The following is a 113,212-nucleotide window of genomic DNA, read 5'->3' as shown; positions in this document are numbered from 1 at the left end:
TATTTTCTGTGAAGATATATGTGTGCATAGATATTACTGGAAGCTACCGTTTAGCTGGGATGTCTTCAATTGTCACTCAGTCGTGATTGTTACAGATATCACCCCTGTTTTCAGTATGGAACTGGTACTGTGTAGTAGGGCTATGTTGTTGACAATCCCAGAGGCTGAAATGTCTTGGGAATAATTTCTTAAGATATATCTTAAGAAGGATTGTTCTTCTTTTATACAACTGAATATGATGAAAAATGACAAGGAATAACAGTAAAATGTCAGTCATAAAATTAGTAACCACGAAGTTTAGGGGAGGGGGTTGGGGCATATATAGTTTCAGTTTCATACCCTCTTGGAGTTTCACGTAAGATGTAGTCAGGCAATCCACAATCTCGTTAAAATCAGATCTTAGTTCTCGCTTCCGCTTAACCAAGATCTGAGTACATCCCATTACGGGTCATCTCAGACCGACCTTGCGCGAACTTTGACCAAACAATGGAATGACCAATCAGAAGGCAGCTTTCTTGCGCTTTATGGCACAAATTTCAAATTGGCGACTACGCTTCGAAACATATTTTGACAAATTCTCGATAACAAATAACGATCTTGATTATCGAACATATCGTTTTGAACTTGGTGCCACCATTTTGTTTGAAGCAAATGCAATATGAGAGGTGGAATCTGATTAGTCAATGTGAGGGACATAGAAGGGACATAACTCATAACAGCCACTGGTGGCGCTACCATCGAGCCAAGAAATTCCAGTCTTTTTTGGCAAGGGTGGAAACTGGATTTTTATAGTCAGTTAACTCCCTTGCCTCAAGAAGATGTCAAGTCACCTATTTGTTGAAAAGGGGTGGGTATTGTTAGCTTGAGGGCAATGATGGTTTGTTTTCTACTGGTTGTAACATCTTGCTGTCAGAAAGTGAACTGATGACAATTTCTTTAGTTAGGTATGAGAGTGAGAATGTTTGTAGACTCAGTTTATTTCTAGGGGTGACTTTTGGTCTGGAAATCACTAATATGATAACTATTGATATTGGAAGAAACTATTGCGATAACTATTGATATTGCAAGCAACTATTGCTATAAATATCGATAGTTTTCAGTGTATCATTGTAGATGGATTTTAGAGTTGAATTAAACCTTGGAACTGAAGTTTCCTTTGAATGTGATAACCATAACAACAAATAAAAAGTAAAGTTTGAGATATTACTGATTTGTTTTTTCTTTACTCTAATAATTTAAGAAAAAGAAATTTCCACATTACCATATGTAAATTACTACCATTTATGATCAAAAGAAAAACAAATTTGAACAGCATTGCATATATTTTAAATACAATCAAAACTATCGATATTCCTAACTGAAATCGATACTACATGTATTGATCAGAAACTGATATAACAATTGATTTATTGACTTCAAGTGCTTACCAATCGCAATTTATCGATATTTCAATTTATCCTGACACCCCTATTTATTTCAGTGTGTGTGTGTGAGCTGATGGGTTGCTGTTTGTTTGTTAGCATGGTTAACAGTTTGTTTGCAGTATGAAGTCTCACACAGATGTGTCATACTTGTGTGTGGCATCTCTCTTCATGAAAGAATTCCTGTTGAAATCATACATGTGTACATACGTTTTATGTATATACTGTAACTGAAGTTAATGTAATGACGCAAATAAATAAACTTTACCGTTTCAAACAGTGTGGTTATGTTGTCTGAAAATAACAGTGAAGAAGGTGAATCTGTCACTCCTTGACCTTCTGTGCTCCCAGAACCTCGACCCTGATGTGATACTGGTGCAGAATAGGTCCCCAGAACTCCATACTTGTCTTCCTGTGGGGTGTCTGGGACAGAATAGGTCCCCAGTACTCCATGCTTGTCTTCCTGTGGGGATTCTGTGACAGAATAGGTCCCCAGTACTCCATGCTTTTCTTCCTGTGGGGTTTCTGGGACAGAATAGGTCCCCAGTACTCCATATTTGTCTTCCTGTGGGGTTTCTGGGACAGAATAGGTCCTCAGTACTCCATACTTGTCTTCCTGTGGGGTTCTGGGACAGAATAGGTCCCCAGTACTCGATGCTTGTCTTCCTGTGGGGTTTCTGGGACAGAATAGGTCCCCAGTACTCCATGCTTTTCCTCCTGTGGGGTTTCTGGGACAGAATAGGTCCCCAGTACTCCAGCTTGTCTTCCTGTGGGGATTCTGGGGCAGAATAGGTCCCCAGGACTCCATACTTGAGGGGATTCCAGGTCAGAAAAGGGCCACAGTACCTCATGCTTGTTGACTAAAGTGAGTATTGGTTAGTCGGGCTCTGTGACTTGGTTGATTTCATTGTTTCATGGCTATCAATCACTGATTTGCCTGGTTTGGAACCACAGCAAAACCTTCTTTCAATCGTCATGTCAATTTAGGATGGTGTGATAATTGAAGCCCTCATAAAATATAGTTTACAGGTTGCAAATAAGAGAAGATAACTCTAGAAGGAATATGGACGATCAGTCGTGTTTGAGTACGACGGTCTGTACGTTCTTGAGGTCCAATGTTCACAATTTGAAAAGGTTAAGAAATCAGTAAATTTCAGAAAGATCACAATACCAGCATTAGAACAATTAATGAAAATTCTCAAATAGTTTTTTTTTATAGAAGTTCCAAAAGACAGAAATATCAATTGCGTTATTTGTTGGTGAAAAATAAATGACCTGAAAAGTTGAAAGTTTCAAGCACATTCTAAAATTTTTTAACATTCCGTGGTACGGTAATCCGCAAAATAAATCTCTTCAGCATTGCTGTTGAAGATGAAAGGTCATATGATTTCAGATACAAAGTGAAATCTGTATAACAGAGAACTTGTCAATATGGCTGAAATATTGCCCACTCGAGGTTAAACGCTGTCTCGCTCATTCATTCGTAAAACACAAATTCATCAAATGTCACCCAAATACATAGGCTCACAAAAGACGGATTCAGATTTGTAACGATAATATTGCCATCCCAATAAATAGTCGAGGAACAGATGCTGTTTTCGTCAATTTTCATGCTCTAGTTTTTTCAGCATCAAGACCTTTTGTCTGATGGTAGCGTCCCCTGTCAACGATCAATGGGCAATACACAACGTGGACAGTCCATGCTGCCGGCGTTCAGCCTCGCCCACATCTTTTTCTATGGTTTTCCACACTAAGGGACATAAGTGAGAGATTTATTTATTTAGACATTTAGATTTATTTACATAACTCAGATTTAGTTTTATTCCCATTGTAATTGTACATGTAGGATGTAAAAGATATTTCAGAGATGCGTATTTATTATTGTTACGGTCGTTAGGAATTTTGTTGGTAGTTAAAGGTAATGGCCTAGCGAGACTCAACTAGAACCAATTATTGTAATTAACTGAATCTACAACAATGTACCACAAAACATGGACAGGTACCATTGTTGACGAACTATGGGCGCCGTCGCCAAGGTGGTGGTGGAATGGGGTTTAAAGTCGCGTCCAAGATTATTGCACACATATAGCGACGTGCATGTACGTGTGTGTTTGTGTGGCTGCTTGTACTAGTCCGGACTGATGCCGATTTATAGTGCTAGCCCACTGAGATACCATGCCGCAGTTTAACATGAATACCCCACTCAGACACAGTCCTTGTTTTAGCCCCTTAATGCCGAGCGCCAGACAGGGTAACAACAAGTACCATCTTTTAACGTCTTTTGGTATGACGCGGCCGGGGATCGAACCCCGGACCTTCCGCTCTCTGGGCGGACGCTCTACCTCTAGACCACGGAGGCGGTCGCCGTCGCCAAGGAACATGCTAACAGGGCAACCTTAGTAGACTAGTCCTTTCTTCTGCTAGACAAACTGGAATCATTTCAATGCGTGAAACAGCAAACACCAGGGACGTTTTCTTGAGAGAAATACGGTAGAACTGTGACACATCATGCATTTGCAATACGTCCAAGTCCCAATGTGATACCAAGCCGTTCAACTACAGAATACTGACTCCGAGCTGATTGGTCCTTGTTTTATTTCCCTTAACGCCGAGCGCCAGGCAGGGTTACAACAAGTACAATCTTTTAAAAGTCTTTTGGTATGACGCGACCAGGTGTCGAACCAGCGACATTCCTCTCTCCGGGCGGACGCTCTATCCACTAGACCACTGAGACGGTATTTGGAATTCGGGAAACCGAACTCAGTCATACAAGTACGAATAACCAGCAACTGGCTGATCATAATCACACCCTTAAACATTTACGTCACAATTTCGTAATGTGTCACCAAGCATTTCAAACTGTGGTGTTAAATAACATTCACTCTACCAACCAGGGTGATCTCCCTGTAAACATGAAATATATCATGAGCGAATGTGAATTTGTCGACAATGAGATCACACCTCAAACTGCTAAACATAGATTTCGTGTACTCATTAATTGTTATGAGTCGTGTTTTTAATTTTCTATTAAATATGTCTTCATTTGACAAGAAACCACTTAAATGATTATGCCTGAAAGGACAAACTGACTCATGTACTTTCTGCTTAAATTGTCACATATTATATCATATACGGCTATAAAACAGACCGTCTGTCAAATGAATACAGGTGCAGCAGACATCGGATCACAAAACTGAGTCAGCTTTAACGTGATACCAATAATAAACTCATTATACGAATATTGTATGTTAAACGCACAACATTAACTCACATTGTCATCTTAATCACAACCTAACCTAACAGCAATAATACTACATACTATAAATATTGTATACACTTTGGAAATCTAGATGATTAAATCGTGCTCCAATAGCCCTCGGTTAAAAGCTGTCAGTTTGTTAAGAATACATGCACTAGCTAACCTGCTACAACAAATGTTATCGGAATAGCGTCAAGGAATAAAAATCGATCCTGCCACGCATATTCTGATTGATTGAGTTCCGAATCGATAGCGGGAGGGGGTGGGGTGTTAAGGGCACCTGTCAACGGTGTCTAATTGTTAGCTTTGTAACAAAATGGAGGCCATAGTGTCACATATCACGGAGACTGACAGCATCATTTTTCATATTTGACATAGTGTCAGTTCAGGGAATATACTTAAAAAAATTAATTCATTACTACTTGCCAACGACGGAAGGGCGCTTCATGAATTTTATGACAAAGGAACTTTCGTATTTCGTGTCACGTGTTGTTTTTCGTAACTCTCCATCAACATATTTAACCATTTTATGTTAAAGTCGTTAGCTCTTTAGCGTTGATTATGTAGAAAACGGCCCCATGACCGGTAGCCCCTTTGACCCTCAACAGTATGTCGAGTTATCCGTCTAGTTCGAGACAAGCGAGTGCGATATGAAACATGAGCTAACAATGATTACACCAGGACCATGTTGTAACAAAGTCCAGTTAATGGAGATCCATATTTTGAAGTTTCACTGTAATGGGACATGGGCAAAACATATTGCCTAAGATATTTAAGACATTTATTGAAGATGAATTTACTATCATTAGGAATGAATGATCAATACATTAGTGACATATGTTGTTTATTATTAATGGGAAAGGATTCACGTTGTCACATAAAGAACAAAAGCCGGTTATTTGGGGGGAAAATGGGGTTCAGTTATAACTTCTGCAAACATATTTTCCTTATTAATTTTTCTGCATTTTTTTTCAGGGTCAGTATGTTAGGCTGGAATTGGTTTCTGTTGATAGCATGGCATTCCAATGAAGGTATCGATGTCCGAAACATTATCACAAGCCTCCGTTCAAGGCTTCTGTTAATAATCACGCCCAAGAAAAATCTTTAGAATTTTGACAACAAGGACCATTCGGTGGTTCTGTCATAAAACAATGCAAGTGGCACGTGTCAATGAAATCAATGACGTCGCGGCGTTTTATTAAGACAAGACCCGCCATTATGGTGAACGAGGTCGTCAACAGCGACATGGTGTACTGCCAATCTGGGGTTGTTTAGCTCCGAGGGACGTGTAGTAAAACAGGAACATATGGCGTGCCACGAATAACTAAACAGTGTCATGGCTGAGACTTTAGACTACAGAGACTTTAGACCAGGATGCATCGCAAGTGCCCCGTGTGTCGCCGAAACACGCAAGATGGATGGCCAAGAGTGAAACAAGACATCAACTGTGTCGTCTGTTTGATTGATAGGGGATGCTGGGATTGCGTACATCCGGGAACCTGTATTACTTTAGCACCAAGTCACACTATCCGGAACACATCACGATGCTCATGTTGAAAGAAATCTTAAATTACGATTTTCTTCCTTATTACTTTTTTATGTAAAAAATGTCAAACAAGGTGATTTTCGTACTTTTGAATAACGTTACCGCTACAGGCGTGGACGTCAGTGTATGACATGGGATGAAAGTCGAATATACTATTGTGAAATATTTGGTGACACATTACGAAATTGTGACGTTTTTAAAGTTTAAGGGGGTGATTATGTTCAACGAGTTGCCCGTTAAATATATGGCCTCCGTCGTCTACTGGATAGAACATCTTCCCGGAGGGCGGAAGGTCGATGGTACGTTCTCCGGCTACGTCATACCAAAAGACGTACTTGTACTTGTAGTTGTTACAATGTTACACTTCCTCGTGCTCGACATTAAGAGAAACTAACAAGGAACCGTCGCCTCGGAGTCAGTATACTGTGTCTGAGAGGTTAAACTGTTAAACTGCTGGAGGGTATCTCAGTGGGCTAGCACTAAAAATCCGGCATTAATCCGGACTAGTACGAGAAGCCATATACACACAATGCATGCATAATCTTTAACGCGACGTTGAAAACCATTTATCTCAGTTGAAATAAAATATATATAAGTGTCCCTTTCCAAGGAGGACGGTGGGCGGGTAGATTTAGGGAGTATCCCTATTACTTTGGAAAGACGTGGGTTGGGTCAGAACCAACGTGATAACTGTGAAGGATGGGATAAATGCATATGTTTTACTGTGTAATGTCGGATATATATGCATCACTGTCGTTAGAGACTTTTGTGGGTAGTCGGTGTCATTATATCTGGAAAATATAACAAACATTTGCCATTTTCATCACAAGATAATTGGATAAATAGGAGTTAGGATTTACTCCGCTTTAACCAATATTCCAGTAATATCACAGCTGGGGACACCAGAAATAGCTTCTTCAACTGGAATCGAACCCAATCTTTGGCGCGACGAGTCAACGCAACAAATCTAACTGTTTGAATGGCATTCTAGATGTTGGTGAGTGAAGAAGAGCACGTGCACCTTACTGGATATCATCTTCTGGTTTATTGCACATAGGGACGTTTCAATGTAGATTCCAGCTTTACGATGGTGTTAGAATCTACATGAACGTTGCTGATACAATAAACCAGAAGTGTTGTCCAGAAGTCGTACGTTTTCTTAGGTATAATTATATACTTTATTCTAGCAAATATATTTTAACTGCGATGTACATTTTTAAAAAGTGTCTCTTAATCAATATTGTCTGGGTACGTATTCTTCTTAAATTGTCAAATGACTATTGATTTACGTGTATGTGATACTATAATATACCATTCTTCCTCTTCCCTCTTGTCGTCTTTTTCTTCTTCTTCACCTTTCCTCCTTCTTCTCCTTCTTTTGCTCTTCCTTCTTCTTCTCTCCTCTTCCTTCTATATCTTCTTCTTCTCTCCTTCTTCTTCTTTTCCTCTGCCTTCTTCTCTCCTCTTCCTTCTTCCTCTTCTTCACTCCTCATCCTTCTCATTCTTTTCCTCGTCCTTCTTCTTCTCTCCTCTTCATTCTTCCTCTCCTCTTCCATCTTCCTTTCTTCTTCTTCTCTCCTCTTCCTTCTTCCTTTTCTTCTCCCTCTTCCTTCTTCTCCTTCTTCTCTCCTCTTCCTTCGTCCTCTTCTTCTTTCCTCTTCCTTCTTCTCTCCTATTTCTTATTCCTGTTTTCGTTCTCCCCCCCCCCCCTTCCTTCTTTATCTGTCTCTTCCTCTTCTTTTCCTTCTTCTCTCCCCTTCCTTCTTTCTCCCTCCTCCATCTTCTTTCTCTTCTTCCTCTTCTCATCCTCCTTCTTCTCTTCCTACTTCTTTTTCTACCAGAATCTACCAGAATCCTACCGCCTTTTATATTAATGAGGGTATTGTCTATGGATAAGTACACTTATGGATAATGGAGACCATCACCGCTTCCATTTAATGTGTAACCAGCTCTGTTTACTAAATGTGTTCAGAGTAACAAACGAAACCAAAACCATATCCAGCTTTAGACATACTGCTTTTTAAAAAAAATGCGTTCCTGACAGAAGTTAAACATATGTCAGGTGAACAGACTGGGCGATGTTCCCATTCTCACCCCCGGGAAACACACAACTGACATTGTCATTCATAACCAGCCCTTAAACATGGTTCGCTTCATGGGAATGGGGCGCAGTAATGTGCCAACCCCAGTCTAACAAAATACAGACATGACCCCCTAGTTGTCACAGTACAATAAAACCGCTGATGCGTGACATCACCTGCTGCGTATATAGGTATCATTATACTGGTGTCCCACCTATACTTACCCACATTCATGAATAAGCCCACATATTATGTTTTGTAAATCTAATGTCTGCCTCATAACGTCTATCTGTAGCGTTGTAGTGTAACTACACTAAGATCGTATGGGAGATGTGTCATTCCATGGGTACATGTGACCACCCTTTATAAATATTTTAATTTAATGATCTGCATCAAATTTGTTTTTGTTTGTTTGCTTAACGCCACACTCAATATTCCAGCTATATGACGGCGGTCTGTAACTATTCCTGCAAGAACCAGACAATCCTGTGATTGACATTGTGAGTATCGATCAACGCAATTGGGATACGATGACATGCGTCAACCAAGTCAGCGAGCCTGACCGCCCGATCCCCTTGGTCGCCTCTTTCGACTAGCATGGACCGGGTTGCTGAAGATAATTTCTGACCTGAATCTTCACGGGCCTCTGTACTACGTTCCCATGTATACAGACAACATATTTTTGAAGAATTATTTTTTTAGCCGTAGTTGTAGTTATCCGTAGCACATTAACATGTATGGCGATTGAAGTGTGGATAACACTGTTACTGCTCATTCCTGTGACCGCCAAAGTTAAACCACGCGTGACCAGAAATATGAACATAATGACATAACACATCAGCCCTAAACATGTATAGCGGAAAAGCTGTTCCTTTTCTTTTAAATGCCTATTTTCAATTGGAAAACTACGTACGTTTTTATTGTCGAACTTTGATGTGTCGAACTTGACCTTGCCTCGAAGTAAAAGCTTAGACCCTGCGTATTCCTTCTTTATTCACCACTTTCGGTTGTGTCGAACTTCGCATAAATCGAAGTATTTTTATGGGTCCCTTCAAATTCGACCCAACGGTGACTGTATTGAATTCTGGATGCAAATGTAGACAAGAACCATTTGATATTTACGAATGTTGCTATGAGACCATAAAATACGTGTGTGGTCTGCTATCCCTTATATTGTACGTGTCCAAATATTATAAACACTGCATTGAGCCTGTCTTTCTTAATACAATATTAATTATATCACAATAACGAGTTGTTAACGCACAGATCGAAGAACTACCGTCGCAGCGTCCTAGTGACATCAGAACCATCAAAGTGACGTTACCACACCGCTTATATAACCTTGACCCCTATAGCACTTCTTCTCTACTCCATGTTGTGACTCAAACGTTATAACGAACTGATAGTAAAAAATACAGAATCGATTCGAAGCCAAAAATGTCCTTGACATGAAAATCTGTATGTGACCTGAAGCTGACAGACTTTGTTTGGCAAATCAGTCTACACAGCATTTTTTTCACTTGGTGGCTATTTTTGTTGATTTCATTGATATACAACCGTTAGCATTGTGACGTAATTCAAATCATTAATTTTGTCGTAAAAATGATACAGTATTTGCTATGTCTGGAAAATAAAACAATGAATATCTTAACGATTTATGTTTCTGAGAAAAGGGTATTTGAACGTCACTTTAACTATATCTTTGGTTGGGTCTTGGATCGTTTTGAAAATTATGTATTTTACAAAGTAAGTGATATTTTATGTTGATACACTGTAAAATGTATTCAGATCCAAAACACAAACCGGATCGCGTTCCTTGTATCAAAATGTTGCCGCGTTTTGGGTCTAAAGATGTTTAGGGAGTGTTTAATAGCTAAACGTATTTAGGATCTAAATGTGATAAAGATGTCCTGTCACTATTGAGAACGAGGTCGTCAACAGCGAAATGGTGTACTGCAAATTTGGGGTTGTTTAGCTCTGAAGGATCGACGTGTTGTAGAACAGAAATATGTAGTGTGCCATGAATATACAATGTTATATATGTTGTCATAAACATGTTTAGATTCTAAGCAGAGTGTGGGGGTGTTGTGTTTAGGTGGTGTCAACTATAAGCCTTTTCACGATAACCCATTCCTTGTGTTTAGACCCAAACATGTTTAGATAGAACACACCAAATGTGTATTCCGTTTTAGATATACAGTAAACTACGGTTATAACGAACACGCTTATAACGAACTGACGGATATAACGAACTTACTTTTTGGTCCCGACTCCTTGCTGTAGTCATGCTGTATAGGTACTTATAACGAACTACGGCTATAACAAACTAAAATTAGTAATCCCTTTGAGTTCGTTATAACCGTAGTTTACTGTAAATGCGCCCAAACATGTTTAGGTCACTTACTCACTCAAGGCCTGTTTTGAAATAATCACATATTATTATTAGGACCGCCTCCGTGGTCTAGTGGTAGAGCGTCCGCCCGGAGAGCGGAAGGTTCGGGGTTCGATCCCCGGACGCGTCATATCAAAAGACGTTAAAAGATTGTACTTGTTGTTACCCTGTCTGGCGCTCGGCATTAAGGGGCTAAAACAAGGACTGGTCGGCTCGGAGTCAGTATACTGTGTCTGAGTGGGGTATTCATGTTTAACTGCGGCATGGTATCTCAGTGGGCTAGCACTATAAAACGGCATCAGTCCAGACTAGTACAAGCAGCCACACACACACACACACACGTGCACGCACGTCGCTATATAAGTGCAATAATCTTGGACGCGACGTTAAACCCCATTTCACCTCACCTATTATTATTAGATCGTTATTATTTCAATGTCAAAGCTTAGTTTACTCGATGTGGAATATGCATTACATACTCTACAAACGTCAAAGCTTTCATCAAGGTCCAGGCAGAACACATTGATAGGATCCACGACGACAACAGGATGTTGAAGGAAATACGATCGTCAATTAAAGCTGTTGATTGTAAACCCATCTCTGACGGACAACCTTCTTGACCCAAAGGATGACCTTGAGTAAACAATGTAAGATGATGTCTCGCTTGTGTCTTTGATTCACACCGGTTCCCACCTGTCACCCGATCATTAACACAGTTCTCCAGAAACACACCGTCGCTGATCAAATACACTCATGGTTCAACGTCCTATAGAATAAACGCTGTATATGGGGGCGTTTTAGCAGTGAATAAAGATCCTTATCCGTCATAGTAAAACAGACTTTGAACTAAAGGTGGATCTGATAAAGCAAACAGTAAGGATATCGGTACAACATATCAGAATTGTGTTGATGTGTTCTGTTGTTTTATACTGACGAATTGTTTGTTAGAATCTAATTGTTCTTAGAAGTTGGCGGATGACAAAATAGAGTAAACTACGGTTATAAAGAACTCAAAGGGAATACTAATTTTAGTTCGTTATAACCGTAGTTCTTAATAAGTACATATACAGCATGACTACAGCCGGGACCAAAAAGTAAGTTCGATATATCCGTCAGTTCGTTATAAGCGTGTTCGTTATAACCGTAGTATACTGTAATTTGCACTGATATGACGCTGTAAAAGCGTAGCTTCTCGAACACCTGGTGTCAGCAATGATTTTCATTGATCCATTCTTTGGATATTCAGCGTAATGTTGTCCTATACGCCCAATGGAATCTATTTCGGCAGGTGATCGAGGCAGCCTGAAGTCAGTAACAACAGACTTCACTTCCCTGTTGCTTGTTTAAATGGAAGACAGGGACTACATGCAAAGCGCACACTAAATACCAGGAATTGGCTTCACACATTGTATATCAATATGGGGAATCGAACCCGGGCCTTCAGCGTGACGAGCGAACGCTTTAACCACTAGGTTACCACACCGCCCTCAATGACGGTGACGCCGACGGGTATTCATGACATACTTGTGTGCTGACTTTAACTTCATCTCGCACGTAAAGAGAAATGACGTCACAAACCATGTGTTTTGTTACCAGTACTATGTGGAAAGACCAGCCATGTGTTTTATTGATGAAGCTAAGAAGAAAAACCAATCAAGTGTTTTTCTGATGAAATTATGGATGAATGTTAATCATGTAATTGGTTGATGGAACTACGCGGAAAGGCCGATCATGTGTTTTGTAACTTAAATTACCTGGAAAGACAAAAAATATGTTTTGTTGATGAACGTATATGTAAAGCCCAGTCTTGTGTTTTCCTTTCGAAATAATGCTGAAATGTCAAGCAAGTGTTTTTTTTATATTTCGTCGATGGAATGTTGTAGAATGTCCAATGATAGAGTGAGTGAGTTGGGTTTTAACGCCGCGTTTAACAGTATTCCAGTTATATCGCGGCGTGTCAGCTTAATGTGGGAGGAAAGCCCGAAGTGATGCAGGTCTCAGACATTTACCACTTCGGTGAAACCCACGAGCACGGGTATGGTGCTGACAAACCTAGAAACATAATTGCGGCGAACCGGGATTCGAACCCACAATCATAGGTTTCTGGCGTGCCCAAGGGACGCAACTCTGCACAGCGAATCGCGGCGAAATGGGGTTTAACGTCGCGTCCAAGATTATTACACTTATATAGCGTTGCACGTGTGTGTGTGTGTGTGTGTGTGTGTGTGTGTGGTTGCTTGTACTAGTCCGGACTGATGCCGATTTATAGTGCTAGCTCACTGAGATACCATGCCGCAGTTTAACATGAATACCCCACTCAGACACAGTATACTGACTCCGAGCCGACCAGTCCTTGTTTTAGTCCCTTAATGCCGAGCGCCAGACAGGGTAACAACAAATACCATCTTTTAACGTCTTTTGATATGACGCGTCCGGGGATCGAACCCCGAACCTTCCGCTCTCCGGGCGGACGCTCTACCACTAGACCACGGAGGCGGTCCGGGACGCTAAGCTGAGATCTACTTTTAGTGTCACACGCAGATTATATTCCCAGTGAAATAGCAATTCTCAATTCTCCCTGTATCAAAATCCTTAAAGATGTTACGGTACATACTGAACATATTTTACGCCATGAAGGAAGTATGTTTGAGACTTATCAGGTGATCTACAACTTACGTCTCTTCATACAACACTATCACCCAGAGCCAAGTATCCGGCAGGACAACAGAATGCCAACACCCCGTGGTAAACATTATAGCTATGTATTTAAATGTTTTCAAAGCTTTATAGGAACATTTTTTACATTCGCACATTCGTTTCACATTATGTAGGTGAGTGTGGGATATTGTTATGTACAGAGCCCATTCAGGTGTCACGCCCGAAAGGCTTGCTAGGATTGAATATGCCTTATAATAGGTTAAACGTGTCTGTCTAAAGCTGCATATCAGTCACATAGCGTAGGTGTCTGGATCACTCTAAATAATCGTGCCAATTGGTATTACACAAGATGAGTGCTTCTGTGTAACAGGTGAAGAAATTAGGACGCATGGTTGGTTATTTCTGCTGTGAGAAATCATGAGTAGGTGGCTTTGAACAGTGTTTCAGTTGTGTCTGCATTCGGGGGTGGGGGGTGGGGGGTGGGGGGTGGGGGAAGCAACTATAGTCATCAACTATGGTAAAGTCCACGACAACAGGTGCAGTGCTGGAACCGAGGAACATAATCGGGAGGAATTAGACACCACGATCAGCAGATCCTGGTGTGACTAAGAGACGATACTCTGAACAACGAGACATGACGCTTAATACAACTCAGAAAGTCCTGCCTCCATAAACTATACCAACGTTATCTCCATAAATATATGTTAGATGTAGATATATTGCAGTCATGATATAACATATATGGTGGTAAAAAAACAGCTCGGGGCGGTCGGTAGCCTAGTGGTTAAGCGTTCGCTCGTCGCGCCGAAGACCCAGGTTCGATTTCCGACATGGGTACAATGTGTGGAGCCCATTTCTGGTGTTCCCCGCCGTGATATTGCTGGAATATTGCTAAAGCGGCATAAAACCATATTCACTTACAAAAAAAAGGCTCATGTTTTTCTCCTCATTTTTTGACGATCAATTCAAACCGCGGCAGAAAATGTCTCGAAACTAAATTATCAAAAGAATTACCAGTCCACCCGACAATCCTAAGTCATTGCATCTGTTTGTCACCAGAGGGCGTTGTGTCCTTCATGACGTCACAATCCCTAAATAAACACGAATCCAAACATATGATTCAGTGTTAGCGTCTGCAGTACAATGGTCAGGACGTGACCACGGCTCACGAGCTGTAGGTGTGGTGGGTCGCTAGATCAGAGCTGAATCATAAACCCAGCTAGAAGTATTCAATGATTCAGCAGTGCTGTGGGTAGGGGTGAGAGGCAGAGGGGTGAGGGTGAAGAGCGTGGGCGAGCTTTATGGGCGATAAATACTTCCTGTGTACTATCCTCATAAGATCCCATTCATTGAACACTGTTTTGTCCTTGTCATTAAAAGGAATGTGTCAGAACTCCAGTCGTCATGCAGTCGTCACGCAGTCGTCGTTATGTTGTAGGCCTGTCTGCTGTTGACTTGAAGTTTGCATTCTTTCGGAAATTAACGCTGTGAATATTATTTTTGCACTGTCCCGATCACACAAAAACTGCAAAAATAATATTGTAAGATTAATTAATATCAAACCTCGTTATTGCAAACGGTTATGTGAAGCACGTATTTATTACTGTTATAACCTGTATGGGGGAAGAGTATACCCCTTCGTCTTGAGGCTACTAACGGGATCGGGTGATCAGGCTCGCTGACTTGGGTGAAGCATGTCATCGTATCCAAAATGAGTAGATCGATGCTCATGATATCAACCACTGGATCGTCTCGTCCAGACTCGATTATTCACAGACCGTTGTCATATAGCTGGATTATTGCCGTGTTAATCAAACAAACCATGATCGTACTCAGTTCGGGTTTTTCACAGATTTATCTGACATGCCGTCATAAATCTGAATTACTTCAGTGCGTCCCTAATGTTATCACAGGAAGAGTTGCTACTATAGTGAAACATTTTTCCCGGCCGTTACGCACAGCAATGCCCCTAAAACAATATTTGAGATAAACATACTTGAAACCCCGACTGCGGGATTTTATAATAAATGCATCTATTGAATTCCAGAATCTTACAAACCCGTCCTTTACTAAGTCACATACCAGATACCAGAGATTGTGAACACATCTCCACTCAGTTACAGTGTTATGGGGCAAAAGACAGTATACATCTATATTGACAGACACAATTGTCCACGGAGATTAATCGGCCTTCCTTGAAAGTGTCAAAATCAGGAATGAAACCCTGCGCCCGAGTGTATCGCTACTGCGTGGGCAAGTGCGAACTATAGGATATGTTTTGGCGGTCCACACACACCAGAGATTTATTTCCCCTTGTCACTGCTATGTGTATTCTACGGCATAACTCCTAAGCTTACACTCAGAACAATATGTACTTTGAGGGACGCAATGTCCAGTTTGACCTGTTGGCTGACCCACTTCGACCAATGTCCCAATGTAAATGACACGGAGCAAACTGTCACGACATTTTTAATTGTAACCTGCATAAATCAACATTGTAACTACCTGTACAAACATTGTAAATAAAAGTACAAACACAGTTCTTCCAAAACACGCTGACCTCCTGATGAACCGATGCGACCGGTGCTTAATTTCATGTAACACCTCACTTCCGAGGTGTATCAAATACAATATACAATCCCCATTCTATGCGGGTACTGCTGCAAACGTCAAAATTGAATAAAAATGGACATTACTCATTTCCATGCCATTCGATAATCGGGTCTACTCTACTAAACATGATACGCTTTCAATGCTACAACTGTATGTATCATTGCTACAACTGTAGATGTCAATGCGACAACTGTAGGTATCAATGCTACAGCTGTAGATTTCAATGCTACAACTGAAGATATCAATGCTACAACTGTAGATATCAATGCTACAACTGTAGGTATCAATGCTACATCTGTAGGTATCAATGCTACAACTGAAAATATCAATGCTACAGCTGTAGGTATCATTGATACAGCTGTAGTTGTCAATGCTTATTACTGGCAGTATCAATGCTTACAATAAAACTAGCACTTTCAATGCTTCAACTGAAGATGTCAATGCTACTACTGTAGGTATCATTGCTTATAACTAGCAGTATAATGCTTGTGATATAACTAGCACTTTCAACGCTACAACTAAAGATATCAATGCTACAGCTGTAGCTGACAATGCTTATTACTAGCAGTATCATTGCTTACAATATAACTAGCACTTTCAATGCTACAACTGTAGGTATAAATGCTTATTACTAGCAGTATCAATGCTTATGATTTAACTAGCACTTCCAATGCTACAACTGAAGATATCAATGCTACAGCTGTAGGTATCATTGCTTATAACTAGCAGTATCATTGCTCACAATATAACTAGCACTTTCAATGCTACAACTGAAGATATCAATGCCACATCTGTAAGTGACAATGCTTATTACTAGCAGTAGCAATGCTTATGATATAACTGGCACTTTCAATGCTACAACTGTAGGTGTCAATGCTTATTACTAACAGTATCAACACGTACATCTTACAAGCTTCATTAATACTTATATAGCAGCATCCATGTTATACCTTACATCATTCGATACGTAGAACTACCGTTAAGAACAGTGGCTAGTGGTGTTAATGCTGACGCTTGATTATGTTGTTATCTGTATGTTTAATGCATGAAAATAGCAGCCAGGTGTTTTGATATACATTTGCATTTATAAAACCAGTCAGGACGGAACACACTGTGTGGCGTGTAGAGCCGAGAAGAGGTAAGCGTGTTTGTAACAAACAGACACAACACTGATACAGACATCTGCACTTGAACCTATCCACTCCCCAAACATGTAAACATTTGAACTTCTATTCAGATATAAATTTGTAGAAGCTGATATCAATAATAAGAGTGACAAAACCCTTTCAATATTCAAAAGAAATCTACATTGTACGATTCCGACTATATCATGAGCACGTGTGTGTGTGTGTGAATCACTATAAAACAGTGATGATACCAGGTGTTCGTATACACATACAGGTGACACGATCGATTGTATGAGTGCTACTGTGAGTGACGATGTGAAAGGTACTTTCTTGTGTTGGAACGTGAATGGATTGAGTCAAAAAGTGGATCACAGTGACTTCATCACAAACCAATGCAAATTCCACATAGTGTGTGTTTTAGTACATATTTCTTATGAATATGGAAAGTGTTTTATCACTTTTATGTGTAGAAGCATTTGTATAAGGTAAGTCCTACACTAACTGGTTGGATGGTTACAGCCCCGGCCCGCAATTGATTATCTGACTTTGGTTGACCCAGGTGGCGTTTGTATACGTATCCATCATTCAATTAGTAGTGAGTGAGTGAGTGAGTGAGTATGGTTTTACGCCGCTTTTAGCAATATTCCAGCAATATCACGGCGGGGGACACCAGAAATGGGCTTCACACATTGTACCCATGTCGGGAATCGAACCCGGGTTTTCGGCGTAACGAGCGAACGCTTTAACCACTAGGCTACCCGACCGCCCCCATTCAATTAGTAGGTTTGCAGGTTAATAACATCAGATTTTGATCATTTCTCTGCTCTAAAGTAGCAAAACTGTTGTTTCATAATGACAGAAATATAAATTTGATATGTATTTCTCACCGTATGATTCGCCATACTATAACAATAGCAACTCGAAATGTAACATTGAACTGCTGGACCAGTTACTGATTCTTACACAGTTCTTTGTGGTGATATGAACTGACGTACAGGTGAACAAAACAACCAGTTTGCTAACATCGATGATACTCTTTGTAAATACAACATTCCATTTAGAGAAAAGGAAGATATACCCATTGATAATCGTAAATCCCATGACTATGTGATACACAGATTTGTTCAGATTATGTTAGACATGAGTTATTCATTTCAGTTATATGTTCTTAACGACGGGGTATATAACTCAAAAAGGGAGAATACCTATTCTGGTCACCAGGGCTGTAGTGTGAATGATTACTTTATCTGTTCTCCAGTTCTCTTTTCAATACATTGACATGTTAAACATCGGAGATCGTATAGATTCTGATCAGTCACTGTTATTACTGACTTGTAAATTGCCAAACATGAACAGCCCAAATGATAAGCCGACATTTGATTTTTTGGAATGAATCCCTTTGTGAAACCTTTTTGAACAGCCTGCAGGAAAGGGTGATGTCTTGTAATCAACTACTTCTGAGTAAACTGGAGTTTAACATAGATGGGGCTATTGATGACTTCGTTCATGTTATCTTAGATTGTGCAGATTATATGAAGAAATGAACTACATTTATCAACATAGTAAGTCACCATTAAGTGACGAATGTAAGATTGCTAGACGAGAAGCTTTAGACGTATACACACTGACTCTAATAGAATATTTATTGCAGAAAGAGAAATTGATACAAATTTAAGCTCGCTGTAGGAACTTTAATTCTGACTTGTGCACATTTAGGCTATACACCCCAGAGATACTCCATTCTCCAAGTTTTTGGAAACAAACACGTTCATTTAAAAAGCAGTCAAATACACACAAAAAAAACTCTTTTAAAAGCCGAGTGGCTTATACCAGGTTTGTTCTAAAAAACTCAAAGAATTTGCTTGACTGTTTTACAATCTCAGAAAAGAACCCGGTTTAATTCTGTCAAAACATTTGATTTTTCAACTTTGTACACCACTACCCCACAGAGCAAACTTAAGTCAAACCTTCATTCCTTGATCCATGGGGCTGTGGCGGTTCCTTGAAACATGATTTGCCTTTGTATGTGTTTGTGACGGGTGCCACAGGTGAAGTAGGATACTCTCACCTTTTAGCGAACAACTGATATCATCACTTTTTGTTTTACAGTGATTCGTAAACACATGCTTATGATATAGCCGGACTCGTACAATCGAGAGATTTCTTATGAACATAGAAAGGTTTTGTCGCTTTTAATTATATAGAGCTTGAGAAACGTATTCAACCAGATAAACACTAGCATAAACATATATTCAATTTCGGTTTGGACATCTCATGATAAATGAAGGAAGAAAATACCCACTGAAACATCGAAGTGGTTATGCCTGTTATGTCATTCATCTATAATAACAGTTTAACTTTATTTGTATGTCCTTATTATTGTGATCTAAGAAACAAGTTTATACTAGAACGCTATAAGTATCCTGTTCCTGCTTTTGTCTCTTCTCTCTTCAAAAGTTATTTTATTATAACTAGCTCCATATTTTCAAAATACAATTTATTTCAGAAACGAACTCTTAAACATTGAGATTTATCCTAATATGTAAAACTACTTTTGTGTAACGCCTATGTATATGTTGGAGACCTCAAACACAATAGATATCTTTGACATATCCCTCCTTTGTATATACGAATTGCCTTTCATCAAAACTGCTACCACCGGAGGCGATACAGAAGATACCTGATATCAGTTCCACCCAAGAACATGACTGATAGATTAATTGAAGAGATTTAACATCTATAGGTTAAATCTGTCTTAATCCCTTCACCTTTTGCCCCCAAATACCCCCATCCCCCCCCCCCCCCCCCCCCCACCCCCCACCCCTATATGGAAAACCTAGATTTAAATGTTGAGTAATGTTGAAATTACGAGAGCAGCATGTTCAACGACAGTCCGCCAGTCTTAAGAATTAGATTAATATTTTTATAATGTGAATAAGAATAATAACGCACTTTTTGAATTCACTATGACTGTTAAACAATAATACCATTAAATTTCTTTTGACAGAATCGATTGTACGTTCTGTTATACTCCAATAAGGTGTAGGTGTGTGTGTGTGGGGGGGGGGGGGGGGGGGATGAGAATGCGTATTTGTACGTTTAACTTATTCATTTACATGTTTTGAAATGAAGAAAAAGATAGGCGAAAATAATTCTTAAAGATGTGCCCCCCCCCCCCCCCCTCCCACACACACACCCCACCCAACCCCAACCCCACCCCTTTCTGTTGATGTGGGGCTTTGGGTGTAGTAGAGCGCCAATATTCAATGTTTTCTAAGACTAAATGATTCTGATAATTTACTTGGCAGATGTTCATATCTGAAAGCGGACGACTTACCGATAATTAATTCCAGATTTTAGTTTTCCCTCTGTTGAGCCCCTCTGTTGAGCCCTATTCCCACAAAGAGATTTGAAGTAAGACAGAGATTTCAAAGCGCAAATACTTAGTTCTCTTTCATGGGAGACAACAGGCACCGACATTTTAAAGAAATCAATTTAAAAACGCCTGAAGCAAGTGCCAGCGTATCTCAGTTTGATCTGTCCATTATCGCCTAAGTGTCCCATAAACTGACCATTCAGCCCTGGGGCCGGAGGCTGGACACCAGGCATTGTTTGACGAGGGTTCAATCATATTAAAACATGGACACGTGCTGGTGTCACGCCCTAAAGTCTAGACGGTCACGTGGTTTAAAACAGCATCTTACACTGGTTAGATGTCTCGTTGATAAGACATGAATGACGTGTTGTTTTACCCCTTCACTTTGATTGATGGGGTAAATCGTCGCTCACGAACATCAAGGAGTGGATAACGAAAGAGATGTATTAATTGATAGATAGTTTATTTTGTCAGAAAGGCCACATGCCCATATGCCATTCTAACATATGCATGTCATATATATGCAAACAAAATGACAATTGGTCCTGGATATTGAGCATTCTTTGAGCGTTCATAACTAAACTGGGCGGCAAAAGAAAGTATAGGTCGAGTTCCATGATCGATAAAAAAAATAACAAGAAGAGGTTTTGTGAATTATAATATAATCTAGGGAGGGGTAACACATGATTGATCAACCACAGTTTGAATGAAATTGTGCAATCACAGGTAATGTAAGCTCAAGGTAAACAATGGTAAAAGTTGTCTGAAATGTCACCAAAAAATTGTCAGACACACTACAAGTTCATTGTCGACACAGTTGCCTTCAATAGCGTGTATGACCTCCAGCTGCCTCAATGCATGCTGTGATAAGCCGCCTCATCGATGACGTCAGTCTTCTGATGACGTCGACTGGAATCCCTTTGCATATCGTCTCTCAGGGTCTGTTGCAATTCTTGTCTGTTGACGGAAGGCTGATGGCGTGCTCTAATCTGTCTGTGAAGATGGTCTCACAGATGTTCAATAGGATTCATATCGGGTGAGTGGACAGGCCAGGGCAAAACGTCAACGTTCTGCTGGCTTAAAAAAAGTTCCGAGTCAGTCTTGCAGAAACAATGAAACAATGGCCCCTGCTGTTGGTTTTGTAAGAACGGAAGCACAACTGGCTGCAACACTTGGTCTCTGTACTGTACAGCGTGTATAATCACCAAATCAGTATTCTGATCTCCAAAAATACCGCCCCACACCATGACACCTCCCCCGCCGAATGGATGGACCTCTCGAATACACGCCAGGGCCAAACGTTCCCCTCTGCGTCGATAAACTCGTTCTCTGCCGTCATTTTGATGAATTTGTTGAATTTGTTGAATTCTTAAACGGAATTCTTAAACGGAATACACATTTAGTTTGTTCAATCTAAACACGTTACAGGGTCCAACCACATGAAATGATATCGTCTCACAGCATAAACACCACCTGAAGACAACATCCTCATAATATAAACTCGTTTAGGTTTTATCATTGCGTATATTATTCCGTATTATCCTAATAATCTGAACATGTTTAAATAAAGTTCAAATCATTGGGAATTATGTCCAATATGTATAAAATGTATACTCTATATTGAAATAAGATGTGAAAATCAGATTCATAGGCATCATGTTCATAAATGTGATGCTATTGTGACTCAAAGTATTTGTGGCATACCGTAAACGGAAACCGACACTGAATTCGCACCGTTGTCAGAAAATAGAAAATATCGTTTGTGAAACGGTAACGGCTCTTTTCAACATCCAACACCAGTTACACATCAGTAATACACTGGTAAAGAGCCGTTACAGTTTCACAAACGATAGTTTCTATTTTTTGACTACAGCGCATTTTTTTCTGACGTAAAAGAACTAAAGGCTTAAACATGTTTTCCAATTCACGCGAAGCCAAACAGTCCGTTTGAAATTGTATAGACTAGATTTTGAAACAGATGAAGAGATTACTCAGTGAATCCGATGGGCCAAAAAATGCCCCAAATACTTCTTTTTCCTGTACCAGATTAAAGAACAGTTGGGCAATGCAATACATTGAGATGCTAATTGTATGCAACGAATTAATTGTGATAACATTTTTCAAATCTTTAACCACACGTGCACGGTTTTAGCAAACATCGGTGATCCACGGATGAGATTAAATGTCTTATTGTATCAGCCTAGACAAACACCATAATCAGTGGAGGATTACGCAACACACTCTGTTTATGTCGTAATGCTGAGAAAGACATACACTATAAATGATATGTCTGGAATTTGAGTTCTTCTTCTTCTTCTTCTTCTTCATCATCATCATCATCATCATCATCATCATCATCATCATCGTCATCATCGTCGTCGTCGTCGTCATTGTCATCAATATTGTCAGCATGTAACTATTTTCCAAATGGACTGTGCTTTTAGCAGAGATCATTTATGATTATGGAAAGGGTTTGGTCAGTTTTATTTATATTATTGTTCGTGTACTGCCACGTGTCATAAACAGAAACAATGCTTGTATTATGTTTGTTGACATTTCACATAATATTGTCACGAAGCAACGCCACTGAAATCTATTCCATGTCTGGAGACTATTTCATGCCCCAAACAACCCGTGACACGTCACATCCAGTACAACTAAACAGCCTCTCACGTGACAATAAGTCATTGTGACCTGGGTTGTTATGGCTGTCACGTCCATCAATCAAATGTCACTTTCAGTTTGAACTGTTAAAGTTTAAACGTTCAACCTTTTCACCCCCTACCCTGCCTTAATGTGCAACGTCTTTGGTTTAAAACGATTTGAGAAATATGTGTCGAAAGGCAAAATGCGACCCTTGACTTCGTTGACGGCGCTGGCTGCTGATAAGACCTGAACAAAATGCACGAAGGATCAGCTGGCGTATCGGGTGGTGGGTGAGTGAGTTGGTTTTAACGCAGTATTTCAGTTATAAGAGTGAGTGAGTTGGGTTTAACGCCGCTTTTAACAGTGTTCCAGTTATATCACGGCGTGTCAGCTTAATGTGGGAGGAAAGCCCGAAGTGATGCAGGTTTTAGATGTTTACCACTTCGGTGAAACCCACGAGCACGGTTATGGTGCTGACAAACCTAGAAACATAATCGGGGCGAACCGGGATTCGAACCCCAAATCATAGCAAGATGTGGGGGGAAAGACCAGACGTTTACCACGGATATAGTGCTGAGAGATAACCTAGAAACATAATCAGGGCGAATGGAGGAATCGAACTCACGATCGTACGTGTGTGACACGCCTTACGGACGCAACCCTGCACAGCGAGGTGATGTGAAATGGGGTCCAAGATTATTGCACTTATATAGCGACGTGCATGCACGTGTGTGTGTGGCTGCTTGGACTAGTCCGGACTGATGCCGATTTATAGTGGTAGCCCATTGAGATACCATGCCGCAATTTAACATGAATACCCCACTCAGTAGACTCCGATCGGACCAGTCCTTGTTTTAGCCCCTTAATGCCGATCGCCAGACAGGGTAACAACAAGTAAAATCTGTTATCATCTCTTGGTATGACGAAGCCGGGAATCCGCTCTCCGGGCGGACGCTCTACCACTAGGCCACGGAGGCGGTCCTAGAAATACCAACCACACAATCATGACAAGAATGCCAATTGGTTTTGAAAAGAATTTGCAATGGATGAATAAATCACACAAGTAAACTGGGCACAAAAAGTTTACACTTGAAAATTGGATTTACCAAAACATTACAAACGTTATCAAAACTTTACTAGGCTGAAAGCAGTCGCCGAAACAAGGCAAACTTACGGTCAGACACACTATAATACCTGTATAAAATACATCACCATCGAATAACAATGTCTTGTGTGTTTCATCTTTAGCCACCATCAAACATGGGTATACTTTCCTTTGCCTGTCAGCTTAAGTGAGTGAGTGAGTGAGTATGGTTTTACGCCGCTTTTAGCATTATTCCAGCAATATCACGGCGGGGGACACCAGAAATGGGCTTCACACATTGTACCCATGTCGGGAATCGAACCCGGGTCTTCGGCGTGACGAGCGAACGCTTTAACCACTAGGCTACCCTACTGCCCCTGTCAGCTTAAGTAAATCAAGTTAAAAACAGTTAGACTTTGTTAGTTTCCTGGACTAATTCACATAAATATTGTTAATCTTGTTAATCCGGATGATTCGTCCAGATTTACGAAACTTGGAGTACGTACGTAAGTTATGCTGTATCAATATGGCGACTGGAACGCCAAGACAAGTAGAGGAATAGTAGACCCAACTATCCATGCAGGGAACTAAACAGCCGGGGTGAGCTGACGCAAACCACTAGGCCACTCGGAAAACATACAGATAATAACTGTTCTTGATATTTTTGTCCGGATTGTTGGTGTCCGTAATGGTTAGAAGCGGTCACTTTCGTTGGAACCAGGCCACAGTTACATGCATAATATATATATATATATTATATGTTCTATTCTGTCCGTTAATAATCATAATTTTCTTTTATTTCTCCGCTTGAGAATGGTGTCATACAGATGTTGAAACATTTCATTTGATATGTTAAGCAGGGAAAACGCCACGTGATTTGACTTTGTACATGAAAACAGGTTATTGTGAAAAAACTTCTCATGCATATATGAGTAATAAATATGTCTACAATTGCAAATAAAAAGATGTTTCTGACAATAGGGGTGTACAGGACAACGACCTGCGTGAGAAATTACTCTCACAGTGTGTCAAACACACGCATCTACACCGACGTTGAGGGCTTCTGTGCGATGTCACTTCATCGCGTAAAACAACACTGCTTACAAGCGGCCCCTTGATGCATCATCCGGATAGAACAGCGACGCTAGGTATATTAGAAAGATAAGCATGTATATATGAAACCACATTTAATTGTTTCATTGTTTATTTTTATATACATGGATATATCGAAATGCAATAAACGTAAGTTCATTCGCAAAAAAAACTATCATTACTCTATTAATATGTATAAGTCTTATCAATAGCATTTTATTTGAAATAACTTTTTTTCTGTTAATTGATATTCATGCGGAACGTAGTTCAATTTTCTTAAGTTGTCTTACATTTGGTGGAATAACAGCATTGTATGAATAAAAAAACCGATATATGTCATTCCCTTGTACATAAGACAGGCTAAGTTATTGAGCGAACGTTGCTGTAAGACGTGGTTGCACCGGAAGAGGACCAACTAATGGTTAATAGTGTGAGCAATGACAGGGTTCAATGAGACAAGATAGCATTCCCATAATAGAATTCATGATTGGAAGATAGACCACCAAGCCCTCATATGTATGCCCTATGGATAAAATTGATGCCATATATATATATATATATATATATATATATATATATATATATATATATATATATATATATATATATATGATTTTAAGTTATTACTTTACATTGATATATCGTGCATACGTATCGTGTATACGTGTGGTTTATATATTAAATCAGATTCAATTAATTAAGAGCGTCAAAACCCTTTCCATATTCATACGAAATTTCTGCCCATAACAGAGTCGATTCCGACTATATCATGAGAATATGTTTATGAATCACGATCACATCACTTTCAAACAATCCCAGTACAGCATACTTTAAAGAATAGGATTAAGATATATTCATCAGTTCACCCGTCACCATGAGGCAAGGGTAGGTAGCATTGTGTTGATATAGGTAGTTATGATAACCCTTGTTAACACCGTGCCCCACTGGTGGCCACGAACACTAAGCTGCTCTGATAACGAACATGCTCATATTTATGTCACGAAAGAATGTCCATGTACAACATTATCAGGTTCCAAATCTCATAACGTGCTTATCTTACAAAAAGAAATAATAAAATCGCTTGACAATGTTTAAGCTTAAGTTCGGAAGGTTGCATGTATACTCCTTTCTGTTGTTTATCAAAGGAGTAATCTCAACGAACGTTCCTGTTCAGTTGACACAAATCTGAATTTATGTAGAATTTAGATGATTATTACAATGTCCGTTTGATTAACTGTTACTGTTGGTAACTCAGCGTAACATATGAGATTAATCAGTAGTCAAGGTCATATAATTATATACAATGGTCACTAACAAGCATAGCCTTGTTGAGGTAAGCTTAATCTCTGTCCATTGCCAGGGGCATTCATACTCTAGGCAAGGCGCCTCGGGTTAATGTTGAAGTGGCGATCTGGGCTATTCTAATTAATATGCGAGGTTTCACAGCCCAACTTAAAACACAGGATCTCCCATGGACACTTCTCTACAATACCTATAAAATACCACTCCTAAAACAAATACCTTCCTGTTAGAAGTCGTGATATTAAAGAGCAGCGATTGGGAGTTTAACAGTCTCCCTGTGCTAGCTACGTCACATTGATTTTGTCGTCTGCACACTCTCTCACAAGGCAGCCGACAGCCGCTGGGAGCAGACGATATTTGTCAACGCTGAGTCTGCCTTATTTGGAAACCAGTCCGACCGGTCGGCTCATGGTAGGACCTAAATAGCATAGTAAGTCGCTAGCGCTTCGATGATACGCATTGCTTCACACCGATCTCGGGGACACTCGCGGCTCGGACATGTAGACAACATGGCTGCCACCAGTGACACACCTTCAACCGTGTCCCCAGAATGGGAGACGGATTCAGTGACTTTGAAGGAGTTTTCGTCCAAGAAATCCTTCCCTACATACGCCAAGGTGGTGAAGGGTTCGTATATGAATATAGGATCGTCGAAATTTTCGCTACAGCGTCAACACCAGGATGTTTTCATTCACTCAATCAAAATGGGGGTGAAGGTGCTAGCTCATTGTGTACGTCGGATAGACACTACCCAAACTAGAAGAGGCTTCCCGTGTACCCGACTACAGACACTAGACCAGAGACTGGCTATCCCTGTGTCGTACCAAGGATGGTTTGAACTACTTTCCGAGGATGGGAAATCTGCTAAGCCTTATACCAGTGTACCAGAACTGGCCAAGATATTTCCGGAGAGGTGTTTGGTACGAGAGAATGTAAAAGCCTATTTGGCAAGCTCGGAGGGGAAACATACGTTTGATAAAACCCGTATTGTGCCAGCAGGGGAGCAGCTGACGTTGTGTGGGGAGGTGTCGCTCCCGTCCCCGGCTCATAACAAACGCGTGAAGCTGCTCAAATGTACGGACTCAAAAGGTGAGAGCTTATATCTCAGTTTCGATCAAAAGGGAATATTCACCCCGATCGCTGGGCCGGATGAGTTTACCGGCGTGTTTACAATTCGGGATATCATACGGAGATTTCGTCTACCATTGACTGTCAAACTTATTCAGGGGGTGAAACCAAAAGTTGATTCCTCACGTTTCACAGGATTAATACGTCTGGATTGGGTGTATACCGACGAAACAGCTTTCGTCTGTCCTTTGGAAAAGACACATGTACGTATGTTACCAGTGCCTACAGACATAAACCTCATGATATCCAAGGCCAAAAATCAATCGGATATCAAGGATACAGAAGCATTTAGGACTTTGTTGACAAAATGTAACCGCATGGTGTCTAACTATAACAATACTATCCATCTAATCGTGTCGCTTCCGGATTCGGTAGTGAAGAACAAAAACCGTTCCAGTTCAAATGTTTTCTCCGTTCCTCAACGATTTGACAACAGTGAAACTAGGTCAAGTTTGAAGAGATCCAAGAGCAAAGAGGATATGTTAATGGACGAAATTGACGATCTTTATCAGTTTGTCAGGGATGGTGGACCAGCACCCAAAGCCAAATTTACTTATGATTCAGACGAGGAAAGTTATTGGGAGGAGCCAGCTTATGAACCTATTGATCAGTTCCGCGCAAGGCTTATGGCTCTAGAAGCTGGCAAACCTTTCACCCACCATGAGAAATACAAACCAACAGATCCAAGCAAACTTCATCTTGACAACGACCCCGATGTTGCTGCAAGTGGGGGACCTATATATGGCCAGCTTACAAATGGGGGTTCGGACAGTTCTTCCACCCCGTCAGCCCCCCCTCCTTTACCCCCAAGGCCTTTGTCCGCCGCTGTTGAGGGGTTCGAAGTGGATCAGATGAAAGGATCACCCCCTCCCTTACCCCCAAGACAATATGTGAGATCTAACTCTGTATCCGCCATACCTTCAGCTTCTTCTGCTGGTGGTGGATCTCAAGCAAGAAGTGGTAGCAGTGCAGAGAAGAGCAAAAAGCAATCCAAAATGAAGAAATCACCTTCTAAAGACTCGAAGGACTCCAACAGCAGTAGCAGTGGTGGTCACAGGAAAAGTCTTGGGAGGGACTTCCGTGATTCAGACATCAGTTCACGAACAAGAGGCTCTTCTGGAGAGCAAGGACACACTAAGAATATGAGAAAACGCATGCAAACGTTGTATCTGTAATCGCAAACCAGATAGTGGGACAGTTCTGAAATTATAATTATTGAGGGGGGGGGGGGGGGGGGGGGGTATCGCAGGCTACGGGTTGTCTTGTCGATTTTATTATAGAATAAATATGAATATGACCATAAAAATGGTACAAAACAATTTTATGTTATAAATGCTCATAATTAATGACACAATTAGCCCTGGCAAATCATTATGTTGTAAATCAATTTGACCTTCTCGCTTGTGAGGATTAGGACATGAAAAATCAGTGGCATTCATAACTTATGGGTATGTTTATTAATGCATGACAAATGAGCAATAACATGACAAGACTATTAAATATCCACTGTTATAACCACCGTCTAATATCGTCGTGTTTATTGCTTTACAAAATATGTGAAAACCACAATACTGGATATACACAAACATCTGTGATGGCTCAATAGACAGCTATGAATACCTAAGAGCATCCATGCAATTATGTGCACGAAAGTTTTAAGGGGAACTGTATGGAAAGACACGGACAGAGAAGAAATCCCGTGATGCCACCAGCAATGGATAGAAAATTGCAATAGGTGGGCGTGAGCCTTCTTTCTGTGATATGTATAGAATGACGAATGTTTGTGTGTGATTTCGTCTTCCATGGGTCATATCATGGCCAGTGTTGTCTGCGTCTGATACGAAGAGCTGTAGCTCACCTGGTTATTTATATATTCACATAAAGGTTCATGCACAGTCACTCGATTGTCGGGTAGGACTGTCGAACCGAACTGAAAGTGTTTTAAGCTGACGAGCGATGTTGAACATTGTTGCCTGGATATAAATAAGTTTTTATTGTATGTGTTATCCCTACCCAGCACTGGATTGAACGTTCATGGGCTTGTGTTTTGAGAAGGTCATGGCATTGTTTTTTGTTTTTCGTTAGAGTCATATTTATGCAACGAAAAATTGAGATAAAAGAAATATTATCAAACATGTGAGTATGTTTTGTATTTAAACATTTATGTACTGTAAACGTATATTGTGTTAATAAAACACAGCTGATTTAAAAACAGCAAAATGTAACTTACTGCTTACTTGGTATATTTGAAGTTTGAAATTACTATTATAAACTACAGGGTACCTTAGGCCTCTCTGATAATGTGTCTACGTCTGTCAGCAACATCCACAAACTAGGGGCTTAACAAAAGTGGAAAACGTGTAAATATTAACATCAAATCCAAAACATAACCAGTCTCGATTATGTGCCAAAAAAGACATTCCATTGGGCGTAAAAGGCAAGATAGTGGTGAAGATTATATGAATGGATAATTAAAAATCAGAAGTTACACCAGGTGTTCGCGAAAAGCATGTCAACGGATATCAAAGTAAAACACAACCTTAAGATTTCTATTCTTGAATGGTCTGCTGTCTTATATATATCATTGCGTAGTGAGTGTACACACATCAAACAACATAAACACATGTTATCTTGAAGTCTTCCTATCTCAACTTTCTTTCTCACGCGTAGTACAGATGAGTCACACAAATGTGATTGTCATGTATAGCACTAGAGGGCAAGTGCTTCCACATAATTGCAATATATTCCCAATGACCCACCCTCGTCACGGGGGCGTTAAGAACTTAGGTATGGATATTCAAGTCTACTTTATACCATTGCCGTCCACAGAAGGTCTAACCGAATTACATGGAGCACTTTTTAAGGATGTGGTCTCTGAAATATTTGAACAAAGCGTCAGAGAAGGTTTGCCACAAACGTGCCTAGAATTCATTCTGAGAGGTGTGAGCAGTTCTAACAACGATAAATGTCAAGCGGACAATACAGAAGTTGTGAAGGGTCACCCCGTCCTCTCTATATCAATAAAATACACACAGTATGCTTCAGAAATAACCAGATATGCTTCGTTGAGCAAGAAAAACAACAAACGGAACCTCGTACAAGCGTGTTTTTATCGTCCAAGGAATGAATAATGCAAGATGACTTTACAATAGTAAATGTTGCCTTTTGACAACGTAAGCCTGATTTCATATTCTAAGTTTCATAAGTCAAAGTTTGCCATCATAAATCGCTTACGAATTGACATCAGTGTGTCTTGTGTAGTGTGGTGGACATTTGGCAATTTGAGGATACGGCTACTGATTTCTGAAAATGAACATTATATTGTAGATCTGAATGTCATGTTTTGTCGCTGGTTGGTTTTAGAACTGACACAACGACCCGTATTGTCGTTACTGTGATATCAGACAAACAACACTGACAGCAACCCTAACCCTTTTTTCTGGAAGTGTCTGTGAACATGACGAATCATTTTGATATCCAGCAAAATGAAACAAAACAATCAGCCTTGTTTGGGGGAGAATGATACTTGATACATAACACTCGTGTTCTTTTCACACGTACAAAATGAATGTAGGAAGGACGACGACAGTTGTATTGAAGCAATTCTTGCAGCGAAGGTTAATAGGGAGGTTTACATTGTGGTCGACAGTTGTCGGTTGATTAATCAATACAACGTTAATACAATATACGATCGCTAATCCTTTAGGTTTATGTTATGTAAATGCAACATTGCCACCATTAACCTCACGTTATATTTAGTGTATACGCCATGGCTCACTAACACCAATGATATGGTTGAGTAAATCTGTTAAGGAGATTTAATTACTAATGTCTGTGATTAGTTTGACAAGTGCTTGCTGAAACATGTCCAAACAAGTGTTATCCTTTGCATTCTGTCCTTGCTCGAGTATGATTGGATAAGTCTGAGGCAGGTTACTTACATGAAAACCTTTGTTTCCCTGGCTAGTCGGACTGTTCATGAACATTTAAACGCACAATGTTCTCAGGTTTCAACGCGTACATTCTTGGTCGCCATGGTAACTCATGATATTTTTATTGATGGTTTAGCGCCATGTACTTCAGAAATAAGGAGTGGTTGACGGGATACGGCTGTGAATGTTTAGGAATGAAGGAAGGCCCATCATGGAAATAGATTTTGTTTAAGAAATGGTTAATTGCTTTGCTATAAATGTAACGTCTGATATGGATTCAAATGACTGCAATTAATTCCCGTATGGGGGACAATGGTGTATGTTGCGTTAATGATGAGAGTAAGCAATAAAATTACAAGTCGAACAAAACATGTCCTGGCTATTCCCTGGCCTCAAAAAGAGAATATACAGTTGTCCCATTTTAGTTCAAGGAATAAGCAGGACAGTTTGTCTTCGACTGTACTTTACATAATGTATAATTCCGAAATGACTACAAGGCAAAGAGACCCGTGAAGATTCCGGGGTAGAATAGGTCTTCAGCAACCCATGCTTGCCGTAAAAAGTGACTATGCTTGTCGTAAAAGGCGACTAACAGAATCGGGTGGTCAGGCTCGCTGACTTGGTTAATGCATGTCATCGATCCCAATTGCGTGGATCGATGCTCATGATGTCAATCACTGGATTGTCTGACCCAGACTCGATTATTTACAGACCGCCGTCATATAGCTGGAATATTGCTGAGTGCGGCGTTAAACAACAAACAAACAAACAAACAAACAAACAAGGCAAAGATATTTGAACTCTGGATATACTATTTGTAATGTAATTTACAATAAAATTTAATGAAATTTAGCTGAAATAATTTAAATATTAATAAAACATTTCGTGAGAAACTACTTGATCTGATGTAAGTATAACTTATACAGAGGGGAAGAGAATAATAATATCCTAAGTTCGTACCGTTCTGCACTAAATACACCCGAATTAGCAGTCAAACACGACTTTAGGTCTAAGAAATAAAAAAAATGTTCGGGACCACTATTAACGAACATTTTGTTACCTCAAGGTTTTTAATTCATGAATAATCGGACAGTGCTCGGCATGAGCTATAACAAGAGGACAGCTCCCCACGGGGTGACAATGAAGAAGTCCAGTTTTATTAAGTACAAACCGAGTGTAGAAAGGATAGCATAATATTTGTCGTCGTGGATGTTGCGTCAGACTTATTGAATTAATTAATCGTCGACATTTAACATCAAGCGTGTCTAGTAACCATTCTAACATTACATAACGTCGACGCGTCAGTGTTAACCTCCGCATACCATAGACACGTAGCCCTTCCTATATAATCTAACTCGGAGGTCTATAAACATAAACTGCCGGAAAGAAAGTAGAAACTTGACAATAGGATTTGACCAAAAAAAACAAACGTTATCAAAACATTACTAGGCTGACCGGTTATATCCATTGATATTATACATGTAATGTCGCCTATAATACCTGTAACAAATACATCGCCATCGAATAACCATTTCTTGTTTATTTTTTCAGTTTTAGCACCATCAAAATGGTGTATACTTTCTTTTGTCCAACAAACACGACATCGCATTGTTCAGTGACGTGGAACAATTCACACTCTTACTAATATAATCAATAGCTCTTAAGCTGTTTCCTATTAAGTGAGTGAGTTGGGTTTCACGCCGCTTTTAACAGTATTCGAGCTATATCACGGCGTGTCAGCTGAGTGTGGGAGGAAAGTCCGAAGTGATGCAGATCTCAGACGTTTACCACTTCGGTGAACCCACGAGCACGGGTATGGTGCTGACAAACCTAGAAACGTAAAAGGGGCGACAATCATAGGTTTCTGGCGTGCCCAAGGAACGCAACTCTGCACAGCGAATCGCGGCGCCTTAGACGGCTGGGCCACCCGTGCCCCCTCCTATTAGGTTCACGTGAAAACAGTGGCAACGAAGGACGCGAATACAGGCCCCACAAGACAACGTACGCATGAAGTACTTCACATTTAGCTACACGTGAACACGTAAACATGTACTGTGGTTATGCTTTCACTACATAATACCGTACTGATAAAGAGTTAAATATTTAACTACACTTGAACCCACTACTGGAGTCATGTACCAACTTCACCTAAGCACTGTTTCATCCAATCCACACGGGGGCACGGGTGGCCCAGTCGTCTAAGGCGCCGCCATTCGCTGTGCAGAGTTGCGTCCCTTGGCCACGCCAGAAACCTATGATTGTGGGTTCGAATCCCGGTTCGCCCCGATTATGTTTCTAGGTTTGTCAGCACCATACCCGTGCTCGTTGGTTTCACCGAAGTGGTAAACGTCTGAGACCTGCATCACTTCGGGCTTTCCTCCCACATTAAGCTGACACGCCGTGATATAACTGGAATACTGTTAAACGCGGCGTTAAACCCAACTCACTCACTCACTCACTCCAATCCACACGCAAACACTAAAACACCATATCTGTAAACATGTTGGATTAGGTGTGGTTCCATGTCGTCTAGAGATACCAGACATGTTTAGTAATAATGTTTTTGTTATAATTCATAAACACATACTCATTATATACTCAGAATAGTACAATATATTCTGCTTTCAGCAGAGATTTCTTCTGAATATGGAAAGGGTTTTGTCAAGTTTATTTTAATAGACCATCGTTGCGTCTGGCCCTTATGTAAAGGCTTATGTGGCCACTGAAACGTTACATAACGTACTGTTCCTCAGAGGGTCACTGCGTTTGTCACATTAACATAAATATATAATAATATAAGTTTACTGTGTACTTCATTTGTACCTATCTGAAATGAATAATATTCTTTCACTAGTTCGAGCAAAACAACAATGAAATACTCAAAACATAGTAAACTATAGTTGCATGATTTGACAATATTCATCAAATAGTTTCGAAATTTATTTGAGTTAGTTATTGTTGGAATGAAGTTCAAACATTTCAATTTTATACATGAAACAGGAAACGTATCATGAGTGAATGAGTGAGTGAGTGAGTATGGTTTTACGCCGCTTTTAGCAATATTTCAGCAATATCACGGCGGGGGTCACCATAAATGGGCTTCACACATTGTACCCATGTCGGGAATCGAACCCGGGTTTTCGGCGTGACGAGCGAACGCTTTAACCACTAGGCTACCCAACCGCCCCGAAACGTATCATGACAAATTGATATCGAGGTTATTTTAAGTCTTCAAAAACAAGAATTCTATTCAGGTTCATGCAAGATGTTGATAGGAACGAGCTATATAGTATACATAAAGCAAAACATTATACGTGTAACATTTAATGTTTCTTTATCTTTGAGGTAGTATCGAGTGCAAATATGTAAAACTTTGCAGGTTTACGACTTAAATAAGCCAGCAAATATTTACATTTATCTTACAACCATATCATCCTATATTGCTTTACCGTTTCACTTACCTATATTAACTTATATTGGAGGAGGACCTCATCTCGGCATGTATAATGGAACGTGGAAAGCAATTTACAGTTTAAGAGGCAATTTTCAATAGCGCCAGATCACCCATGTTTCGAACCTGCCCAATAACAAACAACAGGTGAATGTTCACTTAGGTTTATTTTGGCAAGCTTAAATAAAAGTTAGCCGTAGCTGCGCACCTGCCAGGTTGTCATGGAAACGAGGGGGTCTAAGGTAAACAAATGTTGCTGAGTGTTGTTTCTTTAAAAAATTGTTTGAAATGTAAATACTTGCGAGTCGACAGAATATCTAGCAAGGGGCGGTTCTGTATGGGTAAATTCGTCTGTAAACATCACCTGTTTGTGTGTTGCGTGGCGGCAACAAGGGGAAATTACAGGTAAAATACCGTAGACTATCCAAAATATATTGGAAATAAAAAAAACATGTTGTAATTGAATACGATTTTTGTCCGGGCCTTATTGACGGTTGTACAAGTAGTTCACATTGTCTTTGTTTGTTTCAAATTGTTTGTTTGTTGTTCAACGCTGCATTCAGTACTAGTCCAACAATATGCATGCGAAAATTGTTTGATATGCATTACTTAGAAGTTAACAAGGTAGACACAATTTTATGGATAACAACTTTTTTAATATTGTAAAAAGCGATGTTTCGGTATAGATCCTTATCCCGTTGTCAGGCAAGGACATGCGGTCTGTAAATAACGAATCCGGACCAGATAATCCAGTGATTTACATCATGAGCATCAATCTACGCAATTGGTACGATGACATGCATGAATTAGGCAGCGAGCCTGATTACCCGATTCCGTTAGATTACATGTGTCACGTGACAAGGAACATATGTGTTGGCATGTCCGTGTAATTGGCTTGTTACGTCTTTAAGGAACGTCTCTTTGTTAAAACAGGATAGGCATCTTGAATATGCGCTCATCACACGGAACACGATTGAATGAATGAACAGTTGAAACATGGATCTTTATGTTTGTAATTTCATTCAGAGAATGACTCCATCCTGATCATCGTCATCATCATCAACACACGTGCTATGATATCACGGAGACTTTCGATGTGTCACATCTCAAACAACTAAAACACATTTGCTGAAAGATGAATGCATTAAATCTAAGGGTTATTAATATGATTGTCATTGATCAATTGGAAACAAACATTGCACTTATATTTTTCTAAACCATCAATTGTTCTTTTTTTTCGCTTTGTCATATATCGTTCGAAATCACTTTGGTCATTCGGAGAATTCACGTGAACTATCTAAATAAGCCACAGGCATTCCAGAGCCAAACTGGTATCCAATTCATCACGATTCTAATGCAGGGAAACTATGTCCCACTGTCTAATACTCACGTTCTGCCTTGGTCTAGACAGTGTAATTAATACCACGTGTGAAGTTTACACATTCTCTAATTAGTATGAACGTCACAAATGGTACATCGTTTTAAAAAATAGCCAATAGGCCAAAGAGTTATTTGATGGATGTGAAAACAAAGAGCAAGTTATACGAGCCTAGACCTCCTTTTTGAGTCAGTGGGAATGGTCACACTGTCAGGTGAATAGAAATAATGCTTGGTTAGTTGACTAGAAATAGCACATTTCCAACTGTGACCTCTCTGATAGTGGTTCATGGTACCCCGATCGTTGTTCACCAGTTTGTGTGTTATTGCCTTGGTTATCTACAGGTCACCGTGAAATTGCTGTAACGGCCATTCATTCCGTATCAAGATGTGAAGCGCGCATTTTGTGTTGACTACGACCTGGGCGTTCCTGTTGAGGTGTTGATCCAGCACGGGGCTATTGTAATATGCTTTTATTTGTCTGTCCCAACAATCCACGTTACAGAAGGGAGACGTTGTGCGATTATAGAATTATTCTAGATTTGTATCTGAGAGACAGGAATTCGTCACCTCACTAGAACATTGACATGACGTAGTCGTTGAAATTTCCGGATATGCCCGGTGTAAACTGGAAAAGAAGTCCTAGTGCCTTTACAATTTCCGAACACGATACAGAAATACTGCTTTTGTATAAAAATATAATACTTTCAAACAACGTTTACATAGAGCGCGGCAATTATGGCAAAAACTTCCTTTATGCACTGTCCCTTCAAATTAGTTTCCTCGACATGCAAACACGGAAATTTGATTTTGACGGTTGGGCGTGAAATCCCAATACTGAGCGTGACACATAACGGGAGTGAAGTCCGCTGTATGATGTGGTTAGACAGGGGAATGGCTACATGCATCCAACACGCTCAGCTGCTTCCATCTGGGCTTACGTCATGCATGTGTATATGGGTACCCGGTAGGGTGAGATGGTAATGTGACTGTCGACCTTTTAGCGCCTTACATGCAGCTTGGGTTGCATACTACCCACGGAGCTGAGAATGAAAACATGACGTCGCACCTTTATCATGTTGTAAAAGATGGGTAAGAAGTCTTTCTTTTGTTAAATGGGTTGATGATTAATAATTTTTATAATGTAATGGGAAGGTGTTTCGACAGGATAGAACCAACGGATAACGATATCTGAAGTGTGTCATTTACGGATAAATAAGCAACTGACAGGATCAGGTAGATACTACTGAAAATGTTTACACACAAACATGGCGTCGTTCTGGTCAGTGATCAAGTCAGAATTAACCATCGAGATCTGGACAAATCCCTGAGATAATTGTTATTATTATCTTAATGATAAACTAAGATACCGAACATCAGTGTCTGCCAAGCGTAGCTGAGACCTTCTACAAGTGTAGAAAACGTGGGAGATATAAATTGCGAATCAATTTAGCGAGTTGACTTTGAGCGAGTTGACTTTCCATATCAATTTTAAAGACCTCAGGGGCTTGGCGTCTTGTTCCCAAGTTTCAAACTGTTGGTCGGAATATGGCCGATGTTTATTTTGTTTCGATTTGACGTTGTGCAAGAAGTCATGTTAATACAATGGGTTGACAGATGCTGAATAAACAGGACTTCTCATAGCCTAGAGTAGCTTCCCTTTGATAAAGGGCAATTACTCTAGCGATTATTGTAAAATATTCCGTTGGGACCAGTATTGCATGTAGTCACGGTCAGACTGACGTATTGTCATTGTTCATTGTGCCCACGCACCTATATAACCCCGCGTTGTAACGTAATAGATTAATGTCTACATTCCTGGAAAACTAGCAAGCTTTAGGTAGAGTTTGTAAGAGAGAATAATACCTTTTTTCGACGACAGAATTTAATGATGGCATTAAATGATTATATGAGGTAACAAAACCGTTGTGTGTTTTGGGATAGTAAACATCCTCTTAAGAATAAACACTGTGCATTAGATAAAAGCTACAAAAGCTACAGCTAAATATTATGGTTGTTCCTAATTCAGGATATTTACCATCCCAAAATACACTCGCGTGATAACCGCTATTTATAAACTATTAGGTTGTTCGTCTTGCTCAAATGCCATGTATAGTCGTTTCTGTATTAATATATTATAATATTATAAACATACTATATATTGTCTATAAAACAGTTCCTTGTGGGGGACCTGATTCTACCAATGCTAAGTTATAACTTGACCTGTAATGATAGAGTGAGTCAGTGAGTCAGTTTCAGTTTAAAGCTGCTTTCAACAGTATTCAGCTTGACGTGGGAAGACGTCGGAAATGGTGCAGGTCTTGGACGTTTTCCATTTAGGTGAACCCACGTGCTCGGGTGTGGTGCGACGAACCTAGAAACAAAATCAAGCCGAATCTGGGATTCGAACCCACGTCCCTGGGTTTCTGGAACGCCTTGTAGACGCAACTTACAGCGACTTGTGGTGCCTTAGACGACTACGCCATAAGCACTCAGTATGGATACTTTCCAGTGTATAGTGAACTTAGGCCATGTTATTATGTCTTCCGGAATATAATGAACGAATGTTTCTTCCTTTTATGGTAGGTATTGACAAGTAGCTTCACAAAGATACACTTAAATCAGTAATACACTTGTCCGGAGGGCGAGTGTTTTCAGTTTCAACTAAATCAGTAAATGCTCTATGGTGTCGCTGGATTGTCTTGTCCTCTATCACCCGATTGTCTGGTCAGTTGTTGATTTTTTATTGTTTGTTTAAGTGAATGAGTATGGATTTACGCCGCTTTTACAATATTCCAGCAACAGCACGGCGGGGGACACCAGAAATGGGCTTCACATATTGTACCCATGTCGGGAATCGGACTCGGGTCTTCGGCATGACGAGCGAACGCTTACACCACTAGGCTACCCGACCGCCCCTTGTTTGTTTAAATGCCACCGTCGTATTGCAGGGGAGCTGATGAGGCAACAAACACTTACATTCTAATGCAAATTGAATCGCGGGTACTCCCGGTAGAACAGGACGTGCTTGCCCTTTTCTCGAACACCTGGTGTCATCACTGATTTTCAGTGATCCAATCATATATTTTTTTATCACTATTTTGCATTTTGGCCCAGTGGAATCTGAATAATTTCTGTCGATTACATTTTATTTCAAATCAGTAAATCGCCTCTAGACAACGTGCGTGCTCTCCATAAATGGCACTTTGTCCCCCAGGACCTTCTGCTAATGATTAGGGATTAACGTAATCCTCTGTAAATCCTAAGCACTTCAGGGTGTATACACTGACACCTGTCTGTGGTCAGTCGGTCAAGTAACAATCAACAATGTCCACCTGATGGACGTAAAGGAGGAGGTCACTCACCGGACTGCCGTCTTAACAGAGCTTGGACGCACAGCCGTGTTTTGGTTACCTGGCGTTAGCCTCTGTTGACTATTACGCGTGAAATGAAAAGTCGTTTACACACCAGACAGGTTAAATGGGAAATCAGTGCTTCAACATATATTTACACTTCATTAGATCGATGAACACAGTTTATGCAATACATGGAATCAAGTTACATAAACGAGAAGTGATTAAACCTTGTTATGCAAAAATGGTGTTGAGTGTATGCGTCAGTTTGTACTTTGGTGTCAAGTAGCTTTATTTGGATTTCCAGTTTGATCAACGTAATGGTAATTACAGTGTCGTATACAAGTAGCACTGTAATGAACTCAGTTGTAGCTTTTGTCCATTTAGTCAACGTAACAAAAGAGGTTTATATTTATAGTAGCAAGACAACACCAGCACTGCTTAACATTACATAAGTTTGAGCTACATAAGTAATAGGGGAATGTTGTTTAAACAGAGAGTAATGTTTTGAAAGAGGTTTGATAAGGAACCTATTTGGCCCACTGAACTATAAAATTAACAAATGCGAAAGTGATGTAATAAGAAAACCAGATATTTTCGAATTTGTTCAAATACCACCATGTAACTATGTGATAATTCAGGTATAGTGTTATTGCTGAAATCCTTTAAAGGATTGATTTCACGAACTTCTAGAGGAAAACTAATTATCACTATGGTGGGACCAATTATTTTCTATTAAAATCTAAGAAAACGACTTTGATCAAGTATTTGCTCATGTGTAACTACTTTTATATGTAGTTTTGTCACACATTTATTTAATTTCAACCGTGAAGGTGATGTTATAGTTTGAAACTTGTCAGTGTTGACACGCATGTCGGCTGTCAGAGAAAATACAACCTTTCCAACAATTAAACATTCTTTTTCAAGATTTCACCAAACTGGAAATTCGTTTGTTCTTGTGAACGAGAAACGAACATTTAATACCCAATCATAAATCATACCAAAAAGTACATTATTTAGCGGATGAAACAATAGCAGTTTAGATTACAAATTCTTTTCCCCTGACTGCATCGGTGTTTATTGCGACCATTGCAATGGCAATATCACAGTGTTCTATAAATGTTATTTTTAAACGGATATCAATTAAAGTAACGATGTTCGTGAGAATAAATTTATTAAAAAAACTAATTAACTTTTCAAACTGTTGTCAAAATTGACTTTGTACAATATCACATTTGCAACCCATTGTTGTAGCTTTCAAACCTATTATAAATCTTGCGAAAAGCACCCGAGGACAATATTGACAATTTGGCAATAGACTAAAAACGTGACAATTCCAAAAGAAGAAAAAGAAGAAGAACGTATCGTATATTTAATTTGAAAAAAAGGTGGGCAATTGTGGACAACTCCCGGTCGTATAGAGCTTCGAGACACTATATATAGAGAGATACGTGACAGTTAAAATGTTAAAATATGTACATGCCACTGGCTCGGCCACTGTGGCACTCTACAACAAACTTACATAGTGATCAAACGGAACTTGCATTTCCGCAGTGAACATATTTGGGCAAAAGAACATATGAGGAGAGACAGGCATGTAGAAACAGGACGATCCCTCTACACAAGCATCCATGACGTACCCTCGTGACATAGGTAACACACAACAGCAGTGTGTATGGGAATATTATTGGGTTGATTCGAAATCTAACCCAGCCACTGCAGCAAACATGCATGTCTTCCCAAGCGGGGTCAGCGTGACCTTGGACATGACCTCCCGGGTCACACCTGTGTACTGGCCTCAACCGTCTACAAATTCCTCAAACTCACTCAAAAATGCCCGACCTGTTTTGAGCAATTCCCATTGAAAGATATACGCTTGGTGTGAATGTCAACACACAGAACCCAGTGTTAGAGCGGCTGAGCCGGGACTATTTGCTCTACAATATTCACACCCCCTGTGAAATACCATGCTGGCTTGTCGCTGCTATCTCGGTGTACATGCACGGCATTGTCAACGTGCTCTCTCTCTCCCCATACCCCCCCCCCCCCCCCCCCTCTCCCCATACCCCCCTCCCCCTTACACAGTTTTTCATTTTGAAGATAATTCAGATTTAGGAGAAACACGAGCAGGAACTAGAACATAGAATCTACATTTAGCCATCTGCACCACGAAGTCTACACTTTTAGTATAATTACGAACTTGTAATAGTTAGATACAGTTGTTTCTATAAACAATGAGGAAGACACTGCTAAGCCACTAATAAATCAACGTCCCGCGTCATAAGGGCACTCCACAACGCAACATAACGATTTCAAACACAATAATTGTCATGTATACGGCTGAACAGCACGGTAGTGGCTGTGCAACGCCGGATGTAAACTGTCGTCTTGATAAATGTACATGCACGGAAAGTAGACACAGTGGGTTTTTTGTGTTTTTTCATTAAATCGGATCTTTCAGTCGAGATATGAAACATTCCCTGAGGCATGGTACTGACATGGCGACTACCGTCAGTCATGGATGTGGCATGCGTATACTCGACTAGTCACATCGTGTGATTGGTTTCTTTGTTATTATTCCAGCTAATGACGACGACCTGTAAATAATCAAGACCAGTGATTGATATTGTAAGCAACGATAAACACCGTCGGGGTTTCATGTCAGCCAAACAGCCATTTCACTGAGACTGATCATTCGATCCATTAAGTTGCCACTACATATCACCGTAGGTTACTGAGGACCAATTATACCCGGAATGTGTTTTCCTGCTGGTTACATAGTGGGCAAGAGAGAAGCTATTAGCTGCTGCAGCCGTGGCTGTAGCACTGGTTGTATCGATGGTTGTAGCCATGGCAGAAGTGGTGGTTGTAGCAGTGATTGTAACGTTGGTTGCATCGATGGTTGTAGCGCTGCTTCTAGCGTTGGTTGTTGCGGTGATTGTAGTGATGGTGGTAGCGGTAGTTGTAGCTGTGGTTGTTGCAGCGGTTGTAGAGGTGATTAGTGAACTCGAAGATGTCTTAGATTCCCTGCAGATGCAGAGACAGTAACCATGGCAGTAGCAGTGGTTGTAGCGGTGATTGTAGTGGTGGTGGTAGCGGTAGTTGTAGCTGTGGTTGTAACCATGGCAGTAGCAGTGGTTGTAGCGGTGATTGTAGTGGTGGTGGTAGCGGTAGTTGTAGCTGTGGTTGTTGCAGCGGTTGTAGAGGTGATTAGTGAACTCGAAGATGTCTTATATTCCCCGCAGATACAGAGACAGTAACCATGGCAGTAGCAGTGGTTGTAGCGGTGATTGTAGTGGTGGTGGTAGAGGTAGTTGTAGCTGTGGTTGTTGCGGCGGTTGTAGCGGTGATTAGTGAACTCGAAGATGTCTTAGATTCCCCGCAAATGCAGAGACAGTGGGCGCCGACGTGCGTTTAGTTTCAACAAGTATACATAACTTGTGTGTCCTTTCAAAACATCGTTATTTAGATCGGCTGGTTTGAGATACAGCCACGTATGTCTTATGTTAATGTGTCAGTATGTTTCTGATAAAATCACAATGAAACATGAAGTCATGTAAAAGTTATAAACTAAAACATAATGAGTTAATAGTATTGTGTGAAGTTCCTTTTTTTGCGTCAGTGGTGTTTATAAAAACCCTAATATTTTTTTTTTTTATAAACGACTACTTTTGTATTAACAGAAACATTCAGAACACAAATATATGCTTATTCACAGTACACTAAAATTCGGATATTCATCTCATGATTATAATAAAAATAAAATAAAAGCTACAAAACCCTTTCGATATTCATAAGAAATCTTAACTCATAACTCATGATATGTTTTTTTAAATATATATTCATCGTTTTGAAAAATACGCTTTCGTGTTTAAACGACGCACAGAATGCTAAACGTTAATGTTAACCATTAAATTGTTGCAGCAAAACTGATCGACAGTGTAGGGGAGACAACTCTAGCCGAGATTAGCTGCTCTGCACCACGCGTCGGTCGGACGTCCCGGCGAGATCTGTGAAGAACGAAGTCTTGGACACAACAAGAGGCTAAAGGGAAAGTGTGTTATGAAACAGAGAATTCCCTTCGTTGTCTTCTACCCTTCATGGCGGAGTTACGGTGACATAGCGGCTTGGGAGTCTGCAGTTTTGAGACACATCTCTAGTGTGTCACTCAGTGTTACATATTATAGCTTGCTAGGCTTCACTTTACTGAACATGACTTTCAGGAAGTCTACAAAAGACTTATACACAGGAGCCCCGATTTACGGTAGCTAAGTATCGAATGTTAGCAAGAGCTAATTTGTGTTCAAACTTACAGAAATTGAAAAATCCACCATGCATGGCGACTTTGGTGATATTGAAATTATGTGCAAACTGTGTATAAGATCATACAGTAAATGATGACGGATTTAGTACACATATTGCTAGCCAGGAAACCATTTATAAAGTTAAACTCAACTCAACGAAATAGTTGATTTGAATGACAGCTCCATCTACTGGCGACCTAATTCCGAACCAAAGACAAACACTCAGCCTATGAAGGCATTTCTTTAAAATAATTGTATTTTATTTTGCTAAAGAAAAGATTTCCACCTCTGCTGTTCATAACTCGTGTGGAATCAAGGAAACTAGACTTGGTTTAGGTTAATCTAGACGAGCCAAGATTTTTGGTAAATTTAAAAATGAAATAAAAATTGGGGAATATATGTAAATATATTCCACAGTCATGGCAGAGCTATCAAAACCATTGCATCGGTATTGTACGCAAGAACCTTGTGGCAATGTCTAAATAACAAAACAGTCACTGAAACTTTCAAATTCACATGAGCGTTATGACAGTTTTATAACATGTTTTTCCTAATAAAATATATTTGGTAAATGACAGAAAGGCAATTGATTAAATATAAAGAACACAATTGTTCGAAATTCATCGATCTCTTGACAAATAGTAAGCATTTGTCAAATTAAATAAGTAAATTCACAATAAGTATTCTGATAAGTGGTACACTACCTGTATGGAGTGAGTGTTCTGCACACTTCACAATGTCAAGGTGTAAACAAGCGGATATCGTGTCACGTGACTAGAGGTGAATGTCACGTGGAAGGCATAAAATCCAAAGTATTGACAGTTCTCTGTTTGTAAGGGTGACAATCAGAACGGCAGTAGGCAGCTCCCTTGTCGATCGTCGCGTTTACTTTCAACCACCATACATAACTTGTGTGTCCTTTTAAAAGATCGTTATTTAGATCGGCTGGTTTGAGATACAGCCACGTATGTCTTATGTCAATGTGTCAGTACGTTTCTGATAAAATCACAATGGAACATGAAGTCATGAAAAAGTTATCAACTAAAAAAAATGACTTAATTGTATTGTGTGAAGTTCATTTTTATTGCGTCAGTGGTGTTTATAAAAACCCTAATATTTTTGTTATAAACGACTACTTTTTATTGACAAAAACATTCAGAATATATATATATGCTTATTCACAGTACACTTAAATTCGGATATTAATCTCATGATTATAATAAAAATTTGATAATAGCAACAAAACCCTTTCCATATTCAAAGAAATCTCTGCCAAAACTCATAACTCATGATATGTTTTTTTTTATGAATATTCTTCTTTTTGAAAAAATACGCTTTCGTGTTTAAACGACGCACAGAGTGCTACTCGTTAATGTTGACTATTTAATTGTTGCAGCAAAACGGTTGTGTGGCGTCTTCACATGGTGATCCATAGTGTAGGGGAGACAACTCTAGCCGAGATTAGCTGCTCTGCACCACGTGTCAGTTGAACGTCCCGGCGAGAAAATTGGGGAATACATGTATATATATTCCACAGTCATGGCAGAGCTATCAAAACCATTGCATCGGTATTGTACGCAGGAACCTTGTGGCAATGTTGGCAATGCTCTAAATAACAAAACAGTCACTGAAACTTTCAAAATTCACATGAGCGTTATGACAGTTTTATACTATGTTTTCCTAATAAAATATAATTGCGAAATGACGGAAAGGCAATTAATTAAATACAAGGAATAAAATTGTTCGAAATTAATCGATCTCTTGATAAATAGTAAGCATTTGTCAAATTAGATAAGTAAATTCACAATAAGTATTCTGATAAGTGGTTCACTACCTGTATAGAATGAGTGTTCTGCACACTTCACGATGTCAAGGTGTAAACAAGCAGGTATCGTGTCACGTGACTAGAGGTGAATGTCCAAAGTATTGACAGTTCTCTGTGAGGGTGAAAATCAGAACGGCAATAAGGCAGCTCCTGTGTCGGACGTCGCGGCTCTATAGCTCAGTTGGTTAGAGCGTCTGCCTAGTAAGCAGAAGGTCGTGGGTTCGACTCCCCCTGGAGCCTTTTTGCATTTTCCTTTAAAACAAAACCACATTTTGCAGACACATTTATTGTTTAGCACATGCATGATGATATGACACTGAGCGGTAACAATTGAAATTAACTACAGAATGTAGTTTAATATCGTAAATTATATGAAGGTAGAGTGTTGAATGGGGAGAAGTGAAAATATATCACTGGCACAAGTCTTTATACCAGGCGCGGTGGGATAGCCTAGTGGTTAAAGCGTTCGTTTGTCAGGCCGAAGACCTGGGTTCCTTTCCCACATTGGTACAATGTGTGAAGTTTGTTTCTGTTATTCCCCGTGGTGATGATGATGGAAAATTGTTAAAAGCGGCGCAAAACAATACTCAGAAGCGATTAATAATTGTAATCATGACAAGGAGGTTCTTAAAACCCTTCATACTGTTGCATGTTCATATCGCGCATAATTCATGAAGGTTGGTGTAGATTACAATGGAGTACCGTATTAAACAAACGCCCGGGCGTATATTCATTAAAGACACTCTTTATCCCCGACGTTTAATCACAAACTAAAAATGGAGAGAATTCTGCGCACAAAAACTACCCAGCGTTTGCTACCGGCGTTTAATCGAGACCCTGACCTTCATTCGATATGAACTTGGCATGATATAGGAGAGTGGGTACAAGGTGGTGTCTTTATATAAGAGATTAAATGAGTTGATGTTATATTGAACATGGTGTATATATGTCACGTTCTCCCACTCTGTCATTCCTGTATGTATACTAGAGGAGGGTAGGCATTGAGTCTTGCTTGACAACGGTATAAGGATCTATACCGAAACGTCGCTTTTTACAGTATTAAAGAGGTTGTTATCCATAAAATTGTGCCTACCCTGTCATCTGTCAACTTCTAAGTAATGCCTATTCAACAATTTATACCAAAGGAGTTCTTATCCATACTACACCTTGTCAAGCTGCTTCTAAAGGCCTATCAAGATTGATACTGTAATTATAGTGAAGGGTCTGCAAAACCGGGAATACATAACAAGTTTAAAAACTAATTGGCTTCAAAACCAAAAGAATATTAAAAACACAATTTGTACGGGATCAAGTTATATATGATGATATTGACACAGAGAGAACAAAATACACACAATTCTATATCAGTTCAAGTATGCACTGCAAACAGTTTGTTTTTATCTGCGTCATTTCGGTTTATTTGTGCCGATCTTGGCGGCAGAGCAACTAGGACCTCTTGTGTTTCAAAAATGCTTCTTCAGTGCTACGTTTTGGATAAGCCAGGTTCAGGAAAATCCAAAATTGTGTATGCATATATCCCAAAAAATGATAATCAACAATAGGAATGAAATTTAGAATGACAGGTACGATGATAAGATATCAAGCAAGTCATCAAGCCTGACCACCCGAAGCAATTTATTCGCCTCTTATGACCAGCTGTATGATTCAATGACCTACTCGAACTCGGGCCACCGCCGGGGCATTCGTCAATAAACTCTTCCAACAAATAAATCTATCACAGACAGCACAAGTTTCGATTGTTGAAGAATGCTTTGCCTACCTTTATATATTTATCTCTAGTTCTATAAAATTTACATGTTTAGAATTAAAAAAACAAACTCAAAAATACATCTTCTAGAAGACTGTATACTGTTTTGTCATTTACTGTTCAAAAGCATTATGTATTTTCAACCAAAGAAAACAAATCACAGCGAATGTCAACAAACGGAAATGTTAAACTGCCTTAGCCTTTAACTCTCATCAGTTTCTTAAATCAAAGTCAACTGACAGAAAGATTTAGACAAATTATGATGTACTGTTTCAGTAAAATAAGTTATGAAAAATACCCGTTTTTGGGGAACCAATAAATAATTAAATTGTGTTGTCCATAAACGATGACGTATTACACCATCTTCAACAACACATTCTACAAATTATTCATTCGCATTACTTTCTTTGTTAGCTGGTATCATAAAAGGGAGGCAACTCTACCCTTTCTCCTGACTTCAAATATAAAAAAGCCGGTCATTCTACTCCTTGACGTAAAAATACGCATGACGAATTTCAAAAATCCAATACACTAACAACACTGCGTAATTACCTAGAGTAGCCGTTTCAGGCTGCGGACACTTATGTCTGAAGAGGCGACTAATGCGATCGGGTGGTCAGGCTCGCTGACTTGGTTGATGCATGTCATCGTATCCCAATATAGCTGAAATTGCTGAGTGCGGCGTTAAACAACAAACAAAGCAAGAAACAAACATGTAGCTCTTTGAAGATATTTGGTTACTTTCGAGAGCTATCATCATGATCTCAACGGAGTGAATAATGCACAAAACCTCTTTGTCCTGCTTATCCACCTGACACTTATCCATGCACACTGCGCAGTAGTGTAGACCCAATTCAACCAATAAGAACTACTATCTAAAGAATATCTCTATAGGTATATATGCCGAAATCCAGAAAAGTGAGAAAATACGATATTTTTTTACAGTCCGCACATAATAAGTTGACGTCTTTCCTTACGACGTCACAGCACAATTGTATCCCTGCACCCATAAGGTCCCTTTTCTCCTGGTGGGTCACATGTTTTATGGTTTTTGAAACCGTTGAGGATCACTTGCTCTCTTGTAAATGAAAGAACTTCACCTAGTGGTAGTTTTCCACAGTTTTTCAAAAGTCTTTGAGTAGTTTTTAAATCATTGAAATAATTTTTACTTCCATTTTCAGAAGCAGGTTATTATTGAATATTCGAATTTTAGCAAACAGTTATTAATAACCTGTCACGGCGCAAGTTCGCCCTAATGACTTCCAAATATTGTTTTCAGTGCAGAATTGAAGGGATATAAACTTTTGCTTTTGTACTCGCGTATTTGTCTGTTTAATCCTATGTCAATAAACACGGATTCACGAAACTTCATTACTCAAAATAACGTTGACTTTCACATTGAGGAGCCGATCAGACTCATCACGCTCCTCAACTGAATCCGTCTTCGATTGCATTCTTGTCGCTTTCATCCTGCAAAATAGAATTATGGTTGTACATTAAAGTATTTTCATCATCATCAAGCTACACCCATTGTATCCTTAGCTTCCACATCATCTTGGAATGTCACTAAACACAATCTAAAACACAAAGACAACATGAATATGTATATTGTAAAATCAGTCAATTTGTAAAATGGCTGAAATTGTCAGTCATTTTGTAAATTGACTGAAATATCAGACAGAATATTTGACACATTGGCGTAAACGTATTATGCAGCATAATGGACTTCGAGTAACCAGATACAAGTGGTACATCTAGTTGGTCAACTGGCTCAAGCAGAATGCATGGTAAAGCACAGTCGAGTAGAACTTGTTGCTGGCAACCCTGGCGATAAAGACATTATATCCATTCCTTTAACAGAACCTCGAAACATCCTGGCTGTCACCCTGGACAGGATTGATGATGACTCATACCGTTTAACACTCAGTGCCAGTGAGATTTTACAAATTGTCTGATTTTACACATTGACTTTAACATTTATATTATTTAATTTCATTTGACTCGGCATGTTTTTGTATTTCTTTTTCAAACAGAGTTGTTGTCATCATGTATGTGGTATGGTGAACGCAATTAATGAAGTTATTTCTGGAGTTCGCTGTATCGCCAGTACTGTGTGATGAAGACATACCTGGTGATGGCGATGCTGACGATAATGAAAGTTATTACTGCAGATAATACAGCAACGCCAGTGAGGAAATATGGGGATATTGACCATCTGTCACCAAGGGGTGTTGACGTCATTGCAGAGTGTTGATGTAACTCTAAAACAGAAAAACCCCATTGTACTCACACATTGCTTTTGTTGAAATTTAGTATGTTGATACACGTTGATGTGGACCTTCTGTTATGTGAAGATCCTGGTAAAGAGGTCTTCAACAACCCATGCTTGCCTTAAAAGGCGACTATGCTTGTCGTAAGAGGCAACTAACGGGGTCGGGGGGTCAGGCTTGCTGACTTTGTTGATGCATGCCACCGTGTACCAATTGCGTGGATCGATGCGCATGATGTCAATCACTGGATTGTCTGGTCAAGATTCGATTTTTTACAGACCGCCGTCATATAGCTGGCATATTACTGAGTGCGGCGTTGAACAACAACAACAACCAACAACAACAACAACAACAACCAACCAGTTATGTATTAAAAAAGTAAACAATGAGGAACAAGGAACTGTGGATTAAAAAATATTTATTATATATGTATGTGTAAAACAATATTATTTTATATAAATAAACATTTAATCGGTTTGGATGGTTCTTGACAGCCCCTTACCTGCTTTGTGAATGCCGTGTGTCTTGTTAACGTGACTGCTGTGAGTCTTGTTAATGTCACTACCATGTGTCAGGCTTAATGTGATTTTGTGTTTTATCGGCGATAGGTCGGCATCAGCAGAAGTGTTAGGCAAACATACTCCACTACTTTTGTCACATCGGGAACAGGTATATGGACATCGCTGTAAGCACCCAGGTCCGTAGAAACCATCCCTGCATTGCCCCACACAATCTCCAGTGTATCTCCCACACTTCCGACAAGGATACTTACATCTAGTACTACACGTTAACCCCCTCCACCCCTCCACACAGCCCGCCGTACAGTTGACGGCTCTACCATTGGCCAGGAGGGCACACCTTCCATTCAAACAGTGTCCTCGGCAGCTCCTCGTACAGTCAGACCCATAGAAGCCGCTGTCACAGTAGGAACATTCCTCGGGACATTGTTCCTCGGGACAGTAGTTCACACAGCCATCCTTCAAGAGTCGGCGAGTTTTATACACGCATTTGGTGTCACCTGCAAATACGACAGCATAGACACATCAAAATACGACATGGTGGAAGCTATTCTTATCAACTTGACTTTTGATCAATAATGAACTTAGTGCTGGTAACACCCGTGAAGATCCGGGGTAGAATAGGTCTGTAGCAACCCATGCTTGCCGTAAGAGGCGTCTAACGGGATCGGGTGTCCAGGCTGGCTGTCTTGGTTCATGCATATCAGTGTATCCACATTGCGTGGATCGATGATCGTGATATCAATCTCTGGATTGTCTGGTCTAGACTCGATTATTTACAGACCGCCGTCATACAGCTGGCATATTGCTGAGTGCGGCGTTATACAACAAACAACGAGTACTGGTAAATGTAAAATGTTGTGAAGGACAAAGATATTACAGACAGAAATGCAGTCCACCTAATCAATACATTGAAATATCCTTACATAGTGTGAGCTGTAGTTTCAAATACCTTCCAATAATTATCCAAGCGTTGATCATCGTTTTTCACATGGAAAATAAGTGAGGCAAATAAATGTCTGCACACTTATAGCAATTTGTGAAGATTGTTTCATTGGCAAATGTTTAAGAAAAGGAAAAGCGAAGAAACAAAGGGCATAATGCATAAAGAAAACAAGCTACATGTATTATGCTACTGTTGTGCTTATTAATATTAATAAATACTTTGCCAGTGATTTAATTTATTCACGTTTCAACTTCATAGGTGTGATTAATCTTACCGTGATACACCAGGAGAAAAACGTAAACAACAAACAGAAATGTTGGTTGCAATCCTCTGTGTCCATCCCGAGGCATTTTGTCTAGAGAAAAGAAATAACTGTATGCACAAATATTAAACCATCGAGCCACGTCCTGTTTTTCAACGCTCTGAAGCATAACTATTTTCTTCAAGAATGTTCGGGACAATTTTTTTTTTTCGATAAAATCCCATTTGGCTCCACATTTCCTGTACAATCCAATAAGTTTATGGATAAAGCTGGACAGCAGGTACTTCTAGTTATAGTTAAACATCGAATTACAAGAATACCTGTGTTTATATAAATATATATTATTAATGCAGGAGAATACCCAGCCTAGATTCTCTGTCTAAATAAATTCAATTTGGCGTAAAGGGCAAAATAACTGTGGACATTTTATGAATAGACCACTAAAAACCACCAGGTGTTCGCGAAACGTGTTAGCACGTCCTGTCCTACAGGTTGCACCCACCATTCACACAATATGCATAAATAAGTAAGTATTTATTAGCATTACTCCTGCCATGCGATATCAGCCTGTAAACAAAACAGACAATCAAATGATAGATGTACCAGAAATCCAGTTACACGATACTGTTATGACTGATTTTGTTGAAACTAATAAAAACGATGTGTTACTTCTTTATTACGTCTGCTGTGTACACGTGTACAATGTTGCTGCTTGTAAGTAAAGAAAAAATACGTTTAAGAAATATGTTCGCTTTGCAACACAAGAGGTCGCAGTTTTAAAGTCTCCACCCAAACATTTCTTTTGTAGTTGACTCAACATAGATAAAATCTACTGAGCTGACGTCGATATAAATAATCTAGTTGTGATCTTTGATTGCTGAACATATTGTAGGTTATACACCTGCACAATCAGTATGTAGCAGTGTTTCGTCTGTCTTCAAAGAGTTAGTAATTTCTGATTTCTTATGATATAAAATTGATTCAAAGCAAGACAAATGTTAAATTTTGATAGAAAGGAGATACCATTTCGGTTACACAATGTTTTACCATAACAAACCGCCTGACCATAATCATTATATATAGCTGCACAAAATGGCGGCAAGTTTGCTATGCGGATGAGTACGTAGGCAGTACAGTTTGCGCTTGCATATAACTTCGATGACCTACTTATTTTAGATTCCCGGGGAGAGATAGAGTTCTCCGAAACAAGATACCTACCTACTTTGTTAGAATAGGTGTCAGACACGGCGTCGTCTCATACCACCACGTTTATTTCTCTTCAATGTCATAGCAATTACATAATGACGGAGTACATGAAGAATTGTTTGTGGTGACACGAAGCAGATCCACGGAGATTAAAATAATTCAAATTCATTTTTTGGCACAGCATATTCATGAATAATGTGTTTACCAACGGGTGCCGCCAGTGGGGCAGGATTGAATTTTTATTTATTTTTTTATATTTCGCTCACCGTTCAGCGAACACCTGGTGAAAGATATGATAAGATAACACTTCATTATCCCGAAAGAAATTTGGGTTATATCAGCACAAGGTCTCAGCTAATTGATAAACACATATAAATAATAACATAACGAATAACTAGTGGGAAAGAAACTGCCAGACGATTAGGAGAACAATGTGATGAGCTCGAGTGCAACTGAAAATCCTGATTACCTGATTGGGTGTATTGAATTTGAGTTCAAGTGAACACGTTTGGTGCTTGATAAATCATGTTTTATCAAAACATGATAAGTGAACTGTTAACGTGTCATATCTATCGGTTATGAAACGGTGACTCTGTTCTATCATAAGTTCATTTCGACTTGGTCCCCACACTAATAACCACTTTGGGGGGTAGCATAGATGCCTTGACAAAATCGTTGTCAAGTCAGAACATCACAACATCCTTGCCAAGAAACAAATCGTCTGGAATACACAGAGTCCAATATGCAGGACAGAATCGCAGACTCATTAAAGATGCAGATGCAGACAGGAGACATCAGCATAATCCACTATGTTTATGAACACACAATGCCATTTAGAAAGTGGTCAAATGTAACAAAAGTTATATTTGGGATAACACTTTCTTAGTAAAGTACAGATTCTCTTTGGTTGAGTCCCGAGAATCTGTACTTTACTAAGAAAGTGTTATCCCAAATATAACATTTGTTACACTATATCTATGCTGCATCTCATGTGTTATACGTAAAAATTAATGCAAATTCCCAAATGGATCTCGTGATGGAGAAATCATAACCATCTATGATTCGAATGATTTGTCGTACTTAAACCATGTAATGGTTGATGAGAAATCATTTTATAAAATCAATTGCATAATGACCTGTAGTTAAGTCAGTTTTACTTCTTTAAAGTGTATGTTCAGAATGGCCATTGAATTCCTCGCCCAGAATCAACTGCAACAACAACAGTGTCCATTACAGTTTGAGTGAGTGAGTGAGTGAGTGAGTGAGTCGTTTTTAGCAGTATTCCAGCAATATCACGGCGGGGGACACAAGAAATGGGCTTCACACATTGTACCCATGTCGGGAATCGAACCCGGGTCTTCGGCGTGACGAGCGAACGCTTTAACCACTAGGCTACCCGACCGCCCCTTGAGGGCAAAGACACATGTTGTTACTGGGATCTGACATACAAAGTAAGAACACCCTACCGTGCCTTGCCGGACTCTACTTGATAATGTTTTCTATTTGAAACAGAAGGAAGTGGAGTTCATGTTACTTCCCTATCGGTCTGCCGCGTTATGGTGAATATGGTTTTACGCCGCTTTTAGCAATATTCAGGCAATATCACGGCGGGGAACACCAGAAATAGGCTTCACACATTGTACCCATGTCGGGAATAGATCCCGAACAAATGCTTTCATCACTAGGCTAACCGACCACTCCTTGCCTCTTGATGCCCCGCATTCTGACTTATGGATATGAATAAGTTATGATCAACAGCCGTTATACACTGAAAACACCATACATTTGTACATCGAAAAGGGTGATATTTTCATAGATATGTAAGGAAAATACAATTTCATCAATTCCTATATGTTAATATAGAGAGGATGTGTACTTACGTATTTTCTTACAGATATTCGTGACCTCATTATTGTACAGACATTACATGTATACGTAGTTGGTGCTTCGCAGTAAATAACTTCCTTGTTACCGTGTACCACACTGATAAGCGTCACTGTGTTTGCGCAATACAGGCGATTGTAGACGGCGCTGTATTGTGTCTGTATTTATTGCCAACTCACTTACTAGCGGAGATTCTTAGAAACGGCAGTGTTTTTAGGTAAGTTCAGACTAGATGCGTTTTAAATATGTTTCATTATGATGATATGTGATGATATGCATAATCCAAAATAAAACTGGATCAATGAATTATCAGTTTTATTGCATTGCGGTTAGGGTTCAATATCAAAAAGGATAATCACAGCTCAGTGGTGCGATTGAGCATATCCTGTGTAGGAATATCGGCCCCATGCCTGTATTGTGAGATGGTTTTGTCTGTCTTCTTTTTTTATGCAGTAAATATCTCAGGTTCTCAGTTAGGATTTTATGATATTATTCTTATGAATAGCAAAACAGTAAGTTGTCGATTACACAGTAACATAGTAAGTTGGGAAAACCCGGTCTAAATTTAGCTTTCGTCCAACCTGAGCTGTTTTCAGCCAACACCTGTTTACACAATACCCGTGTAGCGATCATAAAGTGGAAATACCAACTGGCGTTAATGGTATGTAGTAATGAACTAGTACGTGCCCTCATGGCCAATCAGTCTGAAATGTTGTTCTTACGATATACGCAGCATGACCGCGTCCGTCGCATGGCAGGTGTATTGCTGTGCGGCGTCAGACATAACACTTACTTTCTTATGCAAATTATGTTTTCGCGCAACAACTGGTGTTATCACTGATTTTCAGTTATCCATTCATGTGATTTATTGACTTTTACGTCCAATGGAATCTGTTTAGGTGAGTAATCGAGTTATTCTCGTTAACGTTTCATAAATATGTGCAACATACTCGGTAACAGAGCATGACAGGTACTATGTTGAATCGAATATTTCGTGGTAACCAACAATCTTGCTGGTTATATTAATTATATTATTATAATAAAAGGGCAACGGGGACAAAAGTATGACAGATACAGACGTATCTCCACCTAGTCTGACAACAGAAACACTCATTATTTTTTTACCCTTTGGTTTTAGGTATGTTGTTAATTATTGTTAATGAATCGCCGATAACTGCCTATAGGGAATCATATTCTGTTTGCACTCAGCTACTTTGAAGACACAGGACCCGAGGCCATCTCGAATGAAGATAAAACAAACCTCTATTTGTTTAGTTCTCAAGCACACATCATTATGACAAAGGAATGAAGGTCTCATAAAACTTCAATTTTGCACGTGTCTTTGGAATCTGTAATACCATATTTAAGTCGATTTCCACACAAGCTTTGAATATTTTACAATCTAATCTTTAACCTACTTTAGTATTTGCTACTGGCTATCGGTATGGAATGAGAAATGTTTTTCTTTTGTGGTCATCTGATTGTTTGAAAAAAACATGTAATTGTAAAACGTCTCATGGAATCTCTCGTGCTTCCATTTTGGAATGGTGTGTGGGAGCTTTCTTTGTTATTTCATGTCATTGTATATTTTGACTGCCCGATCGAATTCTTGTATTCTACCAAATCACGGGAGAATGTTCAATGATGCTTTGTACATTGCTGCGGAACACCAACCTAACCATACACAGCGACAGCCACATAAAGTCTGATTTATGGATATGAAGATGAAAATACTCAGTTAATTGAAATGTTTTATTAAATGTTATTTTGAAGTTTCACATTTATGTACATTTATTTAAGTACAAACCTTTATGTTGTTAAAGTGTTATTTTTCAAAGATGATATTTAAAAGTTTAGTTTGATTGTTGTTTGGTCGCATCTGGGGATATAATCTAACCCGAAATCAGAATGGGGTTTTCAAAATTTTAAATCTCTGATTTACAATGTAAGCAATATCCATGAAGCAAACTATTATATTTTACCTTTCATGTTAAGTTTTGCTTTTGGTGGAATTATACACCTTTTTGGTACATTTATGATTTGGAACGGTACAGTTATCAATTACAAATTGATCTATATGTGTTTCGACATGTAAGTGCACTGATGGGACATTGAAAACTTCAGAAATTGAATATTGTCAGAAATAGAATTGAAAATGTTAATTACCCATTGCTATATTTTGCACCAATAACAGTAAAATATCTATTCAATGTGCAGGTATTCTTGTAAAGAGGTTCTTGGTATATTTCCCTGTGCAACTTTGACCCACACATACAAGATTATTCAATTGTTATCCAGGAGGCAGAGGGCAGTGCACGTATTTTATAGTGTTTTTTTATCGATTACGTCGTCGCTATATGGCCGAAACAACTTTGATGAAACGTTAAAGTTTACCTCTCTCACTATTTACTACGGTTGTTATTTATTAAAAAATAAATGCTTTGTTAGATAATCAAGCGTATAGTTGACAAAGTCATCTATATCCCCCGCCCATTTTAACACGTTATGGTCCCAAACCAGGTAACTGACCCAACATTTCTCTTAGCCCATGTCAAAATAGCTGCAATGGAAATTCTAAAATAAACATTTCTAAAACTCCTTAATATCAAATGGCACTAGTTCAGTATGCGCTTTATATATAGACATGCAATGTTTGGCAAGGAAATATTTAACAGTTTATTTGTTATACTACTTAAGTAAACCAATCCTATATTAAAACTTAAATCCAACTTGTTGTCATGGAAACATAAACAATAAAAAATTCTAAAAGTGCTATATATCAAAAGGCACCAGTTCAGTATGTGCCTGGTAGACATGGGAAGTTTTGTAAGAAAGTATTTAACGGTTTTTGAGTTACACTCTGGAAACGAACACCACCCCTGTAGAACCTAAGTCCAACTTATTGCCATGGAAACGTGAACAATAAAAATTTCTAAAATTCCTAAATAGCAAGAGGCACCAGTCCAGTATGTGTTTTTGTTGGAAAGTATTGAATGGGTTTTGAGTTATGCTCCGGAAACGAACAGCACCCTTATAAAACCTAAGTCCAACTTGTTGCAATGGAAACGTAAAAAATAAAAAATTATAAAATTCCTAAATAGCAAAAGGCACCAGTTCAGTATGTGCCTAGTAGACATGCAAAGTTTTATAAGGAAGTATTTAATGTTTTTTGAGTTACGCTCCGGAAACGAACACCACCCTTATAGAACGTAAGTCCAACTTGTTGCCATGGAAATGTAAAACATAAAAATGTATAAAACTCCTAAATAGCAAAAAGCACCAGTTCAGCATGAGTTTGATAGACATGCAAAGTTTCGTAGAGAAACACATAACGGTTTCTGAGTTATGCTCCGGAAACGATTTCGGGACGCACACACGCACACACACACACACACACACACACACACACACACACACGCACGCACGCACGCACGCACGCACGCACGCACGCACGCACACACACGGACGGAACCCATTTCTATATCCCCGGCCAACTTTGTTGGGGCGGGGGATAACAAAACAAAGACTCACGTTGACCTTCAAAGGACGCTTTTGTTAAGACAAAAACATGCAGTGTCTTACCTTCATTGGGTCCAATAATACTGTGGTAGACATCTATATGGATTAATATAACTATTACTATTACACAAGCGATAGTAATGAACAAGTTTCGTCACCCGTTTTGAAGTTACAGCCGTTATTTAGGGCGCTTTCAGCCTTACATTGTTTGTTGCTATCAACCAATGCAATCACACTGAACGCATGGCCTCCTTTGCTGACACGCTACCGGATTAGTATTACACAACGTAGCAACACCTGCCCCCCATGTCCTATCATTTACAACGTTCCCCTAAGACATGTTAGTTTTTCGATACACAAAGAAATCGTTTACTTGGGCGCTTGAATAATAGTACAAGTCTCTTACGTCTGGCATTGAGTACACTTTTCATTTAAAGTGATATAGCTTGAACTTGTCAGCCAATACGACACAAATTCAGATGGTACCAATACCAATAGCTATATTGCACATAATTATGCAATCTCTTACGTAAGTACATTTGCTGTATTAGAAGTGTCTTAGTTGTATCTAATAATAATATTACCAGTCAATGTTTGTTATGTCTGCTGACGCACTTTTTAGAAACTCGAAATATATCACTCAGTTTACACATAAAGATGTCATGTCCGTTAAAACAGTTTTGACATTAAATCCATATAGTCCTATGCTATACATACATGTATACATAAACAAACCAAAAGGTTTGTATTGCTAATATCAACAAACTGGCATATATACAGTACAAACACTATTTTGTTGATCATAATATTCAATGTTCCTATTCCAATTATGGATTGAGAGGTTAATTGTCCTTTTTTGGCATATAACATGTTTATCACATCGAGTGACCTGACCATGTTGATATCTTCATCAGTAGCACAGAAAGATTATGTCTACTTGATCATGTCACGAGTCGGAGATACAATGCTATTTTCTTCATAGAAGCGATAAAACCCTTTTCATAATCATAAGGAATCTCTGCTTATTGAAAAATATGATTCCGAACATATTATCAGCATGCGTTTATGAATCATAATGAAATAGTGATGATACCAGGTGTTCGCTAAAAGGTGCGCGTATCAGGACCCTTCGGTGGCACCCTTAACAAACACATTAACATAAAAAAACAGATGTTCTGTCGACTCCACCCCTGTAGACCCTCACAATGTTTCTGAGACCGTTTAATACAAGACTTAAACATAACTATCAACAGACATACAGACAGACATATTTATTCGGTATAAGGCCTTACGTATCTACAAACGTTAATGATTTTATAGACATAGCACAGAAATAAACCAATGTTAAAGATGGCTTCATGGTTTCATTTTGAAAAGGACTAATTATTGTATGCATGGTATAAGGTTCATGAATAAAATTTCCAATATAGTTTTTTCCTAATTTCTAATTTCTAATTCATTTTTACTATTGGAATGACTCCTTGATTTGCAATATGGACATGATCTTTCATTATGTTCATTACATTCATTTCCAGTATATCTACAAGTTTCAACTGCAATATTATAATTACTCCACCTGAACCTAGAGATAACAATTCTTAAGTGTTTTGGAATATATCTACAAAAGTATCTGTCAACATTTAACATAGTCATATATTCTTTATATAATACACGCTTTGAAGATGCATTAACTGATGAATACCATGACTGTTTTAAATTATCACCTAATCTCTGCAAAAATCAAGTAAAAACTACTTTGCATTCACAATTTCTTGGACTTGTCAAATAAGCCAAAACCATACTGAAAGAGTATTTGCCTGACTTTTGATGTCAAAGTAATATGTCCTACATCATCCAAAGAACTTAACGACAACTATCAACAACTGCAACATACTTTCCCCTGGCACCCTCAAAATGTTCCACTGTCTTATCCAAGATCAGTACAAAGAGAGATATATTGCTGGGTCACCACATCCAAATATTTGTATGAAATAAAGCGACAAAACCTTTATCCGTAATCATAAGAGTCCATTATACGACCCCGACTATATCAAAAGCAATGTGTTTATGAATCGTTATCACTGGAAATGAAAATGGGACTGTTACGGCAAGCTTCAATACGGTTATAACTACTTAAAATAACTCCTCAATTGGTATGGCGTCAGCTATCACGGTATTCATTCGTACATTTCAGGTGGAGTGATATAACAGTTATTACGGCCGAAAGATAGGAGCGTCGGATATTCGTCACCTGCCCTGAAGGTGATTGTCCTTTAAGCAAAAACTTACATGAACAAAAACGTAGATATTTGTTTCTCTATAATCATCCCCGATAATCATAAGACATGTCTGCGAAAAGCAGAGTCCATTGTTCGGTTCCAAATACATATGACCCGTGAAGACGCCGGGGTAGAATAGATTTCAGCAAGCATGCTTGCCGTAAAATGCCACTAACGGGATCGGGTGGTCAGGCTCGATGACTTGGTTGATGCATGTCATCAATCCCAATTGCGTGGATCGGTGCTCATGATATCAATCACTGGATTGTCTGGTCCAGATTCGATTATTTACAGACCGCCGTCATATAGCTGGAATATTGCTGAGTGCGGCGTTAAACAACAAACCACCCAACCAACTACATATGTATGCGTGTGCTTATGAATGACTGTCAAATATATGATACAAGGTGTTCGTGAATAATTGAGCGAAAAGTGCTCCATCGTTGGTACCTTTCATAACACAAACACATGTAAAAGCAAGGCAATTGTTCACCTAAAAAAGGGAATTGCGTCGGACGGTCACTAATGCATTATATTTAGAAATGTTTCACATGTCTACCATAACACATTTGAAAGAAGTGTTGGGGCCTTCAAATCTCGCACGGTGCTCTTTGACATCCTTTGTGGACGATGCATAACAACGGGCATTGATACACCGGCAAAAAACCGAAGTATTAGAATTAGGTTTGTTTGGCTCAACAGATTAATTCCTACCTCATAGATCAATTAACACTTCGAATTGTCCGTTGAATGAAACTAAGTATAGAGGGTCTACAAAGTGAATCTAAGTTGATAATAACCACACTACGTCGAACTCTTATTGACAATATACCCAGATCATTACCATTGTGATGAACACATTCAAGGCAAACTGCAATTGGTCTACAACGTCTTTGCTGCGTTGTGTATTTCCGAGAAAAGATTTGGTTATGCGTAACACATGGCCAACCTAAGGCTATTCACAAAGTTAATACAATATCGCGGTAGCTGATGAATGTACTTACTACGCGTTGTACCTGTTTTACTCAAGAGACATAGATGTATCGCGGGTGAAGTCTTAAATAATTAAAACATATTCTGTAGTTTTGATGCTTTGAGTGACAACAGCGACATTAACATAGTCAATTTAGGCTAAATGGGGGTTTAATACAAAGATACGCCAAAGGGACTGAGGACTCTACCAACATGACGACTCACCTCGTGACATGAAAATAGGTTCACAGCTTCTTGTACAGGTACCCACTATTTCATGGACAGAACTGCTATTTTAAACCTCTGTGCGTTATACACGTAGCTGGAACTATGTCTGTCCTATTTCTGTCTAATGATGTAAGCAACTTTGTTAGTTCCACGTATTTTTACTCTCGTCAGCAAAGGAAGGTGAGTAATGGTTGATAAGTCACTGTTTTTCTATACATAGCTCATTAAAGTTTGTTGTCGTGTATTTTCAAGCTTTTTTGAGCATCATAGTATTTATTATATATTTTTTAGATAGAAAAATTATATATGTATCATGAAATTCACAAATGAGCCAAGAAGTTTAAATATTATTTTTAACAATAAGTTATAGGCGCGTTAATGGGGAGGGGAAATCACACTATCCCATACAGAGTTGCTCGTTCACTTCCGTTCACGGGATTTCTAACTAGACTGATGGAAAACCTATTATTTTGTCGTGACGTTGCCAAGTAGGTATTGGCTGCTTCACCAGGATGAGTGTGGCCTGAACGACAAACGATCAATCTATCAAGCAATTCAATCTTAATCTTTTGTTTGCCTAAACTCCTTATAGTGAATCACCTAAACCTACCGCACTCAGTAACAAAACCTATTGTTCATCATTTTCACATAATAATATGGACATTTATACTTTTCAGCTACCGGCTAGTTAAGGTATTTAGTTTATTAGTCAAATACAGTCATATACAACATGATATTCCCCAAAGTGATGTGAAAACCTAGAGGTGTTTTTTCATTGGATGTTTTCAGTATATGAAGAGATCGTTGCCTTGAGAATCTAGATCATTCGACCATTATATGTATAAATTTACCCATTGGTCTGGTCGGCTTTTTTAAGGAAATTGTGTGACTGGTGGGTGCTACCCGTGGGGCATGACATGCTTATCCTTTCCGCGAACACCTGTTGTCATCACGGATTTCTGTGATCCATTCATATACAGTAAACTACGGTTATAACGAACACGCTTATAACGAACTGACGGATATAGCGAACTTACTTTTTGGTCCCGACTACATGCTGTAGTCATGCTGTATATGTACTTATGACGAACTACGGTTATAACGAACTAAAATTAGTAGTCCCTTTGAGTTCGTTATAACCGTAGTTTACTGTACTTTTCACCACTAATTTGCCTTTTACGCCAAATAGAATCTGTTTCGACATGTCCCCGAGTTTCATCATAACCTCAGTAGCATGTATCGATGCCGAGTCAACCAAAGAAATGTTCTGGCCGAAACAATAAAACTGACGTAGGTAGGCACGCACCGGTCACATTTAAAAAAAACTCGATGTATATGTATATCGATACTGAAATTCAGTTTATTGATGTATGATTTTGTACATCTCGTGATATTGCCTAATCATATCCGCTTCGTGCTGTGATGTGTTTAGGTTTATTGTATTGGATTTACTGTACAAAACCCTCAGAATTCAGCTCACTGTGTACAGAAATCCATGGAAATTGTTGATCTACTATTTGGACAAAGCTTTCGTTTTTCAAGCATCTTTTTTTTAATTGTTATTATTTAATATCAGATCCCATTTTAATTTAATACATACACATTTGTCAGTAAAAATAAGATCCTAAGGAGGCAGAAAAAACACTATTAAGTAATGCAAACACTGCACACAACTTGATTTTTGCTATCGTTAAATTTAACTAATGTTAAATTAATTAAGAATTCCTTACGCTGTAAAAATGTTCTTAGAACGTAGTCACGTACAAGATATGTTTAGATCTCGATCCTAAACGGAATACACATTTGGTGTGTTCTACCATAACAGGTTTATGTTCTATACACATGCAATGAGCTATCGTTTCACAGCCTATACATCACCTAAACACATCATCAACATGATCTAAACATGATTAGAATTTCAGCATGGTTAAACATGTTTATAAGAAAGTACCTATCGTTGTTTATTACTTGCCCGTGAAGAGATCACCCGTTTAATAAACAGACAGCTGTATTACACATTGTGTAATACCAAAACGCGTGCTTGTGTACTGTCGGAACAAGTTTCACGAACAAATATAGAAAGAAACATACCTTGGCTTATTCAACGACATTGGGCTGTGGAGATGATAGATCACTGAGAGGAGCTTATGCACACACGATGACCCCAGCAACCTTGTTGCCAGGCTGACGTCACATGGCATTGTTTCGCCGATGGATCTTGCAAAAAAATTCCACAAATTACGTCGTCGGGTATTGTGACGTGAGTGTAAGCTTTGAGGTGCAGGGCCCCGTTCCACAAGGCGATCGTACTGTAGCGCAACGACAGTCGTAAGTCTATTTCAAAGTGTGTGAGTGGCGATAACCTTAGCGCTTCGATAACTTTGTGGAACGGACGCCTGAATTCTAAAGGTGGACCTTTGTATGGCATTAAAATAACACTTTTAAACTTTGATGTGTTTAAAGTTATTATATTATTTTGTTAAACTCAATTGGATTATGCCGTGAATCGTGTAGGTGTCAGCCTATTCACACTCAACTCAGTATAATTCTAAAAAAGTTATAAATGGCAAGTAATAAATAAAAGTTCTATCAATCAACAATATATTTGCCTTGCAATTTCAAACGAGCTCCCGTGTTATACCAATTTTATGAAACGAGTGAATAGTTCTGGTATCTGGTGAGCGAAAGCGAGTCAGATACCCCAACTATTCACCAGTTTCATAAAATTTGTTTTACACGGGAGCGAGTTCTATTCGTAATATGTCTCAAAGTATGTTTATAGTGTTTGGATAAATAAGGTTTCTCATATATCTATCCATGGTGACGTTTCTTTTTCGGTTCAGTATATATTAGATAACATGCACAGTTTTCCATATATGTAACTTCCTGTTTCTGTCGTCGCTTTCTGCATGGAAAGACCTCGGGCAGATCTGACCATTGTATGCGTAAGATTGAGATCTCCCGAGTTTAAGTTTATATACAGACGTACGGAAATTAACCTTGAACCATACTGATCATGTTCTTTTATATTTCGAATACAACCAATTGGGATCCTGTTGCAACGTTTAAGAGTAAGGTAGTACGTTTGGTTGAAATTTCAAGGCAAATATATTGTTGATTGATAGAATTAAAGGTTAAGCCTCACCGTGAACTCTCTTGACGATACTTAAGATATTAGGTTGTTTTAAGGATTCATTAAACGACTCTTAGATTGGGCAGTCTGTTTGAAAATGACTTTTTTGATGACAGTCCTTGTTGTTTTTTCCGCGTTGCTTTGATCGTTTATCTGATGTGTGCCTATTTATATCAGCTGTGAAGTGTGTAAAGCAAAGGAACTTAGGTCTGAACAGTGTGTAAACAACGCTATTGTAGAAGTGCTAAATGTAGACATTTCTACACACGAATTATGGAGAAGTACCAGACATTTCTCAAGAAAGGGAACCAGTTCAGTACAATTCACCCCTGAAGATTGGTATGAAGGACTATAGTAGTGCCTTGGTTGGAGTAGACCATAAGTTTAATCCTACGTTGATAAACACACTACAAGGTATTGAATGTGAGCCCAGTGATATTTTGGTAGTACTTGTGAGATCGAGTAAGTTATATGTGAATTGCCAAAGGGCAGGGCACAAGGATCTGGCGGTATTTTACATGAATACTTGACATGTGCAGTAATATGTATATCACCATATAAGCACTTGCCTTTCAACAAAATACTTACAGAGGGTGTGCTTCCTTCAGTATGGGCGGAATCTATAATCGTCCTACTGCAAAAAGCAAGTAAGACTGTCCAGACAGCTACATAGACATATAATTGATGTCAGTTATTGAAAAAACAAACTATTCACCAATCAGTTAAACAACAGAATCAGTCAATGGTGTGATGTAGAGGACAAGACATATAGAAATCAGGCTGGACATAGCAAATGTTTAGTACCACAGGTATCATTGGTGTTCTTCAAACCTTACATTCAAAAGACGTTGCTATTGCTTGGTGATTGGTTTTCCAAGGCTTTTGATTGTGCACAGACTCACCTATGAACTTCTACAAATATGACAAGTATTTTCGAGTGATATCATCCCTAGACTGTCAACTAAAATCATGTGTAGAGATAGACAGATTGATATTAAAGGAATACTTGCATTGTACAGTGAATTGTGTGATTTGCCCCATCATGGTTACTCTATTTCTGAATGATCTTGTTTTACTACTACAATCAGAAAACTGCAAATGTATACTAGTTTTTGTCAATGAGTCAGTTGATAATATTAGCACATTGATGTTTGCTCATGATTATATGAAGTCAAGTGACACTGGTTTTAGAATGCAGAAACAGACTGTGTTGCAAGCTTTTGTGTCAAACCTGTTATGAAAGTTAATTTGGACAAGACAAATATAATTGTATTCCGCAGAGGAAGATTAGTCAAACAAACTGAAAATTGGTGGTTTAGAGGCGAAACACTTGAAATTGTATCAGCAGACACATACTTGGGAGTTTTCTTTACCCCACAGTTATGATGGGGTTTTGCTGGAAATACGTCAGCACAAAAAGCTTAAAAAGCCATGACTATGTTGCTCAAATTTGTATACACTATGAAAATGCAAATAAATTCTTTGTGTTTGTCTGACAGATTGATTGTGCCAATCCTTTGTTGTAGATCAGAGCTAGAAATGTGTCTTACAAGCTATATATAGAAACAGGGCGCTGAATGGGAGTACACAAGCATGATCGCACTGTAAATATTGTCCAAATGAATTGCAGTATGCAGTTGTAGAAGATTAAGTACGTGTGTCCACGATATGAAGCTGTTACCATGAAAATTACTTTATCAGCGTTATGAAAGATGATTCACGCTATAGGTATGAATAATCAATGTGTTATACAAAGTGCCAAGATCAGGGGAACCTATCATATACAAAAGGGAGGTAATTCATGCATTGTACTATTGATGCAATGTGCCAGATAAGTCTGGTTAAAGGGACATAAGTTTTTAAGTTCCATTGTTAACATCCATCTTATGTACATATACTTATATACTACAAGTTTGTTTGTAGTGTTGCACATAAGCTTGAGCATATAAAATGTCTATATCAGTGTATACATTGTAGATCTGTATTACATTACAAACATGACCTTTAGGCCAAAATACCCTGAAAACTGAATAATATTTGAACTGATAAACTATTGAGAAATTGGGACATAGCGCGATTGGGTGGATGGGCGTTTGAGTGTGGTGTAATATTCTTTGCAAGAATTTGTGTGTGTTTGCAGTAATGTAAACGTAAAAGTCAAGCATTTCGTTGACCTTTGCTCCCGAACTGAGCTCACAGAAAATCATTTAACTGTAAGCTCTCGTATAAATCATTCACTCCAATAGCTACAAAACATAAAAGCAGACTTTGCGCGTTTGCGGAAATACTGTAACAATTATTAGTGGATGTTGAATGGCATCCGATTGTTCCCTGGTCACGGTTCATCACTGGCTGGTGTCTCCTGATGTCAGTGGCTTGTTGTACTTGACTTCTTTCTACTTATAATACCTGATTCTTTACCCCACAGTTATGATGGGGTTTTGCTGGAAATACGTCAGCACAAAAAGCTTAAAAAGCCATGACTATGTTGCTCAAATTTGTATACACTATGAAAATGCAAATAAATTCTTTGTGTTTGTCTGACAGATTGATTGTGCCAATATTTGAACTGATAAACTATTGAGAAATTGGGACATAGCGCGATTGGGTGGATGGGCGTTTGAGTGTGGTGTAATATTCTTTGCAAGAATTTGTGTGTGTTTGCAGTAATGTAAACGTAAAAGTCAAGCATTTCGTTGACCTTTGCTCCCGAACTGAGCTCACAGAAAATCATTTAACTGTAAGCTCTCGTATAGATCATTCACTCCAATAGCTACAAAACATAAAAGCAGACTTTGCGCGTTTGCGGAAATACTGTAACAATTATTAGTGGATGTTGAGTGGCATCCGATTGTTCCCTGGTCACGGTTCATCACTGGCTGGTGTCTCCTGATGTCAGTGGCTTGTTGTACTTGACTTCTTTCTACTTATAATACCTGATTCTTTTTCAGTTGACTATGCATTTCATGAAGATTCTGGTATTGGGTCTCTATTGTCTTCAACTAAGGATAATGTCTGTAACATGTAAGTGTAAGGAAATATATCTATTTAACTTTAAACAACATATTTAAAGACGTGAAATATTTCAGTAATTGTTGAAATAAAAGTTTAAAGTTCATGTTAGTTGAAGTTATCTAACAATTAAACAACAAAGCAACACAAAAACATATGTGTCATGAATAACAAGTGTTTGGCACAGTAACGACCTGAATCAACTGCGATATGTATTTCAGTAAACAGGAGCATGCTTTACCTCTCTGGACGGATTTCAGAATGATGAGATTAGAGGTATCAAAGTAAAATGAACACGAGCGTCTGTGCAAATCACTCTGTATGAGAATATTAAACACGTAAAGCATGAACAAGTGGGTTATGCGTACTTTTTGTATGCTAATGTTCATATCCATCTTTCTACAGGTTCTTGCGTCAAATTTGGCACCAACTGCATAGATTGCAGTGCAACACACTGTACTGGATGCTTGGAAGGGTTTTATGGAAGCGATTGTGCGTCGAAATGTATTGGAGATTGCCAGTTTGACTGTGATATGCAAACTGGTCTCTGCAGAACATGTACAGATGGCTACTATGGAAGCAATTGTTCACTCCGTTGTTCAGACAAATGTTTCGTGAAGTTTTGTGAGCGATATACTGGGGCTTGTACAGGCTGCATTGCTGGACACTGCTCTCCTAGCACTGGATGTAAAGAAAAATGTAGTGGAAATTGCTCCAATTGTGACTTTGAAACATGCAAGTGCAGAACCTGCAACCCTGGTGATGATTGTTACGGAACGTCATCAACACTCCCTTCTACTGGCACAACTCCTTCCCCTACACATGGACAGAGCCTCATTAAAAGTAAGTGATTAGGAGGAGGATTCTTTTGTTTGTTTGTTTGTTGTTTAACGCCACAATATTACAGCTACAATGTATATGACGGCGGTCTGTAATAATCGAGTCTGGACCAGACAATCCAGTGATTGATATCATGATCATCGATCCACGCAATTGGGATCGATGACATGCATCAACCAAGTCAGCGAGCCTGACCACCCGATCCCGTTAGTTGCATCTTACGAAAAGCATAGCCGCAACTTCTTTATTACAATTAGGAGCGACGTTTCGGTGTACACTGAAACGTCGCTCCTAGTATAAGAGGGAATGAAATAAATGTAGGATCAGACTTCATAATTCTCAACCATAAATCATTTCAGAATAAAATGGACAATTAATGAGAAAATGTATGTCATCTTCTACAGCCTTATCAGTACATATTTACAAATTCTATCCTGTAAAGGGGTGATAGGTTTAGCAAATCTACCAAATTCACCTTATAAGGGTAATGTGCCACAACGTAACTTGCTTAGGATACTACGATGAGACCTGTTCATAATACATGTAACATAGGGTTCAGCAGACAGCGAGTGTTTGAACAATCTATAACTACGAAGCTTATTTCCATTTTGTAAACATCTATCATTCCACAATTCTGAATACCAATTACGCGCATCTAACGCTAATAACTTATATTTAACTGGGAAAATCGGATTGGGTTAAATGCATATCGCCAGAGACATTTAGATCTAAACTATTAAGCAAAGTCAAAACATTGTTTACCCAGGATTTAAGGAATTTTGTAGACCATTTACTAATCAAACAAAAAAGCCAATTGGAGTCGACCGCTTGAATTCGCCGCTAAAAACGAAATATTTCAATACGCTGTTTTGTGAGTGGGCTCGTCCACCCCATTTCGCCACGGACTGATAAATTTGGTGTTTTGTTTTTTTCCGCAAGGAAGAAACGAGCAGCTCTGTTTTGAACAGAATTAATACAGCTGAATTGCTTGGAGCCCCTTATAGCCGAACCGTACGAAAGTATAGGCTGAACAAGATTATCATAGAGTTTATGAAAAACTGAAAATGACACACCACCCTCTAATTCAAATTTACAGAGCTCTATTTGCTGATTTGCTTATTCCTTAACAGAAAAATTATAAAGAAGTTGTTCATCCATATATCTTATCCTCACTCATTATCGCCTTTTACGGTAAGTATGGGTTGCTGAAGATCTATTCTACCCCGGATCTTCATGGGTCCCACACTTTTGTATTTGAGCATGTCAGAAGTCCACAACTTGTATGTGTAATCAACAAAAAAAACATTTATAAATGTATGACACTTTTCATACCAAAATTGCAAAGTTATCGTTTCTAGTGGGCCAAAAAGGGATATTTTCCTACCTCATTATTTACAAATATTTAATCTTTCTACATTCGAAACTTCGAAACTGAGATCACACTGTCGGTTAGGGTATCTACTAAATACCTGCAAACTTCACCTGAACATTAATGACCTCCATAAAGGTTTGGGTTGGTTACGTTTTTTATTTAGCTCGGATAATCAGTAATTGACCCTCTCTTGTTGGTTTACTGGTCAGATTTGTTTTATGAAGACATTGTTCCTGTTATTTGCCTGTTGTATTCAATAAATGTTATGTCACATATTTCATTAGATATGCTGATAATCTTTCAACTTGATTACCTTCGAGTAACATTGATGACCGTTGTCTCTATTTAGATGACTGTTCTGCAGTTCATTGGATCGGCACTACAGTTAACTCGGTGTATGTGGTTCTCTGGTTCATCTTCTACCGCTTTGAACAGATATTATGGAAAAAAATTCAGCAGTTAAGGTAAGTAGTTTTAAATAAACATTAAATATGTGCGTCAATCTTTTATTTAGTTTATTTTTTCAACTTAGAAACACGATTGTTGATATTGCTTACTTCTTTTGTGTTCATATATCATACAGTATCAAATATTATCTGACCACCCTGGAGATCCGGGTACAAATCGGTCTTCAAACAAACGACTAATAATGTTTAAAGGGATGGGGTGGTCAGACTTGGTTAATGCATGGGCAACCTACCATTTGTAAGACAGCTTAAAACAGCATGTCCAGATGGATGCACAGCTAAGTTGCCTTCTGTTACCTTAGATAGATAGAGAATACATAACACCGAGGTAATCTGTATCATATTTATTGTTACTTTGAGAATGAATAACAATGATAATAATAAAATAGATTAAGTTGTCTTATTAGTGGGGCGGTTAAGGCTAAAATTGTGCACTTTGGGTTAAAAGCACCAAACTTGGCACACTTATACATTGAACCATTCCAAACATTTTTGGGTATGGATCCACCGCTGCAGAGCCCCCTGGTGGTAGAAAATTCAAGATGGCCGCCAACATGGCTGAACTCTCTAATGGTATCAATATATACTCAATATATCATACTTATCCGATCCATTTATACATATATCCATACTAATACATGCGGCATGAATTGCAGCAGAGCTGTATATAATTCAAATATAGTTTGCAGCACCCCCTGGTGGTAGAAAATCCAAGATGACCGCCAGTATGGCTGAAATCTCTAATGATATCAATCTGTACTCAACACATCATAGTTATCTGGCCAATTTATACAAATTATCATTGTAATGTATTTAGGAGTAATCACAACAATCCTGTATATAATTCAAACCTAGTATGCAGCACCCCCTGGTGGTGATGAAAGTCCAAGATGGCCGCCAACATGGCTGAACTCTCTAATGGTATCAATATATACTCAATATATCATACTTATCCGATCCATTTATACATATATCCATACTAATGCATGCAGAATGAATTACAGCAGAGCTGTATATAATTCAAATAAAGTTTGCAGCGCCCCCTGGTGGTAGAAAATCCAAGATGGCCGCCAGCATGGCTGAAATCTCTAATGATATCAATCTGTACTCAACACAGCGTAGTTATCTGGCCAAATTATACAAATTATCATTGTAATGTATTTAGGAGTAATCACAACAATCCTGTATATAATTCAAATCTGGTATGCAGCGCCCCCTGGTGATGACGAAAATCCAAGATGGCCTCCAATATGTTTTAGTTTTCAGAAATTGTCTATTTCTACAGCAGATATAGATATCATTTGATATCTTTGGACTAAGGATAAGTTGATAAGTTTTGATATGATGAATTATTTTAAATGACATTGTATCAATTAATATGTATTGTCTATGATCTATTCTCGGCATATTAATTTATAAATGGTCTACTGAGAAAGGTTTCACCCAGTTTATATTAGATCACCCAAAAATCATTCAACTGGGAATGACGGTTACAACGAACTCAAATTAGTGGTCCCTTTGAGTTCGTTATAACTGTAGTTTATCGTAGTTTTTTTCATACCTGGTCCTACAAATTTCATACTGACTAGAGCTTTCAAAGAGACAGGTACAATCTGTTTATGGCAGTCAGAAGGAAATGTTCCTCTGAAAGTTTGTTTCAACCTTAAATCACGTCTGCGGAAAAGTGTTGCTTGTTTAGTTAGCCTTAATGATTCAGAATCAAAAAGGCATGTTTAAGTGCTGGTCCAATATTTTTATCACATTCCAAGTTCAGTTACCGAATTTTAACCAAGTTCATGCAGTCCAATATATTCCCCAGATCTGCCTTACGGAATACAGATCTTGCTTCAAATGAATGAATTTTATTACCAAAAGCTTATACATTCAGTAAAGCATTAATTGGAATGGTTTTGAAGCTGTATTTGATTGCAATGATTGCAATGAGCAAATGCTACTGATATAGTGGACAAACATTTGACATTTTTTGAAGATTAAGTCATTTTGGCGGCCATCTTGTATTTTCTTCGCCACCAGTGGGCGCTGCATATTAGATTTGAATTTTATACAACATTGACTCAATTAATTTTATATAAATGACTAAAATTGACAAAATAATGATGATATATTGAATATAATTTGACGTCATAAGAGATTTTAACCATTTTGGCGGCCATCTTGGATTTTCTACCACCAGGTGTCGCTGCTGAGGTGGATCCATATCCAGAAATGTTCGGCATGTTTCGATGTATAAGTGTGCCAAGTTTGGTGCTTTTAACCCAAAGTGCACAATTATGACTAAAATCCAGCCTTAACAGCCCCACTATATGTTTTGTTGAGACATGACAGCAAACCATTGATCTCACAATATTCGAATGACATCACATCTCACGTATTTTTCACCAATAGTTTTCCAAGAGTTTATTTACCCAAGTAAGGTTGCCGAAAGCCTCCAGTCTTCTGTTCATGGGGAAGGTGTCCCTTTAGTCTCAATATCCTGTTTGTTTAATATTCTTTTCTGGCTTGGTGGTACAGCTCCGAAGTTGAGCTGCGCAAGCCTGGCCCTGTCCCTTAATTCAATTCCCTTATTACTTCAAAGAAACATTTTGGCATCAGTTCAATTTGTATATCTGTTAGAGAGCACACTTACTATCACTTGAATGTTCTGAATGTCTTGAATTGTAGTTTATGAAATGTATAATAGCTGGCTAATCCAGGTCACGCATGGATAATCACCAGAAATATTATATGGGGATGGCCTTATCCCCACGTGTGTAATGAAATGGGTTTGTTGATGTTAGAGTAAATAGACTAATTGAACAACGAATGATGAAGTTCAGGATAACCACTGTGATATCAATACATCGTAAACATACACAAGTATATGTTTTACCAAGGTGGCAAAATAATAATCATACTATGAAAGCTGAAAACCATATGTTTTAAATGATATCACAAATACTGTAGAATACTTCTTGTAGACGTATTCACTTGCACGTTTTCCAAATGAAATATTTAGTTTCAGGTACAAAAAGACAGGAGGAAAACAGGGGAAACGCACTGATCCAGCTGGACGTAAGATTGTTTTCTCCTTTGTATCTGTGTGGAATGTGTCTGCTTATTCAAGTTTATGTTTCTTTTATACTCAGATAAAGGAAAAAAATCGAACCAGATATTTTGCGAGGAGACGCGACCATTACACCGGGCATCCAATTTTGGGAGTTTCAGTCAGTAAACAAATTAAATGGATTATGGGTTTTCGCTATGTTGCCTCAAATAGACTTCCATTCAGATGGTCCATGGATCATAAGAATTCAAATAATTGCGTTTGGTGTATGGTTAAGTAAAACATAAGTATATGAAAACAGACATTCTTGACCACAAACCAACTTACGCGTTTCCCAGTCACTGAACATTTCCAACAGTGTTATTAGCACTGTGTTACTTATAACGATGTCTAGTAGAAGACAGTTTACGACCAAAGAGTCCGCTAGATCCGCTGAACTTGATATCAGTTCCTGAAATTTGCACTAGCGCTGAATATCTCAAAGCAGTCATGGTAATCAACGAATATTTATAGTCTATGAATGAAAATGCGAAATCTTATTGATACAGCCATAATGGGTTTAAATTGTACTTTAGTTAAAGAACCCAATGAATGACAGAATAACCTTCGCAGAAAAAGAATTCGATTTAGAATACAAATATAGAATAGCCCTTCAAAAGTTAAACATTTGTTTTGTAAGATGGAGAGTCACTGTCGAATTGTCACTTTCTTCAGAGCTATCAATTATTCCAATATATTTTGTGCTGAAAATATTTGATGTCAAAGCAAACAACAACAACAACAACAACCTTTGTTGTTCACGGCTATTTTGCCCTTTTACCCCAATAGAATATGTTTCGTAGGGTAATCGAGACTGGTTATTCTCTGGCGTTGACCTTATATATTGACAAGAACTGGGTCGATATTTCGACTGTTGAGGTCCCCGAGTAGCTCAGTAGCATTTATCAAGTTTCGGCCAGGGATAATATGTCACTGTTAGTTTCAACAGAATAAGTAAATTCCTGCGTTTTCATGTCAATGGATTGTTTGGTGTGCATATGCTGGCGTCGCTTGCCAGGAATACCGCTGCGTGGTGTGAGGCAACAAACACATATTATTTATGCAAATTGTGTGAGTGGTGGGTGCTACCGGTGGGGCAGGACATGCTTACCATTTTCGCGAACATCTGGTGTCATAACTGATTTTAAGTGATCCAGTCACATAATTTCCACTTTTATTTTGCCATTTACTCTTAAAGGAATCTGTTCGTCCGATAATCGAGACGGGTATTCTTTGGCGTTATATTAAAGTGGCACGTTGTATTCAGTTGAGTGATTTCACACTTGAGTATATAGAATTTGGTGATGAAAACCCCCCGAAAAATCACTCATACTGCTTTACAGAAATTGTGACCACATTTAACAACAACATATGCAAATCCGGATGCAAAATATAAGCTTTCAAACGAGCTGTGATGTGTCTGTGTCATTTTCGGGGGTATAACTTGACAAAATACGCCTTCCTGCCTCTCTACTATACCTGCATTAGATGTGTTAGTTAGGAACAGTTTACTAGTGCAACATGGTTGTGATAGCATGTTGAAGTCTGAATTTCCCTTTGTTATTCGACATGATTTCAAGAACTAACACGTCTGTGCAGTAAAATGTTAAGGAAGATGTTCACAGTTGGGAGAGTTTGCTATCATTATTACCTAATATACGTCATATTTCTTAACAAAGTGTAATTGAAACTAATAAACAGTATATTATGTATTTTTCAGTGTATTACTATGTCGGTACCTTTGATAGTATTGATATGAATTTATATCAGCTGTTATTTTAAACACTGCCTTTGTATGGCCATCGGGTTATTTGCAGATCATCGATCAATCGGTAGTTCGTTGTTTCGTCTTTCATTTCGGCCTTCCAATTGATATTTTGTGTGATCTAGGGCGTACCATCAATCCATATTGTTACGTAGTTACTGCTATGCATAGTGTGGATTCAATACTGAAGTGTGATAAAATAGTAATTAGACGAGACTACAATTTAACGATTTAAATGTCATCATTATTAAGATATACATTTCTCTAATGCAGTTTCTTTACCTCTTTTGCACAAGCAGAACCCTTGGCCGACGACTCAATAGTGAAAAGGTTTCAGGTATTGATCAACATTGTTTTGATAAAACTTTCTAATGCAATATTCACATATTAAAAAAACAGTCAAGTATGATGAGTCATATTGTTGCGACTGTGTAAATCATTCCCAACCGTATCTGTACATATCTCTTAGTTACGGCTGCTACCGGTAGGGTAGGACATGCTTACCCTTTTCGCGAACACATGGTGTCATCACTGATTTTCAGTGTTCCATTCATGACATTTTCACCCCTATTTTGCATTTTACGCCCAAAGGAATCGGTTTCGTAGCAAAATCGAGACTGGTTATTCTCTAAATTTACAAAAGTCCTGGCGCCAGCACATCAGATTCGATAACATGATCGAAACAATGTATTTCAAGGATGAAATAGCAGCTCTACAGATAACCAGTGATTCTTAGTTACTCTGTCTAAGTTTGTTCCTGACCGAGGCTTGAAAGCGCATTTTCTAACTTTCCATATATGTTTACTGCTATGTTACATGTATTTGATATTTACAGGAAATACCGAATGATGAAGACGACACAGCCGCTAGCGTTGCTTTGGCGAACAAGGACAAAAATAACAACAGATATTCGTATCCATGTAAGATCACTAGTCTTTCCTTTATGTTTCAAATAACAGGTAGAATTTTTTACACGCTATTCAAAATACACCTTACCTCTGAAGTGTTCATTATGTAAAGCTATTCAGCTATACCTGGTCACTCCCATTATACAGACATGTCAATAGTAACACATCCAGTTATCAGCTATGCCTAAGACATCAAATTCTGTTATCATTCCTAAGTCGGATTGTGGATCAACTTCAAACAATAAAACCACAACACCTGGTGTCCTCACTGACATTCAGTGATCCATCAATAATTTTCACGGCTGTTTAGCTTTTTACGCCTAAATGAATTTGTTTCGACCGATAATCGAACATGGTTTATCTCTGGCGTTGGCGTTCACGTTTCACAGCTAAGAGCAACGGAACACTATTACTTAGCAGTTGTAAACTAACAGGGTGGACGTGCCAATAATTACAAAAAAGACAGAATACATTTATCATGCAAATACATGTAATACAAGATATTTTTCAAAATCTAACATAAAAATCAATAACGTTTTCTTTTGTTCGTGTTATCTGTCAATCTGTAATTGAAGGTCCATACGGGTTTCGCCAGTAGGTAGCAGCTAAAAGACAAACTAAGTGGCTATTGCAATATTGTGTTACTTTAAGTTGTCTTGACACTGGCATGTCCAGCTTATGAGAAAACCACTTGTAAAAACATAGTTCACATGCTTCGTAAAACATATCACAACATTATTTTTTCAATTTGTTTATTCATTTCATTAACGATACTTATGCAGCAACATGGACATGGTCATATTAGCCATGTTTAATCGGGTTTTCTTTCTTTCATTCTGTATATTTCTTCTTTCAAGATGATCGCAATCGTGTCGGACTCTTCAATGGCGAGTACATCAACGCGTCTTTTATAAACGTAAGATGTGTTCTATTCCTGTTGATTGGCATCTTTCGATTTTTGTGAGAGGTCTGTGGTGACTCCCGGATATATTCTTATAGTGTGTCTGTGTTCTCGATTTGCTGCTGAGACCTCTGCGAATTTGTGTCATGTACATGTACTATGATCTTTGGTCTTCTGAGTACTGGACATGCTTTGTAGAGATATACTTTAGGTCATACTATTCATATGCCAATAGAAATATTTGAAAATTCCTACCGTTAGGGACTGAGAACAAGTTCTACTTTATCAACACTTTCTTCACCAATGGTTGCTTGAATCAGAATCAATATACAATGTGAACTGAAACCTCTTATATGTATTACATTCAACGTTGCTTCTCGAATTACATCTTTCTAAACATCGGCAACGCATTTAGGTAAAGATATAACGGACAAACATGATAATGCAATATGAGTTTTGGAATTCATTCGTAACTTGATGAGGAATATATTTCTTTCAGCTGGGTTCCAATTTGGTAGACTCAAGGTCTTACATAACCACTCAACGTAAGTAAAATAAACACATCTTTATTAGAAATCCCGTGAGTCACTTCATCGTTTTACAGTGCAGAACCACAACTGTCTGAACATTTGGAATTTGTTGTTTAAAAATGATGGCACTGTGCAAGCACATGCTTTCTGATTAATATACGAACACATTGATTACGATTGGATATCTCAATTGAAACCGTTTTTTTCATATTGAATGTCCCAGGAGGTTATAATATCGCTGTACATTTAGATACTTATTACACCAGTCAAACATGTGCATATATTGTTATCTTGCAGAACCGATGAAGAATACCAAAGATTCCTTTTGGCGTATGATTTGGGAACAACACGTTGGTACAATTGTTGTCTTGTCAACAACAAAAACCAATGGGGTATGTACCACATATAACGAATAAGTATCTTTCAAAATTGAGCACATCATAAAGTTAAGCCGTTGAGATTTCAAAGCAATCAAATTCATTCCAGTGAAAATTATCTTCACTTATTTGGCAATAATAATAAACGTGTTTCTCATACATACCTTATAGATATACACGTACATAAATGTTTTTGGTGTTTAATTAAATTATGCAATGTAATGTATTCAAGGTTGATCGGAACCTGAGACAGGTAAACTGTCAAGTAGACTTTGGGCAAATTCGTGTACAAACGAACGGAACTCTCACCAAGAAGACGTCATACACAGTTCGGAAACTCAAGATACGAAATGTGCGTATTTGATATATTTTGTGGTTATTTTGAATTTTGGTGTTTATGAAATCTGGTCATTTCTTTTCTGGTGAAACAACGTTCGACCAGAAGGATATCGATGATTTTATCCTTCATAAAAAAAGCACATGCTAAAGTTAGTTTACTCACTCTGGAACTTGAATATGTATTAGTCCTTGTCTTTTGTTGTTTCATATTTAAAATGTACTTGTTGATCGTTGCAAACTTATTGATCAATGAAACAGTCAATGGACGTCCTTTTCTTGTAAATATAAATTTAGTATGACCTGTTTAACTCGATAAGGTGATACTAAGATGATATCCAGTCATGTCAATGTGCGATTAAGGCAGGTCGTACTTTGACCAAAGACAGTGACGTCCTTTCTCTTAGCCGAGTGGTTTAATCACAAAAAAACCCCGCAGAAACTAAAAACCCAGCGTCTGTGGCGTATCAGTTTCTTTAGGAAAAACAAGAAACAAATGCATCTTATTCCTATAAACCTTGACAATGACATGAAACATGATTTTACTGACATAATCTTGCCCTCCAGACAACAGAGCACGGCATAGAGAGGGATGTGAATCTCTACCTCTTTCACAACTGGTATCAGAAGAGCAGCTTATGTGATTTTCTGAAGGAAATAAGAAACGTCTCAAGCTTTAAAAGCAACGAATCACCAGTGACAATATTTTCGAGGTAAACCTGATATCTAACTGTAGATATTTGATTCAGTCAGATACATTTTCACCAAAATACGAAAATCGAATGGTCAACGGCTTTATGGTAATAGCGCTCCATGATACATAATGCATGCTGCAAATGAATTAAGCATGCCAAGCCAGATCTGTGTATATGATAAATGTATTTGCAGTTTATTTATCATAAATTCATCTACTAAACTGAAAATTTGTCAGTTTTTAATATATGATTTGAAAAGAATGTAAAATTGGGATTTAGTCAGCCTTACCCAAATATGAATTTCAGAATAGCAATGTTTGTAAAGATAAACAATGTTTTTAAATTACATTCATTTCGAGGATTACAGTAATGTGTAAATACAAAAAAGATTGATATCCATAGGAACCAATTTTTGTATCCTTAATATGTGAGAGCCTATTATACTGATCTGCGTTAAGATAGCTGCATCCAAGCCTAAAGGCACTATGAATAATTTGAGATAAGCTGTTTCTATGATATAAATCCTAGTACAGCCAAGCCTGTAACTATTTTATATGTGATCATTTAGAAAATTCCACCGGATGATCTAAAGATTAATATTGTTACAAACTACATTGGCTCTGTCTCCTCGTTTGTAGGAGATCGTGCTTACTTTTCCATACGAATGAAAGACGATATACTGTATATCACTTATACGTTTAATGTTTAAGCGAGGGTGAAGGACCTGCTGCTATTTTTGTTGCCTTGGATTACCTCATGGAAAGGATGAACCATCCTCCACTTGACATGTATGGATGTGTCCACGATCTAGCTTCACAGAGAAGATGCATGTTTCCAGATACGGTATGAAAATCATTTCAATCCTTGGACGTACAGTTATGTTACACAAGACGATCGTCCGACTGGCAACTCAACCAGTATCTATCATTCAGTCCAGTCTTACATAGGAGGTGAGGTGAGGTGAAATTGGGTTTAACGTCGCGTCCAAGATTATTGCACTTATATAGCGACGTGCATGCACGTGTATGTGTGTGTGTGGCTGCTTGTACTAGTCCGGACTGATGCCGATTTATAGTGCTAGCTCACTGAGGTACCATGCCGCAGTTTAACATGAATACCCCACTCAGACACAGTATACTGACTCCGAGCCGACCAGTCCTTGTTTTAGCCCCTTAATGCCGAGCGCCAGACAGGGTAACAACAAGTACAATCTTTGAACGTCTTTTTGTATGACGCGGCCCGTGATCGAACCCTGGACCTTCCGCTCTCCGGGCGGACGCTCTACCACAAGACCACGGAGGCGGTCCTTACATAGGAAGTACAGAACCGTTGTGACATCCATCCCAAAACATATTTACAATAGTACATTTCCTGTATGTAGGAAAACAAGGGTGATAACTTAAATGAGATTGTAGTTTCTGTAATTAGAACAATAAGCCTAATTTATCTCTGTATTTCAGACAACATTGAAGAGACTGTTGGAGTGCTATATGTTTCTCCAGAAGGAGAAAGATGTGTCAACATTAACATCAAGATCAACAGGACGAAAATGTTGGATCGGATTTTTGGTGACGGGGGCAATACTTGTCTATATTTTGCTGAACTGGACGATTGCAATCAATCTGTAAACCTATATAAGGCAATTCATGTGTGTCAGTATGTAAGCAGCAATGCTTTCATGTGAAGAAAACTTCGAATTTTGAACAGGATATAAAACAACACACATTAAAAATGATTGAATGTTTCACCATATATTTTAAAATAAGCATTGTGGGCATGTGTTTCTCGATTTTTCTACCAAATTATAAATACACAAGTGTTTTAGAGAGCACCGTAATTGAGAAAGTGTGACAAAACTCTAGGGGCAGACCATTTTTTTCGGGGGGGTTGTGTGTGTGTATGTGTGTGTGTGTAAAAACAAAAGCTCCTAGATTTGTGTAAACAAATGCAGTCTCCATCTCTGCTTGAAAAGAATAACAGCCAGTATCGACCACAAAATGGCCATCCTCATCAATACAAAATCATTCGTGAGCAGTGCCATAACCTTTGACAGAGAGACATGACAATGAGAGACAGTATGCCTCTAACCCTTATTTATTTATAATAATTTCATCTATAAATCTTCCATTTCAAGAGGCCATAACAGTTTTTGGCAATTTAGCATCATATACCCATACTTGGAAACTGACAAGCAAAGGAAACGTTACCAATCAACAAGAAGATACTTGTGTGGTCAAAAGACATGAATTAACAACATCATTCCAAGTTACGTCATGGGAATCAAGTTGGCCTAAAATGTACTCTATTGCAGTTTGAGATGCATCAGTTGCGAGGCTGAAGGGTTTTTGTGGTCTGGATATGCAAGGTTTGGGGCATGTTGGCAATTCCTTGACCATTTGAAAGACTCATCATTTTTCAGAAGTTTGTATAGAGGGAGGCCGATGCCAGACAAATTCGCACAAATTTGTTATAATACGAGGCCAAATCTAAGAAACGACACAAGTCATAGACATTTTTAGAGGGCGGGATCTGTGTGAACAAATCTATTTTTGAAGGATCGACATTGGTGCCATCGTTGCTGAAGATATGCCCTAAATAGGTGACTAGTTTTGTTGCGAATTTACATTTGCCTGGTTTTAGATAGAGTCCTGCTTTTTTTTATCTCTGGGAATACTTCCTTTAGGTGATTAAAATGTTCAAAAAACGTTTTAGAAAATATTATGTAATCTACATATATTAGTATGTAACGCCAATTCATTTCTTTATTGCCTCTGAAATGGTTTGCAGAATTGCCATCGGAGCATTTTTGTGGCCGGAAAGGGAGGAGATTCCATCGAAAAACTCGATCAGTTGTAATTTAGACCGACTTATGTTTTGCATCTGGTTGCCAAAAGCCACTAGCACCATCAAACACACTATAGATATTGGCACAAGTGGTAGAGGGAGAAAACTAGATTTGTTAACTGCATTGAGGCGTCTATAATCTACGACAAAGCCGTAAGAGCTATCGTGTTTTTTAATCATGACAATAAGAGAGTGCCATTCAGAAGAACTGAGCTTGCACTTGTCCAAATGGGTGAGTTGTGCCTATCAAAAGGGAGTCTAATGGGTCTGGTGTCACCTGTTTCTATTTTATGATGATGTAAGTGAGTGTGTCATTATTTTGACCAGTCTCAGGCAAAAACTGATCTTAGTGATTGGAGAAATGCATGAGTATGTGGACTTTCAATATTTATGAAATGCTAATGTAATGACGTTCATGGGTATTGTTATGTTGCATGACTAGTCGTGGCGTCGGCCAAGGTTGCCGCCTCACCAACACCATCAACGTTGAAGTGTCGTCTGTCTCCCGTCCATCTAGTGTGCCTATAATGGACCATCTGCCTGGTGACTATCATTCAGCTACAGACCAAACTAATTGCAACGTGATCATGCGTTACTTCTTGATGTAACATACAAATGGCTTGTTCTTATTTTAGTACCATCAATCTTAGCATGTTATTTGTCACCGTCCAGTGGTTTGGGTGTGAATAACCAGTACATCGTTTCTTTCATATCACCATCTTTGTAGGCTGGCATGCTGCAAGTGCAGCAAAGGTTTCACTGATCTGGGTGATCTAGCACGTTCATTACACAGCAGGCTGGTTGTGGTTAGGCGATTGATTCTCAACCATTTTGTTACATTATTCGGGGTTTGTACAAAACGTGTCCAACTTTCAGTTTGGTAATGTTAATTTTTACGTCTGTTTACATCAAAAGTTATGATCCTTATGTCCATCATCCACAATCGTAGAAATTGAAAAGTACATTCCTCCAGTAGATGTGAGTACAAACATGTCATGTTGACTGGGTTTATCTGCAGATGTTACTGCAGAAATGCAGTGACATATGGCCTAATATTAACATGGAAGATGATATAGTCAGAATTGATTCTATTTTTTCAAGCCAGTTATAAGTAAATATGTGTGCCAAAACCTGTAAACGTATTTTAGATACACGTCAGCAATTCCTGTATCAAATCTAGAATTCTATTGGTTTTTTTTATTGCATCGATATTCATTTTGTATCTGACACTTGTATATAAGATATGGTACGCTATTTTATCAGTACGTTTTTTCACCACTGTCTCTCACATTTTTATTCCTGTGAATTTCATTTAATGGAGGTATATACTTGAAAAAATGAGGAGACACGTTAATGTATTATCTGTCTGTCTGACAACATTGTAATCTGCCGCTGTCTTGTTAGCTTTGATGATGTCATGTAGCTGTGGTTCAGTAGCCTTTTTCGGCACTGCAATATTGTTTTTTTTTGTAGACATGGTATGGCAGACACCATATCGCCTTTCCAGTCAGGTCAGGTCAGCACCTTTGTACCTAAATCTTGCATGCTTTGGCACGGTGCACTGTCTATTACAACAGGAGCTATTTTAGGTAAGGCAGGCAAAGAATTGAGGCTATTTTGTAACAAAATGATAGCATGTCCTATGTCACTTGATGTGCAACAGTAACAATCGCGGGAAATCTAATAGGGACTATTTCTTGTATCTTATTTCGTTTGTCCTAAAGAATATCAGTCATGACTTTCTAGTTTTACTGACATGTACAAAAGGCATTGTTACTTACAGTATTGACTTATATTACCTTTTACAATATTTATATATACATTAACCATTAAAGTAATGTTGTTGCCATTTACAGTTGTTACGAACATTTCGTAGCATATTTTATGTTACAAATGCCCCAGCAAGATCTACAATTAATATCTTTACATGATCATTGCCCTCATCATCCATGTACGCGGTGCCACATAGATATTGACCATAAACAAACTCATTATCTCAGGGATGTTGTTGGTAATGAATGTTTGTTAAACAACAATGCTGCACTCATTAATATATGATGACGACCAGTAAATAATCGAGGCACAATTCAGCTGTGGGTATTATGAGCAACTATCCACGCCATCGACCATGTCACCAAGCCTGACAATTCATTAAGTTGCCTCCTAAGACCGGCTGGTTGATTGGGACACATTTTGAGCCAGAACCCATACGGGATGTCGGTGATGTATTTTATACAGTCGTAGCTGTATCCATCTGCAACATATCTTTAGGTTTTATATATAGTTTTCAATATCTTATGTTGGGAATCGAACCCAAGCCTTTGGTGTGACGAGCCAACGCTTTAACAATTTGTCCATCCCACCAAACGACAATTCGGATCTGCTAAGGATCTATATGGGATTTGTGAAGTGGATTAGGACTTAGACGTAGGCGATTTATTACCAGCTGATATATTTTGAAGGTTACAATGCTTTATAACACATCCCCCCTTATGTGTAGCTAGACTAGTACTCCATGCACATCAATCAGCCATTAGCTATATTTCTTTATAATTACCACTCATTCCCTGTTGACGAACTCATTATCTAGAGAATATTAAACCTGATTCATTGGATGAAAATGTAAACGACAGCTGTCTTCAATGAAAACTGTCACGGTTTGAGTGAATATTGTATAAGTAAAGTAAAATGAGTGTATTGATCTGGTACAATGAGTTTAGTGTAATGGTGTCCATGTTCTCGTAACTCGTAGGTGAGACGCGCATTATTTTTAGATATAGGAAGCGTCCTGTTTACATCTACTGTAAGTTATTTTTATGATGCTTCTACGTGTGTATGCATACACATTGTACACTCGCGAAGTGGACCAAGCAAGCCCGTCTGTGACAAAAAACATATTTTATATTTGTATGTTTAAGGGTTGTTAGAGTTCATATATATATATATAATTAAGTTTGGCATTGATTTTCTAAGAAGTTTTTAAGATTTGTATTTGTTTAATAGCTTCTATGCCCTCAGGTAAATTACCACTGCTTGAGTTATCAAATTGTTACAAATGTATATTGAAAATAGTTACACTGCACATTGTACATATTTTCACATTCTTCATATTGGTGTTGAAAAGCTGAACATGTAACAATTCCATTGATCTTGGTGTCTAGATCTTCCAATTAGGAGAGGATCTCGAAAGTCTCTTTTGTCCAATCATGCTGTGCCTTGTCAATAAACATGTTCAAATCGTTTTCAAATCCATTTTTTCTTAATATTCTTGGTTCGATCACCACAACGAAGGCTTTTAAGATGCAATCAAGAGGTAACTTTACATTAATCGTTCTGCTTAATAGACAGAATATTGCTTTGGAGTATTCTCAGTTTTGATTTTATTCCGGTTAGGTCACTATCTTAATGTCAATTTGATGTGAACTTTAATTGAACTACAAAGAAACAGGGGTACGTGTACCTTTCATACATTACGTTATTAGAAATCATAAATTTTGTCATTGATTACAGACATATCATCAGTAATAAACCATAAAGAAAAGAAAAAAGAGTAATATGATCTTTTGTAATATTAAGCATTTACATTATTAGTTCAAGCATTTCGACAGTGTGATTAGTTGCCACAATGAGGGTTCCCGAATCTGCTAAAATATATATGTACGAAGCCTTATGGGTTTTCACTCAGAGGGGACCGATGCAGCTTGATTCATTTAAGAAAAGCATTACAGTTGACGGCATTGATACATGTTATTATTGCTGGTGATCTGACATACAAAGTAAAGAGACACGACATAACCCTTTCCATATTCATGAGAAATGTCTGCAAAAGCAGAGTCGACAGTACGATTCCATCTATATTGTGAGCATGTGTTTATGAATAGTGATGATACCAGGTGTTCACGAAAAGGTGGGCGTAGTCTCCCTACCGGTGGCACCCGTCACAAACATATGCAAAGGCAAGTCAATTGTTTATCAGAAATAGTACGTAAACATATGGTACAAGCCTAAGTCGGGAATTGCACCGGACACACCTTTTGGAAATCTGGAAATGTCCTCAATATATCTACCATAAAACATTTGTAATGAGAAGGGATGTTGAATTTCATATTGTTTGCCTCTCAGTATGCTTTGTTATGCTGTTATGCGTTGATGACATATTATCACCAGCCAGTTACAAATATACATAAAAAAGGCTGTTATTTCATAGATATTTAATGAAAAACTGTCATCAGTTCCTAGGTGTAAATATATTCAACATTTCTACTTACGTATTTTCTTGCTGATTTTCAAGATTTCATTCTGAAAATCATATCACCATTGTAGTAGTTTCACAATGTGATGTTATTTGCCTCCTGTGAAATATTGATCTTTTATTACTCGCCCTTAAAGAGATCATCAGTTTAATAGTGAGCGAGTTGAGTTTGGCATGTCAGATTAATGTGGGAGAAAGCCTGAAGTGATACAGGTCTCAGACGTTTACCACTTCGGCGAAGCCCACGAGCACGGGTATGGTGCTGACAAACCTAGAAACTATAATCGTGGCGAACCGGGAGTCGAACCCACAATCATAGGTTTCTGGCGTGTCCAAGGGAACCAACTCTGCACAGTGAATCGCGGCGCTTTAGACAACTGGGCATCCCGTGTCCCCTAGGACATCAAGTCTTTGAAAGGCATTTGATGGGATACACATAAGGAAGAGAATTTTTGGATGTGAAGGAATAAGCATAAACTCCGAAACGTTGTGTTACTCATTATAAAGTTGACATCCAAACATTATCTTTCTTTTGTTAGGCATATGATCGATTGCGAACATACTCGGAACAGGCAAATTCATCATAGAAACAACCGACAATGAAAGTAAAACATAACTATATAAAAAAGTGTTTGGAAAAAGTTTATTCATGACAACATGTTCTTTACAAACCTTTTTGTGCTCCATATTCATTGCCATCTCCGTCAACCACCACTGTAAGGATTAGGCAAGAGGGGGTTTGAAAGTCCATAAGAAAACACTTCTCCCTTCGAAAGGTCAAGGAAAAAAAATGTCCCAATATCACAGAACACACAGCACAGGGACTTGATCATAACTTATCAAACTTATAATGACTTATCAATCATTTCAGAACACGCACAATTAAGCAAATCATACGCGAACCACTGTTGCTGGGCAACAACTGTCACATTAATTAGTCCTCACACGTTGACGTTGATTCCGTGAAATCTTGAAATTAGATTACTTGTGTCAAATAACCGGCTTGTCTGCAGCCTAAAAAGCATCTGTTCACTCCTACTCCAGTTCCCTTGGGGATCACGTTGTGCCAACAGGCTCATCTACAGGTTAATGGCGAACTTTTCAACCCCTTTCCTTAATGTATGATGAATCTTCGAGTACAGGATATACATCAGTAAATATAGATTCATTACAACCCATCACTTTTGAATTTGGGGAGCCGATTAGACTCTCCATGTGTGGGGAGTTCCCTAACAGAACCCATTTCTTTCTTTGCGCCATCGCCACTTTCACTCTGTAAAATAGAATATAATTATACTGTTTAAAGAAATAAAATTTAAATAATAACTATCACAAGCTTTAACTTTATATTGTTATTCACCTCGAAATCATCTGGGAATGCCACTGCTGTAATGGCTAAAGACAGCTTTTACGCTTTTCATTCATTTGAAACGTGTACATGCAAATAGATTCTCTTTATTCTTTGTAAATTTTAAAAGTAAATAACTATGGTAATGAACGAGAAAACATATGTCATTGTCTACCTTTCAGGATAGTCAGTGAATTAATGTTGGTTTCCTCAGCAGTCATCAACATTACAGTTATGTCATAGCTTGTAAATATAAACTCATTTGGCAAATGAAGTCATTAAGGGATAAACAGCATACAATGGTTTTACATTCCACTACTGAGGCAAGACACACAGTGTACACTACAAAACTGATGTGGTATGTTTGGGGTATATCCTGTACCCGAATCCCCAGATGGGGTCTTTCCAAAGGACCATTAGGTATCACCTGCTACTGGTAAATTGAATGAATTTAATCCAGAAGTTGTGTGAAATGAAAATGAATTGTGATGTTTCTACTTTTTGTTGTGTAGCCAGTATAGACATACCTGGAGATGGTGAAGCTCATGACAATAAAAGTAATCACTGCAGATAATACAGCAACGCTAGTGGGAACCTTTGAGTTGAATGACCAACTGTCACCATGGGGTGTTGACGTCATTGCAGGGTGTTGATGTAACTCTGAAACATATTTTATAGTACACACATATTGCATGTGTCGAAATGCATGTTGATATTTCATGATGTGTACTTTATATTATGTCCTTCACAAGTAGGTGGGGGGTGGGTAGCCTTGTGGTTGAAGCGTTCCCTCGTCACGCCGAAGGCCCGGGTTCGATTCCCGACATGGGTACAATGCGTGAAGCCCCCGCCGTGATATTGTCGGAATATTGCTAACAACGGCGTAAAACCAAACTAAATCACTCTCCCTTACAAAAGTAAAAAGTAAACAATAAGGAACAAAGAACTAGGGATAAAATATTTTTATATGTTTGTTTATATTATTTATGAATACACATTAAATCGATATCTTGTAAAACCCCTCACCTGCTTTGTGACTGCTGTGTGTCTTGTTAATGTCATTACCATGTGTCAGGCTTAATGTGATTTTGTGTTTCATAGGCGATAGGTCTGCATCAACGGAAGTGTTAGGCAAACATACTCCACTGTTTTTGTCACAGCTTGAACATGTATATGGACATCGCTGTAAGCACCCAGGTCCGTAGAAACCATCCCTGCATCGCCCCACACAATCACCAGTGTATCTCCCACACTCCCGACAAGGATACTTACATCTAGTACTACACGTTAACCCCCGCCACCCCTCCACACAACCCTCCGTACAGTTGACGGCTCTACCATTGGCCAGGAGGGCACACCTTCCATTCAAACAGTGTCCTCGGCAGCTCCTCGTACAGTCAGACCCATAGAAGCCGCTGTCACAGTAGGAACATTCCTCGGGACATTGGTCTGGGGGACAGTAGTTCACACAGCCATCCTTCAAGAGTCGACGAGTTCTATACACGCACTTGGTGTCACCTTCAAAATACGATAGTATTATGATTGAAACTATCTATATGTCCCAAACAATTTGGTATAATTATATGTAACATATTTTGAAATACAAAGTTATTTGAGAGAGAAATGCGTTCGGCCTTACCACTACAATACATACATATGTTTATAATAGGGTCTTGATTGCAGTTTCAAATATCTTCATTGTATATTTCTTTTTTGTACCCAAATAGCAACACTATACATGGCATGTACTTCAATTCACGTGTAATGTATATAAAACAAATATGGCATATTACATTACAGTAATTAAATTAAAGTAGTGTGGAATTTGTCATGTTAAATGGATGGTAAATTGTTATTAAGATAAAGTCAAAATATGTATTAATAAAATATTGAGTGTAATGATATTTGGAAACAATGAATTATAACAGGTACAGTTCAAGTACACTTGATATGAATTTGTCATCTTCATATATATTTATTATTTCTCACTTGATGTGTTATTAGATAGGTATTGCGTTCTCGAATTGAAAATCATACACTAGGCACTGTAGCTAAAAAATAAATAATTTTCTTGGTTTATCATTCAGGAAAATAGTTTTTGTCTTCAAGCAGTGACCAAAACTATTTTGTCTCTAACAATATCACAACTACTCTGCCCCCAACACGCCCCCCACCTATCCATTCCCAAGGTTTAATTATGCCATCTAAGAATAAAATAATATTACCGTATTGGCAGAGAAGGCCATGCAGCAGAGCAATTATAACGAGACCTGGTGACGGGGTCCCGTGTCCACTACATTTCATCTTGTCTGGAATAAATAAAACACATTATTTATGTAAATTAAGTGCATGTATTAAAATCAACGGTTTCTACCAAGGTTTCAGAACGTTGAACATTTGGCTGAACCTTGATGTTAGGTTGGGGTAGGTTTTGAGGGGCGGGGAGTTTGGTGGACGTTTGGATGTCAATATACTTAATCTGGCTTTGAAAAGAGATGTAGTATTATTACTCTATTTTGACCCTAAGTTAATGGATGGAAATAAACGCGTGTTCCTCTGACAGATAAAACATATAGATAAAGCGGTATTATGGGTAAATCATAAATCATTTAATATTAATGTTGCAGATTTTGTGTGTGGTATCTAACACTTTCATTAATGTGCTATAAATTGGTTTTAAATACGTTTGCAATACCGTTGGTGGAGATGCTATAAAGGTCAAACTATAAAGCAAACTACAATTAAATGCGAATCAGGTTGTGTGACTGATCCATATATATTTATTGTAATGCATAATTAGTCGTCATTTTGGTGACAATAGTTCAAGACTGAATAACATCAATATATTAAAATCAGCAAATATATTCATTTATAAGTACCCATGCATGTCGTAAGTCACATGCCCACATGAATACTCCACATAACATGATGTTTCTTGTGTATTTTCCCCAACCGAAATGAGGGATATCGCACTCATACCTTAACACACCGCCTTGTATAAATTCTCTGTCTAATGCCAGTAGTTAAACAGCGCGTTAGTTGCGCTCGATGGTTTCGATATAAAAAAGAACAGTTTGTGATTGTTTGTGTGCATGGTTACGTGAGCGGTATGTCAGGTTCCCGGGGAGAGATAGATTTCTTGGAAAGCTGTGACCTATTTTTCAAGCGTTCTAAGAATAGCGGCGCTGTTGCATGAACATATGTCCCATGTAAGAGAAGTCTGATGGGATGAATGTTAAATCGATGATCGGGAGCCATGACAGCAGATGTGGTGAGGTGAAATGAAGTATAACGTCACACGCGTTCACAAGTATTGCACTTATTTAACTACGTGTGTGTGTGGTGTACGTGTGTGTGTGCGCGCGTGTGCGTGCGTGCGTGCGTGCGTGCGTGCGTGCGTGCGTGACAAGCCGGGATATAACTGGTATATGTTATGGAAAACGTGAAACAGCATAGGTATCGGTACAAAATGGCAGAAAAACATGATATGTTTAATCACTATTGTCTGTTTGAGACAAATTGGTATCCAACTGTTCATGGAGGTATAGATTCTAAGCCCGGACATCCTATAATGGTTTAATAAACATCCCCCGACCGTTGGTAACCTCGGTACTCTTCACACCTCTCACGATAGAGTTAAACACATTTCATATATACCTTTGCTTTTCACAGTAAATGCTGGTATAACAGAGATGCTCTGAAATATATAGATACACGTTTTAGTGGTTTAGAAAAAGTTATTTTTTTCACAGCATCAGAGGATTACATTAAGATATCTCTTTGCAATTCTACAAGACTGAACCAAGTTCATAGTGTAAACAACTCGCGGGTATGTGGACAGCCTGCGGAGCACACAAGACAACGACTTACCATTTGTGTGATAACAGTGGCATCAAGATTGGGTACATATGTCCGTTGGAGGTGTTAACCAGGAGAGGTTTTCATCGGAAAGTTCGAGACCTACACTGACGGCCATTTCATGTCTACATTCCATTCTGACGTAGCGGTTCTATTTTCAGAACATATACACACAGCTTTGCGTGAGTACATGATTATATAGTGGTAGCAAGTTTACTTATGTATGAATCGACGTATGCTCAGTCTCAACATTGATGCTTAACCTCGTCATATGTTATTACCTTCCCGTACCTTCTCCAACTATTTCTGGTGTCCCCCGCCGTGATATTGCTGATACATGCGCGAGGAGGGTGTATTCGATCACAGTTATATTTTTATTTGTTTAATGCAGCACTCAGCAATATTCCAGCTATATGACGGCGGTCTGTAAATAATCGAGTCTGGACCAGACAATCCAATGATTGACAACATGAGCATCGATCCACACAATTTGGGTCGAAGACATGCATAAACAAAGTCTGCAAGCTGACCACCCGATCCCGTCAGTCGCCTCTTACGACAAACAAAGTCGCCTTTTACGGCAAACATGGGTTGCTGAAGACCTATTCTACCCCGGATCTTCACAGACATATGTAACAAAGACGGGCTGCTTGTTTGCAGGTTATCGTAAATATGATACCGCCAGTAGGTCGACTATAATATTTCGTCTTTATATACTGTCCATTATTTCTAGTTTGATTGTTACATTAAAATGCATTTATCAATTTATTATTTGATGCAAAACCTTCCCCACCCTCATATAGCGTTTTGAATTAATATATTCGACACAAACCCTCCGCCACATATCGTTTTGAATTAATTCTGAAATGTATTCGATACAAAAACATTGTCATATATTGTTCTTTATCAAATAAATTTATCAATATGGTCTATACATGCTAACATCTTGGGTCGTCAATTTGGTGTGGGTTTGTTTGTGTTTGGTGTTGGGATAGGGCATAAATATACTAAATCGCCAATGCATGAGAAAAACTGGTTATAGATTACCCGCAAAAACAGATTCCATTTTGCGTCAAGGGAAAAATAGCTGTGAAAATTATATGAATGGATCACTGAAAATGTGATGACACCAGGTGTTCGGAAAAGGAGTAACACGGTGTTACCTCATACCTGAGCTTATGATGAAACTCGGGGACTTAAAGTGCACCTGCAGAAACATCTAGATTACCGCCGAAACAGATTCCTCTTGGCGTAAAGGGCAAAAAAGCTATGAAAATTCTACGGACTTCTGTTCTATCAACATGACAGTGTTAAAGAGTCTTGACACCGGATGTAAGTGTATTCTATCGTTGTATAAACTGACAGACAGACGTACAGATTATTCAGCAAAAAGGCCATTTAGGCCCAAAATACAGCCATTGCTTGATTGCATAAACTACGCATGTCAATAAAGTAATGAATTAAGTTTCTTTTATGCCTTTGGAATATATAAATATAAACATGTGTTAGATACATCAAAGTTTTTAGATGAAAAGAAATCCGTCAACGATATTACAGTTTGAGACTTAAAAGACTGATTAAGATATTGTTGTATAGTTGTACCAGAGAAATGTAAACCGTAGCACAAGAGAGTGCTGTGCCCCAAACAAAAGAGATATAAATATACTTCTGTTGTGAAAAGTCACTGACTCATGACCTAGACTGTAACAGGGATGCATGTATTTTTATTACATTGCGTTGTTAGTGATCATATTTTTGTCGTTGTAGAAATATATTTATATGACTTGTAATATTCAGTGTGCATTTTTAGAGGTTGTGAGTTATTCGGCAAACACCAAAGAAAAAATACATAGTAAACATAATTTGTAACATTCAGTACACACAGGTTATGAAGTATTCACCAAACAAACAAGAAATAAAATAAGGTATGTGACCATTTATAAATTTCTTCAAGAATTTCATAGTGTGTTTACTTGTCACAACAGGGTTCCTAAATATTGAATATAAACACATCCAAATCCTACTGGGGTATCACATGATGGCCACTCCTTCAGCTTTCACAGGGCCCCTGTGAAAACTGAAAGAGTGGCCATCATATCACAGGTGTCAGAGAGATAAAGCGTGCTGTGTGTGGGAAGTGTGTTACAGTTTGGGGGCAAGGATACACGTTGTTGTTCCTAGGATCTGCATACAAAGTAAGAACATCCTACCATGTGTTGTCATTACATCAAATATTTAACGACATAACTGCTTGAGAATGTTTTCTATTTGACAGAGAGAGGAAGTGGAGTCTCATGTTCCTTCCCTATCGGTTGGCCTCGTTATGGTGTTATGTAATAATAACCTATCATCAATAGCCGTTATACAATTCATACAATTACACCGAAAAGGGTCATATGTCATATCAGTTCCTATATGTAAATATAGATCTATTTTCTTACTGATATCCATGACCTCACTCTGAAAGTAGTCCTGCGATGTTATGTTATATCAAACTCAAACTCAGTTTGAAGTGAGACGAGGGAAGTTACAACTCTGCTTGTCTGGTATGTGTTTCAATTTTACTCACAGACAGATGTGTAAAATATTCCTCTATAAGCCAACACTTTTTGAAATACCTATTATCATTATAAGGATCTATACCGAAACGTCGCCTTTACAGTAAATAAAGAAGTTGTTGTCCATAAAATATATCTACTTTGGAATAGTATGGTTATAATTATATCTTAGACATTGATCTTCATTTGTATCTGCAGTTAGGGGGAATTGGAAACTGTTAGAAATATTCTTTGAAACATTATTTACACATTATTGTATTCTGCATAGATAGTAACAATAATGTGCAGATAACTGCAACCTTAACCCACCTATGTCTATTTGAATGTTATGCAGGTCCCAGTTGTGTGGCTACATTTCGTCGCCGCTAATTCGACGGCATATTTTACCCACACACTATGCTCCAGCTATTATGTTTTTGCAAAAAAGATGTTTTGTTACATCAAACAAATAAATGCTGATATAGACCTGCAAAAGACTCTTTGGCTGAAGAGAAAAGTATATTCAATGATTGTCTTACCTTATCGGGTCTGTGGCAGACATCCAGATGGTTTAATATGAGTTCTTTTAGTTCACAGTTAATATTTCATTACCATTACATAACGAGGGAGGTATGGTTAGGGAGATATAGACAATATAGATTCCATGTAATCGTCAAACGTTGTCACTATGGCGGCCGATGATATATTTTTTATCGTTTACAGCTCTGACGCGCTTGTTGATATCAGCCTATGCAACGGCCCTGACCTAATTTGCTGATAGGCCTTTGGATGGATATTACGCAGCCAGGCAACAAACAACCCGCCCGTCCCTCCTGTTAACAATCTTCCGCGGTAGCAGTTTAGAGGTATTATATGGTTGCAATTTTTAGTTGACTATTTTTACTGAATATTTAAGTTCGCTTCTCTAGTTGCAAAGGATTTGTTTTTTCTTAAGAACATTATCCCATGTTACACTGCCGAAACCTTCTGAGACCTAGCAGAATACATGGCCATGACTTTAATTATCTCTTATGTCACACTATAACATATTGTATTAAATCCGTGTCGTCCTTAACTTCGGGACGGATAGGTCACACTGTAGGAAGTTATCGGGCTTTAGATAAATATGTAATACAATTATATATTTATGTGGGCCAGTCGTTTAAGGCCTTGCAAGACGCTGTGCAAGTTCGAGTCCCTGAGATTTGCTATTTCTCAGATTATATTCCCTGATTTGTCAGTATCATACCCGTTAATTATTGCCTTAAGTTTGGCTTTTCTACCAGACCTGGCTTAGGCAGTTTGACAGAACTAAACTTCTTTTCTCAGCGGGGCCTTCTCAGCACAGCACACGGCCTGACTATACTGGATGCCCGCAGATACACACACTAGTTCTTTTGAATGAAAAAATTAATCAGTTTCATTTTCATACAAATATTATTTCTGCACTCCAACTCACCATGGATGTTTGGTATCTTGTAAATAATAAACGATTGAAGGGTAGGTCAGAAGGTAGTGGACATTCAGAAGTATCTGATACCGGTACTGCCATTACACAATAGAGTATTGGGCTATAAAATATGTTATGTAAGTTTTCGCTTAAAGAATACTATATCAAATTTGTTTCTTGTTTAACGCCGCACTGTAAATAATCGAGTCTGGAACAACCATTTCAGCGAACTTGACCACCCGCCTTTTACAGCATTCTAACCCTGATCTTGACGGGTCACTATATCAGAGATATGTACTCGCGAGTGTTAAACAATATTTTGGATTCTTAATAGAGTACCAAAATGGCGTCATCGGATAAACCCCCAGGGCTTGTGTACATCTTAGCATATCATGATTCATATGTACACGAAAATGACTCACCCACGTTGATGGTAATTGTGGAAAGGATATCTGACAATTCTGTATTTCGGCTGCAGAAACTGTTATTTCACATCATCCGGAATACTATAAAGTGGAATGCATGAATCAATACTATGATAGCTGAAGCAATAGCATTTCTTGAGTTATTTTAAGTAAACGTCAGCTTGACGTAACAGTTCTATTTTCAATTCCATCTCATTAGATCTCAAATAATTTATTCAGTTATGACCCTTTCTTATTTTGGCAGCTAAAGCAATCACGTTTTACCATTACATAATGTTTGGAATCTAAGTATTATAAAGACATAATTCCACAAGGTAGGATTTAAGGTACATTGATTAAGTCAAACTATCTCACAAGTATGATGTTTGTTCTACCACAACTAACATGTCAAACTTTCTTTGATACCAGCTGAACAGTTGAAATCAAAGCAAACTATACGAATGAAACTTAAATATTTGCGCTATCGTTTTGCATTGAGCATATTAAACGTAAATATTCTATTATTCACTCATGGAAATGTCAATTAGTTTGTATAAATTTAACACAAATATATTTAAAATAATGATGATTGTTCTGGCACGACCAAGGGAAGGAAGTCTGTAAAAGTACAGTGTGGTGAGTATGAGCACTGGGACACCGTGTCCCAGGGTAGATCTCTCCACAGCATTACTAAAAAAAGACAACGAATAGTGAAGAAGTTCGGATTAGTTGACATATCTCCAACCCCCAAAGCTTACTTTGAGGATAGCAATTTCGACGAGTCATGAATGGGAAGCGGATTGATATTGGATTCATTTTGATGCGATGGCTATTATAAGCTGTTTCAAGGACTCATTTGGGGGTATATATATTCAATTGGTACCTAGTCAAATGTAGCATATATCAACATCCGCTGTAAAGGGAGAAGATAATACGTCCTTGTTAGAGTGTTGATTTCCGAGTAGGGAGTCTGACATCTTTCCACATGATTCAGCTCCTCCCCCAAACGGATGGAACAGGCAGTGTTCTGTTGGAGTGCCAGTGTCTCAAGTGTCTCAAGTGACAAGTATCTCAAGACACACATATTCAAACACATTATAGGTTCATGGAAAAATACATCTGAGGTACTATGTATCTCTATTGAATGTACACTGTGGTTGGATAATAATCGTGGAACAGTTTCGTCGTTCTATATGTGTCCATATTTAAATCACTGACGCGATATGCATAAGGACGAACACGTGAGAAATACTACCCGTCTGGTCATATATCTCACGCTTCGAATCCTAGAATGCTAATTTGAAATCTCCTGGCCATCTATGTTGAAAGGTTGAAATAGGATTTATTGGATGTCTGTTTTTTGTTTCAGAATACGATATTTTAAATAGATCAGAGTTAGAAAACACATTACTAAATTCAATGTTATTATGGAAGACGTGTTGCTATCAGTAAATACCGTTTTAAGCAATGCAAGTCAGGCGAATCCACCATAACCCACAGGGATCATCACAACTCCATAGTGGTCGGAATCGTACAATGGATATGTCTTATGGTAATTATATATAAGGAAATGGTTTTGACGCCATGTGTGAACATTTAAATACATAATAACTGGGAAACTATCATACTTCAATTCGTCTCGTATCTATACAAACTAAAGCATCTTTTAATAAGATATATTTCATTGGATATCTGTCTTCGGTTAGGTATTTGAATTTGATAAACTGTGTGTAATTATGTAAATATGTAAATATGTTGTGCCTTTTTTATTGTGTTAACCGCGTGTAATGGTATATATTTTCATTGTAATCTTCGGAATGACATCTAGACCTAGAGAAAATACAGAATCTTACCTTCATCTGATCGGTATTACTGTAGCACTGTAGATAGTTTTAATTATGATACCGAGACACAGCTATAGAATTTTACACGCCAGGGAAATATATAACCATGTGATCCTTTGTTGTTATTGCGCAGGTGGTGCTATGGTGATCGCTAGCGATGACGCATAATTATGTTTATTTTTAGCAGGGATTATTGCCTCGATATCCGTTTTCGGGGACTTCCAGGAACTGCTATTACTCAAGATTGTAACAACCGCTTCTCACACCACGAACATGGTATGTACTTTGTATTAAAATTGCACACAATCGTGTAACTTGAACCCTGAACCTCGTATGTTTAGGTATTACACATTGTGATCTGACGTAATATAATGTATTTCTATGTGGGGCGCAGGAGGCCAAGTTGTCAAGCGCTGCAATTCGCCGTGCAGAGTTGCGTCCCTTGGGTGTGCCAGAAACAGATTATCGTGGATTCAAATCCTGATCCGTACTATACCTGCGTTTTGTGGGCTTCATTAAAGTGAGAAAACACACTAGACCTGAATCACTTTGGGTTTTCTCCTCACTTGAAGCTGACACGCCGTGATATAGATGACATAGTCTTCAAAACGGCATTATTTCACTAATTATCTATCTGTGGCTGCACTCTTTGAAGTTAGTAGAAACACATGTTTGTATGAAATGTAATCCTTCTACTGACATGACGTGTGGATATTCATATCTAAGTGAATGTGAACGAGTTACCATAGTACATATTTAAAAAATCGCATTAAAAATTAACTTGTATACAGTAATTGTAGGGACATGTTTTCGGAATAATCATTGAAGAGAGGTTTCACGTTTTCTATAAAATAAGGGTTTAAAAATGCAATTTTCGAGTGAATTATCGACCGTATCCGGAGTGCATCCTCGAATCTATGGAACAACTCATTTCTCTGTGAACATGTTAAATTTCACGTCACTCCTGTTAAGGTGTACATATCATAAAATATGTCAAGACCCGGGTAGAATAGACCTTCGTGAAGCAACCCGTGCTTGCTGTAAAAGGCGACTATGCTTGTCGTAAGAGGCGACTAACGGGATCGGGTGGTCAGGTTCACTGACTTGGTTGATGCATGTCATCGTATCTCATTTGCGTGGATCGATGCTCATGATGTCAATCACTGGATTGTCTCGTCCAGACTCGATTATTTACAGACCGCTGTCATAAAGCTGGAATATTGCTGAGTGCGGCGTTAAACAACAAACAAACAAACATAAAAAGGCCGTACACAACTACAACACACCTTAACGCACAAGGCACATTCACGCGCGCACACACATTGAAATTGATTTCCTTCAAGATTAGTGGCATTCAGGTTGTTTATGAGTTTGTGTTATACAAATTATTCAAGTATTGTTATTTTATAAACCTAGATCACCATGGAGAATATGATGCTGATTCTTCTGTTGATAACTACTTCGACATGTAAGTACAGAGTTAATCATTTTACATAATTTCATTTAATCTGGTGGGTTCGAATCCAGGTTAGCCCCGATTGTGTTTCTAAGTTTGTCAGCACCATGTCCAGACTCGAGGGTATTCACCAAAGTAGTAAACGTCTTATACCTGCGACACTTTTCTCCTTAATTAAGCTGACACTCCGTGATATTTCTGGAATATTGTTAAAACCAATTATTATGTTAAACCTAACTCACTCACTCACTCTGGCCAAATTGCAGGGTCAGCGGAAGGCATATTCGCGAAAAAATATGACATACATTCACACATAAACACGCACGCACGCACTCACGCGATAATTTTAGTACTTATGAATCGAAATTGAAGAATCTTAACATACATGATCTTCAGGCTGGGGTGTCCTACAATATGACCACAAAACATGGCTCAAATTTTGAACAAAAACATATATACGCCAGACGTGATTCTTGTGTCCAATGTCTAGGTTCCTTTGGAATTCGTTCACTCATGAAATGTCGAGTAGATAGTTTCATTCAGAAATTAATTTCATTGTGGTCTTTGTTCCACCACAGAAGCCTATAAATAGAAGTGCTTTTTGCATGTGACCTGCGATGATTGAAGGTCAAAGTCACTCAGTGTGGAGAAGACGTCCTTAAAAGGTTGTGTACACACTACCATTTTTGAATGGAACTTAATTGGGTTCTAAATTTGAGAAGGTCCCTGCCAACCCGTAAGAGGCGTCATTCACAGATTGAAAGACTATACTTACAGTATGCTACAGTGAATATATCTTTGTAACAACACTGCAAATATGTTAGCAGTTTGAATATTTTGGCATCTCTTGTCTAAAAGTGAAGGTCAAAGCCATTAGGCAGATAGTAAGAGCATATAACTGTAACTAAGGTAGCTAGAGCCTTACGACTTTATTTTTCAAAGTTGTACTGCATTTGCCATGGGGTAGAATAGGTCTTCAGAAACCCATGCTTGACGTAAAAGGCGACTACGAGGATCGGGTGGTCAGGCTCGCTGACTTGGTTGATGCATGTCATCGTATCTCAATTGCGTGGATCGACGCTCATGATGTCAATCACTGGATTGTCTGGTCCAGACTCGATTATTTACAGACCGCCGTCATAAAACTGGAACATTGCAAAGTGCGGCGTTAAACAATAAATAATCAAACAAAACAAAACATTTGCCATGTTTTACCGAAGCGGTACCGATGTCAGCAAATAGGAAGTGCTTAATACTTTCAAATAATTAGCTAGAGGTACGTCATTTTCTAATTTAACTGTATTTAGGTTATATTGCATACCGTCTTCCAGCAAATGATGCTATCAAACTGGACGTGTTCATAACTATTATAGCAGCAAGCGGTATTACTTTTCGATTTTAAAGTTGCACAGCATTAGACAACATTGGTAATATATATAATTAGATATCACCTGAATTTGTGAAGTCAAAATAATTCATGATAATGTTTCTGGTGTGAGAGTTTTCGGGCATTCAGGTATTGCTTGCATATAATTGAAACATGCTTCTCGTTTTCACTTAATTTGACATGTACACGTATCTCCTTCTGCAGGTTCCAATGCTACCCAGATTTGTGTGGAACGAAACTTAACCCTTTGCCTTTCTCAGAATGACGATGGACGTTGCACGTTATGTCATAATGGATATTACGGGCCTACATGCTCTAGTAAGTGTATTGGAGAATGCGAATATGACTGTGATATGGACACTGGGTTTTGTAAACAGTGCAAAGATACATATTATACAGAAAGCTGCATGGTTAAATGCTCAGACACATGTGGTGGACAACTCTGTGACAGAAATACAGGGAAATGTACCAATGGCTGTAAGAAAGGACATTGCTCTGACTTTTGTAAAACCCCTTGCGACGAAAGCTGCAAGGACAAAGAGTGTGACTTTGTATCTTGTAAATGCCAGAGATGTAATGACGGTTACGTTTGTAACGAAGCTGCTAAAGGGGGAAATTGTACACAGTGCGTCACAAACAGTGAGTACAGCATATCTACTTAAATCCGAATCCCAAAAGGGCCCTTTTGGCCCACTGTATATATCAAATGTTACAGTTAAATATAACTTGAAATATACTATTTCATTGAAATAATAGGACCTATTCCTAAGACTGACTTTTCTTTTTCTTTCTTACACATGCAATTATTGAACTTGATATGATCCTATATAGTATGGCTAAAATTAGAGAAAAAGATCGATAGCAAATCTACTCTCAAAGAGTCCCTTAACAAAAGATGTCTTTTGCCAAATGTTTGCACTTTTCCTTCATATCCTTAGCTAATCAGCATCGGACAACGATGTGCTCATGTTCAAGGCAAACACTTCCCAAAGACATTTTTAAACCAGGCCAAATATTATTATGATTAAGTATACTTTATACTCTCTCTTCGATTGTGTCCGCCAACTCTACGTCAAGGTGATAGTGAGACTTCATCTAGGAATGATATTTATACTCTTGGTGTTTTTGGTAATAAGGTTACAAATTCTGATTGGCTTCTGACTGCCCAACATCCAAAAGGATGACATTTGTTCTCAATGATCCTTTGGTTGTTTTGACAGATACATGTTGTTACATCAGAAAAGTATCGTGCCAATTCATATCGTGAAATATGTTCTGTGTCAATAAAAAATATAAAAGAAATATAGAAATAATTAATTGATGCCATTTTCCAACAGTTACAAGTATATGCTTCAAATATATATACACACATATAACATGTACAACTTTCAAAGTGGGTTACAGGATTCAGCTGCATTAAAGAAAAAAAGTGTATGTCAGGTCACTTGATATATATGTCATCTTTCTGCAGCATCTGATGTTCAATTGCCAACGACAAACCACTGTCCACCTGGAAGGTGTGGACCTTCTTGTTCTCCCAAAGCTGGCTGCGACAAACAGTGCGGAAAAAACTGTAAAAATGGTTGTAATTTTGATTGCACGTGCGATGAATGTAATGCTGGTTTCTTTGGCCAGTTTTGTGACTGCAAAAAATGTAAGTACAAGTTTTTATTACTATTCTTAATGCATTATTGAGGCATTTCCTCAAACTGTGTCATCCGAAAGAAACTCATGTGAAATCAAAATCTTATATTGTACTTTTGTCTGCCACCTGTTAATTACAGATACTGAATACAAATGCACGATGCTGATATTGACTGTCAAAGTTACTACTTATGAATTTGGACTTCCTGATGTCACACATAATTTGGTTTGTCAGTTAGCATGTTATCAAACCAAATGTGAACCAAGGATTTAATACAAGTTCGATATGGAACTTTTACATCTCCTCTTCAATGTGACAACATTGAGGTTTGCCTCCGTGGTCTAGTGGAAGAGCGTCCGCCCGGAGAGCGGAACGCCCGGGTTCGACCCCCGGCCGCGTCAAAAGACGTTAAAAGATGGTACTTGTTGTTACACTGTCTGGCGCTCGGCATTAAGGGGCTAAAACAAGGACTAGTCGGCTCGGAGTCAGTATACTGTGTCTGAGTGGGGTATTCATGTTACACTGCGGCATTGTATCTCAGTGAGCAAGCACTATAAAAAGGCATCAGTCCGGACTAGTACAATCAGCCACACACACACATTCACGTATGTACGTCACTATATAGGTGCAATAATCTTGGACGCGACGTTAAACCCCATTTCTCCTCACCTACAGTATTGAATGATTTTATTAATTTCTTTGTGTCAATGTATTATATCTCACCAGGTAATACCATCGCGTTGGTTATGATGATACTGGCGATAGGATATATTGTTGGAGTACATATCAAAAGGATGATTAGGACGTGGAAACATGCCTCGATGGAAAGAACGTCCGAATCAAAGTAATCGAATATAATCTGTATTCTTTATTGTATTTTTTATTATCAAAATAATACCAACTGAACTTAACTATCAGATTTATATGTGTGTATTCCATATGTGAAAACTATATAAAAAACAAATTTGGGCATTTTAATAAGAGAGAATATAAAAATATTTGAAGAAAGTGGTGGATGCAACTGGAAGAATAGGACATGCTTACCCTTTTTTTGCGAACACCTGGTGTCGTCACTTATTTGCAGTGATCCATTCATATATATTTCTCCACTAATTTGCTGTTTACCCCCAAAGAAATATGGTTTGGCAGATAGTGAAGACTGTTTATACTCTTGCGTTGACGTTGTATATTATATTTCGCTGATATTTGGAATGACGACATGATAACCTCACACATTTCCGGCAGTGATTTTTTGTGAGTGATTATTTAACTTAGGTTTTGTTGGATATGCGTATCTAATTTCCTATATTCTGTTGCTGTTTTGTTTGAAACCTGGAAACAGTTGGATAGCAAAAGCAAATTAAGGTAAATTCTTTCGATTTTCACCATTTCTTTTAAATCGTTGGTTTATTGGTTTCTTTCAGAAGCGGGAGGGAAGAAACAGCCCGACTATCAGAAGGTAAAATTAACTACTGGAACTTTCGAATGTGGATTTGTCCACGTGTACGCTTGTACACTGTTCGACAGATGTCTATAATTAACAACGTTTCCAGGGTCGTTAAGATGACTTTATTTTTAACTCATTCAGACTGATTTAGTCACATGTAAAATAACAAGGGTTATATGAATTACTAAACTTCAAGTGTGTGTACTTCAGATATATATATTTGATATTTTCAGGTTCGGATTCACCCTTAGAACTCCAGCAAATAGATCATGGCGAATTTCCTAATGCTTATTCTTTGACTGTAAGTAACAAGGGTACCTCTGCTTACCTGTGTTTGTTCTCGTTAGATATGTTTTTAATAAATGTCGACTGGTTGTTTTTGTACGTTAATATAAGAAAAATATCTCAGTGTAGATTCTTACTTTCGTTTTATCTGCAATTAAACGTGAAACACTTACGGTTAATGTATGTCTAGATACAATCAGTTTCTGAATGTTTAACTATTATGGTATGCTTTCAGGGAATCAACGGCACACACAGATACATCATGACTCAAAGTATGTTGGACCATTTGTAATTTTGTGTATAATTACTTTCCATGTTTCTAATGTACCCCCAGGTATTTATTATTAGGAATATAATATATTCGTAGTATAATAATAATAATAATAATAATAATAATAATAATAATAGACGACTGGCCTGAAAGGTGAAACAGAAGGCTTTCTGTTTGCTGCTCAGGACCAGTCACTTCCCACTCGAAACCGTCAATGTGTGATTTTGCATCAAAATGTAAACAGGAAATGTAAATTATGTAATGAATTTAATGAGACTGCCCAACACATTGTCAGTGGATGCCCAGCTTTGGCACAAACACATGGAAAATGATAAATACAAATTTCTTTGGAATAGGCCCATTTACAGCCTTAGACGTATCCAGACCAACAAACCCGATCTTGTCCTTTCTGATAAATCCAATGAAATCATTTATATCATTGAAGTTTGTGTCCCCTTTGGCACTAATGTGATTGACAAGATTGAGGAAAAACATAGCAAATATGCGAACCTTGCTTTCGAAATGTCACGCTTGCATCCCAAGTACCAGCTTGTCCGACTCCCCTTTGCTCTCGGTGCCTTAGGTTTGTTACCTCCCAATCTGTTGACGGACATTGGGAGAGTACCCGGGTTTCCTACCAGGAATACAACCCTTCTGAAATCTGGGTAATGCAGAAAGCTGCAGTGTTGGGGAGTCTTCACATTCTCCGAAAAGGTCTGGGTGGGTTTGACTGGGCAGCGCTTCCTGGGAGAAGTCCCATTCGCTGTCTGGGCTGCGTGTACAGGGGACAAGGGCCCTGAGCTGATGATGAGCCTAACCAGTCTGACAGTGCCAGGATCACCCAAACCCTCTTTGCTGCATCTTTATTTTAATCTTTAAAACATTAAAATAATAATAAATGTGAAGCTTTCTGAACTTATGTCTCTTGTAAATCGATATACATATTATTCTCTTTCCTGCTTCTGAAATAGATACCTGTTTGTCATATTTATATTTTAGTGCCCAGCACTCGTGAGGGAGATGATACATTTCTGAGGATGATTTGGAAATATCACATCAAAGTGATTGTTTTCATATCTTCTAGACAATCGCGCGTGGTAAGTTCAATTTCAAGATTATTTTTTCCTTGAAGGTAACCTGGTCCAGATAACTATATTAATTGCTACAGTAATAATGTAACCATTACAGAGTGTTGTTCATCTAAGTAAGCATGTTCAACAAACTCCAGCATGCAGTGATAGAATCATTTACATGTATGCGCTTAAATAGTAACTGTTTGAGAATGTATGTTGACTGGCAACGCATGCTTGTCCTAAGAGTCGACGAACGGGATCAAATGGTCAGGCTAGCTGACTTGGTATCGTGTCCCAAGTGCGTGGATCGATGCTCATCGTATCATTCATTGGATTGTATGGTCGAATATTGCTGAGTGTATGGTTGAACAACAAACAAACGAAGCGAAGCTAAATGAACCTTTTTGTCATAATATTGACAGTAGCGGGTGACCTCGCCAAAGCGAACACTACCATTTCCCGATGAACGTAGGTATGTCACGTGATTACGTTGTCAACCGAGCGGAGACATACAGAAATACTTTAGGGGAATTCCTCAATGTCTAAACATAACATTAAAAACCAAAAGGGAAAACTGGGAGCGCCACCGATTCAGACTATAAATGACGCAGGCTTTGAAGCTAGACAGGGTCGGGTCAGCGAAATGAAGAGTCCGTTCGAAACTATAACAGAGATTGCTCGACTTACCAAAATATCACTGAACTCCACACTGTCGTGTATTGCTTCCAGAAATCCAACCGCGCCGCCTCAAGCCGTCACCAGCAGCCGTAGAATGACTCAAACACACACCCAAACTTAACAGAACGTTAATATGTATCCATTTTCAGCTTCAGCCAGGTCTGGATTTCTTCCCAATGCAAACTTTCCTGGGTGCAGCTTTTATTTCAAGCGAATGACATTGCCGTAGACGCCATTTTCTGCCTTGTTTGTAAGGGATGTCTCTCCAAATGGAATGTTTGGGACGGATGACTTCACGATCTGCGTTGATATAGTTCGCTTTAAATCATTAAAGTTTGATGTTTCATAGATTGTTTTGTTATGATTTATGTATCTGACAATATAAGGATTGAAGTTGTATTTGTTGACGTTCATCAGCTGATGGAGACAGTGCCTCACGTGATCAAATTTACCATGAAGCGCTTCGCGCATCATGGAATTTGCTCACGTGAGGCACTGTCTTCATCAGCTGATGAACGTCAACAAATACAACTTCAATCCTTAAATAAGAACACACTGATTTGTTCAAATTGAAATAAATACATTTTCTACCATTTCGTTTCTTTTAGCTTGATGGTTATCTAAACTCTCATAACCAGAATTCTCTTGTCCTAACTCATGAGGAATTGAATCACTCTACGTGGAAACTAGTGGTAAGTGTTACTTATCAACGTGCTTGTAAATGTATGTGTTGATATGGTAGATAGAGTATGTACTGTTCATATTGAAATAAATTTAAGTTTATTAATCACAAATGATCAATCATGGCAAGCACAAGAAAAAAAATAAAAATAGTAACAACAATAATTTGACACCAACAAGCAAGGCATAATTAAATTAATTTCACATCCTATATTTGTAAAGTTGTGTTAATTACATGTGGATATTGAAAAATTCATACGTTCAGATCAGATCAGGCAAATGATTTCAATTTTAAAAATGTTTTATTCTTCCAGGCTTTTCCCAACTATCTATCATGATAAATTGAAAGAGATATTACATTCTCTGATTAATAGAACTTTTGTTTTTGTTAGTATTCGAATGTAGGTTGTCAAATATTTAATACTGAACGTAACCCTGTTCAGAAATTTTCAGATAACGAATTAGGCGAGTTATTAAATTTCCTGACAGACAATATACTTTCGGGATAGAATATTGAGACATGTTCTAGGTATCCTCGTGGATACTTATTGTACCTTTCCTAGCTTCTCGCTTTCCCTTTGCCTCACCTAATCAACCAAACAATCAAGACCATATTCAGAGTTTTATCTTGATCTGTGCATAGACTTTCAAAACTATGGCACCAAGCTGTACGACAATAAGGATGATTTTCCAATCACTATGTTGCCTCTTACGCCCTGTGGAATCTGTTTCGGCAGATTTCATAGACAGACTATTCTCTGGGGTTCACATTTTATTTTTAATGAATGTGAAATGTTTATGACTTATAGAGTGTGTGGGACAATACTCAGGACGACACTGGCTTTCAACGATGACTTTTTATTCCATGACTCTGTACAAACTTTCTACGTGGCGCGTTCTCTAGCACCGGAAGTGACGTATATCACTATATATGACGTCATCACTTCGAGACATGCAATGTGCATGTTATATGAGCATGTAAACAACAATATGACATCATGACATTAATTACTCTACTCTACTGGTGTGTGGTGTCATTGTAAAACTATGCAATTATTCGGTGCTTTTTTATTACTAGTTGTCAGAGAATGACCTTCCGAAAATAGCCCATCTGTACCACGACCCCACATGGTTTGACAAACAAGGCTTCTGCCAGTTCATACGCAGAGTCAGAAAGGACAAGGATTTCAACATGGGGCCAATTGTGGTTTGCTCAAGGTAAACAAAAATATATGATATAAACTTTAATCAGTCTGTAAATTAATAATAGTTCCAAAACAGCAAAGATAAATCTGATTATTTACACTTTATTTAAAAAGTAAAGACGCTTTCGCTTACAGAATTAGCATTAAACAAGAAACCGTTACAATATTGAGTTCACTAAGCCACTACTATTATGGCACACATCACTCATTGTGATAAAGGGGCGGTCGGGTAGCCTAGTGGTTAAAGCGTTCGCTCGTCACGCCGAAGACCCGGGTACGATTCCCGACATGGGTACAATGTGTGAAGCCAATTTCTGGTGACCCCCCGCCGTGATATTGCTTGAATATTGCTAAAAGCGGCGTAAAACCATACTCACTCACTCACCCATTGTGATAAAGGAAATGATATGACATCACAGTCGGTGACAGGGAAAGCTTTTTGAATATTTTTGTCACATTTGATACTGACCTTCTGATTGACCTTTCAGAGTCGAGTATTTTTATTGACATGATTGATGACTTGAACTAAAAAAAAGGTAGTCCTTCCATTGCTTTGGTTGTATTATTGATGTTTCATAATATCATTTCACACATGAATAATAGCGTACTCTTGTTTAAGCGAGGGTGATGGCCCTAGTGCTGTTTACTGCGCACTGGATTGCATGTTGGACAAGAAGCCAAGTGGAGGTATTAATCTGGATGAGTGTGTGAAACGTCTTGCACGTCAGAGAATACGAATGGTTTCCCAAAAGGTATGTGCACCCTACTGTTCATTCTGTTTGTTTTGTTTGTTTGTTTGTTTGTTGTTTAACGCCACACTCAGCAACATTCCAGCTATATGACGGCGGTATGTAAATAATCGAGTCTTGACCAGACAATCCAATGATTGACATCATGAGCATCGATCCGAAGCAATTGGGATCGATGACATGCATTAACCAAGTCAGCGAGCCTGACCACCCGATCCCTTTAGTCGCCTTTTACGACAAGCATAGTCACCTTTTATGGCAAGCATGTTTTGCTGAAGACCTATTCTACCCTGGAATCTTCGCGGGTGTGTTCATTCTGTAGATGCATGTTCGCTATGTTATGACATAAAATATGTATATTGAATGTTTATGCATCATGACTCATATATATTTGTTTTTCAGAAAAACATTCAGAGACTGAGGAAGTGTTGGGACTATGTTTCACAGAGTGACCAGACACAATTCCGAATACCCCGTAGTAGAATTCCCCGCTCATGCATCATGTATACAAGTGTACTGATATCAATAATTGCCATTATCGTCATCATAATCGGCATCATAATCATTTTACGTGACTGTTATGCATAGTGTATAGCTGGTCATGGGCATGTGTGAATGGGTAGCAGTTTTGTAATATAGCCTCATGATTTAGGTTTTGGGACAATGTGTATTAGCTTTAAGGTAAAATGAAACAAGAATGAAAGGTTATTTTGGGATAATTCTATTTAAATATAATACACTATAATATTGCATTACATCTGTTTCTTATTATAAATGTGTAATACACATGCACCTCTTTTAATCATACAACGGGTGGGTTTCTCGGCGGGATAAAGCCAACGAACAAACACGATATCCGTTGGGTCATGTGTGGATAGAAATGCAAATATCAAAGGTCATGTAGGGACTACATGGCGTTGCCCTTGTCATTCGGCGATCGAGTCAGAATAACCAACGAGAATCAAGAGAAACTACAGGGACAATTGCTATCATTATCGGAAGAATAGTCTAATATACTGAAAATCAGTGTCTAACTGTGACGTAGCTAAGGCATTTTATAAGTTTGGTCAACTTTGGAAATAACAATTGCGAAACAATTTTGCAAGAGGACTAGCCAAGAGGGATCACTTATCATATTTGTGCTTGTAGACCTCGGCGGCTTGGAACCGTTTTAACAAATTAAAACAGTTGGATTTGGCCGAAATATGTTTGAATTGTTTACCTTGTTTCGTTTTGTCGCTGTGTGTACATCTGACTGCAGTTCGTAACGCTATGACAGAACAGGCCGACTGTCGACAACGTCTGACTATGGCCGTGGCGTTTCATATTCTAGGGTTAGAGTAGCTACCCATTGATAAAGTTACTCTGTCGGACAGACCGATGGATTGCCGCGAAAGGCAAGTAAATACAATTTGTGTAGGCAATTGTTGTTTTGCATATATGTATTTACGCCTCTGTATAAGAAACAGGTTTCAGTTGACACTATATTGGCTACTGACACTGTCTGACGTAATATAAATTAATGCGCACATTCAAGGAAAACTTGCAGGTTATGTTTGTGAGAGACGGTAAGAGATTTACGAGCACAGAATTGAAGAATGTTTGTTTTGTTTTTGTTTGATTTTTGTTGTGTAACGCTGCACTCAGCAATATTTTAGCTATATGACGTCAATTGAAGAATGACATTATGTGATAAAGAGGTGATCACGCTTGTGCGTTTGGGGATGGTTAATATCCTGTATTAGCCAAGGCTCACTAAATACAATGTTTATTCCTAGGACATGATATTTACCATCCCCATTAAGTTAAATTAAAAAAACGTACTTAAGTGTCAACAATCATTACTGAACAGAAGGAAACAGTTGTTCTTGGGACAGCTCGTCCAAACACACCCATCGCCTAACTTGAGACAGCTCGCCCAATCACACCCGTTGCGATACAACTTGCACTTGTTTTTGTACATGCTTTTCATCTCTCAGACAACGTTCAACAGCTTAACATCATCAGTTGACATGTTATCGATGTGGGACGTAGACGTCCATAGGACTCTACTCACGAGATATACTCTGCAAAAAGAGAAACGTAAAAGTAGTAAAATCGTAAGTATCTGACAGTTATTGTCGACATCCGACATTCACAACATCCAGGTCCTGCCATGGCCCTCCAGGTCTCCAGATTTAAACCCAGTCGAACATTTATGGGATGCACTGGATTAACGACTGCGAGCAAGTCAGCAACAACCACACAGCATCCGACAGTTGACCCAAGCACTGCAGGAACAGTGGGTGAACATTCCCCAGGCCACAATTCGGGATGTGATTGCTTTCGTGGGACGACGATGCGAGTCAGTTTTTGAACTCGAGATACTGAGAACAGATGACCTTCACTTTGACAATCTACTGTTCCGAGTGTGCCATATGGAACCTGGATGAATGGCAATATGTGCCAATTTTGAACAATCGATTACCATCTGTTGATTTTTTAATATGATATGTAAAATATACATCTTAAATCACTTTTGCGTTTCTTTCTTGCAGAGTATATTAGGAAAAACTTTCACTATCGGAAGTGAATACCATTTTATGATAGAATGTGGTTAGTTATTCACACTTCTGGTGAATGTATGATTTCATTCATTTGTGTAAAGAAGGTTTGTGTTTTTTTGTGTTGTGTCTTAATACATTTCAGACAGTATGTTTTATCCCCCTTCACGAAATGGGTCGGGGGATATAGGAGGGAGTTCGTCAGTCCGCCCGTCAGTCCGCCCGTCATTCCGTCTGCGTCTCAAAGGGGACACATTTTCTCAAAAACTATTTAAGTTAGAGAACTGAAATTTTACACACTGATATTACTGGTCATGATCTTAAATGAGTTCGAAATTTGTGTCTTAAATTCATAAAGATCCTTTTAACAGAGTAATGGCCCTGGCTCCATGCTTTTCTTAGTGCATAGTGTCTGCAATGAAGACAATTTTCTCTCAGAAAGTACGAAAGTTACATGAATGAAACTTTGTATGCTTATATGAGAGATGCTTGTCAAGACTGACTTCAAAAAATGGTACCGTAAATTAGTTTTTTACAGAGTTATTACCCTTGCTCCGTGTTTTCAACTTGGTGCATACTGCGTGAAATAGGGATAGCTTTTCACAGAAACTACTAAAGTTACATGCATGAAAGTTTTCAGGCTTATGTAAGAGATACTTGTCAAGACTGAGATCGAAACTTGGTGCCTTAAGTTATGATTTTCCAGAGTTACATCGCTTGCTACATTGTTTTAGATTTTGTGCATACACAGTTACGGCCCCTGATCCATGTAATCGTCTTCTATTTAGTACATAGTGTCTGCTATGGGGAAGATCAATGAGTGTCTCATGACATGAAGCCAGCCCAGTGCCTGTCCTCTTCTTAAGGATAATTACACAGGACTCTTTGTTTTTATAGCCAACATTAATCATTTTTCCCATAGTTTCATACCCTGTACGTCTCATTAAGTATAGAGTTATGTAAGAATGATACATCAGTTACATGAAGTCAGTTATTTGTCATGGCTACGCGATATAACAGCATGAACAAGTCATTTTGGGTCACATTTTCAAGTTGGGGGCACTCGAGTTGGTGTCTATTGGGCATGTGAGAACTTCGTGAGTTCGAATCCCGACTGGTCATTATTATTTTTCTAGCTATAGATTCGTCAGCACCATACCTGTGGTCGTTGGTTTCACCAAAGTTGTGAACATTTAAGACCTGCATCACTTCGGGCTATCTTTTTACATCAAGCTGACACGCTGTGATATAACTGAAATACGTCTCAAAGTGGTGTTAAACCCGACTCCCTCACTCACGGACTATTTGTGTGAAGACATGTCCATTCCATTTCTGTAACGGACTCCAAAGCTACATACAAATGCGAACAAAGAGAGAAACATTACTGGGTCACCACCACCATATCCCTGTCTCAGCTAAAACGTCAAAACCCTCTCAATAATCATGGGAGTTCTTTGTAGGATTAAGACAATATGATCAACATGTGTTTATGAATTACAACCAAATAGTCATGCTACCAGGTGTTCGGGGAAGGGTTTTGCCTTTCCTGCGAGTGCCCTTTTTGTCCTGAACGTTTGAAGAAGAAAAATGAAATGATGAGATATTTTCATGATTATGGAAAGACCTTCGTCGCTAGAATTTATATCAATATGAAATGAAAATGATTATTGCATAATAAAATATATTTTCACATATTTGCGAGTTTTCATTTCTTTCAAGAACCAGCAAATTGAAAGCCAACACTATTTTAGCGAAATGCCTGATATATGTCTGCAAACCTAAGCGAAACTTGCAGCAAGGGATAATTCTAGGACAAAACAAAAATACATTCCATAACGACCTCCCCAACGTTAAATTTGCGACCTACCCAAAGTAAACTTTATGATATTTGCAAACATTCGGACAGAATCTTCACAGCTTTTCCTTTTAAACTTGGACTAAAGGTGTGCAACGCCATGCGAATGGCTAACATCTCTCTGTTGTTTGAGTGAAGTCTG

General features: G+C 38.5%; 5 protein-coding genes and 1 non-coding gene across 23 annotated transcripts; 4 read left to right on the top strand and 2 right to left on the bottom strand.

The window, feature by feature from the left end:
• Positions 1–26,935: 26,935 nt before the first annotated feature.
• Positions 26,936–28,939, top strand: LOC139478933 (GRB2-associated and regulator of MAPK protein 1-like). The gene has a single exon (XM_071261627.1). It carries the CDS (start codon positions 27,047–27,049, stop codon positions 28,898–28,900), a length of 1,854 nt encoding a protein of 617 aa, XP_071117728.1. The 5' UTR covers positions 26,936–27,046; the 3' UTR covers positions 28,901–28,939.
• A 15,846-nt stretch (positions 28,940–44,785) lies between these two features.
• On the bottom strand, positions 44,786–63,929 carry LOC139480254 (uncharacterized). 7 transcript variants are annotated; one of them, XR_011654412.1, is made up of 7 exons: positions 61,817–61,860; positions 51,744–51,824; positions 50,508–51,023; positions 49,864–49,996; positions 49,111–49,205; positions 45,977–46,219; positions 44,786–45,750 (listed from the first exon to the last, which is right to left on the bottom strand). XR_011654412.1 is itself a non-coding variant. In XM_071263296.1 (6 exons), exons 2-6 carry the CDS (start codon positions 51,817–51,819, stop codon positions 46,095–46,097), a joined length of 945 nt encoding a protein of 314 aa, XP_071119397.1. In that variant the 5' UTR covers positions 51,820–51,824; positions 63,911–63,929; the 3' UTR covers positions 44,786–46,094. The 7 variants fall into 7 exon arrangements, 6 of the variants coding, with proteins under 6 accessions (XP_071119397.1, XP_071119393.1, XP_071119395.1 ...); XM_071263296.1 differs by lacking the exon at positions 61,817–61,860 and adding an exon at positions 63,911–63,929 and having other exon boundaries at positions 44,786–46,219; XM_071263292.1 differs by having other exon boundaries at positions 44,786–46,219.
• Positions 46,134–46,207, top strand: Trnat-agu (transfer RNA threonine (anticodon AGU)). Its single transcript has one exon. It is a non-coding gene; the product is annotated as a tRNA-Thr (tRNA).
• On the top strand, positions 54,849–85,412 carry LOC139480253 (receptor-type tyrosine-protein phosphatase alpha-like). 3 transcript variants are annotated; one of them, XM_071263291.1, is made up of 15 exons: positions 55,018–55,038; positions 60,535–60,602; positions 67,904–67,976; positions 68,370–68,807; positions 70,526–70,640; positions 73,666–73,715; positions 75,811–75,848; positions 76,347–76,431; positions 77,277–77,335; positions 77,820–77,865; positions 78,148–78,242; positions 78,460–78,579; positions 79,131–79,276; positions 79,969–80,101; positions 80,719–85,412. In XM_071263291.1, exons 3-15 carry the CDS (start codon positions 67,910–67,912, stop codon positions 80,884–80,886), a joined length of 1,560 nt encoding a protein of 519 aa, XP_071119392.1. In that variant the 5' UTR covers positions 55,018–55,038; positions 60,535–60,602; positions 67,904–67,909; the 3' UTR covers positions 80,887–85,412. The 3 variants fall into 3 exon arrangements, with proteins under 3 accessions (XP_071119391.1, XP_071119392.1, XP_071119390.1); XM_071263289.1 differs by having other exon boundaries at positions 73,660–73,715; XM_071263290.1 differs by lacking the exon at positions 60,535–60,602 and having other exon boundaries at positions 54,849–55,038; positions 73,660–73,715.
• A 1,567-nt stretch (positions 85,413–86,979) lies between these two features.
• Positions 86,980–97,932, bottom strand: LOC139480261 (angiopoietin-1 receptor-like). 4 transcript variants are annotated; one of them, XM_071263314.1, is made up of 6 exons: positions 97,805–97,932; positions 95,970–96,053; positions 89,928–90,011; positions 88,729–89,220; positions 88,230–88,362; positions 86,980–87,627 (listed from the first exon to the last, which is right to left on the bottom strand). In XM_071263314.1, exons 3-6 carry the CDS (start codon positions 90,004–90,006, stop codon positions 87,456–87,458), a joined length of 876 nt encoding a protein of 291 aa, XP_071119415.1. In that variant the 5' UTR covers positions 90,007–90,011; positions 95,970–96,053; positions 97,805–97,932; the 3' UTR covers positions 86,980–87,455. The 4 variants fall into 4 exon arrangements, with proteins under 4 accessions (XP_071119415.1, XP_071119413.1, XP_071119412.1 ...); XM_071263312.1 differs by lacking the exon at positions 95,970–96,053; XM_071263311.1 differs by lacking the exons at positions 95,970–96,053; positions 97,805–97,932 and adding an exon at positions 94,637–94,852.
• Positions 91,347–112,859, top strand: LOC139480259 (uncharacterized). Of its 7 annotated transcripts, none has more exons than XM_071263308.1 (15): positions 91,348–91,742; positions 94,821–94,963; positions 97,980–98,071; positions 99,212–99,263; positions 100,843–101,277; positions 102,110–102,292; positions 103,010–103,127; positions 103,708–103,742; positions 103,964–104,031; positions 104,251–104,287; positions 105,286–105,383; positions 106,646–106,729; positions 107,797–107,936; positions 108,543–108,675; positions 109,075–112,859. In XM_071263308.1, exons 3-15 carry the CDS (start codon positions 98,069–98,071, stop codon positions 109,258–109,260), a joined length of 1,572 nt encoding a protein of 523 aa, XP_071119409.1. In that variant the 5' UTR covers positions 91,348–91,742; positions 94,821–94,963; positions 97,980–98,068; the 3' UTR covers positions 109,261–112,859. The 7 variants fall into 7 exon arrangements, with proteins under 7 accessions (XP_071119407.1, XP_071119409.1, XP_071119410.1 ...); XM_071263309.1 differs by lacking the exon at positions 91,348–91,742 and adding an exon at positions 93,633–93,755 and having other exon boundaries at positions 97,983–98,071; XM_071263307.1 differs by lacking the exon at positions 91,348–91,742 and adding an exon at positions 93,633–93,755.
• Positions 112,860–113,212: the final 353 nt, after the last annotated feature.

This window comes from Haliotis cracherodii, unplaced genomic scaffold, assembly GCF_022045235.1.
Source record: "Haliotis cracherodii isolate W230 unplaced genomic scaffold, xgHalCrac1.p SCAF_4, whole genome shotgun sequence".
Lineage (NCBI taxonomy): Eukaryota > Metazoa > Mollusca > Gastropoda > Lepetellida > Haliotidae > Haliotis > Haliotis cracherodii.
Note: the sequence above shows the minus strand (reverse complement) of the source record. Positions and strands in the feature narration are given on the sequence as shown.

What these genes read in the sequence shown, in the direction of transcription:
- LOC139478933 (XM_071261627.1), top strand. Translation starts at nt 27,047, where the DNA reads ATGATACGCATTGCTTCACACCGATCTCGGGGACACTCGCGGCTCGGA.
- LOC139480254 (XM_071263292.1), bottom strand. An exon ending in TTTTCTCCTGGTGTATCACG is followed by an intron (nt 51,024 to 51,743) that starts GTAAGATTAATC and finishes TCGTATTTGCAG; the next exon opens with GTGACACCAAATGCGTGTAT. An exon ending in ACACGGCATTCACAAAGCAG is followed by an intron (nt 49,997 to 50,507) that starts GTAAGGGGCTGT and finishes TTTCTGTTTTAG; the next exon opens with AGTTACATCAACACTCTGCA.
- LOC139480253 (XM_071263290.1), top strand. Translation starts at nt 67,910, where the DNA reads ATGCATTTCATGAAGATTCTGGTATTGGGTCTCTATTGTCTTCAACTA. An exon ending in AAAAAAATTCAGCAGTTAAG is followed by an intron (nt 70,641 to 73,659) that starts GTAAGTAGTTTT and finishes TGAAATATTTAG; the next exon opens with TTTCAGGTACAAAAAGACAG. An exon ending in CAACAACAAAAACCAATGGG is followed by an intron (nt 78,243 to 78,459) that starts GTATGTACCACA and finishes AATGTATTCAAG; the next exon opens with GTTGATCGGAACCTGAGACA.
- LOC139480261 (XM_071263314.1), bottom strand. Translation starts at nt 90,006, where the DNA reads ATGAAATGTAGTGGACACGGGACCCCGTCACCAGGTCTCGTTATAATT. An exon ending in TGGCCTTCTCTGCCAATACG is followed by an intron (nt 89,221 to 89,927) that starts GTAATATTATTT and finishes CGTATTTTGAAG; the next exon opens with GTGACACCAAGTGCGTGTAT. An exon ending in ATGAGCTTCACCATCTCCAG is followed by an intron (nt 87,628 to 88,229) that starts GTATGTCTATAC and finishes TCTATTTTACAG; the next exon opens with AGTGAAAGTGGCGATGGCGC.
- LOC139480259 (XM_071263304.1), top strand. Translation starts at nt 97,419, where the DNA reads ATGCAAGTCAGGCGAATCCACCATAACCCACAGGGATCATCACAACTC. An exon ending in ACTCTACGTGGAAACTAGTG is followed by an intron (nt 106,730 to 107,796) that starts GTAAGTGTTACT and finishes TTTTATTACTAG; the next exon opens with TTGTCAGAGAATGACCTTCC. An exon ending in CCAATTGTGGTTTGCTCAAG is followed by an intron (nt 107,937 to 108,542) that starts GTAAACAAAAAT and finishes CTCTTGTTTAAG; the next exon opens with CGAGGGTGATGGCCCTAGTG.